The sequence below is a fragment of the Alnus glutinosa genome, chromosome 2 (genome assembly GCF_958979055.1).
Source record: "Alnus glutinosa chromosome 2, dhAlnGlut1.1, whole genome shotgun sequence".
Classification (NCBI taxonomy): domain Eukaryota; kingdom Viridiplantae; phylum Streptophyta; class Magnoliopsida; order Fagales; family Betulaceae; genus Alnus; species Alnus glutinosa.
In genome coordinates, this window is record NC_084887.1 from 25,438,709 (window position 1) to 25,555,681 (window position 116,973).

General features: G+C 35.3%; 9 protein-coding genes, 1 long non-coding RNA gene and 2 pseudogenes across 11 annotated transcripts; 10 read left to right on the top strand and 2 right to left on the bottom strand.

Annotated features, from left to right (window-relative positions):
• The first annotated feature begins 1,450 nt into the window (after positions 1-1,450).
• LOC133861966 (transcription repressor MYB6-like) lies at positions 1,451-2,985 on the top strand. The gene is made up of 3 exons (XM_062297799.1): positions 1,451-1,811; positions 1,919-2,048; positions 2,202-2,985. Exons 1-3 carry the CDS (start codon positions 1,679-1,681, stop codon positions 2,839-2,841), a joined length of 903 nt encoding a protein of 300 aa, XP_062153783.1. The 5' UTR covers positions 1,451-1,678; the 3' UTR covers positions 2,842-2,985.
• A 12,807-nt stretch (positions 2,986-15,792) lies between these two features.
• On the top strand, positions 15,793-17,874 carry LOC133860410 (zinc finger BED domain-containing protein RICESLEEPER 2-like). The gene is made up of 2 exons (XM_062296025.1): positions 15,793-15,900; positions 15,985-17,874. Exons 1-2 carry the CDS (start codon positions 15,793-15,795, stop codon positions 17,872-17,874), a joined length of 1,998 nt encoding a protein of 665 aa, XP_062152009.1.
• A 91-nt stretch (positions 17,875-17,965) lies between these two features.
• On the top strand, positions 17,966-18,817 carry LOC133860770 (uncharacterized). The gene is made up of 3 exons (XR_009898932.1): positions 17,966-18,004; positions 18,114-18,173; positions 18,767-18,817. It is a non-coding gene; the product is annotated as an uncharacterized LOC133860770 (long non-coding RNA).
• A 3,676-nt stretch (positions 18,818-22,493) lies between these two features.
• Positions 22,494-28,225, top strand: LOC133861967 (uncharacterized). The gene is made up of 5 exons (XM_062297800.1): positions 22,494-23,417; positions 24,347-24,814; positions 25,176-25,553; positions 25,644-25,711; positions 27,759-28,225. Exons 1-5 carry the CDS (start codon positions 22,779-22,781, stop codon positions 27,973-27,975), a joined length of 1,770 nt encoding a protein of 589 aa, XP_062153784.1. The 5' UTR covers positions 22,494-22,778; the 3' UTR covers positions 27,976-28,225.
• Positions 28,226-29,115: 890 nt separating this feature from the next.
• LOC133860024 (DEAD-box ATP-dependent RNA helicase FANCM) lies at positions 29,116-46,558 on the bottom strand. The gene is made up of 23 exons (XM_062295651.1): positions 46,435-46,558; positions 46,031-46,346; positions 45,260-45,403; positions 44,081-44,163; positions 43,879-43,993; positions 42,221-42,312; positions 42,048-42,102; positions 41,847-41,968; positions 41,640-41,753; positions 40,479-40,672; positions 39,606-39,736; positions 37,749-37,809; positions 37,580-37,650; positions 36,370-36,419; positions 36,139-36,304; positions 35,867-35,994; positions 35,419-35,751; positions 35,270-35,336; positions 33,838-34,500; positions 33,227-33,712; positions 32,957-33,008; positions 32,657-32,803; positions 29,116-29,930 (listed from the first exon to the last, which is right to left on the bottom strand). Exons 1-23 carry the CDS (start codon positions 46,483-46,485, stop codon positions 29,345-29,347), a joined length of 4,227 nt encoding a protein of 1,408 aa, XP_062151635.1. The 5' UTR covers positions 46,486-46,558; the 3' UTR covers positions 29,116-29,344.
• A 19,164-nt stretch (positions 46,559-65,722) lies between these two features.
• Positions 65,723-71,007, top strand: LOC133861971 (uncharacterized). 2 transcript variants are annotated; one of them, XM_062297803.1, is made up of 8 exons: positions 65,723-66,039; positions 66,369-66,493; positions 66,626-66,663; positions 67,757-67,840; positions 67,958-68,037; positions 68,893-68,929; positions 69,715-69,756; positions 70,571-71,007. In XM_062297803.1, exons 1-8 carry the CDS (start codon positions 65,770-65,772, stop codon positions 70,639-70,641), a joined length of 747 nt encoding a protein of 248 aa, XP_062153787.1. In that variant the 5' UTR covers positions 65,723-65,769; the 3' UTR covers positions 70,642-71,007. The 2 variants fall into 2 exon arrangements, with proteins under 2 accessions (XP_062153787.1, XP_062153786.1); XM_062297802.1 differs by having other exon boundaries at positions 65,726-66,039; positions 67,730-67,840.
• A 1,252-nt stretch (positions 71,008-72,259) lies between these two features.
• Positions 72,260-76,977, top strand: LOC133861476 (pentatricopeptide repeat-containing protein At4g13650-like). Its single transcript, XM_062297269.1, has 3 exons — positions 72,260-75,035; positions 75,630-75,761; positions 76,645-76,977. The coding sequence occupies exon 1, from the start codon at positions 72,425-72,427 to the stop codon at positions 74,804-74,806; it is 2,382 nt and encodes a 793-aa protein (XP_062153253.1). The 5' UTR covers positions 72,260-72,424; the 3' UTR covers positions 74,807-75,035; positions 75,630-75,761; positions 76,645-76,977.
• A 4,198-nt stretch (positions 76,978-81,175) lies between these two features.
• Positions 81,176-86,355, top strand: LOC133861977 (putative methylesterase 14, chloroplastic). Its single transcript, XM_062297808.1, has 5 exons — positions 81,176-81,634; positions 82,835-83,074; positions 83,174-83,317; positions 83,885-84,019; positions 85,851-86,355. The coding sequence occupies exons 1-5, from the start codon at positions 81,386-81,388 to the stop codon at positions 86,121-86,123; spliced, it is 1,041 nt and encodes a 346-aa protein (XP_062153792.1). The 5' UTR covers positions 81,176-81,385; the 3' UTR covers positions 86,124-86,355.
• A 123-nt stretch (positions 86,356-86,478) lies between these two features.
• LOC133861976 (regulator of nonsense transcripts UPF3) lies at positions 86,479-96,396 on the bottom strand. Its single transcript, XM_062297807.1, has 14 exons — positions 96,104-96,396; positions 93,833-93,939; positions 93,401-93,496; positions 93,181-93,279; positions 92,571-92,650; positions 90,401-90,499; positions 88,805-88,928; positions 88,625-88,713; positions 87,925-88,435; positions 87,657-87,749; positions 87,418-87,536; positions 87,280-87,333; positions 86,921-87,059; positions 86,479-86,831 (listed from the first exon to the last, which is right to left on the bottom strand). Exons 1-12 carry the CDS (start codon positions 96,241-96,243, stop codon positions 87,295-87,297), a joined length of 1,596 nt encoding a protein of 531 aa, XP_062153791.1. The 5' UTR covers positions 96,244-96,396; the 3' UTR covers positions 86,479-86,831; positions 86,921-87,059; positions 87,280-87,294.
• A 3,673-nt stretch (positions 96,397-100,069) lies between these two features.
• On the top strand, positions 100,070-105,442 carry LOC133861978 (immune-associated nucleotide-binding protein 9). The gene is made up of 6 exons (XM_062297809.1): positions 100,070-100,227; positions 101,767-102,016; positions 102,144-102,421; positions 103,290-103,454; positions 103,534-103,668; positions 105,021-105,442. The coding sequence occupies exons 2-6, from the start codon at positions 101,785-101,787 to the stop codon at positions 105,219-105,221; spliced, it is 1,011 nt and encodes a 336-aa protein (XP_062153793.1). The 5' UTR covers positions 100,070-100,227; positions 101,767-101,784; the 3' UTR covers positions 105,222-105,442.
• A 1,391-nt stretch (positions 105,443-106,833) lies between these two features.
• On the top strand, positions 106,834-108,966 carry LOC133860411 (immune-associated nucleotide-binding protein 9-like; annotated as a pseudogene).
• A 4,733-nt stretch (positions 108,967-113,699) lies between these two features.
• On the top strand, positions 113,700-115,716 carry LOC133860412 (immune-associated nucleotide-binding protein 9-like; annotated as a pseudogene).
• The last annotated feature ends 1,257 nt before the right edge of the window (positions 115,717-116,973 follow it).

The window sequence follows — 116,973 nt, forward strand, 5'->3', positions numbered from 1 at the left end:
AAAAAAAAAAAAAAAGAAGAAAAAAAGAAAAGAAAAGATCCACAAAAGGTACTCAAATTTCAACCCACATACCCGAGCTTATATAATCAACCCACGCATATATAATCAACTCATACCCGAGCTTACAACACAGAAAGGTTCAAACATTATTTCCTCAAATGTCAGGCTCCAGATTTTTTTGTTTCAAATTAATATGCAATATACGACATACCCAGCATTAAAATACCTAAATGCACCATATATGCGACATACCCAGCATAAAATATACACTTAAAAATCTAAACCCTAAATTACCTTATACTTCTCGCATTTTATAAATCTTCTACCGAAATTTCGTTCAGTGTAGGAGGTTAACGTACAGGCCGGTGCCCCGCAATAATATAGCCGCTTTGCATTCGAAGTTGCCCCACTCCTTGAAGACTTTGAGTCCGTTGAAGCAGTGCCCGATGGTTGCGTAGAAGCAGAGCCCGATGTTTGCATCTTCGAGGAATGGTGCGAATACGGGTTAGCAATGTCGAAAGCCAAAAGCCCACTTGGAAAACCCTAGTTCTTGCATAGCTGTTGGTGAAGGAGATGAGAAAAATGGTTGCGAAAACTGGGGAGTGGGGACCAAATGCACGCATGAGAAAAAGGAAAAAAGACACGCACGCACGAGATAAAGGCTGAATGAGGCGGGGATATTTTGGGTAGGAGATATGTCTTAAACGGTCACGTGCGACGCATGTGACCGATTTTTCGTCCAAACAGACGGGCGGATGGACGGATTGTATTTTTTGCCACACGTTGGCAAGTTTGGGAGGGTCATATTTAAATTTTGGTACATTGGTGGCTATATTGCCATAACATGGATAAATCAAGGGAGTAAAGTGTCTTTTCCTATATTAACAAATAAGCCGTGTGTTTTGCCCAGCTTAATGAGGCTGTGGTATTTACAATTTTTCTATCTTTTTTCTGTTGGCTAGCTGCTCTGATTTTGAATTTGAACTCTGTTTTTGACGTCTTGATTTTGAATTGTAAGTCTTCATTTAATGTTTTTTAAGATAAAAGTTAATCTTTCCTGACAAGAAGTTATTTCGAATTGGAAGAAGAGAGGAGAGAGAGAGAGAGGCCCACAATATGACATAACAGTAGAGCTACCTACCAAATCTCAGCCCTATCTGTAACCACTAACCACTTGTCTTTCTTACCAACTTGGTCAAATCCCTCCCACACTCCCCACCCATCCGAGTCTAGGGCAGTGCTGCGCAGTAGCAAAATTTCCGAAATTCTTCCGGAAATTTTGCTTGTGGATGGCATTTTTGTAATTATTCATAATTACAAGAAATGCCATCCACAAGCAAAATTTCCGGAAAAATTCCGGACATTTTGCTACTGCCAAACATTACCCCCGAGTCTATTGCCTTTTGCCTCCCTCCCTCCCTCCCCCTACATATATGACAGATACCATATCATATCTCTACGCTCCCTGAAGAATCAAAATCATCTCTCTCTCTCTCTCTCTCAAACTCTTGTTTTCCATTCTTATCCTCATTAGTTTCAAATAATTGGTACAGACAAAGGCGGTAAGAACCTCGGAAAACATCAAACAAAGCTTATCCATTCCATTTACTACTCTACAAAATTTTCTCCATATCTATCCAGAAAATCCACCGCTTTATTCACACAAAACTTCGACGGCATGGGACGCTCACCTTGCTGTGAAAAAGCGCACACCAACAAAGGCGCCTGGACCAAAGAGGAAGACCAGCGCCTCATCGACTACATCCGCGCCCACGGCGAAGGCTGCTGGCGCTCCCTCCCCAAATCCGCCGGTACATCCATCCATCCATACATACCCATCTGTCTTGATTAATCAAATTCAACTCCTTTAGAAATCTATCTCTCTCTCATCAATTTTTTGTTTCCCTATTGTCTGTAGGATTGCTTAGATGCGGCAAGAGTTGCAGACTGAGGTGGATAAACTATCTCCGCCCTGACCTCAAGCGTGGTAATTTCACTGAAGAAGAAGATGAACTCATCATCAAGCTTCATAGTTTGCTCGGAAACAAGTAAATTAATTACCCCCTTGTTTCTTTTCAATCCCATGTCAAATGATTTGATTTTCCGCTTTTGAAGCAGCTTTATTAATTTCCCGAAGACTCTTGTTTGATTGCTGAGAAATTCCCCAAGTTCTTATGTGTAGTTTATATATGTGCCTGCAGATGGTCTTTGATTGCGGGAAGATTACCGGGAAGAACTGACAACGAGATCAAGAACTACTGGAACACGCACATCAAGCGGAAGCTCATCGGCCGTGGCGTCGACCCACAAACTCACCGCCCCCTCAAGGAGATCGCCGCCAACGCCGTAGCTTCCCACTTGGATTTCAGGAATTCCTCTCCACCATCTTTGCCGGTAGCCGGAATCAGCCTCGTGAATCAGATAAACAACAACAACACCACCACCACCCACAACTGTGCCACGTTGAAGCCGAAGACCGAGTCGGTTGAAGATGCGAACTGCACCAGCAGCGGCACGACAACCGAGGAAGAACCGCCACAACTGCCACAGCGACAAAAACAACAACGGCAAGAAGCGCGTGATCAGAGCGTGCTCAATTTGGAGCTTTCTGTAGGGCTTGGGCCGTTTCAGGCCGAGTCGTCTCGGCTGTCGCCTGGAAACACGGCCGAGTCGAAGCTCCAGCAAGTTCCTTTCCAGTTGTTTAATGGGACAGTGCAATCGGCCATGGTGGCTCAGGCGGTGTGTTTGTGTTGCCATTTAGGTTTCCAGAGCAATGAGTTGTGTAGGAATTGCCAGAACTCTAATGGGTTCTTTAGATATTGCAGACCCTTGGATTCGTAGATTTTTTTAATGGCTTTGATTAAATGCTTTCACCGGCCAATGTAATCATATATCACCATTTTTAGATATATGTTAATCATAACATGTAGAAGAACATATGTATCAGTCTTTGCAATTTGCAAATGATCAATTACTTTTTGGATTCTTTTGTCTTCTACTTTTGTAATAGTACCCTTATCAACACTCTCTATTGATGTTAGATATCATATTGATTGAATTCAATACCATAAATGACATAGGGAATCTCTTCCATCAAGTAATGTCCTTAGGGAGCCCCGACCTAGTTTGATATCTTCCACAAAATGTTCGAAGCTGCTTAAGCACGGAATATTTGTAACGCATCCCCTTCCAATATAACATCAAAACATCTCCCCGTTGAATAGCGTGGCGTATAAAGCAGTTATTGCCTCTGCAGCTATAGGTTCCATTATTGAATAATTATTTGTATTGATCGCATACTATTTGATTTATATCGGTTCCACTAATTTGCTTGCTTTAAGTACCATGTACGAGACGACAAGAATAGGGTTCGAGGCGATCTCTTTTATGGTTCAAATTAGATTTCACAGATTTAATGGTGTATTTGTTTGCGGATGGCCTCGTCATCTTGATAGATAATGATGAGTAATTATACTTAAGCATAATGTGTGATTTTCTTTTTATTTTTTTGTGGGTGATTGTGAAATTAAGACAATAATCCTCTTTTTTATAATGAGAGCAGTAAATGGGTGGATGAGGTTTGGCTGCGGTTAGGGACTAATACACGTGGATTTAGGTGCATGTTTTATTCTTGCACCAATTGCAGTACTAGTGGGGAGGACCAAGTGGGACACAGTGGCAATTCCCAGCCAGAAACAACTTCTCCCAACTTCCACTTGACATGGAGTTGCGTGATTTTTAGGCATATATCACCACCCTATTCAACTTAATGCACCAAATTGTGAGTGGATTTAGGTAAACTTTGCCAAAGATGAAGCCATAATTATGAGCAGCTAGCATGTGCCCGACCCAACTCTGATCCAAGTTGAACCTAATTCTCCTTACCCTACGGGCAACAGGATTGATTGAGACATCCAATAATTAACTGTCTAAATTGCTAACAGTTGTTAGCTACTAATGTTGGAAAAAAAAAATCATGGTATATTTTCTTGGTTACATACTTACATGTTATCGGTTAGGTTTAATCAAACTTGGGTGTTCAAGTATATCCGGATGCCAATTGCTATGTGAAGGAAAAAAAAAAAAGAAATTGATGTAATTTCATAATAGTAGGGTTGATAATTTTTAACACGATTTACAAATTTAAAATGAACTCAACACGAAATTAGCGGATTTATATTAAAGGAGAGTCTGATTTGTTTAATTAAATGAGACGAGTTGATTAGAGTTGATATATATATATAATCTGCGAACATAAACAAAATTAGTGAGTTATAATTAGCCTATATAAATTTATATATCTATCTCGACATCATTCAAATCCGACACATGATAAAGAATTGCTATGTCTGCATAGCAATATTGATAGATCCTAAAGTTTATGTGTACTTAAAATTGATTAAATTGAGAAGAAAATATCACGAATAGGGATGAAATATATCTCGATGATATCAACTCGTGCTAAAATAGTAATGTATGGCATATATCTGGCACTGACTCACTGAGATGAGGTTGAACGTCGAAGTAGGTTAAATTCTTTTGTCCCTGTACTTTTCAAAAGGAAAGAAAGTGGGATTAAGTTGAATATTCTATTATTCTTGGTGATCTGACATTTAACGAGCACATAAAAAGGTATTAGTCAGCTTCATTATGAACCCTGGTCTTCCTAATTAACTCGTCCGATAAATTAAACCCCAAAAAGAAAAAAAAAATAGAGACTTGAGATAAATTAAATCTCGGTTCCAAAACCTTTGTTTTAAAACAGCATATATATATGTTTTATATTTCAAATCTGATATATATATATAAAAGAAAAAGAAAAAGAAAGATCCATTTTCAAAAATTAGATGAAAATTGTACCATTGGTTAATTTGATTATTGTGGTTGGCCTAAATTGCAAGTATAAATCATATAAATCAATATTACAATTTTCTCAAAAAGAAGTTATGTTTTGATTATGGGAATGGGGACATTGGGTAGACCTACCAAACGTACGTGATTAATATTAATTTAATATGATAGATAAACCATGTGTAGGGAATCTTATTATAGGGTCCACTAAGAATGGTGGATCTCTCTCCGCACCAAATAAGTTTGATGTTGGATTGTTTAAAATTGAGGCTGGTAGGATTTAGTGCGTGCTGATTTGAGCATAAATTCATCAAAGAGGAACTCCTACTCAGCTCTTTTGACCCCTTAAACAACATCTTTATGACATCTTTATCTTTTCTATTGGCCTATCGGACGTATCATTTAATTAAACAGGTTCAATTTTTTATTTTAATCTATTAATTTTATGTTAAGTTCTTATCAAATTTATAAGTGAGTTGGGTAAAATCATTAAGATGGGTTTGTCCACTGCCCTTAGAGGCCTACGTTAGGGTGAAAACGAGCAAGAATTCAAACGCTTGCATCTAGAAGATTTCAAGATTTGAGGCTTTTAAGGGAACCAATCAAATTGGAGAATTCGTGATAATTTATGAGTGGCAGCGTCGGCTTAATGTTGTGGGAATTAAAAGGAATCTAAGCATAGCATCTCTGTGATTGGAGGAGGGAGAAGGAAGAGTGAAAAAGAAGAGATGAGAGAGACACATGTGACATGTTTGGGAGGTAGGTAACCGAATCTCTGATTAAAAGATGGAAAAAGAAACAGTTGGTTAGTTAAAAGGTAGGGAGGTGGTGGTGGGGGACAGTCAAAAGGAAGGGGCTGGGGCCCCGGGGTCATCAGTCATGTGCATGCTGCGTAGGAAGGTATGGGATTCTTGCATTAATGGGAATGGGATTTAGGGTACGACACATATTTGAAAATTTAATTTTTAAAATTGTAATTAAGCATTTTTTTTTTGCCCTTTCGGTATTTGGCCCAAGTCGGCTTTGCTATCGGTCTTTATCATCGGCCGTCACCAGCCGCCATTACTGGCGACTTTTGTCTCCCCTGGTAGAGACCACCGGCCTCGGTTTTCTTTTTCAAACTCAAGCCTCTAAGAATCTTTCGCCTTGAGTTTGATGGAGCATGTTAGAATATATATAAAATATTATTATAACAAGAAAAATTACAGTTTAACCTTTAAAATTATATTTTTTAAAATACAATTTAATTTACACAATCAATTTTTTACGATTTGATTTAAAATTATACTTTTTATTTATAAAATTACAATGCAAAACACACCATCAGCTTAAAGCGAGCCAAACAAGAATTCATTTTCAAGAAATGTCCGTCGTCATCCGTGCGATTAGACCTATGTATTTTTTTTTATTTTTTATTTTAAAAAGAATAGGATAAGGGGAAAGGTAAAATTACCACAAACGGTTGAGAGGCAAGTGAATTTGACACGCGCGATTAGATCTGTTGATAACTAAGCTTGCTTCCTCTTTTAATTTCCTCCCGTGCTTTAATTAATTATAATTTTTAATATAAATATAGAAAAATGACCCTAGCTACACAATTATATGTTTCTTAAAGTAGAAACAAGTGTTAAAGAATGATAAGAGTAGAGTGCATGTGCATGCATGTTTATTAATAGTACACAGCGCAGATGCAGATGGCGTAGGCCTAATTTAGGGAAGAAGCAACACACACATGACAAACCTCTACCTAACCATCTACCTTGCATGGCTGGTTGAATTTTTTTTCTTTTATATTTTTATTGTATCTCATATATTTAATTTTAGCAGATTTTACAGAGTAATGCTACTCTGAATTTTGCATTTTACATACAGGCCTTACATGTTGACCCCAATTATTGTTCAGGGGTGGCCCTCACCACCAAATATGGTGCAGATGACCAGATTTAGTGTGGTCGGTTTTGCACTAGATCGGACTAATCACCTCAAAAGTTCAGTGGGATGACCGACCACCCCCTTACCATCGAAGGTTGGTCGACCATCCGTGAGAGTGGCCGAGGTGGTTGTTTAGCCACTATTATGTAACGAAAAAAAGAGACTTCATTTGTGGGGAAAGAAGAAATAACGCTGAAGTCGTATTGCTGCATCGCACTGGCACATCAATGTGTATATCGTTATACAAGAAGTTTATACATTCAACCAACATCTTTTTTTTTTATTAATTTCATATATTAAGTAATTGAATAACGAATTTTAAGTCCTAGTGTATGTTGAGAGTAAATCGCCTGCACTGGTATTACAAAAATTAAAGGAATCTACAAGTTAAGCAAAACCTTATAAAGGGGATCTGAATCCTATATTATTCCTTGCCCAAAGAGAAGGGGGCGAGTGAGAAAGGGGCTTTCTTGCCCAAATTGAAGATTTTCTGTCTGCACAGATGGCTTCACGATTGAGCTCTTATTTGAATAAAAGATCGAGCTTCTCTCACATAATCCTGCCAAGAACAAAAGGGAACATGGATAAAAAGAGAGATCACCAATTACAAGGATCCTTGTCCTCGAAAAGGCACATAAATACGAAATTAAGGATTTTAGAGTGTTTGCTTGACATATATTGCAGGGTGAGATTATCAAAAGTTTTTCTATAAAGGAGTTAAAAATTAGAAACTAGATAGAAATTTGTATAACAAGAAAAAAGAGATAAAAGATAGCCTTTTTATTGTTATTTTTTCTTCATTTTAATTATCCATGTAACTAAATTATTGTGTAGGCATCTCTCTCTCTCTCTCTCCAATCAATTGGAATTGGAATATGGTAGAAATTTCAATACATTTGGCCATTATGTAGGCATATTTTTGTACTTGAAGATGCTTGCCCCAAGTTCATGATAAGATCGAAGGTCCAAATTGAATTAATTGCAGGCTTTATGAATGCCACCAAGACAAGTCTTCTTCTTCTTCTTCATAAAGTAGGCGGGGTCGAGCTGATTAGACACCTACTGGAATAGATAGGGCCCTCCCTTCAAAGTTACCCACTTCTTCCTTATTGCATAGGAATTGCGCCGCTGCCCTGCTGGATCTTAATCCTATTTCATAAAAACCCTTTTCAGATATGATCAATCCGTTAAACATGGGTACAAATTTAATCAATTAACATCTTTATTTGTACGTGCATATTAACTTTTTGTTTCTTTCTTCTCTTTGGTCATGTTTCCCAACTCATAAAAGTTGTTCATAGTGGTGGAAAAAAATAATCTTCCACCTATGAAGGCGCTTTATATTATGTGATACTAAAAATTATTTGTTTTTTTTTTTTTTATATTAATTTTTTTTAACGAAAAATTTGACTATTTCATTAATTAAATATTACAAGTATAAAGCTCATATATCACGCTTTGCAAAATCATAGCCATATGCTACGATGTTACATAGTTATAGATACAAATTATACAAAATTCTTACAAAAAAAATGTTATATATGACTTTCATTTTCCGCTAATCCATGTACAAAAATAATTAAAGAGCATATTTGCTCCGAACGAATTAGATTTAAAACAATGGTAATCAAATATTCTAAAAATTTATTTTAACCAACTGTGAGAGATAACCTCTCATGCATACCGAACTATCATCACACCTGACTTCCACAGATTGCCCATGAGGACAGATTTAAAAAGAAGAAAGCAGCAACCAGGGAGGAGATGAACGGCACAGCTTCGAAGTAGATAGACGGATGTATAACGGAAATATTAAAATGGCTAATTTAGTCGAAAAACACCTACAAACAAAACAAAAAAAAAAACAGAAATGGAGGGGAGGGTAAGAGCGGAGAGTAGAAAGTGAAAGGGAGATCGCTCTCTCCTCCTCTTAGATCCGTTTTTTGAGGGGTGAAGTCTAGGGTCGGCTTCTCCTCCCACTGCCCAAATGACCTTTCCTTTGCCGTTATCAATTGAAGGTTTTTTATATTAATTACCCTCATATTAATTTTAATTATTTAATTTATATTCTAACAATATTATTACAAAAAACAATTTTTAACTTTATCTTATATCAGACTATTTTTTCAAACCAAAAATAATAAACAACTTAAGAAACTCAGCCAATTACTTGCTTAGTTGCTTTGATTTGCATCCATAAATCGTGCGCGGTGCACCAATGAACAAAACAGAACATGGGAGGATAATTTTTGCACTATATTATGTAGCCTAGCCTTAGAATTTGAAGGAAGCTATTTATTTTTTTTTAATAGAATTTTTAATCGATCATGTTGGGGATCTGGATTAAGTTCAGTTAATCAAGCTAATTTTATAATCTTACGCCATGAGATCATCCTTCCACGTGAGATATGTTATGGTATAGTAAAACAAGGCAAACCGCACCTCTGCGATCAGCGATAGCATGGTTTTTTCGTGAAACGAGTTCCCCTGTGCGACGTGTGTCAAATGGGGGTAGCAACAATGAAGCTCGACCTGGTGACTGAAGCAATTCCCGTCAAAGCAATACGACAGAGCAGAGAGAAATAGAAAGAAAGAAGGAAAGTGGATAAACTCTACCTACCTGGAACATCAGACACGGCATGGGAGAACGTGATGGTTGGTGAAGGTTGGTAGATACGGTGACGTTTAAAATGGCAACTGTCTCTGTCTCTTTTAATCAATTTTGGGGGGTCTACTTCTGGAGCCCATTTTTTCTCTTTGTAGTTATTGATTCTATCTAACTATTCCATTCCCATTTACATATAATTATATTCAATTAATTCATTACATAAATAAGTAGTTATGCTGGTGGGACCGTGGGATGTTCTTCTAGAAGGCTAGACAAGATTCACGCTTCCAACACCTAATTTGGCTGCCACTTTGTTTTGCCTAAGAATGTGACCCCTTCCAGTGTCAACCCTTGCAGCCGATGTACCTTATTACACGGCGACGCCGGCACTGTCGGTTCAAGAACTGTCTTAAACCATACTCTATCACTATGTGTATATGTATACATGAACTTTCTTTCCCACCCCTTATTGGTTAACATACGTTTGACTTTACAATTTCAAAAAGTAAAAAAAGTAAAATGTGCCATTTATTTCCTGCAATTTAAATCTTCAATTTTAATCCGTTAAATTTGAGTTGAGTTCGTGTCGTGAATAATGTAAAAAATTTCAAGCCTTAAATTTTGAATAGGATCGTGTCGAGATATGAGTATAATATTATATAAGTCAATTCTAACTTGACTTATTTAATAAAACATCTTGACTTGGAAATGTCGGGCATACTTTTTATGGGTTGGAATTTCCAACAATTTTAACACTAAAATCTGCTAACAAGTTAGCAAAAATAAAAATTGTATCAAACCGTATAGACTTATATTATTTAAAATAAAAAATAAAAAATTGAGGTTTCTTAAACTAGTACGGGTCAGATCTAAGGTCTTTTTAGTATGGGATAATTGCACCGTTGGTTCCTGTGGTATGCCATAATTATTTTTCACTCCCTATGGTTTAAAAAGTTCATGAAAGGTCCATGTGGTATACAATAATTACGTTTTACTCCCTAGGTCGATTTTCCGTCTACCATTTTAATGGAATCTATTAGCCTTACACGTCAGTGCCACGTGTCACCAATAAGATGGCGACACGTGTCCATCTTAATAAAAAAATATAAATTTATTAATAAATAAATAAATAAACTTATTTTATTTTATTTTTTTAAAAAAAAAAAAGGCAGGCTTGGGGTGGCCAGGGGTGGCCCAGCCACCCCCAGCCTGCCCTTTTTTCTTCTTTTTTTTTGGTTTTTGTTTTTTCTTTTAAAAAAAAATAAGTTTTTTTTTTTAATAAATTTATATTTTTTTAATTAAGATGAACACATGTCGCCATCTTATTGGTGACACGTGGCGCTGACGTGTAGGGCTAATAGATTCCGTTAAAATGGTTGACGGAAAATCAACCCAGGGAGTAAAACGTAATTATTGCATACCACAGGAGCCTCCCATGAACTTTTTAAACCATAGAGAATGAAAAATAACTATGACATACCATAAAGATTAACGGTGCAATTATCTCTTTTAGTATTTAAGAATATTATTCGAGGGGAAGTCCTTTTCGTTTTCCCTTTCCATTTTGACTTTGGCAATTCATTTTTTTTTTTTCTTTTTATTTTTTAAAATACATTTTCCTCGTACGTGTATAGGACGACTTTCACGATGGAGTTACGACAAGAAGTAATTATCTCATAAAGTCTTCAAATTCATTAAAAGCATAATTATCTTGATCCCAGGTGATTAATTGCTACATCAATAATAGTAAGTGTCAAGTGTCAACGGTTGTGACTCGCACACGGCAAATTAAGAAACTATTACCAGAATTAGTTATTTGGCTATTTGTCTCAGACATCAACATTTGTAGAGTCAAGGTTTTTTCTTAGTGGCTACTGTTGGTGCAGTTTTCAATTTAGTGATGTGTCGTTTTTGATGACTAAGTCAAATTTTAATAGACAATTTCATAAGGTAACGAGATCATAGTGAAATTAGAGAGATTATAGTTAATTTCGTAAATGGGGTACCATCCTATTTAATTATAGGTACACAGTTCCGAAATAATTAGAGTGCTATGATACAATTTAATTAGGAGTTTGATCTCTAAATTGTATGGGACCAGATTTATCTTCCTAAGTGTCCAGTTCGGATAGTATACTTTATGTCAACTGATTTCATATAAGTATCAGGTATCTTATCTTATATTTTATATGATAAGAGCCGATTCTTTGAAAACTTGGAATAGAATCCTTCTGCACCTTGTTGGGAATTATGAGATTAGACCTTATTACATAAATTCTGGCCATAATTTCAGGATAAAGATTTCAACATGTTTCATCCATATTGCTTTGTGGTGATCCTAAGAAAGTCGTTCTTGGGATCAACTAGATATAGGCCTTCGGTATGTCCTTCTAGCATTCCGGAGACGATAATGTTTCGGGATCGTTTTTTGGTGCTCTTATTCTCGGTTCTTATGACCGAGGACATTCATAAGATTTTGCAATGGGTATCCTAGACCTTAATGACCGAGCGGGCCATGTCGAGTCGGTTGGATCGAATGGGCTTGGCCATGGGCTCACCTGACTTTAGGAATAATAATTTTTCCGACAATTACAAATTTTAAATAAATAAAAACAAGTTTAGGTACATTTGTCAGTGATATTTTCCGAAGAAAACAATCTACCTCAAATCAAGGGGTTGACCAAATTAAAGTTTTTAACAACTATTTTATATATGTATATTCCCAAAATGCTTACAAATTTGAGTGGTGACAATTGCCCCACTCACCATAAGGTGGCTCCTCCGGTGGTCACACTCTATTGTTTGACAAAGCAAAGTAGACAAACTCCACAAGAAATGCCCAAACCCTAGCCAATGGACATGCATCTACTCTAACTATGTATATCTCAAGTCATCTTGAACCTTGCTTATAACTTTTAAACACTTATTTCTCTTTGCTGTCGATAATATTTGACTTTTCTTTTTAAGCCCTTTAAAGCTATATAATATGTTAAGTCAACCTCGGGGTTAAGGTTTATTAAATTATATAGAATTAGTTTATATTTGGTCAAATTAAACTATCACAAAACTGTTTTCCTTAATATTTTTCAGACAATAAGTTCTCCCAATAGGTTTTTAGATAAGGCCCACTTTTCCAAAAAACTTTTTCAAATAAGGATCCAGGCCTTATTAGTTATCACTTAAAAAATAAATAAATAATAATAATAAAAAAAAAACTTTAAAATTCAAAATTTTTAAAAGAGGTGGAGGGTTGTCCATCCTCACAAAGGCATGCGTAACCCTTACGACTACGACGGGGACGTGGAACCCACCTCCTGCCTACCTCTTGTTTTATAATTTGAAGTTAAATAGATTAACTTCAAATCATGACATTTCATTTAAAATAGATAATTCTTATTTTATAAAATAAAATAGAAAAGATCATATTTCTAGAAGGGGAGCCGCTGAGCCGAATCCTCCTTATGGTGAAAGGGGTAGTTGTTGTCAACTTTAGAGGCTAGCCTCCTGCATACACCTTTCAAAATACAAGGAAATTTCTAAATTGTATGCTTCCTTGCATAATTCATTCTAACCATTTCTTTTAATTTTTTATTTTTTTTTTCCCTGGTGTAGGAAATTTGTATAAAATGAATGAAGCCGCTTTCTGGACCCAATTGTAGACTGGAATGGGCCAAGCATAACATAAGAAAGTGAAAATCTTTTCTAGAAGCCCATTTACTGCTGCAGATTGCTGAACATTGGGCTGAAAGAAAAAACACCTGGCAATTAAGCCCAAAATAGCTTTCTTAATGGGTCTCATTTGGTTAAATGGGTTTATGTCGATCCATTCCGTGAGGCCTACTATAACCCATGGAAATGTTGTGGGCTTTACGTACTTTAATTATATTGTTGGCGGTTGCCTACCAACACCCACAAACACCACCAAAAAGAAAAAGAAAAAAAGAGCCTTAGTGTCGGTGTCAAATAAATTCCCACTTGAAGTCATGCCCAGATATCTTAACAATTTGCATTATTTTCTTGCTTTTTACGAACATATAATGAAAAAATATTGACCTCATTCCTTTTCTTTTTTGACGTAACAGAGTTTATATATATATATATATATATATATATATATATATATATATATATATATATTTTGGTCAGTTAAATATTGTTTTTCTGGTCTGGGAAATTTGTGACAAGTGTGGTAGTTCACCCAAGTGACAGCTTTCTGGGCCACTTTGTACAATGTACTGGGCCATGCTATAAGCCCACTAACTACTACAGAATCTGAACCGTAAGGCCCATAAAACAACTGGCAATGAAGCCCAAGATAAGTTTCTTGATGTGTGAGGCCTACTTAGGGCTGTAAGCGAGCAAAACTACTCGTGAGCATACTCGGACTCGGCTCGACAAAGCTCAGCTCGGGATCGGTTCATTTATTAAACGAACAGAGCTTGAACATTTTTTTAAACTCGTTTAATAAATGAGCTGAACATGTCAATACTCGGCTCGGCTCGGGGTATGATCATGAACAAAGCTCGTAGAAACTCAACTAGGCTCGTTCATATATATATATATATATATATATATATATATATGTTAAAGTTAAATATTAAAATATAATAATATTTTAAAAACCTAACTAGTAGTTAGGTCTGATTTCATTTGGATTTTAGGAATTAGTAATTACCAAATAGGCAAGCAGCCTCTTCCTCCCTTTTTTTTTTTTTTTTTTTAATCAATTTTGTTACCTTTGTTTTGGCCGTTGGATTTTCATCAATGATGAAGAGCCAACAGCCAAAAAGAGATGGAGGGAGAGATATATTGTTTTAAGTTTAGGCCTTTAGGGTTTCTTTCTTTTCTGAGTTTCTCTCATTTTTGTCATTTCCGCCGCTCACTTTCTTAGTTTCTTCTCGACTCTTCATTTCTCACCTCGACAGACTCAAGGAGAGTAAATGCTCTCAACCACTCACCTGTCGCATTCAATGAGATTTGATCTCATCTCTCTCGCAATTCACAAACGTCTCTAAGACTCTAACCCTCACCGCCAGCAGCTTTTCCTCCAGATTCTCTCAACCCCTCTCTCAGCCTCTCTCATCCTCTCTCTGTACCAGTAGATCTTGAGGCTTCACATCTACGATTTTCAGTCAAATCTTGAGCATGAGGACGACAACCCACACCACGATTCGCATGCTTCAGCTTCATCGGCTTATGGGTTGTATAAATAATTTTTTTTTTTGTTATTTACTCTTTGTTCTTTGTTTAGTCGGTTCGGTTCCTCTCCTGTAGAAAGAACTCTAAGATTTGAGTGCTTTGTCCAAAAATCTCAAAGGCCTTCCGATTTCTTTGGTGAATCTCTTTTTCTCCTTCATCCTTTTAGCCTATCTTATGATTTTATTCATCTTCTCTCACTCTTTCTTGCCATATCTCTTGTCCTAAGTCTTGGGTCTAAGATAACCGAGAAAGGAAAAAAAAAAAAAAAAATCATTTTTTCTCATTTATCCATTTTTCAGAAAACAGAGAGCTTTTTCCTTGTTTGATTAATTGATTTGTTTCAATTGTTTGATGTTCGATCATAAATTGATTTTAGGGTTTTATGACAATTTAGGTTTGATTTATTATTCATTCTGTTTTATTTAATGCTCTGTATAATATACTATGATATTTTTTTTTCAGCTCTCTGTCTATGTTTGGGTTCTGAGAAATTCTAGAAAAACGATACATTCTGATGTTTCATGTTTATCATTTAGGTATTAATGTATGAACATGATGCTATATAAATTTTTAGGTTTGATTTATTATTCATTTTGTTTTATTTAATGTTCTGTATAATATATTATGATTTTTTCAGCTCTCTGTCTCTGTTTGGTTTCTGAGAAATTCGGGAAAAAGGATACATTTTGATGTTTCATGATTATCATTTAGGTTTTAATTTGTAGTATGAACATGATGCTATTTAAATTTTTAGGTTTAATTTATTATACATTCTGTTTTATTTAATACTCTGGATAATACACTATGATTTTTTTCAGCTCTTTGTCTCTGTTTGGGTTCTGAGAAATTCATGAAAAATGATACATTTTGATGTTTCATGATTATCATTTAGGTTTTAATTTGTAGTATGAACATGATGCTATTTAAATTTTAGGTTTAATTAATTATACATTCTGTTTTATTTAATACTCTGTATAATATACTATGATTTTATTTAGGTTTTAATTTGTAGTATGAACATGATGCTATTTAAATTTTTAGGTTTGATTTATTATTCATTCAATTTTATTTAATACTCTGTATATCTTTGTGTAACTGTAGTCTGTGTTTATTATTGTAATATAGTTTGCTACCACTCTCTGTCCATGGACGAGTTAATAGTTAATGTAGACGAAGGTTGACTTGATGTGAACCTAAATCTAATGAATATTGCATCAGATGATGATGATGGACTTACAAGTCTTGAATCACCTGATGGAGATGCTGTCCAGCATATCCCCAGAGGGGAAAGTACTTGTGCGGCTGAGGAGGTTCATGAGGGTAATGATCCTCAAAAGCATGCTTATGAAAGGAAGCCAAGGAAGATGACCTCTCCAATTTGAAATGACTTTAAGGAATTACTGCAATCTGGTGCGAAGAAAGCTCAGTGCATTCACTGTAAATCTATCATTGGCATTCCTGCTTCGGGCGCCACAACTCAATTTCATAGGCACTTGAATAGCTGCATTCCACGCATAGCAGCTAGCAAGAAGCAGAAGGTGATTACATTTGACTCTGATTGTAGCAGTGTGGGCTCCGCATCATGTTTTACTTATGATCATAAGAAGGTACGAGAGCTTACTTCTCATATGATACTTTACTATGAGTATCCTTTTATGGTAGTGGAACATATTTTGTTTAACAAGTTTATGAGGGCTAACACTCCTTATTGGCAAAAGATATCACGTGCAACTACTAAAAGTGATTGTATATCTACCTATGAAATAGAGAAAAAGAAGCTGAAAAATTTGTTGAGAAATGTTAACAAAGTAAACATAACTACTGATATGTGGACCTCAGGTCAGAGAGTGTCTTATATGGTAGTTACATGTCATTTTGTTGATTCTTGGTGGCATTTACAAAAATGTGTTTTGAACTTTTTTTATGTCCCACCCCCTCATAGTAGTGTTATAATTGCTGATGCACTTCAAAAGAGTTTCATTGAGTGGGGAATTGAGAATAACGTATCTACAATAACAATAGACAATGCAAGAAACAATGATGTGGCCATTCGAATTTTAAAATATGTTTTTTCTTTGAAAAAGACTTTAGTTGTTAAGGGACAACTCTTTCATGTACGTTGTTGTGCTCATATTACTAATCTGTTGGTGCAAAATGGTATTAGCCAAATTGGAGATATTGTAGATTGTGTTAGGGATGGTATAAAGTATATAGTTGCATCGGAGGGTAGGTTGAAGCAATTTGCTGAAATTGCAAAGCAGTTACAATTGTCCTATAAGAAACTGATTTTAGATGTTCCTACTAGGTGGAATAGCACTTATATGATGTTGTCTACTGCATTAGAGTTTAGGGAGGTGTTCCCAAGGTATGAAGATAGGGATCAAAGCTTTCGTTGGGTGCCAAGTGTTGATGATTGGGTTAAAGTTGAGAATGTTTGTCATGTTTTAGAGGTTTTTAATGAGGTGACAAAGATAGTATCAGGGAGTAATTACCCAACTTCTAATTTATTTCTTCCTGAGGTTTGGAGAATAAGAGATGTGTTGGGTAAAAAATCTAAGGATGCCAATGTTTATGTAAGAACAATGGCAGAAAAAATGTATTTGAAATTTGATAAATACTGGGAGGAATGCAATCTGCTCATGGCTATTGGTGCTATTTTGGATCCAAGGTTTAAGTTGAAATTTGTACAATTTTGTTTCCCTGAAATTTATGAAGAGCCTGAAGCCACTAGAAATGTTGAAAAGGTACATAGTATCTTAAATGAGTTGTATGGTGAGTATGTTGGTGCCCACAACTTATCTACTGTCCCAAACCGTGGGCATCAAAGTAATTCTAATTCTGCTTCATCTTCAAGTGATGGTTCATCTAGTGGTGTTCAAAGGAGCACTAAAAGTGGAATGACTATGTTTAACTCTTTTGTAAGAAGTGTTGATACCTTTCAACCTGTGAAGTCGGATCTGGAAATATATTTGGAAGAAGATGTTTATATCTGTGATGAGGGTGCTGATTTGAAGTTTGATGCTTTGGAGTTGTGGAAATCCAATCAACTTAAGTACCGCATTTTATCTAAGATGGCACGGGACATCCTTTCAATTCCTATCACTACAGTGAGTTCGGAATCAACATTTAGTGCTGGTGGAAGGGTCATTGATCCCTATCGTGCATCTTTATCTACTAAAACTGTTGAAATTCTGTTGTGTGGAGCTGATTGGGTTCGAGCACTACATGGACTTAGTAAATCTTCTAATGTGAGTATTATAATTTGTAGGTGTGTTGCTAAATGAGTTTATTTTTTCCCTTAAATAAATAGTAAGTTAGTAACCAATGTTCTTTGTTTTTTGTAGTTGGATGAACCTTTTTTGGTGGAGATTGACTTGCCTTAGTGCTGGATTGTGGAGTATTTTTTTTGTTATAGTTAATGAGATCAAATTCTAATATATATATATATATATTTTTTATTTTGTTATTCTGTACTTTGCCTTGAAAAAAATAACTCATCTACTTTTTTGTTTGGTTTAAGCAGATACTTGGTATGGAAATGGATTGGAACTATTCTGGAAGTGTTGTATTTGGGGAAGTTTTTGTTAGTATTTTGTGTGTTGCTAAATGAGTTTATTTTTTTCCCTTAAATAAATAGTAAGTTAGTAACTAATGTTCTTTTTTTTTTTTTGTAGTTGGATGAACCTTATTTGGTGGAAATTGACTTACCTTAGTGCTGGATTGCAGAGTATTTTCTTTGTTATAGTTAATGAAATCAAATTCTAATATATTTTTTATTTATTTATTTTGCTATTCTGTACTTTGCCTTGAAAAAAATAACTCATATAATTTTTTGTTTGATTTAAGCAGATACTTGGTATGGAATAGGATTGGAACTATTCTAGAAGTGTTGTATTTGGGGGAAGTTTTTTGTTAGTATTTTGTGTGTTGCTAAATGAGTTTATTTTTTTTCCCTTAAATAAATAGTAAGTTAGTAACCAATTTTCTTTGTTTTTTTGTAGTTGGATAAACCTTCTTTGGTGGAAATTGACTTACCTTAGTGCTGGATTGTGGAGTATTTTCTTTGTTATAGTTAATGAAATCAAATTCTAATATATTTTTTATTTATTTATTTTGTTATTCTGTACTTTGCCTTGAAAAAAATAACTCATATACTTTTTTGTTTGGTTTAAGCAGATACTTGGTATGGAAGTGGATTGGAACTATTCTGGAAGTGTTGTATTTGGGGGAAGTTTTTGTTAGTATTTTGTGTGTTGCTAAATGAGTTTATTTTTTCCCTTAAATAAATAGTAAGTTAGTAACCAATGTTCTTTTTTTTTTTTTGTAGTTTGATGAACCTTCTTTGGTGGAAATTGACTTACCTTAGTGCTGGATTGTGCAGTATTTTCTTTGTTATAGTTAATGAAACCAAATTCTAATATATTTTTTATTTATTTATTTTGCTATTCTGTACTTTGCCTTGAAAAAAATAACTCATCTATTTTTTTGTTTGGTTTAAGCAGATACTTGGTATGAAAGTGGATTGGAACTATTCTGGAAGTGTTGTATTTGGGGGAAGTTTTTGTTAGTATTTTGTAAGCTCATGGTAAGTTGATTATACTTTATTTAATGGTAATTTTAGACTCATTTATACACTGGTTATACATTGATTATGTTCTGTTTACATGCTTTTTTTATTATTATTATAATTATTAATTTCTTACTAATTTTTCTTTTTCTCTTGTAAATGTGTAATAAACAAGTGAAGAAGTTAATCCTTGCCTCCTTGGGGATTTGCTGCACTGCCATAGTGCCATGTATTTAAACTTGTTTATTTTGTAAGCTTAACAATTGGACTTTATTTTTTTTAATGCTTGTGTTCTGTAGTGTAGACTGTGTAGTTTACTAGTTTATGTTATTTTGTGTATGTTAAGATGTTATATTGTTAGCTTGAAGCTTTGCAAGCTGGCAGCCTTGTTAGGTTAACTATTGACTAGTTTTTGTTGGAATTCTTGAGATGGGGACTATCCATCTACATGGAAATGCTACTGGATTTGTTTATGTGAATGCTAGACTTGCTAGTTTATTGTTAGAAGTTAGAACTTAGATAACTTAGATTTATAGTTCATGTTGTTTTCTATGTTTGTATATTTGGATGTTTTGAAAATTTGAAATTCTTGAAAATCTTGTTAGCTTAAAGCTTGGATAGATCATTGATGGATACTTGGATGTGTTGGAAAATTGAAATACTTGGAATTCTTGAGAATTCTTGTATATTGCCTTTTTTTTAATGTTGGAACTCTTGAGAATGTGTAATCTGGAATTTGTTATTGAATGTTGGCTTTATGAAGTCATTGAAGTGAGTTGTAACTTGTAAGTTTTAATTTATTGTTTGTAGTTTGTAATTTTTAATTTATATTTTGTAAGTTGTAATTTGTAAATTAATGTAATTTGTTATTTGGAAGTTGTTGTAAATTTGTAATTTGTAAGTTTTAAGTTGTAAATTGTAAGTTTTAAATTTAAATATTAAGTTGTAGGAATTTCTTGTTGAATGTTGGCTCTATGAAGTGACTTGTAACTTGTAAGTTTTAATTTGTTGTTTGTAGTTTGTAATTTTTAATTTGTATTTTGTAAGTTGTAATTTGTAAATTAATGTAATTTGTTATTTGGAAGTTTTTGTAATTTGTAAGTTTTAAGTTTAAATATTAAGTTGTAAGTTTGATAGCTTGTTAACATTATGAATGTTTGAATCAATGTAAAACTTTCAATGTTTCAGTTTAAATTTACATGTTTTAAATTGCTTTGAAATTGAATGTTAAAAACTTGAAATGCTTGTTATAATGGTTTGAAAGTACCCAAAAAAAACCCGAGCTTGGCTCGAGCTCGTTCATTTCAAAAATATGTAACGAGTTCAAGTCGAGTTCGAACTTCAAAAATCCTTAACGAGCCGAGCTTCGAACAGAATTTCCAGAATTTTTCGAGCTCACAAGCCGAGTTCGAACAGGCTAAAAAAAATTCGAGCAGGTCCAAAAAAGCTCGAACTCGGCTCGACTCGGTTCATTTACAGCCCTAGGCCTACTACAACCGATTGAAATGTTGGGAGAAGGATCCGATTGCTGCAAATATGAGGGGTAAAATTGTCACAATTTAGAGGATTCCTATTTCCAAATGTTGTGCGCTTTAAAAGCTAGACAATTGCGTGTCAGGCGGGTATGTCCTGGCTAGCAAATGGGTTCCTCAATCTATGGACAGAATTATATAATATGGTTTTAAATTAATGTATTTTTTTGTTTATGGTTTAGAAAACTGTTTTAATGTATTATAAAGGTGAACCTAATTTCTAAGTACTCTGTGTTTTAAATTATTTGCTAATATTTTTTAAAAAAAAAAAAAAAAAACCAAAAGAAAGAAGAAGAAGGAAATTTTAATAAGAAATATGTTAGTGGCACAATAATTTTGCACAACAATTCTAAAGTATTTTTATTTTTATTTTTAAAAAAATATGTTAGACATATCAACATTGTTATGCAGGTAACATATCTCTTTTAATAAATGAAAAACTCTTCCTTCATTTTAGTCAATTTATAATAATAAATTCTTTACACCAAAAAAAAAAAATGACACTTCTCTCAATAAAAATCTTAGTTTGAAACTTTACAATAGCGCTTGAAATAATGATAGCGATTTCCTACAACTCATATATAAGATTGACATGTGTCATTTGACATGTGAGAAGCACATATTATTTAAATAGCTTGTGCTTCTTACATGCTTTTTTTAATAGCATTAATAAAGGACACAAATCCCTTTTACATGTGAGTTGTAAAAAATTTCCTACAAATCAGTTTGTAAGAAATTTTTGTCCTTGAGACAAAAAACAGAAAGAGAATAACAATACGGACATTGAGCTCTCAATGAACTATTATCTTCTTAAATTATTTGTTCGAATTCTCTCGAATTCGAACATATGACGGTAAGATATCATTTATAAGATCCGACTAAATAAGTGATTAAATAATTAAATTTTTATTTAATCTGACGAATCTTATTAGTAGTCTTTCAACCTCCTTCCAAATTTGAATGGATAATTTACACGTAAGATGTTACGTAGCTATCAACTTTTCTAGAATCAGATCCAGCCGTACAAAGCCGAGGGGTAGAGATCCACCAATACACAGACACTAGCAGCCAGGGTCAAAAATCAAGCGTGTAAAACGATGAGAACGCTTCCCTTGTAAGATGACGTGTCAAGATCACGTAAAACCATGAGTTGGACCGTTCCCTTTGTGTGATGATGGCGCGCTGCAAGGAATAATTACTCCTTAATTTAATGCGTTTAATAATCTTTGTCTCCCAGCTCAGGTAGAAAGTTGTCTTGTCTCTGGCAAACCCGTCTCCCAAAATCCGTGACACGCGCTACCCACTGCACCCACAAAATAAACAAAAGAACAAAAGAGGAAACATTACAATGAGAACGCTTTCATTACAGCTATCATGGGCTCGCTCAAATTTTTTTCATCAATCTTTTACTTATGGTTTCTCAAACATCCATCACACGTGCTACGTACGTCCCTCCCATGGCCGAGGAAAGTATTTATAGAACACATTTCTCTCCATGTGTTAATTAATAATAATAATAATTAAAAAACTGCATTTGAAGGAAGAGTGTTATCGTTAAAAAATAATAATAATTAAAAAAAAAACGTCACTTTAAAAAAATAAAAAAATAAAAAATGTGTTAATATTTTATTAAAAACTGCAAAAATTAAATTTTATTGGACATCCTTATCGAATGGGTTCTCAATTAAATTTACTTATCAATTTTTTTTACTATTAAAATATTGTCACATAAATTAATAAAAAAAATTGTAAAAGTCAAATGTGTTCCTTTGAAGTAAATCTCTACTCTATTGCAGGGAAAATACTGTCAGACCGTGCCCCATGGTATCTCGATTCTCGAACCCAAAAAGGAAAAGAATTTCAGACAAATAATTAAAACCCTAAAATGCCATCCTCTCATGAGGGTCAAAAAGCATCCAAAACCCTCAACTACACCCCATATCTCTTTTCAAAAACCCTCCTCTCTCTCTCTCTCTCTCTCTTTTTCTCCCTCCCTCAGTCCCTCTCTCTACCTCCCTCTCTATCTCTGTTCTGAACTTCGCAGAAGAATAAAACAAAAAACGGTGCGAGTGGGAAATGCTTAGAAGGTATGCAGAAGCTCTCATTGCCATTCAAGAACCCTAGCAACAACCTGTTGTCTCTTCCTTTCAAAAACCCCGCCACCAGAACCCAACGCTTCAGAACCCCAAGAAGCCATCTTCGCTCAATGCCAACCCCACCAGCCACACACTCCTTGCCCAACCCCACTTCCTCCTCTGCCCTCACCGCCTCCACCAAGTCTTTCACCACCACCGCCACCGCAGCCATATCCTCTCGCTTCTTTGCCGCCGCAAAGCCCAGAAATTGCTGCGTTATATGCCGGTGCGCAGTTGACAACAGACCGCCCTTCCGGGCCTGGTTTGTGTTCAAGGACGGGCGTGGTGGGTCCCGGGCGGCTTGGACGCACGCGGGCGCTGATGGGTCGGAGGGTACGATGGGTTCCGAGAAGGTCTCGGAGAGTGGCGATGGCGAGGAAGGCGAGAAGGGGTCGGAGGAGAAGCCTTTGAGGTTGAGTGGTGGTGGTGGTGGTAGTAGTACTACTGGTAGGAGGCAGAGGGGTTCGGCGTCATTGATTGTTGGGAATCCGGACTTGTTGACCATTCCGGGCGTGGGGCCTAGGAATTTGAGGAAGCTGGTGGAGAAGGGGATTGGGGGACTTGCTGAGCTCAAGCAGTTGTACAAGGATAAGGTACTGTTTTCTCTGAAAAATGTTGAATTGTTTTGCAGTAAAAACAAATTATGGGCTCGATAAATTATGGACTGTGTTGGTTCTATATAGCTTTTAGTTCATCAAAAAAAAAAAAAAAAAAAAATTTACATTATGGTGCTAGATAGTGCAAGAGAAGATATATTGGCTGTCGTTTTTAGTTTCGTGGATTAGAGAAAGGGTGTATCCGAAATGGATTTTATTGGTTATTGCTAAATTCTGTATTCTGGAGTGTTGAGCGTCATTTCTGATGGCCTTTGAAGTACAACTCTACTCATATTGCCCACTTACTACTGAACTTACTTGGATTAACTCGTTTTTTTTTTTGAATTCATGGATGAAAAATTTAGCAGAGTGATTTTGTCATGACATACAGCTTTTTGGAGTTTATCCAGGAGTTGATATTTTTGTTATATATGCCACATTGTTTTTTTTTGGCTGAAATCCAACTCTTGCCAAGTTGCGCAACTCACAGCAGACTTTATTCCGCTCAATTATTCAGTCTTTTGAAATTTATAGCAGAAATTTCCCAGGGCTAACTTTGTCTAATTAATGGTTGTTTCATAGGCGCAAATCAATTAATCTATTGGGGAAGGAAAGATAGGCTCATTTCATCTTAGCAGCTCGTCCTTTTTCTATTTGACCAACCAGTCCAACGCAACGTTCAGGTCTTTGTGTGTGTGATTGGCATTCAGGCTCATCTTGCATACAATAACCTGGACATGAAAAAAATTATAGCAGCATATTTTTCCCCTTTTACTCTTAAGGGGATTTGACTCTGTTGTAAGTTATGTAAGAGAAACAAAACACAAGCTCATCTTCTATTGCAAACAGAAGAGAACATTTTATTGCTGGTATATGGACTTTTTCTAACTCTTCCATGATGAAGACTTCTCTGCTTTCCTTTGCAGTTCTTTGGCAAATCTAGTCAGAAGATGGTCGAGTACTTACAGAGTTCTGTGGGAATCATACACAGAAATCATGCTGAGAGTATAACTACATACATCAAAGAGAGTGTTGATGAAGAGTTGGAGGAGGACAATTCAAACTCAGATGTGAAGCCAGCCCAGAAGAAACGACTTACGTTCTGTGTTGAGGGAAATATCAGTGTTGGAAAGACAACTTTCCTTCAGAGAATAGCTAACGAAACACTTGAGCTACGCGATCTTGTTGAGATTGTTCCAGAACCTATTAACAAGTGGCAGGATGTTGGACCTGACCACTTTAATATATTGGATGCTTTTTATGCCGAGCCAGAAAGGTATGCTTATACCTTCCAGAATTATGTTTTTGTTACGAGGGTTATGCAAGAGAGAGAGTCATCCGGAGGTATCAAGCCCCTCAGATTGATGGAGAGGAGTGTTTTCAGTGACAGGATGGTAATCTCTCTCTCTCTCTCTCTCTCCCTCCCTCCCTCCCTCCCTCCCTCCCTCCCTCTCTCTATTTATCTTTATTTTTTGTTTTTAAGTTGGTCTTAATGTGATGTAATAAGGTAGATTATATTACATAATGTATTTGGCAAACTATAAATTCTGACAACCAATCTTGATCTCAAATTTTATTTGTTCATTACTTTCCATGCAAAAATGAATGAAAGGATCCAAGAGGATTTTTGAACTTTTTAAGATGTGTCAGGTTATCTTACTTTTCCTGTTGGTCGATCCCATTCAAGATGAAGAAAAAACCCAATTCAAGAGTTTCAAGGCTGATTCCTTTTTATTTTGTTTTTATTCTATAAAGGTCTTTGTACGAGCTGTTCATGAAGCAAATTGGATGAATGAGATGGAGATCAGTATTTATGACTCGTGGTTTGATCCAGTGGTATCATGCTTGCCTGGGCTGATTCCTGATGGTTTTATATATCTTAGAGCAAGTCCTGATACTTGCCACCAGCGCATGCAGCTAAGAAAAAGAACAGAGGAGGGTGGAGTCTCCCTAGATTATCTCCGTGGCTTACATGAAAAGCATGAGAACTGGCTTTTCCCATTCCAAAGTGGAAATCATGGTGTATTGTCCGTCAGTAAGCTACCTTTGCATATGGACAGCTCTTTACATCCTGATATAAGGGACCGTGTGTTCTATTTGGAGGGTGATCATATGCATTCAAGTATCCAGAAGGTACCTTATCATTTATTGCTACTTTTTAATGAACTTCTCATAACTTGATCTTCTTACAATTTTAACTAAAAATATTTTGGTCATTGGCAGGTTCCTGCTTTAGTTCTTGACTGTGAGCCGAACATTGATTTCAGCAAAGACATTGAAGCAAAGAGGCAGTAAGATAACAACCTCTTGCTTTGATATTTAATAAGCACGCATAGAAATATTTTTGTTTCTCCCCCCATTCCCCACCAAACAAAAAAAAAAATGCAATGCATGGACCGCTAAATTAAAAATGTTTGTCAAGATTTTCATTGCATTATACTTTGTTCTATTTTAGTCTCATATCTCATTGAGCATTTTGGTGATGTTTCCGATGACATTGTGTTTTGTCATAGTTGTGGTTTGGATGGTTTAACACACTTCCTGTATTTGCTCTGTAAATTTGTTTGGATCAGTTATATTTGGTCCATTGATGGCGTGTTTGTCTTTAATAGTCCAATCAATCTGAACTGTATTCTGCTATTATGGTGCAAGTGTTGCCTTGTTTGACATGCCATGTAATATGCTGTTTGATGGAAAATACAAATGAGCATTTCATCCGGTAGAAAGATTATACACATAGAAACAACTAAATAGCTACTATGTGTATGCTCACATTTTGTAGCCAACACATTTAGTTGACATTCTGTATGAAAGAACCATAAAGTTCGGTATGGTAAATGAAAGAGGTGGATCTATAGTGGGTGCAGCAGGGTAACCGCCAACCACATAAACTTCTAGATGTTTGTGCTATTTTGAAGGTAAATTTCTGGTGTTTCTTATCACCCCTCCTAATTTTTTGGAGAAATTATGCAGTCATTTTACTGTTAATGAATTCTGTGTCTATTAAAAAAAAAAAAAAAGGAAATATGTTTGAAATCAGGCTAGTGGCCACATAAACACCTATGACTTATTGCTCTGGCTTTGAAAATGCATTTTGCCTTAAGTATATTAAAGCTAACAAATTCTACGAATTACATTTTGAATAAGGGTAGTCTCCCACAAAAGATAGGGGGAACTACCTACTGATGTGGACCACGTGCTTCTTATAACTTCCATATGTTTATTTGTCAGAGCATATATGTGGGTTGTATTATTGCTTCTGTAATTCTGTAGTGTTGAGTGCTTTGTGTGAGTTTTGGGTCAGAGGGCTTTTGGTGTTTTGTGGGTTTCGAGTTTGAGTGCTTGTTGGGTCGGAGGGCTTTACGGGTTTTGTGGGTTTTTCTTGATGTTTTGTGTGGGTTTTTGTTTTGCTCGTTCTAGTTAGAGTTCCTGTATATATTACCTGTGTACTTAGAGGCGCCTTATGCTTTTTATAAAATTTCCATCATTCACTCTGCATATTAAATCCAACCAAAAATGAATACTTAACTTACACTTCCTTTAATACAATCTGTTGACTGTTGGACAATAATATTTCTGCATGGATCATACGCCGCTTTTTGTGCTTTAAAAGACACTTAAGGTCTGTTTATTAATGTGTTTTGGAGGGTATTTTTTGTTTTTGGTTCAAAAAAATGTTCTAATATGACATAAAGGTGAAAATTGTTTTTTTTTTTTTTTAATGATTTGAGTTGTTTATTAATATTTTTGTTTTGAGAAGAAAAAACTAAAGACAGAAAACAAAAATTTTAACATTTAGTTTTTTTACTTAACCCTTTAGTAATGTCTGTAGGTGAAACATGTGGGTCCCTGAATAATGAAATGATCATTAACCTTTGGTGGCCATCAGCAAGAAATTCTGTAAAGAAGATTTTTCTCTAGAGTAATATGCTTTTTGTTCAATAATTTGGCAGGGTGTACATTTTTTTTTTTTTTGAATAATATTTGGCAGGGTGTACATTAAGGTTAATTAGCTGAACAGTGGCATGCACCTGAAGTCTTCCTTTTCCCAATCCCCTCAAATCATATGTCCTGAACGCCTTTCTGTGCATCTCAACCCCAAAGGAGAAAAAGAAAGGAAAGACATGTAGGAAGTCTTGTAGGTTACAGACGATCGAGGTTATTGTTCATTTCTTGGTTATGTTCTTATGCATTGCCAAAATTGTGCCATAATCTGTTCTTCATTCTTTGTTACTCAGTTGACTGTGATTTCTGTAAGATCTGTGCACTAATATCCTGTGTTAATAGCAACACCAAAATGCATTTTTTATTTATCTTGAAAATTTTGCTTTGTTGAAGGTATGCACGCCAGGTTGCAGAGTTTTTTGAATTCGTGAAGAAAAAGAAAGAAGTTCCATCTGCGGAAGCTGGTGAAGGTGCAACAAGTAGCCAACCACAGTTGCTGATGCCCCATCATAAGGGGGGTCTATGGGTACCCGGTGGGAAGCATTTCCCAGAGTCCGCCCTAAAGTCTTTGGATTTCAGACGAGCCATGTCGTCATTCATGTCAGGCTAGCAGCACTTTATTCTGGTCCTTTGGTTTTTTTTTGTTAAACCCAGAATTATGTCAGAGGTATCTGCTTTTATCTGACAATCTCTGGGTAATGTGTTTAGGTCCTTTGTTCATGTAAAAATTGTTTTAACCCTTTAACCCCCTAGAGATGTAGAAAAAGTTGTATGGTTGTGGAATGCTTTGCTAGTCTGCTATTTATCCTGTAGAAGCTTTACTTCTTTGAATGAAGAGTTGCTTTGTTATTTGGTTGAAATTTTCGTTGCAACTTGTTTGTGTTTCATTTTTCTAGCTTTTTAAAATAGGGATCTGGTTTATCTGATCAAGTAACCAAATGGGGTTCTCATTGAGATGTAAATATTTCAAGATTAACAAGGGGTTTGTATATCAGTTCAAGTCAGGAAGGCAGTCTCCACGGTATCCTACAGCTACGGGTTGACAATTCGTGTTTGTGTGTTGAGGCATGAGTCCAAGACTATATAAGTTAAATTTAATCCGAATCATTTAATTAAACATTTCAAATTTCTCAACTTTGACCTGACGCATTTAATCAGATGGGTTAGACCTCTTAACTTTAATTCATTAATTATTTTGAGTGCATGTAAAAAAATTATCAGCTTTAAATGTCGCATGTCAGATTTGGGTCGTGTTAAGACACTACTCCTAAATGTCTTATGTTGTGTTGAATCGTGTCGAGACACGAGTATAAGACTATATAGGTTAATCTTAGCTGGACACATTTAATTAAACGGGTCAAACCCTTAAAATCTAATCCATTAATTTTGTGTTAAGTTCATGTCAAATTTACAAGTCACGTAAAAACTTATCAACCCAAAAATTGAATGTTTACACTTGCTTAGTCACCTGTGGTCATTTATAGAAGGACTATGTTTTTTTGAAGCTGTACTCTAGACCTTTGGAGAAAGTTGTCACCTTTGCTTAAAAGTTGATTTTGGCGGTAATATGTCCCACTAAAAGTGTTTTGATATTAACTTGGGGAGAGGAGCTCAGCTGATGGGTAGTGTGGTCTGGCCTGAGTTAATCCCAACCCAAGTGAGTAATCTAGTTCATCAAGCCGTAATAGAAACAATAAAACTGCACGAGGGTAATTTTCGTACACATTTATACGTACATTCTCTCGACTCCTTGAGGCTAAAAAAATTGACATTTTTGTATTGATGTTTGGCTTACACTCTTTTCATGGACTTTATACAATAAACTGTAATAAATTACACCTGTATGATTCCCCCACCCCCGCCCAAAAAATAAAAAACATTTATTCCTTCGTATTTTCTAAAATTTCGAAGAAAAAAAAAAAAGGAAAAAGAACCTATCACCAAAAGTCTTTTTACCAGATTTGTTTGACTCCACATTTTCATATCCCAAGATCAAATGAAGGAGAACTGAGAAGACTACAATTTTGTGGGTGTAATTGAGGAATTACATCTTGCTCTGTTATTGACATCTCAGATTTCTGTTTGAGAAGCAAGGTAGCCTGGGCCTCCACTGCATCAAGGTCAAGACCTTCATAAAATTGATCATCATAAAATGCATCCTCCTTCGTATCCGAATTTGTGTCACCGTGATGAAATGAATCTCTGGCTGCTGCAGTCTCTGACTGAAGCAAGAATTCTGGCTCTAGGTTGATTGTAGGAACAGATTCTGATCGACAAAAGTGCAATTTTCTTTTTCGACTTTCCATCTCATGATTTCCTCTTTGGGAAACACTAGTTGTACAAGGCACAACTTGTGAGGAGGGCCTCCTCGTTTGAAAGGATTCTAAATTTCTCCCAGCTGATTGATTAGCAAACTCAGTTTGAGGCGTCTGGAGAGAATACAAGGTTTTCCCCGAAGTACTCGCAGTTTCACATGTTCTGGTCATCGAAGCCACAGAGTTGGGACTAGAACTGTCAGCACATTTACGCTGCCTCTCCATTGGTGTTTGGCTGAGCAAAGAACGCCTGTTGATGGAGATTCATTTGTTAAGAAAAATTGTGGCCTCAACACAGAAAAAGGCCAACAATGAATATATTAAAGAGAATTTTGAAGAATTATAGAGAGCATTAAGAATATGAGATGTTTAGCGGAGCGCATGCTGTGCATATTGTTGGGGAGAGAGGATAATCATGTAAGATAGGAATTAGAAGAGGAGGCTAAAATAAGAAAGGAGCTAAAAGCTTAACAAACACTAAAATCTTTCTACTTTTGAGTTCAGAAACAATGTTTGAATGCCAACCCTGTTAAATATGCAAAACTTGAACAAAATCACATAGTGTCAATGAAGAATTCTTTTGAAACTATGACTCAATAGTGATATCTCCATTTTAGCTAAACCTCAAAGACCAAGGTGAGACTTAATGATTTACCATCAATAACCACATAATGTTCTGTTTTTTGCCGTGGTATGCAATTTTTACCGGCAAGCAGCCACTTTAAACAATTTTATTCTAAAACAATAAACAAAATGTTAACTTCTAAACCTCCTTTGCTAACATTAGTACACTAATTTTAATTTTTAGGAAATGATGTAAATTAAATTCAAATTTTGCATAGACAAATAAGCAACAAAATACCACAAGCTTTTACTTTAAGATCTAAGATAAAATCTCTTGTATTTCCATCATGTATATTCACTAACTAGACAAAAGCACTCCTACACCCCATTTCTTTCTTAAATTTTATATATTAACCTAAACGAATATGATGGATCTATATATCCTCCCTAATAGAGAATTTGCTATTCATTACTAACTATAAACCACATAAGAGTCAATATCTTAGTCATTTGCAATGGTTGGTTTCTTAAAGGATATAATTATATATATAACTAAATCAATCTTATTAAAGTACAAAGGGACGTAACTCAAATACACAAGGAGTATACAAGAGAAACACCCGCTTAGGAAGAGGGAAAGGAACACATATCCAGAAACTCAACAAAGTTAGCAAAGTGAGAACTATTGTGAGCAACCATCCACCCATAGAGTCTTGAACAATAAATCTTTCAAAGCTATTACCGTTCTCACACAATCTTCAAAGTTACAGGAATTGCACTTTCTCCAAATGCACCACATCACACAGTTGGGAGCCATCCTCCAAGCTTCTAAGTAACGATGTCTACCAAAATGGCCACTCTAACTAGCCAATAACTCCACCACCCAACTGGGCATTATCCACTCTACCCCAAAAAGATGGAAAACCAATACCCACAATTCTTTAGCAACTCCGCAATGGAGCATAAGATAATTGATGGAATCCCCACTGTTCTTGCACATACAACACCAATCTATCACTATTAAGCCCCTCTTTCTTGGATTATCCAAGGTCAATATCCTTCCGAATGTCGTTGTCCATACAAATAAAGTCACTCTCATAGATACCTTAATTTTTCATTCCAAGGGAAAGAAACACTAGTAGAGGGGCTAAGAGCATGATAAAATGATCTAACCTCGAATGTCAGCCTTTTGAATGGGAGGCAACATGATCTATACTCGCCATCGCTATTCAATCTGAGAGAGTACAAGAGGTTGAAGAAAGAGGTGACCATCTCTCACTCCCAATCATGTATGGGTTTGATAAAGGTGATATTCCACTGACATATGTTGTTCGCCACCACCATATGGTCTACCACCAAGGCCTCCTTAAAACGGGCAATACAATATAAAACCAGGAAAGCTTCCTTCGGGTCTGATCTCCTCACAAAACATTGTGCTAAAACCGAGTCTTAAGCTCATCTCCCACCTCATATCTCACAAATCTAGAAAAACCCTCCCATCCCCTCCTAATGTTTATCCACACCCCCACCCCATAGAACCTGTATACCGCATTGGAGCACCACCCTTCCCACATGCTCTCATATTTAACTTCCACCACCAATCTCCATGAAGCGTTCCCCCCTGTGTTGTAAAGTCATAGCCATGTCTCCAAGAGAGCTCGGTTAAATAGAATTAGATTCCTAACCCCCAACACTCCTGAGGAAATCGGAGTACAAATCTTGGACCAACTGTCTAGATGGAATTTAAACTCATCTCCCACTCCACCCCCACAAGAATTCCGGCTGAATTTTTTCAATACGGTTAGCAACGCCAACTGGGATGGGGAAAAGTTTATTTAAAGAGTTTTCTATTAAAAGGATAGTAGATAGAAAACTTTCTAAACAAAGAGGAAAAAAAAAACCAGGTTTTTTAGATGGATTTGAAATAGGAGTTTCATCAACATATATCTGCATAATACTTTAAGTTATAAGATATTCATACAAAGCCTAGTACCCTCATTCATGATACAGAAATATTAACAAATAATAGGTTAACATGCATGTCATCTTTATTTCTGTAAATTATAGATTGTTTTGAACCACAAATGAAGGTCTTAAGTTCCTATTTCCTGTAAAATAGGAGTAAAAGTTTGGAATAATGAAACTTTTTGGACCACTATCAGCTTGTCATTTACATGCCACTTGATCAACAATCAATGATTTTGTCAAAAAAAGTAGAAGTTGGAGAATATTTTATGCCATCACCAAATCATGCATTTGTGGTATTCTCCATACTATCGAGATTTAAAAGATTTACATGCTCATATGAGTTAGATACCTTTGTGTTCCTAAGGATGCAATCCCCCTTGCCTCCACCCACCAAGGAGGTAACCCCAACAAACACATGCTTCAGAGAGAGAGAGAGAAAAACACCTGTAAATTGCCATCATGTCATTTCCACAACTTTCAGCTGGACTACTTGCTACTGTTGGATTGATCCTGTCATCTATGAAACTATCATATGAACTGTCGTCCTGCTCATCTTCCTCATCATCAGAAATATCAGTGTCTGAAGATACCCTGAGGTATTCATTAAACAATAAGTCAGAATGGACATTCTTCAAACTTTAAATTGAAAGTACTCCTATTTTTTTATTTTTTTTTTGGGGGGGGGTGGGTGTTTGACAAAATGAAAGGTGTGATGTTAATTCAATTATCTGCAAAAAAACTTACTCAGCCTCCTCCTCAATGAAGGCTCTGGCATCTTTAACAGGATTCTTTTTACCTGAACGCAACAAGTATTAAGTCAGTATACAGCTCAATAGAAAACTTGGTTGTTAAACATACTGCAACACCATAACCAGTATATTCAAGCTCCATTCAACCAAAAAGATGGCTATAGAGACTCAATTTCAGGAGAAAATATAAGATGAGAAAAATAAGAAAATTCCAGCACTGGAAAGTACAGACAATTAGAGGCATCAGACTTGGAATTCAAGGTACCTCTGGCATGCTTATTTTGGATAGGACTGTTACTAGAAAATGATCTGGCAAGATTTGCTATTGGAACGACAAGATTTTCTTTTATGCTTTTCATTTTCCTACTTCCACAATCTCCAATTTTGCGCAACCTTTTAAACTTGCGCTTTTGTTGAACACTTTCTGACTTGTCTCCAGAACTTAAATGCCAATCTTTGCTACAGCTATTGTTTGTCAAGTTTGCAAATGGAGTTTGGGCTTCCTCAACAACTGGAGAAGTGGATATACAACCAGTTATGCTGGCATTATTGTTCAACTTGAGTACAGGAGTTTGAATTGCAATATTAACGGGAGAAACAGATCCATTTCTTCTATAGTTGCTAATTTCCATAATGTCCTTTTCATTTTTTCCTGGACTTGAAGACTTCACTATCAACTCAGTCGGCGATTGGGCTGGTGGAACAAGATCTGGAAAGAGAAATTCATTTTTCTTTTTACCATTTGGTAGCCCTGCAAAAATCCAATTTCTTTCAACATAAAATTCTTAATCCCTGTACACATTTCAAATGTAAGCAAAGTTTTTCAGTCCCTGAACCTAAGGTAGAATGATTTAAGATCTGGAGAAGAATGCAGACCTCTATCATTTACAGGGGACTCTGGAACAACACCACATTTAATCAAATTAGTCAGTCGTGGACTCAGCTCAATATCTCTGAAGTCATCTCTGCATTCATCAGCCAGAGGCAAGAGTGCCTTGATTTCCACAACATCAGGCGTCTCACTAGCAGTATCTCGTTCATTTGAACGATTTCCCTTTAAAGGTGGTGTTTCAGGACTATTCTCAACCTCATCCAATGTCTTCACCTGCTGGGCATCAGAGTCACATAATCCAGATGTTGGCAGAGTCTCGTCCTTTATGCATCTTGTTGGAGAAGCTATTTCTACAGCAGCCATAGCTTGCATAACTAGTTCCTTGTTGCCTTCAGTCGAAGTCCTCGAATAGCAAGAATCTTGCTTTAAAGAATTCAGCGACTTTGTACTGCTTGCAATTGTACACTTAGAATGTGACCCTTCTTTGAGAGGAAGTAAAGGGACAGATAAAATCAAGACCTTTCCAAAAGCATCAAGTGATACATAATCTGAACCAAAGATATAGGAATGCACAGGACGATTTTCGATACAAAAGTCAGGCACAATATGCTTCTCTTTGGTTCTTGTGATCTTCCTAGGTGATACTTCAGAGTCCAATACTTCTCTTTGTGATCTTATGTTTGGAGAATTATCAAAAACTAGCAAACCTGCACAATATTTGAAGGTATTTACATCCCCAATAATAATATTTATTGATCAGTAATAGCATGCAACTTCTGGACATTCAATATCACAAACAAAACAAAGAAAATCCAGAAATAACAATACAATACAACTTTCATAGAGCTAAGCTAATACTTACCATGATATAGTAAGTTGCAACATTGAGATTTGGGAGAATGAAAAAGCAAGAGGAACAGTAATAAAGATCCAAGGCCACTATTATGTTATGATTCAACAACACACTATATAAGTTAAAAGATTCAAGACTCAGAAACTCCACTCAGACTTTGGCTGAAAAGAGTAACAGTCTCAGGATGCAACTTGATTCGAGAATATGAACAATGCCTATATCTATTTGCATAAACAGTGGGATAACTTGTAAGTAGGGTGTTAAGAAAAGGGAAAAAAATTTACATACAGATGTAATTATTTAAGTAGCTTTAGTCCTTTTAAATTATTTGTAGAGATACATAATTATAAATGTTTAGTGCTCATTTCTAACTAGGGAATGAGAAAATACACTGCAGCTCGAATGACACGAGCATTGGGACTTGAAACCAAAAAGACATAAGTAAATGTACCTAAACTTCTAACTGAATTCGAATAATGTACAAGTACAAAGACTTCTTTCCCCCTTAGTGTTCCAATGCATATGATCTCAACCATCCCTCAAAAGTGAACACACCAGAATGCTTTCTGAATACCCAACCTTTTGCCATACAACTCTTTTAGAGCTATTAGAGATTACATTACCTTCTGTTCCATTGCCATGCAGTTCAGCAGTGTTGACCACCAAGCTCTTTCCCAGAAAGACTTCATCCTAAATCCATCACATGATCGAATAAGAAGAACAGTATAATGCAATAAGAGAAATATTAAAGCACAAAAAGTTCAAATAGAACCTCAACAGTGGTTTTGCAGTCTTCGGAAAAGGTTAGTCCTTGCAAACATTGCATCGTATCAATCAACATCCCAGTTCTATATGCATGCATTATCTTATGCACTCTGGATGGAAATGTTTGGAAGTGAGGAAAGGCAATAAGAGATGGCCGCCATGTATTTGCATCAGTAGGGTGGAAATATTTGGCAATTAAACTAGTCTCAGCAGCCGTTAGTTTGTCTTCCAAAACAGATGCTTGAATAGCATGATCATCTTTCACTTTCTTTCCGCGAGGAATGAATTGTTCAATCGACAGCTCAATAACTTGGACTTCTGGTTTGTAAATATGGGGAATCTGCCCAGAAAAGGGAGGAAAAAATTATAATAACAGTATTATTAAATGAATTTATATGTCAAGAAGGCGAAATTAAAATTTTTAAAAAAAATAAACATCTTTTAGAAGATCTCACCATCCTTGGACTAGAATGAAAATTAAAGCTATTCATCCCCCCATTTCGCATATGTTTTCTAACTGCCTTGCCGTTTGCCTGCTTTCGCATGTAACCTTTCAATTCTGACCCTTCACAAGCTAAAACTAGTAATACTGTCAAGGAAATACTCCAGTTAGCATTAGAAACTTGTCAAGGTGTTGAAACCTGGAAGAAGTGAAGAATTATGCTTGTGTTAGTCTCACAAATAGCCTATTCAATAAAATGCATTATCCAAATTACAAAAAGGATATCAACTCGTCCATCATGCTTTCTTCCAGTCCTCCCCATGCGCTGAATCATTCTCAATGGTGACACATTAGCATCAAAACATATTACAAGATCAACTTCCATGATATCCAGTCCTTCTTCACCAATTGATGTGGCAACAATGACATTGTAACCACCAGCTCGAAATTTCTGTGGGAGAACAGAGTAAGCCACGACAAAGAGCAGAGAAAATCATAAAAGAGTATCATATTTACCTCCAAAACATCCTGTTGAACTTTTTGTGACTGGCCTTTCAATGCTTTTCCTGTAAGAAACCATAAATTATAAATTTTTTACAAAATATTAGCATCCCAAGTAAACTTGTCGCCTATTACGGTCGATGTTTTCTTTTAGTATTAAAAATGAAGAATATAACTACAAGGGAAGAAATATAAAAGAGAGAAGGTGAAGTCATGATGGATGTAGCAGAGCGATAGGCTTGGTAACGCTTGGTAACAGATATAGGAGTACTGAAACAAAGATGGACACATGGACACATGCACGCATACAAAAATATGCATATACATATACTAATATGTGTTTGTATGTGTGTACGAGTGAATTTTAATTTAAGGACCCATCGTATCATCTGCCCCTGTCATGTAACATGGGTCTAGGTAGGAACATGGGTGTAGGTAGGTGATCCAAGTGGCAAGGGAGAAGGCTTTAATATTTTCAATAACATAGGAGATCTCCAATTTTGTAATTGAAATAATCACTTCTTTTCAATCTATGATGAAACATATGGCAGGTGCTATTTTTAACATGAAGTAAACTTTCTTTGTATGGACAATAGCTTTAGGTAAAATTTTGACGTATGACAATCAGCGAAAGAGGAATGTCGTGGTGATTGAGTGGTGTTGTATGTGTAAAAAGAGTGGGGAGTCAATTGAACATCTATTACTTCACTGTGAAGTTGCTCGCGATCTATAGAGTTACATTCTTAATTTATTTGGGGTAGAGTGGGTTATGCCACGAATGGTGCTAGAGTTGTTGACTACTAGTTGGGGTGTGTCGTTTGGGTATGATCCAGTTAAGGAAGTTTGGCGGTTAGTTCTGTTGTGTTTAATGTGGTGTATTCTAAGGAAGCGTTTGCTTAACATGTTATATATTTGGATAGCGTCTCATCATAGCGTAAATGTTTTTACTTATGCAAACTTTTTAAATTTATTTTCTATTCGTTCCTATTAGGGGCACTTTTGTATACTTCCTGTGTATTAGGGTTGCGTCCCTCTGCACTTTATTAATGAATTGACATTACTTATAAAAAAAAAAAATTGAAGTAAATAATATCTAATGTCAACCCCCCCCCCCCCCCCCCCCCCCAAAAAAAAAAAAAAAAGACAAAGTCAAGTTTTGTAGTAAAACCGTCTCTAAAACATATACTCAAATGGCTAAATACAAAGTACGGAAAACACAACATACCTGAGCTTTGGCCAATAAACTGGGTAGCTCTAACTAAATCCCTGATATTTGCTAGTGCTTCCATTATGTCCCTGAATGTTTGTATATTATGACCAAGAAAAAAAATTAAGAAATACACAATAGACTGGAAGCATCAAAACTGAGTTGAATAGAAAATAATCTCTTTTACCTGACACTTCCCCTAAAATTGGAGAAAATAATAACCCTCGAGTTTTGTGGATCCTTTGTTTCTGCAACCGGATTTATAGTTGTCACATTAACCAACAAATATCAAAACTTTCAAGCTCACTCAAATTTGAGATTTAAGCCTGCCTATCAATATAGACCTAACTATATCTCAGAAACTTCTGTGTGAATTATTAGTGGCACATATAGTTCACAAATTGAAAAGAGATCATCTCAACCGAGTGAAATTCCACACTGCCAATAATGAAGATCTCTTCAAACCTAAGACAGTACCAAGGATTTAGAAAACTTATTATGGTGAATGAAATTTTAGAGTAACAATTTAGAATACAACCAGAGTCAAATAAAACCATTTAAAGATAAACCAAGTACAACGAATTAGAATAAGCCTTGAAATACTGAATTTTCTCATTTTACTCCATGCATGGTCCAGCAATTGGTTCACTGACTTATCAAAAAAAAAAGCAATCGGTTCACTGAGCTAAACGATTTTTTTGACATAGCATTTACTGAGGACCCTAAACAATGACAAGAAGGGGGAATCTATTGACTTAAAAAATCCAGCTGCAATCCCTAATTGGGCTATCTCCACCATCCAAAGCACAGCTAGGTGAGGCTTGAAAAAGGAAAAATCATAGACCCAATCATCTTTGATATTTCCAGTTCCTGTGAGCCAATTACAACAAATTCTGGGTGTTCATTCAGAGAAGATATTATTATTGATAGAGTTGATTCTCTGTTACTCAAATGTTCCTGAGAAAAGTAAGCCTAATGCATATAAATTGTGGTTCTATACTTCTAGTCCCAAGGAAGAAATAGCACATCTAAATTCAATGTAAGGAATGAAAAATACAACTCATTCTTGGCATCCAAGGAAAGTCAATACCAACTACCAGTTTTCTTAAAACACTTGAACCCCTTATTTAGGACTGTTAAAACACAAAATATCTAATTTATTAGCAGTGGCGAAGACACCCCCAAAAATTAGATATATATCATAACTGGCCATGCTTCCCCACTACACACATTTACTCAATCTTTCCCCACCCATTAACACCTCAGTCTTTTCTTTTACCCAGAAAGGAAGCAACAAATAAAAAATTAGTCTGCAACAGAGTCACCCCTCTCTGGCTCTCTCTCTCTTGAGCAACAATGCTTGATTCTATAAGTATTCAGTAGCAGTATATTTCTGAACCATGGTTTCTCCATTTTCAAAAGATGGGTGTCAACATGTCGTGCTCCAAGTCCTGTCTTTGGTACATGTCCCCATTTCGCTTTCAACAGCTACTAAGAGCGAGTATTTTTCAATTATGAATATGGTTAATACAAGACTTCACAAAAAGATGGAAGATGGTTTTCTTACAAATTATTTTGTTATCTATATTGAGACAAAAATCACTGAAAATTTTAACACAGAAATGATAATAGATAATTTGTATCCTCTAAAACATTATCAGACCTCACTGTGATAGGAAATTTGTAAATTTTTGGGGAGGCTTTTTGTATATGTCTATGTCCAAGTTGACAAGATATACTTTTGTGGACACCTTTTTACCTTTTTACTTATAAGACAATATTAACGCATTAAGAATATCGTTTGAATCTTTTTTGTATTATGTAATGTTTGAACTTTTTGTTTTGTCTCCTTTCTAGCCCCCCCCCCCCCCCCCCCCCCCCCAAAAAAAAAAAAAAAAAAAAAGAGGAAAAGTTCCTGACTCCTCCACTATTTATAAGGACTCAATCAAGTGCTCAATATAATTTAGTAATAATAGTACAAAGAGGCAGCAGAGAGCACAAAATAGTCCAACATTTTGGTGATATAAGATAACATGCCACATACTGAAATGATCAAGCAGTACTTCTAACATTTTTGACAATTTGGGACTAGGTGCACCATGAGCCAAGCTTTGCTGCATTAAGAGCTTTGTTTTCCAAATATCTTCATTTTTACCCATAAATCTCGCAAAATACCTGCAAAAAAATAGCTTAAGCTGATGTCAAACCTTAAAGACCATGCTCTAAACGGCTTTGAATTCCACGTCATCCACATTTAATACATCGACCACAATACTTAGTATGTTTATATAGGAAAACTCTGCCCATTTAACTAAAATTCCAGTTAGTGATATTCTTTAGATCAACTCAAACATGAAGATTTGCATCAATCCTGTGTGCAATTCACTATATAATTGGACAATGGAGAATATCAACCTTCAACTTGAAGGTAAATTAAAACTTCGAAATCAAAATTTGAAAAGGAACCTACGCTGTTTTTAGCATAATGGTCTGATCTATTGGAACTCTGACCCTGGATACAACAAAAATTGTGCCACCCAAACTGAAAGTTTTTGGCACTTGAATGACAAAATTGAAACCATGTTCTTTAGCAGTCAAAATATTTAATAGACAACTCATTGGAAAGGATCCTGGGGAATAAATTGACAAGTTCATAACAAGCTTGTAAAATGAGCGAGTAATGTTACTCTTCATACCCATTTTACACCGCCCGACATGACGTGCTTTAAGTGGCTTTTCTTTTTTTTAAATGGCTAACATGGAAAGCCACTTAAAACACGACACATCAGTCGGTATGAAATGGGTGTGATAAATAAGTGTGAAGAGTAGCATTACTCAAAATGAGCAAGTATAATTTATGAGATCTTGTATTAGCTTATAAAGACAGTGCAGAAATGAAGGGTGCACAAGAACATACCCTTGTCGTAACTTTTCTTCAAGCATTTCATATGATGGCCTAATCCCATGGCTTGAGAGTAACTTACGAATATGATAGAGAGTAATAAGAACTCCAAAATATCCTTCCACTTCATTATACTTAATGTGGGGAAGGTCTGGCGGGGGTGCTTGACGAAATTTATCCCTCAAGTTAAGTAACTCACATGGGCTCAACTGTCAACCACCAAAGAGAGAGGGAGAGATGAGTAAGAAGACCAAAGAGAATGTTTGCGCATTAACAAGAAAGAGATAAAATGGCAGTGAAGCGCAAAACTCTCAGAGCTAAAATTTACAACTGAGAAAATTTTCAAAAACGATTTCTGGTTGGAATACAGTTTGTTTGAAGCATAATACAACATATGACACCAGAGATGTGTTGATTACTCTAAAACACACAAGTGCTGGCAATTAGACGCTTATATAACAGAAATTTATTGTGTTTTATAAAGCATTTGTGATAGAAATCTATGATCACGATTCACGTATGCTATTATTAATTATTAAAAAGAAACTAGGGAGCCATCACTATAAAGATGGTTGAGAATCATTTCCAAGTTCTCTTGAGTACTCTTCACAGCTTTCATGACCCTTTGCAGGACAGCTGCCACCTTTTCCAACGGCCAATTTTTCATAACAGATTGTTTAATATAAAATAGATCATGAGAACAGATTATTTCTATCAAAAGCTATGTAAATTAGCATGAGGCCATCGTATTTCAAGGGAACATCAAAAAGCCCCATCAATTTGTGATAGCCTCTTCTTGACCAGTAAATATTTTCCCAGAGCTTAAATAAATATTTGTCAGGTTAGCTACTTAATCTGCCCATGTCTTTATAGATGTACTGAAAAGCACCAGCATCTTGGTATGCAACATGACGATCAATGAACTTTACCAACAGCTTATCAAAGCCTTCCTAAAAGATGACGATTGGTGTGCATTTAACACTTGATCTCAACACAGGAGTATGTTTTTCATAATGCCTCAATTGCCAAGAAAATGTATTAAACCTGACTCTTAATCAGAACTTGCAACAAGAACATTCATAACAACGTTTAATGGCATAATCAATTGAAAAAGAAATGCAAAACAAACAGTTTCCCAAAATATAATTAAAGAATTACAATATACGGAACCCATACAGTTTGATAGTCTCTATTCTGGAGAACTCCAATGGCACAAAGCCTGCCTACAATTGGACGTAGTACTTCTGAGAGCTTATTATTTATTTCTACCGCATCTTGCCCCATTGCAACCTAGTAATATTGCAACCAAGATGTTATATATACACACACAAAGACACATAGTTATGTGAAGAAAAGGCTCCAAAAAGGACAAAATATAAATACCTGAATTAACTCTATCTTCCTGTTGTGCACATAGGGGCTGACATCATCATCACTTTCATTACGATATTCAAGTGTTGACATATATAAGTTATCAATAATATGCTGGATGGTCTGCTGCTTTGCTGATAAATTGTATTCAGCATAAGCATCTAAAATATTGTTTGAAACTTTATAGAACCCAAGTAGATGTTAGTAACTTACATCCTGGTGTGGCAGTCAAAGCTAATATTCTCAGCTGCACTGGTACAGCCATTAACTAAAAATTTGGAGTATCGTTAGTATCTCAGACCAGTAACAATATCCAAAAACACATACTGAACTAAAGCCTGTATAGGGGGATGATTAAAACTAAAGAATGAAAGAAAAGGAAAAACCTCACGAACTGCAACACAATAAGAATAATTTCCCAACGCTCGATGAGCTTCATCAATCACCAACAAGACCAAGTAGTTCACCAAACATGTGCCTATGACAATTTACTTCATGAGCAAAAAAGTAATGGAGGATACAACCGAAAGATATCACATGAAATAACTTCAGACAAAGGTTTAAAGCGTCATGCTGAACTAATTAATTTCAGAGACTCTAAGTCCAAGTGCAAGTAACTAATCATTCAATTGAAACTGTATATTAGAAATTAACCTGCATAGACTTACACCACTTGTTGGTTTTCTCAATTTACACCAAGATTGAGCAATTATAAAATCAAATTTGAAGACAAAATGAAAGAATTTAAGGCAATACTCTGGTAGCTAAAGTATTATGGCATTAACCGAACATCATTAAACCATGTTCACCACATCAAGTTATTACCACCCATTAGAATTTCAACCTAAATTACAACCATAGAAATGTATACAGCTAGACCTACAAGGAAATGAAATGACATTACTATTTGCATATTCTTTCCCATGTTATGACTTATGATATCCAAAATCAAATAATCCATAAAATAAATAACATTCCAGGTAACCAAAGAATAATAGTAAGAGAATGTTAGGTGGTTGATGCCAAAACTATGAACTAGCATAATAGAAAATATTAACAACTCCAATAGGGGCAACAACAAAAAGAAGGTAGAGATGATTGTTCCAATAAAAGTCAGGAACATAAAAGAAGTTACTTAGGAGGTGGCAAAGCAACAGGGGACAAACTACAAGAAGCATATATACTCCTTTTGTGAGTTATGAAGAAGCTTCACATCAATAAAAAAAGTCTAGTTGTATATGCTACTCAAAACAAAGACAAAACTCTCTTCGTGAAGGTATATTTAGGTTTTTATCCTCCATACAATATGGGGAAAAAGAGTTCCTTATAAAATCATGGTGATATAGGGTTACTATCAAATATATTTTGATTTGCTTTTATTTAAAAAAAAAAAAAAAGTCAAATATTTACATAGTACTAAGATCTCAAGATATAATGGACTCGTTTGGCAACGCTTTTTAGGGTTGCTTTTGTTTTTTAGCAAAAAAACCAAAAGCATAACAAACAATTCAAAACACTAAATACTTAAAACTATTTTCACCTATACGTCACATCACAACCAAAAAGTACCCTCTAGAAAGTTTTGTCAAATGAATCCAATATTTTATATCCATTCACGAGTCCTTGCCATTTAAAAATAAAAATTAAAAAAAAAAAAAAAAAAAAAAAGGAAAAAGGGAAAATCTATAAGGGTGTTTTCTTGTCTGATGTTAAGCCTTTATATTACTTATTTTTAATTTATATTAAAAAAGATTGTTTACATTAAAGTACTGAATGAACATCTTTCTTGAAATATTGACAACTGAACTTCTTTCCTTAATCTTCTCCATAAACTGTGAAGCACTACTTCCAACCAAAGCTTCTTTCAGTACTTCCTATGATGAAGGAAATCTTCAATCGTGGCTACTAACAAAAATTTCAGAATATTAAATACCCCATTGCCTCATTACATGCAGGAAATGCCTTTCCATGACAGTTCAATGTTACAGTGAACCATAACAATTTCAGCAATCCTAAAATATTAAGGTATAGTTCGAAAACTCACCAGACTGAATATCCTTTTCCAGCACTTGTGGAGTAACAAAGAAAACTCGTTTAGTTTTCCAAAAGCATGCTCTTTTTGTAGGATTTATCTGACCCGTCATATCAATTGTCCACTCCTGCAATCAGTTTGAAACATATCTTCTCAAAATGTGTAAATGATTCTTATAATCATCACTATGTTGATGAGTGAAGAAGCAGCTTACTTGAGGAATTCCCACGATATTATGACATGCTTCTATCTGTTGCATGACAAGGGGTCGAGAAGGAGCAGTAAAGACTATTTTCCCTGTCATGGAAAGACCAAGCAGGCAAGGATAGATTTCAAAGTTCGATAAGTAAAGCTTTCAAAATAAACTCGAAAAAATGCTCAAAACAAGAAACTAGAGCATACATGCGTTCATGTAATCCAAGTGAAAATTTTGTCCATATAATTTGCAAATATATATATATACATATATAAAGAGGCAACTAAGCGATACAAAAATAAATTTTGGATAGCATACGTGAACCGGGATTTCATAATGGTTCAACTGGAAGCTGGCTTGCCCAAGTTTGCAGGCTGTTGACCCATTGACCTCTCTATTACCCAACAAAGCTTTGCCAGCTAAATGTTTATTAGGATATGGAATAACGCTAAGAAACTTGTAGAAATATCATTATAATGTTTCAAGAAACAAGTGAAGATGCATAGTCCATTTGGATCTTCTCTAACAGCCTAGAGTTTCTACAGAGAAATATTTAAAATAAAAATAAATAATAGAAAAAAGAAAATGTAAAGAAAACGCTCTTCCAACATTTACAATGAGACAGTACAAAATTGCCAACCAGAAAAGGGTAGGGGAGATGAAAAGGTTAAAATGTTTTGTAGCATACCAAACATTCTCTCAAAGTCAATCTTCCAAACATTGAGGAGAGAAACAAAATCAACTTCTAAGATATATCTTATGCAAACAGATGTCTTAGAACAAAAGTTATTTTTCTTTTAAAAAAGAAAAAAAGAAAAAAAAAAGAAAAAAAACAGAAGTACAGTCTGTTTGTTAATATCTGAGGTGGAGATGAAACCAACTAGAGTATGGCCTCCAAAATTAATATTGACAATTAAATCTATAAAAAGTTTGATTTCCTTATGTAGGTATCAGATGGTGAGTTTTTAAGAATTAGTTTCAACAAAAAAAAAAATTATTATTAAATTATTTTATGAAACACTAATCAGATTTCAACACAAATTTGTTCGTATGGTTCAAAAATGGCGCTTTCTATGTGCATCATCACTGGACAAAGCTGATAGTAAACTGACAAATAATATTATCTGGTGCGAGAATAAATGAATTGTAACCAAATTGGAAGTTGGTTGGGGTAAATAATAGTAAGGAGTAGTTTACCATCAGGAAACCATCTGAAGTAGTTATACATAACAACTGCAGCAATAAGCGTCTTCCCAAGTCCTGTTGGCAACGCTACCAATGTATTTGAAAACAATGCTGTCTTGGTAATAGCGAATTGATAGTCACGAAGAGGAACATTAACTGCATGATTTAAAACAATCAAAAGAAGAAGAAGATAAGCTTATTGTTGCAGTACTTGAACATTGAGGAAAGAATTAATGATAAAACAATCCTATATCCAGCTAAATATTATTATAATCAGCTCATACACTCAAACAAGAAGTAGTGCGTCACAACCCATTTTTTATATCAGAAGACCTGCTTGACCATTGGTAACTGTGACGAGTAAAATTTGAACTTTTCTCAAAAAAGAAGCATTATAATCAATTGTTCCAACAAAACCAAAAGGAATTATTATAACCCATTGAGACAAGAACCGCCATTAACACAATATGACCAAATGACTAATAGTTTATTTACTTCATCATTAATGTTAGTTCAATACATTAGGAGAATAACCCACGTTCGAAATTACTAAACGACAAGGATTTTGAAGATAGATTGATGATATAACTATCCTGTAGCAATATAATAAAATCAGTTGCTTCAGTAAGAACCCAAAAATCTATATCACCAAAAGAAAAGACCCGAACTTTGAATTAGTTCTTTAAAACCCATTTCCTTAATGTTCCCGAGAAACCTACTAACCCATTTGCCCAATCACAAAAGAAACGTAAAAATTAAAAAGAAGTCTAAAAAAAAAAAAACCTGGGTATATCCAAGTTTTGGCTGCCTCAGCATCAATGTTAATGCAGCTCACCCGTTCATCACCCTCTACGCCATCTTGATCACGTAAATCGGCGCCCCGATGCTGCGACCGAGCCCTCGGTAGGCCCGCCTTGGCCACGAACTTGTCGAGCGTAGATTGCCGAGAAACCCCAGCCTTTTGCTTGGTCTTAGAACATGAAGCATTTGAATTGGGAGGGGCAAAATGGGAAACAAATTGGTCCGCGTGCGAAGTGGAGGGCTTCCCGGTTTGGCAAGCCACATCGATTTCTCTAACGGCTGCTTCCCAATCGAAACCCTAAAGAGAGACAGAGAAAGATAAGAGTGAGAAACGAAACGGTGAGTTTAGAGAGAGATAGAGTGAGAGTGATAGCAAATGGACATACGTCGTCGTCTTCGTCTTCGTTGATGATTTGGTGAGTAATGGTTGAGGTCATCGGACTGTCTGGACCTTGGAGAGAGAGAGAGAGAGAGAGAGAGAGAGAGAGTTCTCGCGGCAAAACTTTGAAAATGCCCTCCTGTTTTGGTGCGCCCAAGCGAGTAGTGCGGGGCAAGCTACTGAGTGGGCTCTGTCTTGGGATCATGCAAACTAAGAATGGGTAAGTAATGGGCTTGGCTCAAATCCAATCCCTCTGGGTCCAACAAGGTGTTTTTGTCTTTTAACCCAAGTGAAATGGGTGCTACTAGATTATTACTTCCTATATAAATCTATGCTACTTTTTTTTTGACATGTTCACGCAAGAAGGGGAGGAATAATTCAAACTAGTGACCTTCACTTCATTGTGTGTGATCCCTAGCCGATTGAGCTACTTCTTAAAAGCTATACTACGTTTCATGAATTGAGAGAATAGTTGCTGAAAAATAGATTGTCTTCTCTATGTAACTCCTATTTATTTGGTGTAAGTTGATTTGTAACTTTTCGCTCAACTAGAACATTAGGATAAGAAACTGCCAACCGGTGGCAGACCCAGATAATCGACATTGGAGGGGCCAATAAACATAATTTAAAATATAAATTGAATAATTTGTCACACAATGTGTATCGCAATAGTACATTATAAAAATTCATAAATATGTTCCAAAATTATTATATTAGCAACAAAAACATGTTGGCACTAATACAAAAAGACAAAAATATAAAGTGTTCAAAAATCTATTTTACGTCCTTTTAGAGAAACAAAATCATCAAGATCGAATCTAAATTAAAACTCTCAGCAATTTCCCTTTCAATATATACAACTAAACTATTTGCGAGAAATTCGTTCTCTATTTTGTTGTGAAATCTTGTTATTTTCATAACTGAAAATGTTCGTTCGGTAATCGCTGTAGACATTGGAAGAGTCAAAACAAGACAAATCAATCTATCAATAAGATGGTATGTCTTTGATTTTCCTGTCTCTGCCAATCATTAACCATAATTCTGCAATGGAAGACAACTTTTGCAATTTCAAATCATAATGCACATCAAGTTCAAAATACTTCAACTGGAATCCTAAATTAATTTTCTTCTACTCAGAAAAATCAAGAGGATAATACATCTCCGCAAGGCTACATATATCATCAATTTTAAAGGATTTATAACTATCGTTTTGATCCAAAGCTGAGCTAAGTATCAAAAGTTTAACTACCCTTTCACCAAACCTACAATTGAGCTATTGTAGTTGAAAGTCTATAACAGCATTGAATATGTCAATATAGTAATGATGCTCCACTGTAATGTAATTATGTTGATTACGACATCGACCTTCAATATAACAAGCACTCAAGTATGGGATGTCAATTTCAAGTTTCTTGGAGAAATAGACAACATTCTCCAACAATTTATCTCAATCATCACCTCTCAGCTTTTGGATAAGTTTTTTCGTAACAAAAAACTGAATTAATAGCGTTCAAAATGTCTTGAGATTTTTGCTGCAAAGCTTGACAAAGAACGTCAATAATACCCATAATTTTCTTCATCAAATGTAAAATAAATATGAATTCGACAGATATAACCATTTTATAAGCAGGATTAGCATCTCCATGTTAAGAGTAATTGGCTCATTCTCTTTTAATTTTTTCAAGCACTAAACAGGTAGCATCAAACATACTTATTAGGCTACAAATAGAATTATAATGAGAACCCCAACGAGTATCACCAACTCGTTTCAAAGTGTCAATTTGGTTAGCTCATTTTCCAGTTTCAAGTTCACTAATAGCTCGCATATATGCAATTTTTTCTACTTGAGTAGCTTGTAGTTGATCATGACGTTTACATGAAACACCAATCATATTGATAATGAAATTCAAATTTGTGAATAACCCATGAACATAAACCACTTCTCTAAATGCAGCAACTAATGCTAATTGCAATCGGTGAGCAAAATAATGAACATAGTATGCATAAGGACAGTCATTAAGAAATAATGCCTGCAATCCATTCCATTTACCACACATATTGCTAGCATCATCATATCTTTGTCCACAAATGTTTTGAATATCAAGTCCATTATGAGAAAGAACATTAGATATTTTATTCTTTATAGTCAATGCCAGTGTATCTTCAACATGAACAAGATCAAAGAAGTGTTATTGTATAAAACCATATTTGTTGACAAATCTCAAAACAATAACCATTTGTTCTCTTTTAGACTCATCTCATGCTTCATCAACAATAATGCGAAATTTATAGTCTCTAATATCTTCACGAATTTTATCTCACACTTCACTTGTCATGACTTGCAAAATCTCATTTTGAATTCTATGTGAAGTATACTTTGCAGATTTATAAGTATTTTCTAAAACAACTGTTGCAACTTTTTCATTATATGATGCCAAAATTTTAATCATTTCAATAAAATTACCTTGATTTTTTGAATCAGGAGTCTCATCATGACCTCTAAAAGCACTTCCTTGAAATGCAAGCCACCAAACAACATCAATAAAAATTTTCACACGTAATCGATTATTTTGAATTTGTAATGTACTTTGTGCATTCAATAATTTATCGATATGCCATGATTGTTGATTTAAATTCTCACAAGATTTCACAGCATTATTATGGGGTGAATAAGGATCCTCTCCAATATGAGTAAAAAATGCACATTTCTTTCAATCATGAACCTTTTTCCAATTGCTAAATCCCTTTGTAATAAATACATCCCATCCAAGACATCCAACTGGTTTCATTGTAAAAAGATAACATAGCAGACAACATGCAACATCCGTAGTAGGAGAATACTCAAGCCAATATGAAAATTGTGTGAACCATGAAGCTTTAAAATGGCGGGGATGACTTTCTGGTCCAGAAAGTGGATAGTCTGGATGACGAAATTGATATGAACGCGCTTTCAAATAAGCCATTCGTATTTCATCACGTCGATTGACTATATAGTCTCACATCGGAGAACATAATCCTAGATCCTGTTCTATATAAAAAGCATCAACTTCATTAACATTGAGCGTGAAAGATTTAAAAGGGCTCTCTTGAGTTTTCACAATTAGATATTCATAAGGATGTTCTTCAACTTTAATCCTTTGAGGTGTAAGAAGACGTTCTTAGAGATTTGAAGTTTCAGCATTAAAATTCAATAGTGGATTACTTTCTAGAACATCAACTTATTTTTCTTTTGAAGAATGACTCAATGATTTTAAACTTTGACATGCTTCATAAATCTAAATTTTCAAAGTTAAATTACAACCCCATAAGAGACAATCAAAGTTAGTATATATATATATATAAACCATTTCTTCCACACCTTAACCTGATATATAATGTCTTCACAAGTTCACAATCCAAAAAATTGTAGAGTGAGATCGTCACAAGATTCACAACAAAGAAAAATTTGATTGAGTGGAATCATCACAATTCACAACTCAAAACCATCCATATTCCATATGCTTTGGAAATTTAGACAAGACCAGCACTAGTATTGAGCTTAGTGGAGAAGCAATGCCCAAAAATGGTGAAAAACCTCTTGTCCTCTTCCCTCTTCCAAACCTGCAAACCTCAAAACCAACCTTTTTTTTATTAAAAAAAAAAAAAAAAAAAACCCTTCTCATAGAACACTCTAAAAAATGCCAGCCACTCACCAGCATCAGCACAGCCGCACCATAAGTTTTTTTTGTTCGTCTTTGTCTCTTTTACAAGTTTTTTTCTTTTTTTATTTTCCATCATATGTCGTTTATTATTTGCTAACTTTAGTTTTCTTGAGTCATTGAGGTACAGTATGTGTGGAGCAGTAGAGGTGTTGTTGTCTCATCTCTCATGGAGTGTCGTGCTAAGCTAGTAACAACCTAGAACTTGAAGTATGGCTATGGGATGGACCGGAAGGTGGTATGGTACTATCACTATACTATGGACTAATAGAGAAAAACAAAATTGAACGTTGGGGGCTTTGAGTGTGGGGCCAAACTCATCGTACCCTACTGGTGGGGCCAAACTTGGGACTTCAAGTCTGTAAGACAAAAAATGTCTACTAATTTTATTTTATTTTTTTCCAGGAGCCAACAGGGGTCGTGGCCCCTGCTGGCCCTAAAAGAAATCTACCCTTGTTCCCAACCCATCCTTGTCATCCATTGTACATTGACTTTTTTTTTGTACAAATGAAAGAATCATACTCCAAAATGATTTAAGCGGGTTGTAGCTTATCGTTTTCAGCACTCCACATAGACAATAAACCATAAATTTAGGCAGACTATTCAAGTGTTATGTAAGTTGGTAAAACATATCATAGGACCAAGTCACACCACTAGAGTGCATCCATTCGTTCATAACTCAAGTAAATATTACATGTGGTTCAAGGTGTCTAAATTTTGTTTGAAGTCATTTGCTTATAAATGTAGTATTATGTTATACAAATTGATTTAATGTTGCTCCTGCTAATGTTGTCGATTTAGTATGTCATCAGTGCTCTTTATAAGACACATATCAAAAGTGCATGATCAAGCATTGAAGTAAACTAAATTTAGGGGTAGAAAGGTTGTTATAACACACAATGTAATGTGTGCTTGTGACTTTGATATGAAATTTACATTTGTGTACTCTCGGTTGGGAGGGAACCACGAATGACTCACGAGTTTTTTTTTAATGTGCTTTGTAAGGAGAAAAACAAATTCATGTGACTAGCATAAGATAATATCTTGCACCTTGAGTGTAATGACCCGCTTTTTACAAAAGAGCGTAAGCAATTATATCTAAATAATTACGTGTCATTAACCTTTCAGAGACGATAAATCTCGCAGCGGAAAATATGAATATCTTTTTTCTTTTTATTTTATTTTATTTTATTTTATTTTAAACCAACAGGGACAATTCCCTTTCAACACATATAGAGCTTTAACTGAAATACCTCGTTTGCATTATAATAATAAAAAGGTCTTACAAATAAATACACACGGAAGCGATAACATAAGAGCCGCATACGGCTCGTATCCTACAGAATTGTAGTCATATTACAAACCATAAAATAAAACATAAGAGGTTTAGGAAGTACATAAAATGAAACCTAATATCAACATAGAAGATAGATTATTCGGCAAGTCTATCACAAAAAGAAGACATTAGACAATCTCATCTATGAAATCAGGATCATCACAAGGATCCTGATAATCCTGATACACAACAGTGTCAGTACTTGCACAATCATCTATGAGAGGGCGGTTATTACCACAAACTCATAGTTCTATAAGTGAGCTAACTGCCATTCAATAATATCAATGATTTACACGTTATTTAAGGAACAGAGATAACATAATAATGTAGTAACAGTTTTCTATGCAAAGTTTAACAGTTTAATATAGTCATTGCACTCCACTCATTTAGAGCCGGTACTCGATTAACGTCTTTCTCGAAGCCGTTCCATCTACATTACATTATAATTAGCTTATTTTCGCACTAGCAGAGTACGTTCCACGTCACTCTACTAGCACTTTGAGAGACGTTCCAATCAATATGAATTATTGGGTTTTCGGTTTCAGACACTATTCTTATCCTGAATGTAACGCCCCGCCTTTTACAAAAAGGCGTAAGTGAAAATTTCAAATTTTCACGTGACATTACGACATCATCAGAGTTAGGATTTGGCAGCGGAATATAATATATCCAACAGTCTTGGATTAAATAACACGATAGAGCTTCTAACTGAAATACTTCTAGACATTTATAAAGAAAATACTTAGACCAAATACATGGAAACAAGTGTCAATAGTGACACAAAAGAATGCATGAGAATCATTAGCAATCTTGTCAACATAAAATGTTATAAACACAGAAGACTACAAACAAAATACAAATTATGTATCCTTAGCTTTTAAACCTCTTGAGCTCTAATATTCATTTATTAAACTTGCACAAATATACATATATATAGAAACAAAAACATAAAATACTAAAGTGAGTCCACTGTTTCCAATAATATAATGAATACTGATTTATTTAATAAATGCAACATAATGCAATGACTTTATAATCACATGTATACACAATATATGAACCATGGTAGCTAATCATAGTCATATATCGAATATAAATGTAACCATAAAGCAATAATATGATAGTTTTAAATGCAAAGTTTTAGGTATTTCCCTTTTTCCACTACTTTGTTGGCCTTGGCACGATTAGCGTGTTATTTGAAATCTTGGTTTCCTCACTTTAACTTTTAATTATATTCTTTGGGAGCCTTGGCTCCTGGAAACCTTGGTTTCCCTGGTGACCTTGGTACACCAGTTTTTGTATTTATTAATATATTTTCAGGTACTTCCTCATTCACTGAGAACCTTGGAACTCAAGTGTAGCCTCATGTACCCACTGTGGATCTTGATCTAACAGCTTGTTATTAGACAGATTATTCAAAATAATAAAACGTGCAAAGTCACATGCGCAAACAAGTAAATAAAGCAGTAAACATATATTATAGGAAAAGCCAACCAGCTTCGTCCTCAGTAAGTGTAGAGATACTTACAGTCTTTTGGTGCAGTTCTCATAATAGTTCATTCTCTGCAATAAATATGTATTTACATACAAAGTGTTAACATTATTACTTGGGGATATTCATTATTTCACTCTTAGGTGTCACATCTAACATGACGCCTTATTTGTTTATATTTATACATATATAGAAACATTCATGATTTTATTCATTAAATCATTCACACCTATTGTTACGAGTTTTAAGGACTTATCATAGCATGTTAAAATTTCACCTATTAACTTAATATATACATATAAATAATACTCAACCTTTTTCTTTTCTTTTTTTATAAAAATACTAATACTTTTATCAAAACCCAATTTCCTCGAGCCCCACACCAACCCACAACCATTTATACAGAAATTTCAGTATCAAGACCCATCCAGCCGTGACAAGAAAATTCACACGGTTTTCGGCCAGAATCACAACCAATCATCAAATCCAAAACTAATACACGACCGAGGCTTCTAGTCTAAAAACAGGGAAGACAAAGGCAATACTCATAGCTGAAACTTCTCAATAATTATCCAACAAAACTCAAATTTCCAAAACTCAATTAATCACCAATTCACATAACCGGCTTAAACTCAGTAACAACTCCACAATTAGTATAAGGCTAAAATCAACACACATGAAATGCACAATACTAATTCCCAAATTCAAAATTGGCTAAAAATGCTACAAAACCGAATTACACCACAACACACACACACACACACACACACACACACACACACACACACACACACACACACACACACGGGTTGAAATAGGGAAGGCACCAAACACGGTTCAGCCACGAATCAACAACAACAAAATACCCATCACCGAAACTTCACCCAAATCAGCCAATAATCATCAACAGTAACCCAAAACTAATTAAGCCAAATCACAAGAAATTACCTAGGGATTTTTTGTTCAAACACAGAGAAATCCACCGTGTAAGACCCATTGAAATCGTCGGAAGATCGTCATTAGATTTCCGAACAGAACTGCCTAAAATCATGTCCCACGTTCCACCGGAGTCGACCCACCAGAAATCGACCGGAAATCGCCACTGGGACCGGCCGGAATCGCGCCTCTGGGTCTCGTCGGAGGGTCGGGTTTCTGCTGGGTTTGATGGGTTCTAGTTCTGGGTCCTCTCCTTCGTCGGTTTCTCAAGCAACGACCACCAGAAATCGAACCTCCGGTGGTCTATCCCTCCCCTAGTTCTCCATCTCTCCGGTCTCACTCTCCCTCTCCAGCTCTCTCTCTAGCTCTCCCACGGTCTCTGTTTTCCTCCTCTCTCGTGGTGGTGAGAAAAGAAGAGAAGAAAGAAGAACAAAAAAGGAAAAGAAATAAGATAAAGGGGAAAAGGATCGGGTCTCTCCTCTCATCTCTTATTTCTCAATTTCCCCATCACTCTCACTTCCCCTTCTCCCACGATCGCTCATTTTCAGAGACTCGGACGGAAACAGGGAAAGGAAAGAGTAAGAAGAAAAGAGAAAAGAAAGAGAAGAGAAGAAGAAGAAAGGAAACTCAGTAACTTAAACTGAGTGGTGCGAATTCTGTTGAAGGAGAAGTGGGTTTAATATATAGAGGTAATAAACTATGGTTAATTTTTACTGCAGTTAAATTAACATGAGTTAAAAGGTAAAATATCGGATTAACCCATGGTTAAATTTACCTTAGTTAGACTAACCTTAGTTAACCTTAAAAATATCTAGTTAACCCATGGTTAACTTTTATCTGGTTAAATTAACTAGAGTTACTTTTAATAAAAACTAATCATAAATATTTTTATATTAAATCTTTTTCATTAATAACTCACTAGGGTATAACTTTAAATCCGTTTTGAGTCCAATTCATTTCATAAGTAATGTTAATTTTTAAATAACATTATTAAACCAATAATATTATTATACCAAATAATATTATGCCAAAATAATATCATGTACAATAAATATTTCAAAATAATATTATTCCACAAAATATTTTCATATAATATTAGGAATATTATTATTCCAACTAATTCCCCAAATATTTAGGCTTGTCTATTATCAAATAAGAACAGGTAGCACATAAATATGTAATTATCAGAATAATGTCGATCAAGCGACTTTACAGTCGATTGAGCGATTATCAATTGACAGGTCGATCAAGCGACATGTACTGTCAATCGAGCGATTGAAAGTGTGAATTAATCACTACGAGTCTTAAATTCTATTTAAGGCGCCCTGTCTTAAAATCTAGGGTATTACACTGAACCTTTGGAAAACGTTGCTCCCAATATTAATAGGTTGATTATTAACAGTATGTAATAATCAGTCACGCGCATCCAATTAAAATAAAACATAAACACAACACTATTGAAATCCAGTACTACCCTCAGTAAGTAATTTATACTTACAATCATTTGCTTCCACGGGGTCCACAAAAATATCAACTAAAAGGTTATATTCATGAAATACTAGATCAGCAAATAGTGCTAAGAAAATTATCATTTATTACTATCTCTTCTAGTCCTTTATTAGATGAATTTATTATTTGTTTAGATATCTCCATAACTACATTTTATTCACAACCTTATCATTTTATTATAACAAATGAGATCATACATATATATATATATACTATTTCATCTAAGTATATTCCTCTTTAGCATTACGTTTTGAAACCTTTAACTTCTTGTATTTAACACTACAATAAATAAGTATATTTATATATCCTATGTAATGCACCATCCTTACATATATATATATTTACATACATTCATATCAAGAATATACATATACATATACATAACTATATATTGTTTTTAGTATTTAATTAAGCAACCCGTGAACTTGCCTATTTGATTAATTTCTTTAATACTCTCCACCCTACTGCCACTTTTGTATTTTTTTTTTTTTTATCCCTTTTTGGTACAGGTTTAATCTCCCTTTTTTTGCACTACCCAAACACCAACTTGCCACAAAACAATTTTTCCATTTACCCATATGTTTTCCCTTAACCTCCTTCAATTTTTCTTCACTGTTTTCCACTAAATTCTGTACACTAACACCCAACCACAGCACTACCACTCACACTCACACACGTTCACTTTTCTTGATAACAAAAATCACACTCACACACTTTTTATCAAACACTAACAGCATGTGCACATAAATCCGCATACTTGTTACACATGTACACACACACGGCTTTCACCACTAAGTGCACTCATATATATATATATATATATATATATATATATATATATATATATATATATATATATATATATATATATATATATATATATATATATATTTATCCCACCACCATATACATACACGTCCACCACAAAACACAACACACGTTTACCTAAAACACTCCCACATGCAGCACTTTACACCTAAACATACACCTGTACACTCCATGACAGCACACACGGCTTCCCCTGGCCTTCTTGAACACAGCACACACTTATACTTTTTCTGTTTCATGACAACACACCCTTCACTGTTTCAGCACCTCATACATGTCCTTAGCACACATGTCTATCACTTATTCACACTCTCCAACTCACACGTTTCAGTTCTTTAGTAAACAAGTTCGGTTTATCACAGCACACACACATTTGTCATTTTTCTGGTTCTGCTATGTACATACATATATATCATTTTCGGGTTCTGCTATGTACCTACATATATATTTAAAACATGCATATCCCTCTTCCACCTAAACATTTATCTATATATATATATATATATATATATATATATATATATATACATATCATGTTATTTTTCTACTTTAGGAAGCTACCCGTTTCTTCTTAGATGAAGTAAGTGCTACACTTATCTCTTTTTCTCTGCTGCTGTTAACCAAATTCAAGAGTCTCTAGCAACCATATAAAAAGAAGAACAAGTAAGGACACGATTATATGGTGAAAAATAGAAGATTTCCTCTGTTCAACCGAGTAAAGAGAGAACCTATTGCGGATTGTGAAAACCAGTAGTTGCTGTCCGGAAATTAGAGGTTGGTTTGAGAGTTCATGTTGAGCTTCTCTTTGTCTTTTTAAAGGCTACTGACCGAATGAGTAAGGAATGAAACTAAAACTGAGTTTCATGGTTCATCTTTCAGTTGTATATTGAACATACCGTGAAGGAACAAGGTACAAGGTGTATCACTTGTTCTCAAGAACTTCAAACAACAAAGGTAAGAGGAAATGTAAAAACAAAGAGTTGAAGTTTTTTTCTGTTGTCTTGCTACTGGCCGGTTAATATCACAAGGAGGAAAGATGTGTACAAATCTCTAGGCTCTTCTCCATGTTTTAATAACAGAAACGGCAATGAGTGGATGGTTTTAGTTCTGTTTTTTCTGCTCTAACCGAAGGCAGGGAAGGTTGTAGAAATTCTAATACAAAAATGGAGTTCGGTCGATATTTTTCCTGAAAAATGGCTGAAGCTTGAATTCATATCTATAGAGAACGTGAGGGGTCCAGATTCATTTAAGCAAAATGATCTATGGTTAGGGAGTAACCAAGTGTTCGGTGAATGCTTGATTAGGATATAAAATCATCATTAGATTTCTTAAATATCTCTTATCCCTTTTAACTATAACTTGAATTCCAGCTAATTGAGCTAACTAACTATTTTCTGGTTTCACCCGAACTAAGACCTCTCTCACTCATTTTCAAACTTATATTTCACCCTAAAATATCCTATAAGCAGTGATAATTACTAAACACAAATATCACTTCCAGCTAAGCGTTCGGTACTGTTCACTCAATAACTTCCAGCTTGTTAACTCTTGTATCCTTCAACCACAAATTCTGGTTCATCACTACTGCCGAGTCTATTGCATGGCTTGGTTTGTTTCTATTTAAGCTAAGTTTTATGGGGTCTATGATGGTGGTTCACACTCTTAAAAATACCCTAAAAATTAGTGTTTCATACTAAGTTCCCTTAAGCTAGTATATCGGTGGCTCTAGGAGTCATCATCTTTATGTTTGTGTTTGTCAATCCGGGTAGTCACACACACACACACACACACACACACACACATATATATCACTCAATTATACATTTATATATTTATATAACATACCCTATAATTAGAACTTCTTGCAGGAATTAATTAAACACATGTGTATATGTAGATCAATTAAGTCTAGTATTCTCACATGTGCATATTCACATTTATTAAAGACGTATACTTATATTTATGCATTAACTAAACTTTTATTTATCTATCATTTCAATACATATTTATTTTAAGTAATTTATTTTTCTCGGGCGTCACATTGAGCTATAGCTCGATCAATTATTTACTGAAGTCAGTCTACCATCAAGTAATTGTGGATTACCTTAAGCTCTTTGGATCTATCAATTTTGTAACTACTGCAAATTATAATTTGTATAAAAATAATAATGGGTGCACGACTACCCTGCTCTTTTGACTTTAAAATATATTATATCATCTTGCAACTGAAATATAATAAATACATAAACCATAAAGACAAAGCTAGAACAACAGATAAATTTAGAACTTTTATTATTACTACAGTACAAGTACACCAAATATCTAATCAATTATAAAATAATGGGAACATTACATAATTTGTCTAATCAATAATATCCACATAACAATTTTCCACAATTATGCTACATAATTTATTTAAGGAAAACTCCACTTAATCCCATTTAACTTTAATAACATTTGCAATTACCCCCTTAAACTTCAAAAACTCCAAATTTAGTGTATCCATCTTTCATTATTTTTTTTTCCCCATTTCACCAATTCATTATGATTTTTTTGTTAAAAATCGTAACACAGGGTGTCAAAATTCACAAAATACTTCCAATTTTTTTAGAAAAAAATAAAATAAAATGCAAGGATTCGGGCATTTGTCAGGATTTAACAGGATTTGTAAAAATACGTACAAGTTAATCTTTTTAATTTTCTATATTTATTTATTTTTGAAAAAAAATATGGGTATTTTTGAAAGTTTGACAGTATTTAACGTAAAATCATAACAAAATGGCGACATTGAAAAAAATTAAAATATGAATACACTAAATTGATAATTTTTTAAGTTTAAGAAGGTAATTGCAAAAGCAGAGACAATTCGGCGAGGTTAAGTGAAGTTTTCCATTTCTTTAATTAGAAGGTCCCCTCTTAAATCCTCGCTTTCAATGACACTCTAATCCCTTATTCTCTTTAGCTCATTATCTCAATCCATCATTCTCATTTCTATTCTCATAAAGTATTTTTCACTAATTCTAAAATTATGATTTGACTTCGAACTAAACCTTCATTATTCTACCTACTCCCCTTCACCTTAAAATAACTCGTGCCTTATTTGGTTGAACTTAATTCCTCAAGTCCCCTAATGCATTAATCCCCTGTCACTGGGCAACCAATTGCATTAAATTTCTCAGTCACTAGCTCCTTATAACAAAGGCTAAGTAAAAGCCTATTTACATGTTCTTATTTTGGTTTGATCGAATGAACTGCGATCAAATTATCAATCAAACATTTTTGTCCATAATTCGTTCGAACGAACTCCCATTTTATTTGAATGAACTCAAAGCACGCACAATGCTTTTCTCACACGCAGACACACTTTAACATTGCCACTAGATCGTTCAAATAATTAACTGCGAACAATTCATCAAGTGACCATTATATGCTAAGTTTGTTCGAACAAACCACCATCTCAGTACCTTCTACGTTTGGAAACACACTATAAACCTTAGTTTTCTTCAACTATTACACCACACTTCATTAAACCATCTCAACGTTGTTCTAATACATCATCCCCAACACCAAAAACACTTACTTTTCTCTTTTCTGCACCAATATCCAAACCCAAAACATAAATTACAACACAACCACAACTAGATATACACTGCAATACATCCCACAAACTCAACATAAACTTCATTGTATTACCATTTCAACTGCACCATTTTCTCAGCAACAAAACAACACAACATCATATTATCAACAAATTAGTATTATCTAAAAACTTCAACAAAATAACACCTAAAACTTAACATATCACATGAAAGTTTGGAGGAGAGACTTACCCTTGAAGCTTTTCCTCCTCCTCTTCAAGCTCTCTCTCTCTTGTTCGAGCAAGGGTGAGGGAAAATAAAACTTTTCCTTTACCCCAACGTCTAAAAGTCTCGCATGCAATGTTATAAAATTGAAAAGCAATTAACCACTGATTCCCATTCCATTATTCAGAAAAATCCAAAAGTGATAAGTCTTTAATTATTCAATTCAAGACCCCTTAATTTGCATTTGTTAGACCTAGTTTGTGTTGTATATATAACGTTTTGTTGTAGTTTTTTGTTATGTCTTATTTTCAGGTCTTAGTTGAAATCTAGTTCAAAACACTTGAATTATGCCTGAAAATACATCAATGGCAATTTCGTCATTTTTAGAGTTAAAGGTTGATCCTGAAAAGATAAAAATCATCCAAGACATTTCGATCGATCGATTATTTGTACAGCCAATAATTCGATAGATCGACTTTCAGTCGACCAAATTTCGATCAATCGAGATGCGATCGATCGATTTTATCATGTTCACATCTTCCAGAAGGTCCAGATATTTCCAAATCTTTGTGCTATCCAAATCAAAAGTTGAGTTCTATGGACAGAAATGGACGGCAACCAGCTTTGAATACTTTGCTAGAATTAACTCTTATAGTATTTTTGTAAATCCAATTCTCTATAAATATGAGGATTAGGATTTAGGTTTTTTTTATTCATATTTTGGGGGTTTCGGATTTTCTCAGGTGTATCATTTAATTTCATTGTGTTTTTTCCATTCCTTAGATGCCACTCTCTGGACCAAAATCCAGAGAGCTTGTTTCCTTTGCTTTTTCTTCTTTGTTCTTCAAGTTTTAGTTTAGTTTTTCAATTCCTTGTGTAGTCCGAATTTTCTTAGTTTAATATAGTTGTTGTTTTTCATTTTCTTGTTGATTCTTTATTGTTTTAATTACATTTGATGTTTAGATTAGTTTATTTTATGTCTAGCTAAAGCCCTTCCTTAGGGTTTTGATCAAAATCTTTTCCAAAACCATGGAGTATTCTTGATGTTCTTAGGATTTTCTAGATGTGTTTGATGATTGTGAAGGGCTAGAGGATTGCAAAACCCATGCTAAAAGGTTTTGTCTTCAATATTCCAATCCGCTTATTCATGAAAAAGAGTTAACTTGTCTATGAGTTTTCTTAGATTTATTGAGTAAAATCAACGTTCTTGAAAGGGAACGGTGTCTTTTGCAATGGTTCTATTTGACATGATGTGTGTTTACCTATTGGAGTCACCTTATAGGGCATGCTAGAGAGCACCGGTCATTTTACACCTTTGGTAGTCTAAAATGTTTTTCAATTGTAGTATAACTTTTACGTGGAATAGATCGGTGTGAAACTAAGATACCTTATCATTGTGACCTAACTAGGGTTTTCACGTATTGCGTATGCTTATTAAGATGTTTTATAGAGTAGTAAGCTATGGAGCATTAATCACCCCACACCTTTTGTAGTGTAAATGTTTTTCAACTGTAGACTAATATTTACGTGGAGTTGTTTAATGTGAAACTAGGTGCTTTATGAGTACGTCTTAACGAAAGTGTTTTCATGTCGAGGTCGTCGTAATGGTTGACGCCCATTACGCGCTCATATCATGCATGTTAAGAAGATCTACATAGACTTTAAGCATTACATTGGTTAAGGATTTGATAAGATCATTACCCTAAGTTTTCTTTTAACTTTGTTTCATTTTCTAGTTTTAAATCACTTGATTCGTTGTAGCTTCAATTCCACAACTTTACTTTTTGTTTTTATTGTTAAGTTAAGTTAAATACGTTCATTCGAATATCCCGTTACACAAAGCAATCCCCCAATTCTTGTGGTTCGATAACCCTTACTATAGTACAATTAATTCGTACTATTGCGAAGTGGTTCAATATATAAATTTAAAATCCAAATACGTAGTCGTCAAGACTCGAGCATACCAAAAAGCAAGCAATGTAGAAAACATACTCCGGTCCCCTGGATGTCACCAGACATTTGTCTTGTAAATTTCTACACAATGAATGACTGATTGGGTCTCCATTAGGTTTTTTACAAACCTTCTTACCCATATTATTTAAGTTTATCATATTTTTTGCAACTACTTCTATTGGAAATTTATGTTTTTTCACATTGTAATTTTTGTTTGGGAAAAATATATTTTAGCCCCCCAAACTACCACCCTTTCTCCGGATGGCCCCCCAAACTACCAATGCTTAGATTCTGGCCCCCCAAACTTCCACTTTCTGAATTTTTGGCCCCATCCGTCCATTTATGCCGTCAATTCTAAACATAATTCCGAAAATACCCCTCCTACACTTTGAAATTCTTACGGTTAAGGGAGGGGTATTTTCGGGTTTTTGGCCAATTTTTGTTAGAATTAACGGCATAAATAGACGGATGGGGCCAAAAAATCAGAAAGTGGTAGTTTGGGGGGCCAGAATCTAAGCATTGGTAGTTTAGGGGGCCATCGGGAGAAAGGGTGGTAGTTTGGGGGGCTAAAATATATTTAACCCTTTTTGTTTTCTTTTTATGAATTGTATCATTCAAAACTTGCACCTTCCTCAAGTGTCTATAATAATTTTTAAATATGGTTATGTGAAGTTGTTTATGACACATTCATAAAAAAAAAAAAAAAAAAAAAAAAAAAAAAAAAAAAAAAGAATAATAAAAATAAAAAAAAGAAGTTATTTATTAATATTTATATGAAATAGTCGTTACTTTATTTGGTAGGAGTCTGTTATTTGGAATAGTTATTCCCTTATAAATAAGATTAATACCGATTCCTCTAAAAAATGAGAGGAATAGCTATTCATAAAGGAATAATTTTCTAGGAAAAACCATTCATTATTTTATATTTTCTTACATTTTTTTTTTTAAAAAAAGATAACCAAAAAAAAAAAAAACCCTATGTTATACTGTGGTTGGCCAATCACCCTAGTCACCCACAAATGGAGCCGGGGGTGGTCGCACCACCTACGAGTTTTCAAGCTTTGTTTTTTAAATAAATAATGCTGGGTTTTTTTTTTTAGTAATTTTAATTCGATTCAAATTAAAGGATATGTGTTGCCACCAAACGAATGAGTAAGAATAGCTATTCCATTCCACTATCTTTTATTCCTAGTAATAACTATTTCATTTTTCAATGGAATACTCATTCCGCAAACCAATCTAGACCTAAAAATATTTTATTTTATGGTGATGTGACAAAAATGATGATATGGCAATAACGGATATCAAAAATTTGGATGAAAAACTCACGGAGGGACCCTTTCAAATCACCGAAAAACTTAAGAAGTAAAAGTTCATTTTTAAAAAGTGAGGGAGTGATTTCAAATCGTGTGTTGATTCGAGTATTTATGATACATTTACCCTTTTATTTTATTATGAACAAATAACATTTGCTATCATATATTACTGAAGAAAGCTCAAGGGCAAATATAGAGAATAGAGATACAAGACCCCCTACACCTTAAGCCAGATAAATCTGACTTAAAATAACAACCTAAACAATACACAAACATAACATGAACATCATTGAGCCACTATTTACATTTAAGCACAATCAAACAAATAAAATATGGCAGATCTAGCACCTATGCCGACAAATAGTCCAATAACATTTGAGCATCACAGAGGCAGATTGTGAACATAAAGAAAAAAACAAAATAACCAAAAAAAAAAGCCAAAACGGAACCGGCGTCAGGAAACACCGTTAGCGGTGATGGCGTGTGTAGAACACGCGCCACCATTGGGGACCTCCCTCTTCAGCAGACGATCGCCGGAAACACCAGAACCACCAAAACTCCACCAGCCACACCATGGAAGACAAGCCGTGACCCTCACGCGCTGGTCCAAAAAGTGACCTCCCTAGCCTGTGCTGGCCATGAGCCGAGCAGGAACAACCGACACGGCTGAGGCTGAGGGCTGCTGGACCGGAAGAAGCAGACGACCACCGTGGAGAGGTGCGTGTCTTGAAAGACTCAACCAAAGTGAATAGATCTGACTCCAAAGAATACACACGAAGGAAGCACAATTAGAAACTTCGTCGGAGACGCACCAGAAAGCTGCTCCCCAATACCAAACGTCTCGTGAAGTCTTCTGCCAGGGACAATAGCCACCACTGAATCCAACCCGGGGGAAACAAAACTCCACAGCCCTAATGGCTAGGAGACACCTAATCTCCACTAAATTTAACCATGGAAGAACAAAAAACCTCCCTAACTTAAGAACTACAGCCGGGATGAGGGAGGCGTGGAGCCCCCCCCCCCCCCCCCCCCCTCGGGAACAACTAGCTTCTCACAAACGCTCTCTCTCTCTTTAGAACTCTCGAGACCCTCTCTCTCTAGAACTCTCGAGCTCCTTTACTTGGTTTACCCTTTTATTTTATTGAAAAAGTTTTATGGTTATTTTTATCTCTTTTGTTGGCCTTGGAGAATATTGATAATTTTTAGTAGTTTGAAGGACTTTGTGAGCATGGTTTTCACCGGGAGGGGGTGGCCTCATGCCTCCCCCTTCCGGTGGTGTTTTCTCTCTGGCTCCTCGTGAGTTAGGGTGTTCTTTTGTTCCTCCTGAGTTGGTCTAGTGGGGTTTTTTTTCTTCTAACCTCTAAGGTTGTGGAGCTTTTGTTCCACCTGGTAAGATCCGATGGTGTCTGACTTTCCCCTAGCCTTTTTGGACTATAGTGGCTTGTTTTTTGTTTTCTTTGTTATTTCTTTCGTTTTGGCAGGAATTTTCATCTCAAGATGTCTTATTTGGCAGAGTGGCCAAGTGCCTGTGTCGTCGGCGGGGAGATTTTGGCCGGGTTTTTTTTTTTTTTTTTTCACTTTTTTTCACTTTTTTCTTTGATTTTGGAAGCCAGATCTACACTTCTCTGCCGATTTCTGACTACCACAAGCCCCCCAGCCTTGTTCCCTGGCGTCTTCCGCCCCTGCTGCCGCAAGCTCCGGTCGTGTCGGTCATCGGTGGTCGGCGCGTGGCGCTCACGCGCCTGGAAGCTCTCTACTCTGTGGTGAGTGTGAGGGCCACACTCCGCCTTTTTCTAGCCGTGCTTGGCGACATCAGGTTTTACGGCATCGGATCTCCGTCTGGGTGCCCTCGGTGACGGCGCGTGTCTTTCACGCGTCGCCGTTCGGCATCTCGGCTCCTCCCCCACTGCCGCCAGTTTGTTTTGGGTGTTTTTTGCCTCTGTATTTTTTGTGTTTTTCTTTTGTTTCTCCAGTCTCAGCCTGCTTGTGTTTGGTTCAAATTTTAAGTGACTATTTGTTGGCTAAGTGCTAAATCTGCCTCTTTCTTTAGAGAATGTGCATTATTGTCAGAGAGGTTCAAGTGTCCTTATAAAGTTTGTATTTCTGCATAGACAGCTGTTTTACTAAGTCAGATCCTTCTGACTTAGAGAGTTGGGGGGTCATTTCCCTTACTTTTAAGTTGTAAGTCTTTGGACTGTTTGCAGTATTAATAATAATAACAATTGCTATTTTGTTAAAAAAAGAAAAAGAAAAAAAGTGATAGTTTGATGTTAACATATATATATATATATATATTCGAGGATATATAGACCTAGAACGGATCTTTGAATTCAGTGGTCACTGGCCCAACAAAAGTATATACCGAAAAGCTCAGGATCACTTAAAAAAACAAAAAGTAAAGAAAAGAAAAGCTCAGGATTAATCTTTAAAAAAAAAAAAAAAAAAAACCCAAAAAAAAAAAGAGAGAAAGAATGGGTATCGCTAGTCGAGTGTTGCTCGTCTTCCCAAGACCCTCTCTTAACACTGCTCCTCTGCGATTCAAATCAGTCACAGCTCCGTACTCTTCGTCACCTACCGCCACTTCTAGGCTTTCTCGTATGGCCACGGAGGCCACGCCATCGTCTTCGTCCTCTTCTTCCGTCACCGCCGGTCACGGTATCAACTCTCCCGCGAATGGCGAGACAGTTTCCTCCCCCGCTTCCTCTGCCATCGATTTTCTCTTTCTCTGCCACAGCCTCAAGGTAATAACTCCCAAATATAATTTTTTATCGTGCTGTTTGGCAACTGAGAAAATGTGGGAAAAAAGGAGACAAAGTTACGCTCTATACGGGCGGAGCTGAGAAAACCTAAGCAAGGGGAGGGAAGAGAATGTGAAGTTTGAATCTTGTTCCGGATGAAGTTATCCCCCGTTTGTTTCTCAGATGCTCAGTTGAGTCGGTTACCAAACAGGAGATTGATTTTTTCTTCCATTTGTGGTTTTGAATGGTTTGATATTAACGTGTTTAAGAAATCTGAACTTTAGACAACAGAATGGTTTAATACTAACGTGTTTAAGAAATCTGAAATTTAGACAACAAAAAGAGCTGGATGGTTACGGAAGGAAATTAAGGATCCGGAATCTATAGCTGATCACATGTATCGAATGGGATTGATGGCTCTCATTGCTCCGGATATTCCTGGTGTCCAACGTGACAAGTTAGGGTTTCTGTTACTTTCACTTTTGCTCTTTTGCTGTATATTTCTCTCTCATTGAAATGCGATGACTGCTTTTTATTTGATTTTTTTTTTTTCCTATTTTTCTGAGAGTGCTTCAATCTTAAATTTCAGGTGTGTAAAAATGGCAATTGTTCATGATATTGCAGAAGGTGAGCTATTTTCCTTGTTCTGACATGACATAAAGTGAAAATAGTTTTGAGAGTTTTGTGTTTGAAGTTATTTGTTAATTCTTTTGTTTTTGTTTTTTTTTTTTGGCTAAAAAGTAAAAAGATTCCCCAAAAAGTGTTTTCAAACTGGGTTAGTTTTTCCTTTTCTTTTTTAACAAGATTCTTCCAACATGTGGCGATGGAATTAATTTCATGGGAAGTGGCGATGTTTTTAAATTTGAACTGAGTTTGAAAAAATAGTGATGGTGAATACAAGTTCAGTTTTTTATTTATTTATTATTATTTTTTTCTATTGTCTTTTGGCTTCTGGTTTACTTTAGTTTTCCAGTTTCGTTTCTTGTAATTTAGTTCCCTTCTACCTGAAAAAAAAAAGAAAAAAAAGAAACTTGGTATGATTTGAAAGTTAAAGTCATTTAATTGGTACTAACTTCTTTGGTTAATTGAAAGGATTTAAAAGAACTTGTAACATGTAACCAACACTTGGGAAAATAGCAAAGAAGATGCAGAGTTTGGCAGATTGTGAAAAATCCAGTTCAAGTAACTTAAGCATTTGAGAATCCAGATAAGGCTGTAATGGAGCCGAGCCGAGTCACACTCGATTTGACAAGACTAATAGGGTGTTCAGGCTTGAGCTTAAGTCGAGCTCACCATATGTTCAAACTTGAGCTTGTTAAAATTCAATTAGCTTGAATGTTAAGAGCATGTTTTGGATTGCGTTGGGAAATAGAGCATTTAAAGCCTAAAAGAGTTTTTTTAGAAAAGCTTCATTTTAAAGCTTTTTCCAAAAGTGCGTTTTGGCCATTTTTAGAGTAAAAAAGTCAAACAAGTACTTTTGGAGTTTTTTACCAAATAAACCAGTTTTTTTGTTTGGCACAATTTTTTAGGTACTAAAAATGCTTTTTAAACTCCCTAACGCAATCCCAAACCAGCTGTAGGTGAATTGTATAGGCTTGCTATGGGCGTGCTATAGGCTTCATACTGTCCTTCAGTACATTCTCTCTGTTAACAGTTATAAGTTGTGTTTACCTTGTAAAAATTGTGTGGATAGCCATTGTTGGGGACATTACCCCTGCAGATGGGATTTCAAAGGCGGAAAAGAGTCGACGAGAACGGGAAGCATTGGACCACATGTGTAAATTACTGGGTGGAGGATCAAGAGGTACTTTATTCACTAATCTCTCTTTGTGTGTCTATTGGTGTGCCCGTGTTGTTGTAAATGCTATAAAATTGAATTTGTAATAAATTTCGGTTTCTTAATCTAATTTGAAAACTGCAGCCCAGGAAATAGGTGAGTTGTGGTTGGAGTATGAGGAGAATTCTTCACCAGAAGCTAAAATTGTGAAGGACCTTGACAAGGTATATAGCATCCATAGTAATGTATTTTGTTTAATAATTAATTGTTGACACTACTTTTGATATGAGTTTTTGTTTCAAGTCCCCTTTATCTTCAAAGATATAATGTTTTCAATATCTGATGTTCTCAATTTAACTTGTGCGAGGAATTGGTTTCTTATACAGTACTGTGCTCAACAATGACTTGTTGCTTCTGTAATACAGCAATCAGGCACATTTTTTTTTTCTTGAACATTTTTTTTAAAAAAGAACTGTTGAAGGCTATTACTTGGAAGAATTTAATTAATTATATTTTGTTTTGGGAATAGGGTACTACTTATCAAAAGAAGTTTTGGAATAGGGTACTATAGTAAGATATAAACTTAATGGACCATATTTTTACTTCTTCTTCTTCTTCTTTTTTTTTCTTTTTTTTCTTTTTTCTTGAGAGGGGGCAATATATGCAAAAATTTAGTAAAAGAAGTAAAAATGCAGATGTAGAAAAGTAATCAGTAAAGTAGTTCATTGACTTACCAAAAACTGAAGGAGAGAGAAAAGAAAGTGGCAAATAAGCCAAATTATAAAGTAGTTCATTGACTTACCAAAAACAGAAGGGATAGAGAAAAGAAAATGGCAAATAAGCCAAATTTTAAAGTAGTTCATTGACTTACCAAAAACAGAAAAAGAGAGAGAGAAAAGAAAGTGGCAAATAAGCCGAATTCTAATAACCACACTGTAAATGTAGCATTTGAAGTGGTGTTGATAAAACTATGCACTGATAATTGATGAATCATGTTTGTACTTGAAAAGAAGTTTCTCACTGATTGGTTATTACATATACTACATAATTTGATTCTGTAAATTCAATGTTCCATCCAGGTGGAGATGATACTACAAGCCTTAGAATATGAAAATGGTAAGGCTTTCTTATGCTTATATTTTCTTTACCAATTTGTGCAATTGCATACTAATGTTATTTCTCTTGGAGTTGTTTGTGTAATATCTGAAGTCCCAACATTTTTGCGAGAAATAAAATGACACTTTTGCAATAAGGGATATATCCCTGATGATGTGCACAAGATGTATAAAGTTCTAACAGCAATTGCCATCATTTCCTCTTGTTTCTTCATTAGAAGGTGATGAGTAAGTTCAAGTTAGAGCATCTTAAGTATGGAACATTAACTATTTTGAATAATAGTTGAGGAGTTGGTCTGCGCATCATAAGTGTGCATTTATGAAATTTAAGAATAATCATGGTAAGATGATGATGACCAAATAATAATATGTGCTTTTATACTTAGATCCCATCAAATAATATATTGGCCTTTTTACTTATCAAAAAAATAATTTCCTATCTCTCACATGATAATACTTCATCTGTCGCAAAATGTATGGAAGTTTGCAAATGGTATTCATTTTAACGCAAGAAAGGCGGGTTTGAATATGGAAAAAAGGTGGGTCAAATTTAAGGGTAATAGAAGAAGCTAATAGATTTTCGTTTTTGGAAACCAATTTATATATTGGGACAGCCTAAAAAGGAAAGCATTTTATCTATTTTGGGATGGAGGGAGTATGTATGTACAAGTTTGAAATTTAACCAACATGGAACCAAAAGTTTGCCATATTATGTTATGGATTTATGATATAATAGAAAATAATCTAATAATTATGGGTATTGATGCTACTTTTGGCTTTATGCAGAGCAAGGGAAAGATTTGGAGGAGTTTTTCCAGTCAACCGCTGGTACACAGATATCTGACTTATCTGGCTTTATGCCCTCCTGTCTACTACATAATTTCCCTTTTCTCTGTTGTTAATTGCAGTGCTTGAAGTATTTAAAAATGCCTAGATGTGTAAAATTAGTTAATCATTAGTTGAATCCACCGAGATCATCATATTATGTGAACCAACAGTATGTGTATGTTATAAAAATGGAATACTACGCGGAGCAATATTAATATTAGAATATACAATATGGTAGGATATTTTTTTTTATGTTAATTCATATATGTTATGATTTGATACTTACCTTATAGGATAGTTACTTTTTAGAGGATTGATTGTAATTATTTCCACCTCTACGGTTGTAATATTTTCTATTTAATTGATATAAAACCTCTCTTACTTATCAAAAAAAAAAATATTTTCTATTTAATTGATGAAATTATAAAAAAGTATGCAGAAAATTAATCTCAAACCTTGTGTTTGTAAATGTTTAGGTTCCCTTTAACGAATCTAAAGGGTCTAGGTTTCTTCAAAATTTAACAAATTATCTCGTTACGTATTTGTGAAGTCATTCACGTAAGATATGCCTCAGACAATTTGTATTTGGTAGATAATTAGCATGCTAGGTGTCTTCTTTTGAATTTTACTGGACTCATTAACTATCTTCATTATATGAAATAGTAAGGCATGCATATTTGGGTACTCTGTTTTCATGGCAGTGGTTTCGAAACATTCCTTTATTTTTCTTTAAGAACTAAAGAATAAGAAGACACACACACACAAAAAAAAAAAAAAAAAAATCTTTAACCCATGCTTGTTAACTTTTATGTAGGGAAGTTTCAGACTGAATTGGGAAAAGCTTGGGCTTTAGAGATAACATCAAGAAGAAGAAAAGAAGGCTGATTTCGATCTTAAGTTCCAATCCTCCTCTGACTGCTCATCTCACACCACTCATTTTACCCAGGAGCTGGAGAACTACAAACAGAAGTGAGAGGAGGCCAGAGAGAGAGCTTGTTGCATGACAGGAGGAAATATGGACTGTGCAGTCAAAGTGAAGCATATGGAAGAGCAGCATAAGAAAAACAAGAAGAAATTGATCAACAACGGGCATTCTCATATTTCATATTGTAGCTCTAGTCTCAGAGATCAGACACTACTACTAGTTAAATTTATTTTCTTTTTTAGTGAAAAGGAGTTTAAGTGGATGGTAACCGAAATGACTTTTATGTAAACACTAATTGCATTTAATACAAAATTTATTTTGGAAAATTGACAGACTCGCTCAGTTTAAGCTTATTGTCAGGGCTAAATGTAATTTTGGTCCAAGTGGTTTGCACCTTGAGAGCTGTGACACTTGCATCCAAATGCCTACACCCTGATGTGGCATTACACTAGTGTATTTTTTTTTAACATTTTTCATTCCCCAAATTATTTCCCCCTCATCTCCTCTCCCGCGCTCCTCATCTTCCCTCTCCCTCCCACCTTTGGCTGAAAGCCACCCACCGGCGACCATCAAAACCCAATCTCGGGGTCTGGTATCACCCTTGCCATTGTTTCCACTCACCAAGGCTGTCCACACCTAGGGCCTCTTAGTTTTCAGACTCTCCAAATTCGCCAAACCAAGAGAGAAGACGGAGCCCGACCCAAATCCCATTTTGGAGCTGAACGAGAGGATTTGCAGTGATCGCCGGGACTATAGCGAGCGAGATGCTTCCACAACGGCCATGGACTCGGAGGAGGCCAAGAAGTACATTCGGTTGGTGAAGGAGAGAGGCGAACCAGATCGGGGATGTCAAAGGTCAAGGTTGGCCGGTGGAAATAGCACCGGCGAAACAAGTCGAGAGAGAGAGAGAGAGAGAGAGAGAGAGAGAGAGAGAGAGAGAGAGAGAGAGAGAGAGAGAGAGAGAGAGCGTTGGGGTTGTTTTCAAATAAAGAAAATGCGGGGAAAAAAAAAACTGATGTGGTAATGCCACGTCAGGGTGTAGTTAAATGGGTGTGGGGAGTTGGGTGTAAGCCTAGCATTTCTCTTGCACTTTTATCAAACAAACTATCATGGTTTTAAAAATTATCAAAAGTTGTACCCTACTTGTGCGGTTTTTCCACTTTCTGTTTTAGTCATTCCATTTATATTTGGTCCAAAAATTTAACGACCAGCCACATCAAGCCATTCAACTTCTGATACGTCTCCCATGACACATCATTCTTGCCATGTCAGCATTACTCAAAAATAACTAAAAAATGGCATAACATTTATATTCCCATAAAATCTACACATTCTGTATATCGTTACAAATTACGGACAATGTACAAATAGCTATTGCATTTCTTGACCTCATAATCCTCGTTGCTCTAACAGTTTCAATGTTGAATTTGCTCATCTTTTATTTTTGTCGGAGAGAAGAATGAAAATTGCCAAGGGGGCACGGCCTGGCCCATAAGAAACTTTGGGCCTCAATGTTAATTGAATAAGGACGGACCCTGTGATAGTCCATGTGAATATTCTATGAAAATACACGCTCAGGCCTGGCCCATCCTTGGAGATGCAAAGCAGCAACAGAGCGTTGGCTCTGTTCCAAATTTCCAATACAAGAATTTGATATAATCCACTTAGGAAACCGGAATTCTAAATAGGTAAGAGCAAAAAGGTCGCGTTCTTCTTTTTCTTTATATGGTCATGTAAAGGGTCATGCTTCAAAGGATCAGATTTGGGAGTATCAAATTCTATCACACAGATATTGAATTCAGAAACAGACCTATAAGACAGTTTTATCATAAAATTATTCATGTTGAGAGAATATATATCTATCGTTTGAAAATATGTGCAGAATCAAAGGCAATTTCAGAGGGACAAGCCCTCCATTCCCACATTATCAAACTCTTAGCAGAGCCTCAGACCACTGTCCTGAACAGTTTGGCCAACATGTACTGCAAATGTGGGTGCATTTCACTTGCTGAGCAGGTTTTTGACGAAATGCCTGATCGAGATATTGTGTCCTGGAACACCATGATAAGTGGCTATCTTTCAGCTGGGTATACTTGGAATGCCTTAAACTGGTTTAAAGTAATGTTAGGTTGTGGTGTTGTGCCTGACCAATTTAGTCTAAACAGTGTGATCAAAGCTTGTTTTATGAATGGTGAACTTAGTGGTGGAGTACAAGTTCATGGACTTATTGTCAAGCTTGGTCTATGCGACAATGCCTTTGTGAGTAATGGGCTTATTGAACTATATGATGAATTTAATTGCTTTGACGAGTCAGTGAATGTATTTGATGCACTGGTCTATAAGGATGTTGCAGTTATTAACACTATGATACGGGTGTATGTGAAAATGGGGAATGTGGAGGAAGCTTTTGAAAAGTTCCGCTTGCTATTCTCTGATACGAGGGGACCCATGCGAGCTACTTTTGTTAACTTGTTGTGTGCATTAAGTGGATATGAGAGTTTGAAAGAAGGATTACTAGTTCATGGTTTAATAATTAAGCTTGGGTTGGAAGGTCAGGGTGATGTGGAGAACTCACTTGTTCGGATGTATTGTAGTTGTGGTGCCCTGAATGAAGCTTTTGACTTGCTTCTTTATCTTGATAGCAAGAATGTCATGTCATGGACCACTTTGATATCCCAGTTCAACATTCATGGATGCTTTCAAGAAGCAATGCAGGTTTTTCAGTGGCTGCACCACGATAAAGTTGTAGCATTGGATGAATTCATGCTAGTATGCATTCTTAGTGCATCAGCTGCTTCTAAGTGCTTATGTTTGGGTACTCAGATACATTCCATCATCATTAGAACTGGAATTGTGCTACATAAAGGTATTGGGGCTGCTCTAATGGACATGTATTCAAATTGTTTCTGCTTAGAAGATATGTACAAGGTGCTTCAACAAGTTGGTCGTAAATGTGATTTATTAATTTGGACAACAGTTATCTCAGGTAATGTTCACATTGGGTTACCCATGGAAGCTTTAAAGTACTTTTCCCAAATGCTAAATGAAGGCGTGAGACCAGACACAGTTGCATGCGTCAGTCTTCTTACAGGATGCACTGGTCTACAGACTATTGAACATGGTGAAATGATACACGCTTATGTCACCAAGTCTGGAAATGGAACCAAAAGTTCTGTTCAGACTGCTTTGATTTCGCTCTATGCCAACTTTGGATGCTTCAATAGTGCTGAAAAGATTCTTGCTAGGAGGATAGAATATGATGTTGTTTCAGTAACTGCACTGATATCAGGTTATGCTAAATTTGGATATGGTATAGAAGCTTTCTTTTGGTTTAGAAACATGGTAAGGGAAGGCATTTCACCTAACAACTTCACTCTTGCAAGTGCACTTATGGCTTCTACCAAATCAACAGCTATCTCAACTGGAAGGTCACTACACAACCTAATTATAAAAGTAGGAATGGAAGATGATAACTTTGTTGCTAGCAGTCTGATTGACATGTACTCCAAGTGTGGGGCCATAGAAGATGCTGTTCATTATTTCAGCAGGACACACCATCAAGATATTGTGGTATGGAATAGCCTGCTTGCAGGCCATGCTCATCATGGGAATGGTGAAGAAGTTTTGAAGGCCTTTGATAAGATGCAAACTAGTGGAATAAAGCCTGACAGGATCACATTCCTTTCAGTCCTCTCCGGCTGCAGGCATGGAGCGCTTACAGACAAGGTGATGGAATATTTCTGTATGATGCGTGATGCTTATGGGATCAGTCCAATGGTGGAGCATTATGCTTGTGTTATAGATTCTCTTGGGCGTGCTGGATTATTTAAGAAGGCAGTCAAATTGATAGAGGCATTGAGTTTTAGTCCCTGCATGCTAATTTTAAGGTCATTACTCAGTTCTTGTATTCTTCATGGACGCAGTCAACTTGGCTTAGCTGTTGTAGCAAAGATGATAGTGCTTGGTGGAGATGAAGTTGCAACTTATGCATTGTTTTCGAAATTATGTGCTACTGATGAGAGATGGGGTGATACACTAAAAGCAAGGGAGTTAATGAAGAAGAAAGTAGGGCAACCGAAGAAGGTTGGCACCAGCTGGATTGAGAGCACAAGTGTTCCATCTTAATTCTATGGCCACATTCTTGAAATGAAAAATTATATCTTCATAAAGGAGGAATTGAAGCGTGATTTATTTCTGCGCCATCCAGCATGCTTTGAGATGCATTATTTGCATAATCTGAAATGGAGAAATGTGGTAGCCTGCCTATTGCCTGCTATTCAGCCTTATAAAGAACTTTTTCGATTAATCTTTTGGAGTATACATGAAAGGTTGACCATCCTATTCTGCTAAAATGGTGAGTACTTGATTGATTTATTTTTCACATTTAATTTCTGGCCCTTACATTCACTGTTTTGAAATTCAAGCGTATAATGACAAGGATCTACACTCAGGGGCGGAGCTACGTGGTAGCTTGGGGGGGAAGCCACCATGTTTTCCCCAATTTTTTTTTTTTTTTTAAATGTTATTATAATTTTTGGAAAATTAAAATTTTACCCCTTAAATTTGTTTATTTTTCATTTCCCCCCCCCCCCCCCCCCCCCACCAAAAAAAAAATTCTAAATGCTAGTTAGCTCCGCCCCTGTCTACACCTATAACACTTGTATAATACTGCAGATTTTTATTTAGTAAGCCCCTCCATTCCTTATGCAACTGTGTTTAGAGATTATCATTTGGCGGTGCCATGAATTGATTCTTGCATTTCTTGACTATATGTACTTGTGTGTGTGTAGTTTAGTAATGTTCCTATTCCTAATCGTGCCCAGAATTTTAATTTTATCTGAATCGTAATAATTTATTTGTAGACATGATTTACTATTAAGGGCTACATGTTTAGCTATAACTATTCCACAAAATTGGTGTTATTTTGTGTTCTATTCTTCTTTGACAGGAAACGATCTTTCTTCTGAGATTCCTCTGACCATGTTGTAAACAATGACATGATCACTAGAGTGCCAGGCTTACTGTATTATCCTTATTTTGACCCTGCCACTGGATGATCTTGAGGGCTGCCATGCACCTGGTAATTTTTCCTGCCCAATGTCCCAAAAATTGCTCAATGTGTGTCCATAATGGAAAATGATAAACTCACAACCCCGTCACAACTCCCTCACAACCCCCACTCACAATGGTGTGAGGCCCACATGTGTGAACCCCACACCATTGTGAGTGGGGTTGTGAGGGAGTTATGCAATAGGGTTGTGACCCAATTATGGGAAATGCTAAACCCACAACCCTTTTCCACAACTCCATCACAACTCCACTCACAATGGTGTGGGGCCCATGTGTGGGCTCCACACCATTGTGAGTGGAGTTGTGGAAAAGGGTTGTGGGTTTAGCATTTCCCATAATATATATGCCATCCATCACAATATAGAGGGGAGTTCTAGCGGGTTGTACTTTTGCACGACTCAAGGGTCAGTTGTCAAAGGGAGGACAGTATGCATTACCAGTGGCATGCATCCAATTGCATGTCTCTTAAAAGTCAGAATTGGTGACCCCATTTATACTTGCACGCGTCTGCCCACCCATTTACAACTGACGTTGAGTCGCCTAGTGGATGATCAATGCTAGCACTCCTTTCACCATAAGTTTTGGCAAAAAAAATATGTAGTAGAACCATTCCTTGACATGAAGTCATCCATTTTAACCTTTGTTAGGCTAGGACTTGTTTTGAATATTCTTTTCTTTTTTCTTTTTGTTTTGTACCTTTGGACCGTGGCCTTTGTGTCCAAATCGATTAGTTATGATAATTTTCTTGTTCGTTTTTTTCTTTCTAGTTAATTAGGTGTTTTCTTTTGTATACTTTCGGTGTACTTAGAAGCACCTTATACTTTTAATAAGATTTGATTATTAATTACTTATCAAAATAATTGATCTATATATCTTTCTTGGCTGGTGTACAGAAGTATTCAATGATAGCACCTTTGTGATGAACAAACGTTCACCGCCATTAATACAGTAAGACATGAGGATCTTCTCCACATCTCAATAATATGGTTGTAACATTTACTCTGTTTCTTCATCACGTGGACAGGTGGATGCTGCTGCTGCTGCTGCATGACAAAATATGTTCTAGTTTTAATTTCAGGCAAAAAAGCTGCTTATTCCTGACAACTTCTTTGTCTGCTCTATGCGAACAACTTGCAAGAGATCTATTACATATACTTTTATTACGTTATAATTCTCTGCATGTGTAGTTGAAGAGAATGGAAGAAAATAATTACTAGAAAAATGATTTAAATGGTCAATTAGAATTGGTTGAACTGTCATGTTCTGTACTATTTAGAATTTATATTTAATTAATCATCTTGGTGTAGTGGCATGAAATATATATTAATTGCTTTGGAGTTTGGTGAAGAATTCTTGAATTCAGGCTTGCGCTGTATATATATATATATATATATATATATTATTGAGATACGGGCTTTATGGGTATCAAAATTCAAAAACCTTGACTAATGACTAGTATGTGTATGGTCCCGTTAAGCCCTAACATAGACCTCTTTTTGTGCACAATTTAATGGGCAATACAATGCTCGTACAGGATGAGCTTGACTGGTGGAGAAATGAATATGGGAAACGAAACAAGTGGTAGTAATTTGGGATTATGTTTGTATATAATTATTATTTGTTCGAAGTATAGACAGATTCGAGCAGGTGATTGTGACAGATTACTTATGGAATTCATCTGATCAAATAAAAATTAGACTGTCTAACTACTTACTCGGTCATGTGAATCTTATAAGTGGTATTTTATAATCACTTGCCCGAATCGTCTATACTTCAGACAAATGATTATAGACGATTTTGATCTCATAATTTGCAACCTGGTTTGGAAAAAAAATACAAAAATAAAAAAATAAAAACACAGTTTGAGTAGGTACTGAGATCCACAAATTGGATCAATAATAGATGAGATTAATGGGTCAGTAATGACCCAAGTGCTATCAATTATTTATCTTGGCCGGTTGATCGATGCAGACGGGTATAAATGAGACTGCCTCCGTATTATTGGTTTGGCAATATGTCAAAATATGACAATAAAGTTTTGAAAGAAACTTCAATTTTTTTATTTTTTTATTTTTTATTTTTTTATTTATTTTTTTTAAAAAAAGAAAAATAAAAAAGTAAATGAAAATGATGCAAATCAAAGGTATCCTGGGCTGCGGGGCATCACATGATTTACTATTTATGGTAATTATAAAGGGAAATATGTTATGGTCTCAAGTAATGCTGTATATCATATTAAAATTGTATAAACATCTCACAAAGCTGATGTGGCAAGGTTTGGTAGTCCGTGGATTAGTTATTGTTAAAAAATAATAATAATAAATAAATAAAATTTCAATGACTACTATACCTTGCTACATCAATTTTGTAAAATATTTATGAGATATTTGTGTGTATGTTGTATTACTCTATGATCTCTTTGCATTTGTGCTTTTGAGATTGTGCTTTGAAGTCTTGATTTACAAATGTCCAAAGCATAAGTTTTAAATTGATCAAATTGAAAACTAAGATTTTAAAGTCAAAAAGCGAGAAAGTATAGAGAGATCATGGATCGAGATCTTTGAAATTTTTTGTTTGAATTTCAAGAAATTCGGGTTGAGAATGAGAGAGGGGTACAAGGTTTGGGTGCCCCAAGCGTGTGGGCTCCGTACCCTCTCTCATTCTTGGCCCCCTAAAATTTGAACATAAAATTTCAACAGATCCTGATTGAGGAGAGCATGACATATTTTCCTTATTATATATCATATTGTAAATTTATGTATAAGCTTAAAAAAAAAAAAAATTTATAAATATACCATATTTGAGATGCACCTAAAAAGTCGGTATTAATTTTTTTTTTTTATTTTTTTTTCAAAAAATAATCGTTTTTGTAGGAGATGAATTGTGAACCGCAAGATGCTATAACAACTAGATTGTGATAATATATCATCCTTAAATAAATGAAAGATTTTTTTCTTATTAATTATTTTTAGTTCTCTACTTTTTCGCTCGGCTCAACTGCCAAACCAACCAAAAAGCAGCGAATCTTTTATTAAAAAGCAGTCCAGATGATCAGATAATACTGCGTTCATCAGACCCTTTATTAATAATAATAATAATAATTATTATTATTATTATTTTGCGGCGACAACGTTGATGAAATGTCTGTTACCGCTACTTTGAATTTGATGAGTAATTTAGTAATATGGACAAAATGGAATGTCCGTGTTTTGTTTTTGTACAAATCATTGCTATAGTCCTTGAGGGTTTGAGGGGTTTGCTCGGTTGAATAATATTAGAAATCACTTCTTACTTTTTTTTTCTTTTTTTTTTTTTTTTTTCTTTTTTTTTTTTTTAAAAAAAATTTATCTTACTACTATCTTATCTTGCTGACATGATAGTGCCAAGATTTCGGTTGTGGTCGACTGCTTGAACGTCAAAGTCGACTGCATCGTTTAAAAGATGGTCAAATGCGTCTGCCGTTTGAAGAAAATGATTTACGCTTTTAAAAAGCGTAAATCATTTTTCGAAATTTACTAAGTATTTTTGGTCAAACAAAAATCATTTTCAGGTTAAATATTATTTTCATCCCTACCAAATACCGGAAAATGTCGAAATCATTTTTAAAAAATTATTTTACGCTGAAACAAACAGAGCATAAGACTATGGGTCTGTTTGGATTTGCGATTTCAAAAAGTGCGATTTAAAATAACGATTTTAAAATGTGCGATTTGAAAAAATTGATTTTTAAAAACGCAGTTAAGCGTTTGGCAAAATCGCAGTTTAGCCTTTAAAATCACAAATTAGCTTTTAAAATTCTGCATTTTAAAAAAAGCAGATCTATTTTTAAAAAGCAGATTTTCTGCGTTTTCAAATCGCAATTTTTAAAAACACAGTTCTCAAACGATTTATATTCTGCGATTTGGTTTAAAATCGCACTTATTATCTATGAAATCGCAATTTCAAATACACCCTATATAAAAAAGTATATTGATTATGTAATATGGAGATTCTCAATTCTATGACCTTCTACTTTCGTCTTGTAGGTGAACCCATAGTGATAGAGTAGTACACAAAAATAAAAGTGCTTTATTTTAACCTTTTTTTTTCAATACCGTATGAATTGCAGCAAAATGACATTAAACATTAAACAGTTGGAAGAATCTAAAAATATTATTTGTATCAACACCTGAATTTCATGTTTATTAAAGAAAAAAAAAAAAAATCAGCCTATTGTTCAAGTTACTCAGATGGTTGCAATTTGCAACAAAAATTTAGGCAAAAAATGTGTGATCAAGGTGGAGGAGTTGCTGGAGTGAGAGACAGATAACCTCGGTTGTACAAACCTTTGAACTTCCATCAAACTGACACGTACATTTGTCATTTCTATTTCTACGTGGAAAAGGACAACCTCGGCTGTCTGAATAAAAAAGATTATTAATAATATTAATAATATTAATAAAAAAAGAAAAGAAAAAAAAAGAGTTGTACACCTGTTGGTATTTGGTAATGGAAGGAAACAAGTAGGCGGTGATGGGGATTTCTGGAGCCCCCACAATCACACATACGGAATTTCTCAAATTGCATGGCAAACGGCAGCAAGAAACAGACAAAGATATTTGTATTGTTGCGATTGAATTTTTCATATATATATATATATATATATATATATATATATATATATATATATATATATATATATAAATCAATTGATGGTCAATATGCATGGAAACGTACTGTTGAAATCCTTATTTGAAAGGATAACATCCAATATGGGAGAGAAATTTTGATTTGAAAAAGGGGTACGACGACTGGTCGTCCTTTGTTTGTTTTCTTTTGGGTTGGCAAACACATGCATTGAATTTCTCTTATATATCATGAATAACAATCTTTTCCCCTAGGAATTTGGAAAATCATGTGATACGTCGTACCAAGATAAGAGGCAGAGCTGAAAGCTAAGATTTTAAACAATCTTTTCTAATACCCAAATAGATTTTAAACATAATTTACGTGATTTTTCGTTCTTTTTAATTAATAAATGTTTTTTTTTTTAACAGTTTAGTTGACATTATTTGAAAAATATGATTTACTGATGTAACGATCTGACAAATGCTCTAATTTCATTTCCCCCCACGAACTCCACCCGTCGTTTTAAGTTCACAGCAGTTATCTCCTCAACATTTGCAGTAAAAAAAAAAAATTATACAAACAATATATATATATATATATAGAGAGAGAGAGAGAGAGAGAGAGAGTTGAAAGTCTTCTACGGTTCAAACTTGAAACTTGAGAGACAAAAAAATATTAAATGGGGTCTAAAAATCAGTTGGCCTTGATGTTCATCGGTCACTGTTAATTTTATCTTTTTTGTGTAAGCCACAGTCGCAGTTTGTTCGGTAATTACTATTATTTATTCTTTTGCATTTAAAACTAGCAGCAGCTTCTTTGTTGCATATCTCTCCCTCTCGCCTACTCTCTCTCTCTCTCTCTGTCCCTCTCTCAACAACTCTCTCGTCTTGGGCGCAAGAGAGGGAGCATACAATTTATAAAGACACTTCATTTTCCAGAAAATTCTATATATATATATATATATATTGATATTTTCCGTTGAACTGAAAAGAGTTCTGGGTTTTGTCTGAAGCAAGTTTTGAAGTAATGGGTAATCGTTTTATTTGCATGACAAAGAAGGAGGTTAAAGAAAATGGATCCAAGAGCAAGAGAGTGGGACGATCTCAGAGGAAACTGCTGGCTGAGGAGGATTTCTTGCACAGGCAGGCTTTGTCTATGGCTCTTCATCAGCACCAGTTGTCTCAGAGGTTCGACGGATCCATGTCGCGGCGAATCGGGTCCACGAGCTCTAGGAGACGCAATCCCTCTGATGACCCATTATCTAATGGAAAGCAGGTAGGATTCAATTCGACTGAAGCCCAAAACACTCGCTTTTGTTCTCTCTCTCTCTCTCTCTGTGTGTTTTTTGTTTTTGTTTTTTTTGTGCGTGTATTTCTATGTTCAATCATTGTGTTAATCACGATTTTTAGATGCTTGGATCTGTAAAGAAAAGTGGGTTTTCATGATTAAGATCTGTAAGCTACGGGTTAAAGTGAAAAAGTGCTTAATTATGCCTTGAGACAGTAGCAGTCAATGGTCAAGAAGGAAAAAAAATACGTAGATGTTGGAAAAGGTAAAAGAAAAGAAGGACTTGATCTATTATTCCTTTGAAAACTCAAAAAGTGGATCTGGAAAAGCATGAGTTGCAATTTTTTAATACCAAGCCAGTTTTCTTAGCTTTAATATACTTATTCTTACCCAGAAGAGAAGCGTTTTTCGCCTTTTCTTATGTTCCATACATGCGTTATTAAGAATTGAGTTGTAGTATTTTAATTGGATTGTGGCCTGGCAATTAGGATGCGGATAGTGGTCCGTGAAACTTGGTAAAGTGCTCGGAAATCCAGTTTTATGCAATTTAAAAGTTGTTAATGTCATAAGGAATAAGAAGTGTGCTGAAGCCGTGGAGGGAAGTAAAAAAAATAATTGACATGTGAATCCTATATATGTATATTTGTTATTCCAACCACCAAATATGAAAAATTCTGCAACAGGAATATTAGAAAAGCTGTTGTTGTAGGGCAAAACAGGATTTTGATTTGTGTCTTGAGCTGATAAAACTTGATGTATTAAAGCCAACAACTTTCTTGTGGCAGGAGATGGTGGAATCACCATGCTTGCATCCATTTACTTTTATATGTGTCTGGTTTTGCTGATGATATCATAGAATAGTTTTCTTGAAAGGGTACTTCATTCATATAGGTGTATTTTCTTGTTGAATGTTGTTATCCTTAACCAGGTCTATGGCTTATGGATCATAACTTGGTTATTGTCACAATTATTATTATTATTGTCATTATTATTATTTAAATGCTGGACCTGTTAGGTTTACCCCATTTATGCATCATATTGCCCTCCAAAGCACTTTTAGTCTTGTTGATCATCATACAGGCTTGTCTATTATTTCTCCTCCATTTCCTTGTTCCGCTCCCCCACCCCCGCGCGGCGGGCTCTCTCTCTTGCCTCAACAGTTTGACATGGAAGTAATATCCTTTACAGGTACCAGAGTTTCTGGAAAACGTTAAAACAAAGAAATTTGTTCTAATACATGGAGAAGGCTTTGGAGCATGGTGTTGGTATAAAACTATTGCTCTGCTGGAGGAGTCAGGATTGCTTCCCACTGCCTTTGATCTCACGGGTTCTGGTATTCATCTTGCGGATACAAATAGTGTTGCTACACTTGCAGAGTATGCAAAGCCATTGATTGATTTTCTACAGGACCTTCCCGAGGATGAAAAGGTTAGAAGATACATATAATTATGCTGTGATTTTATCATCTTGAAGCACTTTTCTTGCTTGTATTTTGCCAAATTTCCTTACCTGTGTAGTCCTTTACAGGTCATTCTGGTTGGTCATAGTAGTGGAGGTGCATGCATTTCTTATGCATTGGAACATTTTCCACAGAAGATATCAAAAGCTATTTTCCTTTGTGCTACAATGGTATCTAATGGCCAGAGGCCTTTTGATGTGTTTGCTGAAGAGGTACGTAAACAGTGAAAGAATTGTTGATCCTGTAAGGAAACTATGATGACTCAAACTTTAGATCCCATATAATTTATATGAATTCTGTCATCTGAATTTGTCTGACAAATTTACCAAATTCGTTAAAGAATCAAAAGAATTTGTTTTTTATGCATATCGGACTGTGTTTTGGCCCGGGGGGCGGGGGGCAGGGGGGTATGTATATTTACAGTTTCATCTTTTTATGGTATTTTGAGATACAATGTTTTGATCCACTCAAAATTGATTTGGCTAAGAAATTGAAATCAAATCCCTGCCTCTCAGACCAGCTTCCCTTAAGATTTCCACAGTGCCACTTCGTCAACCCCAAGCAGCCAGGGGCACTGAGTGGTGCTAATGGGATTTGAGAGTGGTTCAGTCAGGGTCTCAGTTTATACCATAAACTGCAATGAATAAAACTATATCTAAAGGATCTCTCTCTCTCTCTCTCTCTTCCCCAGCAGAGGCAGTTTATGTTTCTGAATAGTTAATCTGACTCAGTTCTTTCAGGGGGTATTATTGTTCTAACATAAGATATTTGTACTACAGCTCGGTTCTGCAGAATGTTTTATGCAAGAATCCAAGTTTTTGATCTATGGGAATGGAAAGGATAAACCTCCTACAGGATTCATGTTTGAGAAAGAACAAATGAAAGGGTTGTATTTCAATCAGTCCACCACAAAGGTATGGTACAATTCAAACATCGCATTTTATTCAAACATATATATATGGTTAGGTTGAAGTTGCACTGGTGTACCTTTAAAGTTACATCAATCATTTACTTTATATTAGAAATATTTTATCAATTTTACCATTTAGATTACATGTTTTCTCCATGCTTATAATGTACGCCGAATTTCATTTTAATTGAACACCATTTACTATCCAATCCAGAAATTCAAGCATTTAGTATATCCTAAAAATACAGAAAATTAAAATTTGCAATAATTTATGGATAAGATGGCTTTTAATCTCTGATTATCTTGATATTTGATGACAATGATGTGTACAGGAAAAACATATAACCAACAGTGAGTTTGACAAAAATACTTAACCAAGAAAAAGATATTGGATGGTATAACATTAACAAAAAGTTGAACCAGATATAACTTGAATGTAAGTAAGCATATATATATATATATGTGTGTGTGTGTGTATTTCAATGTTTTCACCATAGAAAGCACCAGATTCGCACAATTTTGTGAGGACTTCATAAACTAGAATTTATTTATTAATTTTTTTTAGTAAGTGAGAGGAATTCTCTCACTGCTATTTATTGTACAAAAATCTACATATGCTTGTTTTAACTAATTTAAGACAGCTAAATAATGTAAAATGTAGAGCGAGGCTGAGCTAACAAATAATGGTGCATGTTCACATAGAACATACTTTTTAGAATGCCTCAAAACACCTAATTTTCCCCCCCTGGTTGGGACCTTAGTTTGTCTCACTACTTTTGATTTGCGTTTGCGGGTATGTAAATTTTTGCCTCTGCCCTACTCCTGATTTCTTGGAGGTGCAGATTGGAGAAAGAAAAGCCCCAAGATTGAGAGCAGGTGCACCCACCATAGGTGTATTTAGGACCAAGTGGAAAGGCATGTTATGTGTGTTTTTGTGCAAAGCAATGACATGTGCTTTACAAAATATTAGTGTCAAACATAGAACTTTCACTCTTGTGGTAATAATTTCCCAAATTATAAAGGCTCTCAGGGTAAGAATACTCTTATGAATTATGATGACCATTAAAAAAAAAAAAAAAAGAGTTAAATTACCATCCTCATTGTTTTGTTGCTGTGACTTCTGCTTTAACATTTCATAGTATATATACAAATGTATTTTATCAGAGATAAGTGAGAAATCTGTTTTGATCAATTTGTATACTAGTCCCTTCTTTTAGCATGTTCAACTTTTACTCGCATCTCCATTGGCTGAATTCAGTGGAGTTATAGAATGAAACTTTCTTGACTTCCTTCCTAGTTATTCTAATTAGACCTCTCAACATTCTTCTTTTATTGAGAACTTATTTATTTGTGATCTAAAGCACATTTGACTTTATTCTTCATCTGTTTTGTTGGTTGCTACCAAACATCACAAAACACTTGGAAGCAAATCTCAACTTTTGCAATCTACCAAATTATCTGGATGAATCTCCCTCAAGATGTTCCTCTTTGTGGATTAATTCTGAAACTTGGCCCCATTTTCTGTAACTTACAAAAGCTTACATAACCTAGTTTGGCAGTTGTTCTTTCTTAAGTTTTGCCCATTAGAGTATATGTTGTCAACGGCCTCCTTTAAATTGAGTCGATAGTTCATTAAAAGCCAGTTGCTTATGTCCAATAACCGTTTTCTTAAAGATCTTTAATCTTTCTCAAAAGCTGTCTTTGAGTCAATTGTTCTTTATTCTGCAATGTTGTCTAGGCATTTGCTTGGAACCCTCCATTAATCTTTGTTCTTTTAATTCTTTATGTTTCCTCACATGTTTATTAAGCAACGGATCGAATGTGATTGACTCCAGGATGTTGCTTTGGCCATGGTTTCCATGAGATCCACCCCGCTTGGTCCAATCATGGAGAAGCTATCATTAACCCCTGAAAATTATGGAGCTGCCCGGCGATTCTACATTCAGACGTTGGATGATCGTGCGCTTTCACCGGACGTCCAAGAGAAGCTAGTAAGAGAAAACCCACCAGAAAGAGTTTTCAAAATAAAAGGAAGTGACCACTGCCCCTTCTTCTCCAAGCCCCAGGCGCTGCACAAAATTTTGGTTGAAATCGCCCAAATTCCGTAGCTTGATTATTAGCAAATGTTCCTTTTTTTCCTCCCCCATCTTCCTCTTCTTACAAAATGCAAAAGGTAGTTGATTAATTACATGGGTTTACAATTGGAAAGTCTTTGTATGTAGTAGAACACGGCGGCCCCCTGTTCGCTGCTATTTCTACTTTACCATTTGAAACATGGATAGAGGAAAGAAATGTATTAACTTATATTCTCTTGCTAAAAGGAGTTTCATGTTAAATGCAGTTCAAAGAGTTACAATATTGCAAATAAATGTGGTTGGAATAGTTATAAGATAAATAAATGGTAAATAACCATCAAAATTACATTACAAAAAAAAGAAGAAGAAAAAGAACATGAATTCCGAATTTCCAGACCAAAATGAGTCAATACAACACCTTTTATAATTCCTCCAAATTCTTTGATTATACCCATCATCATATCATACATAAACGCGAAGACAGTTCTGATATGCTATACCGGTCAAAATACCATGTACTTTCTGCTTCCCTTTCAAGATATATACTTCGGAATAATGAAAATACAACTGGCCTAACCTTAAAAGTGATATGATCAACAAAAGCAAATCCTCTTTCAAACTTGGGTATTCTCGTCGCTTGGATACTTTCAACTCTGAATTCATCAGATTGAGCATGCTGCATCTCCTTGTTGGACGCAAATCCGATCACCGTACCACAAGAAATTTCCACAAGCATAATATCTACACTCAAAGAAATTATCATGGTCAGAAGGTATCTGGTGTTTAAAAACTTTTCAACTCAATATCCAAACGCATGTACATGCACATACCCTACAATTGGCACAACAACAAAATCATCTCTCTGTTGTTGTCTTGTCTGTACCATGTCTTCAATGGAGGCCTTCACCCGCAGAAATGGATACGGTCCTTGGACAAATGACGAATTATTGCTGTTACTGACTGCCATACCTGTTCATACAACACAAAACCATCAGACTCTAATCTAATCCAACACGGCAATCACTATGATCAGTGTTTACACTACACAAACAAATCATCTTAGACGGTTATAATTCATTATGCATTTGATCATATTTCTTCAAAATTATGTTCGCAGTTTCTGTTTGAGATATTTCGAAGACGAATCTTTCGAATGAGGGGGGAAATGCAAATAAAAGGAAGGACTTACCAAATTTTTGACATTCTAAGAACCTGAAGATGACTTCTGAACCCACACCTGTTTCTGTAAACACAAGGGGTAAAATTAAATTAATTGAAGTAATGAAGAAAACAATGTTGCAGATGATTTTGCAAAAATTATCCGGACCTCATGAGCACCATGGCTGCTAACAACTCTTCTGGAAGATTTCCCCTCACTCATATTTAGAGAGCCATCATCCTTCAAAATATGGACAGCTCCACGACGACCAACATGTCTATGGAAACCTGGTGAAAATCCAAACATCAGCTAGCAGAATAGTACCACTAGAATAGTTTTACTTAAAGAAGAAAGAAAGAAAGAAAGAAGGGGGCCACAATGCATGTCACGCCTTGAAAAAAACTAACCATTCTCGACAGAACTGTTACGTCCACTTGAAGGGGTTGTAACCTCTGCAATCCTGCTTCCATGAGGTATATCTTTCATTTCTCCATGGGAAGCTGGAAAACCAAAGGCAGATAGTGAGTTTCTTGTATTCCCTGCTCAATAAGTCTTAACAGCCACATTCATGAATTGTTATGTCATGCAGATTAATGATTTGATACTAGACATGGTTCCCCAATATAGTTCCATAATTTACTACACTAATAGATCCATGGACAGTAATAGCGGTACCTTCAACCGAATCAGATAGCAATTGAGTAGAGTGCGGCACAGATGATGACAAGTGCTCATCAATAGTATGTGAAACATCAGATCGATGAAGAGGAGTCCAAACACCACGATCAGGTCTATCCCTATTTCTTGTACGTTTTTCTTGTTTCTCGCTGACATTACCCAAACCTTGGAGGTCCTTTTTTGTGAATTTATCATCTGGAGTCCGTTTTGGATCCCCTTCAGAACCAAATGAGTTTGGTTCATGTTTAGATGCAGGACTATTCGAACCCAATCGTGCATTGACAGGTCGTGATGGTCGCTTGCCACTTTCTGAGTTCAAGATTTGAATTTTCTGCTGAGGCTGGACTGCTGTTGAAGATTGACTTTGACGAGCATCATTATTTAAAAGTATGCTTCTGATAAACCTCCCGCCAGCCTCACGCCTCTGATTCTCTTTTAGAGCAGTTGAAGCAGGAGAATTACCAGATGGTGGTGTTACACCCTGCTGTTGTAACAAGCCCTCAGGAATCTGGGAAGTGTCATAAAATCCATAAAAATATACTCAATGATCAGAGCAACAAATAAATCAAACAATGCTTTGTACAAGGTGAAACAAGGTAGTCAAATTGTAAAAGAAATTGAAAACATCGCAAATGATCGAAATAATGAAGTAGGAAGGAAGAAAAACACAGAAAAAAAAAAACTTCAAATGACATACTCCTTGCTCTTTCCCTTTTAGAAGCAGAATCTTATTTCTAGAGTCCGTAGTCACAGGGATTCCAGAAACAGAACGTTCAATGCCATGGACTGCAAATCCAGTAAACGTATGAGGAATACAACAGAAACAAATCATACAGGCTAGAAAGAATTATCATCGGCAAGAAAAGGAAAAACTTACCTGTTTCATTTTCAGATGTTTTTTTCCCACTTGAAGTAGATGGTTGATCCTGTCGCCTAGCCACTACAATGAAACTAGACTTGTTCTTTTGAGTAGAAGTCTTGGCACTTTGCTTCAAAATATACTGCCAATCAAACAGAAATTGTCAGCGCGTAGCCTTGTCCTTCACTTCAAGAACAAAAACTGTGCATGTGCACAGAGGACCATGAATGCATTGACAAACATAAGGACAGCAACCACAAAGCAAATAACTTGCAGTCACTAGAAACTGACAATTGCTAAACAAGGGGGAAGATGAATAATGAGATTATCAAATATAAAAATCTCATTGATTTGACCCAAATGTATTTGTTGGCAAAACTTCCAATAAAGATAGGAAGCTTACAACCCAAAGTTTTTTGAGCTAACTTAAACCAGAAAAAGTGTCACCATGCTCAGAAGTATGCAGAGAACATACAAGATAGAAAATTAACATTATTATTGAAAAAAACATATATTACAGAATAACAAAAATAAGACCCAAAAAAAAATTGCTTCTTTTTACAAGAGGTAATGACCAAGGAAGAGCATTCCATCCTAATGAGATGCAACACCTAAAAACTATCTTTCCATCTTCTTCATCTTCATTTCTGCTATTTTTCTACTGTCTTTTTACCTAAAAAAAATCTTCCATATTGACATCAATCTCTTACAACTTGATTCTTAACCCAAGCCTAGTTTTAGCTCTTCATAAAAAACAATTTACTACTGGAAGAAGCTTTCCAGCATCACTTCAGGTCTTACCTGCGTTAATTCCAGTAAAAGACCTTAGCTTAGGAAAAGATTGCAATATGCAGCATGAAAGCTCAAAAAGGAAGACTTGCCTAATGCTAAAGGAGATTGAATGTTTCTGGTCCTGCCAAGAGAGAATAGAACCTAAAAATCAAATGAAGGAATAGAAGGCAATGAAAACATTTGCAACCAAAGGACTGTACTCAGCATGTTGACACCAGCACTGCTGTGATGCAGAACAATTCAGGTGCTGCATCTTCTGTTACTGTTAAAAGCATGCAGTGAGCTACTATTTTCCTGGAAGTGCTACTAGGGAATAAGCATAATTGAGCATCCCAATGCTCAAAGACATTGTGGAGAGATGCTGTGCCAGATTCTAGTAGGAGGAATATCTGAGGAGGATCCTTGGGGGCTATCACCACACGAAAGCTCAGGTTGATGTTCCTGACTTGAATAATACTACTGGCTCAACAACCCCCCCCCCCCCCCCCCCCCCCCCCCCCCCCCCCCCCCCCTCTTTCTCTCTCTCCCTCCCTCCGCATACACCATGAATCAAGAATAACTAATAAAAGTTTGGGTAAGAAATACAGCTTCTCCTTCTATTTCAGTACATATTGAACTAATTTTGGGAACAATACCAACAAATCAGCTGCACATGAAGTGACGAAAGTAACAAACACAATACAACAAGAAGCAAAATGAAACATTTCTATGAATATTAAAGGAAAAATCTAAATATCTAAATTGAGGATTTTAACTTTTTTTTTTTCACACAAATAAGCTAAAAGAGTATACGAAAAATGAGTACATGATTGAGGGGCATACCTTTTTCTTCTCAGAGCCTCGTTTGGTACTAGATGAGCCAGGCTTGCCTGGGGATGCAGCCCCAGCTCTTCTCCTTATCTTCCCAACAACTGATGACCCCTATCATCGATCACAAAATCCAATCTAAGACAAGAGATATGTTCAAAATGATAAAATCTACCTTTTAGGAACACATTGTCACCTATATTTCTTCTTCCCCCTAAAGCAAATCAGTACCTGTACTTCACTCTTAATAAGAAAGTTTAATTTGGCTGTGCACAAAAGTCAACAAAATAAAAAATAAAAAAGGTTCAAAGAGTGCAGAATAATCTCTTCAAAACTTCTTATCAAAAAACAATCTCTTCAAAACTTTTGCAGCTTATTTTACACAAAAGCAAGATTTTTCCAACTTACTACCTGATGAGCCAAACAAACGCGTTACTCATACAAATCTCTAATATAGCACCAAAAAAATGAGCATTAAAAACTATAAAATTCAAAGCAGCCTCTAATAAGTCGGTATGTACTGAAAATGAAAATTCTCTCCTTTTTTTCTTCAAAAAAATAAAAATAAAAATTTAAGCATATTTCAAACCCAACGCCTCGTAAAACGGAGATTATTAGTACGTTTTCCGGATGCTTGGGTGGTGGATAATTGTCAGTGGTAGGAAGTGTGACTCAATGGAATGTTCTCTTTACGCGCTATGCTCAGGATTGGGAGGTGGAGATGGTGATGTCCTTCTATGAACAGTTATACTTTATTCAGATTCGACATGGGGAGGTTGATAGGGTGGCATGGAATCTTTCTAAGAAGATCAATTTTGCAGTGAAGACTTTCTATAAAGCATTAGTTTGTTACGAGGCGGCTTCTTTTCCTTGGAAGGGTATATGGCGTGTTAAAGCTCCAAAGCGGGTGGTGTTCTTTGTTTGGATAGCGGCTTTATGAAAGATTTTAACACATGACAATTTACGTAGGCGTGGTATTGTGGTGATAGAGTGGTGTGTTATGTATAAGAAGCATGGGAAATCGGTTAACCACCTTCTTCTTCATTGTGACGTGGCACGGGTTGTTTGGAGTTCTTTTTATAGCTTGTTCGGGGTGGAGTGGGTTATGCCTAGTAGCGTCTTGGATTTATTGAGAGGTTGGGGCACCTTGCTGGGTCATGGTCCTGTTAACCGTATTTGGAAGCAGATTCCTTTATGTGTCTTGTGGGGTTTGTGGCGTGAGAGAAATTCTAGGCTTTTTGAGGATGTGGAGGTTACGGTTGTGGCTCTTTGTCGAAATGTGCTTAATATGTTATATCTTTGGGTGTCGGCGCATAGCCCGGGTAGTATGTCGTTTGCTGATTTTTTACTTTCTTGTTCTTTTCTTTCCTCTGATTAGGGCCTCTTTTGTATATTTCATGTGTACTAGGATTGCGCCCCTCTGCGCTTTTTTAATGAATTATTATTTAAAAAAAAAAAAAAATTCACAAACAACATCTCAAAAGAAACAGAAATCTATTGACAAGGAAAATAAAGTCAAATGTATCTAAAAAGCTCATGGTTAAGTTAATAGGATGGAGGCACGACACCAAAAGTAGTAACGATCCTTTATTTTCAGGGCACCACATGGAATGCATGCGTACATGGGAGTCTCCCATATTTGTTATATTCTTCCTATGACCAAACTTCAAAGCCATAAGCAACTGAACAATATTACCACCAACTTTTTGCATTGTAGACAATGTTACTAGTACAAAAGTTCCCAAAATCAATTTATTCCTTCTTTATTTCTTGCTGCTTCTTTTTTTTCTCTTTTCTCTTCTTCTTCTTCTTCTTCTTCTTCTTCTTTTTTTTTTTTTTTTTTTTTAAATTTCATTTTAAGTCAAATAATAACTCGAAAGAACCTTGTTACCACAAATTACATATGGTTCACTCTAATTCAACTATAAATTTAACAACCAATGTATCTATACTTCCTTTTTCTAATTTCAGAAACCAAAATGGTTATAAAAAATAAAAATAAAAATTTTTCCCTATGCGCTTTTTGAATATACTTTACTTATCAAAAAAAGAAAAAGAAAAATGGTAATCTAATCACATCACAAACACATATTCTTTTCAACTATACAGCAAATAAACAACATTTTGCTTGAAGATAGTCAATTAATAAATAAAAAATACATACAAAAAAGTAGAACACCATTACCTGGGCTCCACAATCAACAGCTCTTTTCTGACGAACATACTCCATAAGTGGTGTAACAATAGGAGTTTCTTTTGCAGCGCCTGGAAAGAAGCACAGAGAAATTAATACATCCGAAACCAACAAACTTGTTCTAATATATCTCTTAAGTCAATAATTTGTGGCCAAATTTGTTTATGAGAAAAGTTATTCTCAGCAAGTTTCTCCACAACACCTTGGACGCAAACATACGTGGCACCATGGTGGCCTTTAAAAAAGAATCAAAAGAGGGAACTCACATCATCACATGAAATGGGCACGATGGTGGCCTTTAGAAAAAAAATCAAAAGAGGTAAATCACATAATTACATGCAATTAGTTGTTGCCATTGAAGTTGTGAGGCAGAAATCATACAAGTCCATATTCCTATGGTAAGTTTTTTTTTTTTTTTTTTTGATAAGTAATTGGCCCCAAGGAGAGGGGAAATGTGAGATTCAAACTAGTGATCTACGCTTCATGAAGCACGGTCCCTAGCCGATTGAGCTACCCCTTGGGGTCTATATTCCTATAGTAAGTTGAATAAATAGTAGAAAAAGCATGGAAATAAAAAGTCATCAAAAGAATAATAACACACCAGCTTGTTCTGCTTCTTTTCTTTCCAACTGTATTTCTGCACTAGGAAGATGCTCAGTGGGCTTTGCGATAATTTTGAGGAACTCTAAATAATCAGGATCTACTTTCATCAAAAAAAAGGCAATAGATTACTAATACAGGTAAATGAGCAACATAAGTCGTTCCATGCTAGTACAATATTTTCCAAGTAATTAATATATAACTAAAAATTGAATTACTACCTTTATATATGGTTCCTTCACGGCTATCCTTCTTAGAAAATGTCCTTGGAACACGCTGTGAAGGTGCATATTCAACTATAATCTTATACTGAGCACCTGAGATTAACAACACAGTTTAAAACTTTACAAAAATAATCTTTATTCTAAAGTGAATTGAGTGTGACAGCCTACAAATAAGATGCACACAATCTAACTTTTACAATTATCAAATATCTCCATAATCAGATAAAACATGATATTACTCTTTCAAAGAAATGGGTGAGAACATACTAGTCAGAGACCAAATCTTACTCAACATTGAATTAATTCTTATAACCATTTGTTTTCATATATGCAATGAGATTCGCTGAAGCAATCCACTAGAACTAAAGAAAACTACAGCTGTTTGCAAACTTGTCAAAGTAAAGAGTAAGGTATTTCATTTTTAGTTACCCTTCTCGTTAACAAACATGTGTCCATTAAAAAACTCAGCAAACTTGAAAACATCCTCAGGCCTCTTGAAGTCTATGTAGGCTCGAGAATACGTCTGATGCTTGTGGCTGCAATTAGTTCAGGAAAAAACTCTTTCAGTTAGAAAACTTATTAGTCCATGTTTGGTTGCCTAGAAAACAGAAGGAAAAAACAATGAAAAAAATAATAATAAATAAATAAACAGTAGATCCTACTTGGCCGTTTGGTTAGTCTGAACTCAGAAAAGTGCTAATTCCTAGTTTCCCAAGTTAAACAAATATAGATATTTTTAATATTCGACAATTTAGTTCCTTTTGTTCTTGATATCCAATCAGCAACCAAGCATAGCATGGAAGAAACCACTTTCCTATTATGCATGTGCATATTCTTCAATGCAAACAATTAGAAGTTCTTTTATCACTGTAACTCAACATGTAACCTCCTGACCAGCAAACAACTCTAGATCCCTAAAGTACTTGACAGTCCACCTGTAATCTAGTTCATTTTGTCCTCAGTTTGATTCTGTAAATCACAAATAATAACCATTGGTTGAATAAAATAAATGGGCGAGATTCAGCTTAGAGCCTAAAGCTCCTTAGGTTAGATTGGTTAGGTTCTCATATATCAAACCATTTAGTAGATCCAATGTGAAGAAGCTCATAACTGGTATGTTTGTTAATTTTTTTTTTGAGGGGGGTGGGGGGGGAAGTTTTTTTCTTTAAAAAAAAAAAGTGCTTTGATAGAAATGAAGGTTAAAAACTGTTTTTTGTGTTTCTAGGAGTGTTTGTGTTGTTTGTTAGTGTTTTTATTTTGAGAACAGAAAGCAAAAGACAGAAAACAAAAAATTGAACAATATATATTGTTTTAGATGATTCTGATACATAATGTAATCAAATTTTATTATCTCTATAAACGGTCCAAAACAGGTCAGAATACTGTCTTCAATATGTGAGTTTCAATCAGGAATGTATCAAAATAAGTTCAGTTTTCATAAACTTCATATATTACAATGAGAACTTGGGTTGATGGGTCTTCCCTAAAGGTAGCTTTCCCAGTTTTATATGGTCTCGCGTGTGTGAAGGACGCCTCTGCTGCGGCTAATTGGAGTTATTGGGCAGCTCCAACTAGTAGAATGTGAGCTTTTCTAGAGCGGCGCATGATTGTGAGGTAGATGTCTTTGCCTCTTTTCTCTAGGTGTTACATTCAGTTACAATGGGAAGTGGATGTGTAGATTAGCTGTGGTGGGCTCCTTCCAAAAGTGGATTGTTCAAGGTCAAATCCTTCTATTGCTCCCTAGCTTCTTCTGAAGGTAGTTGCTTCCTCTGGAAGAGTGTATGGCAGACTCAAGTCCCTTCGAAGGCAAAATTTTTTGCATCGTCGGCGGCTCTTGGCAAGATCCTCACCTTGGACAATCTTAAGAGGCGGCATGTCATCGTGATGGACAGATGTTGCATGTGCAAGAGGAATGGAGAGTCTATGGACGGCAGTGTGTATGTCTCCTCTGTCGATTACTTATAGTGACTTATTCGTTTTTCTCTTTCTAGTTAGGGGGTTCTTTTCGCATACTTCTTGTGTACTTAGGGGTGCCTTATGCTTTCAATGATATTGGTTTATTACTTAAAAATAAATAAATAAAAACTTGGGTTGATGGGTCTTCACCTTCCATCTTACTGCTTTTTTAAACTTTACCTATTGAACCTAACCCCGTTATAATTTATAATCCCCCATGTCATTTTGGTGTGTAGAGGAAAAACAAAATATCGATTTATCAAATAAGTATATTACACTTAAATTAAGCGGCCTTTTCGATTCTAAGAAGCCAAACCACCAAAAAAAACCCATACTCAAAATATCAGCTTCCTTTCCCCTCTAAGTTCTCGCATGAACCAAACAAAACGTTAGCCAAGAATTTAATTAGTTTTACTTCGATCGATTGATTGAAGCTATAACTATCACGCAACACATCACCTTCTATAATATGATATACAAAAATAAGCTACCAGAACGGAATTTAACCATATACAACTTTAAGCACCGTTTGGTTGGTCAACATTTTGTAAGTGCTTTTTCTTGCTTTGAGAGCGAGAAACCAACGCAATTTATGCTTTAAGAATTCAGAAGGAAATACTACAAAATCTCTACCCAACGAAACACATTCAAATCATTCATCAAAAAGAAAAAAAAAAATCGGGGCTACCAAATAGATAGAAACAAAACAATAATAATTGGACCAAAAAAAAAAAATAACAAAACCTGATTTTCCCGGGGCGGAAAGAGAACCAGTTGTATCGGCCAGAGAATTTATCATCGACTTGAGGGAAGAAATCGGACTGCGTGAGAGACGGTGGGAGGTGCCGAATCACCACCTTGGTCCTCTCCAGCCGGTCCTTCATCGATTTGGGTGCAAAATTTCTCAGTTCTCTTGCTCTCCCTCTGTTGCTTTCACTTTCTCTACAAAGTTCACTTTGGGAAGGAGTTCGGGAATTTTATTGTCTTTCGGTACACGTTTGAGACCGGGAGATGGTGCCCGCCGGGCTTGGGCTTTGTTTTTGTTTATATATATATATATATATATAAAATCAAGATAAGGGAAGGCTTTTTCTTGGTTTATATAACTCTAACCGAGTTTCTTGCAGATAAATTTTGAAGAGTTTTTCTTAATAAAATTTAGGGTTAAAGAGTATTTGGGGTTTAAATACTTTATTTTTTGGACTTCAGTTTCATTTTGCTTTGCAGATGATATCAAGGTTTTGAAAAAAGATTGACTTGGTATTTTCATTTATTTTTTCATCCTACCACGTGTCAACATCTGAGGATTGACATATGGCACAATATAATAATAATAATAATAATAATAATAATAATAATAATAAAACTTAAAAAAAAAAACAAAAAATATATAAAAAAAAAAAATTGAAAAGAAAAAAGAAAAAATAAGAATGGTGGCTCAACCACATCCTTGAACTGTCTGGGGTGGGCAAACCACCCCTTGATCCATGGGGGTGGTTCGGCCACCCTCAATAGCCAAAAACCCTTCTTCAATTTTTTTTCTTTTTCTTTGGCTATAGGTAGTCGAACCACCCCAATGGGAGTGGTTCGGCCTTCCAAGACCGGTCTGAGCCACCTCTCTTTATTTTTTTTTTCTATTTTTTTTTAATATATATATTATGTTTTATTATTTTAAATTTTTAAAGATTTTTATGTTTTAATTTTTTTTTTATATTGTGCTAGGTGCGAACCTTCATTGGTTGACACATGGCAGTCCGTTAAAATTTGGATGGAAAAATAGTCAAAGGTACCAAATCAATCTTTCCCCAAAACTCAAGTATCATCTGTGAAGCAAAATGAAACTGAAGTACAAAAAAATAAAGTTTTTAAACCACAGATTCCAACTATGTCTTCAACCCTAAAATTTAAGGAGTCTCCGGCCAGTATTCTAACCTTCATAGTCTTCTTAATTTATTTCATCTTCATCCCAAATATCAGAGTCTTTAATTGTCAAAATAAAAAAATAAAACAAGAGTCATTGAACTTGAGTAATATTATAAATCACATTAATATTTCATCATTACTTTATTATGCTTATGTGGTGGGTCACTCCACCTTTGGATTTTTTTTTTAGTAATGTTAAGTACCATATATTTATCTTATAATTGTTTAATAATGTTGACCTAACACTCAAAATCAACAATTAATTATTTTTTTATTTAATAAGGATTAATCAAAATATTAGTTGCCAGTGCTACACCACCCTTGCTGTATAGTATTTAACAAATCTTTTTTTTTTTTTTAACAAGTACTGATTAAATGATGAATTGACACTGCTATGTCAGCATATATAGTGGGAGTAGTGAATAATGTTATTATGCTACACTAATATCCTACTATGCTGGCGTGGTAGTGTCAATTTACCATTGTTAAAAAATAATAACAATAAAAAAAAAAAAGTATGGATATTGGTGTGGTATATATCATTACTTTTTTTCTTCTTCTTTTTTTTTTTCCTTTTTTTTTTTTTTTTTACGATAAACGTTGAATACTAAAATTCTATCAAACATTCATCAAATAAGGATGACGTGGTACTCCGAACTAACCCTTGAGCTAATAATTGTTAAATAAATAAATAAAAATATTTAATTGTTGATTATGAATGCCACATCAATATTGTTGAACAATTGTAGAATAAAAATATGATAAATTATGCGTTTACAACTTTTGTACAATTTGTATAATTCTAACAACTTTTTTTCAAACTAATCATTACATATGTTTTCTACATGTAGGTTCTACATTTCTAATGGTTGATTTTAAAAAAATTTGTTTGAGTTATATAAGAATTATACAAAAGTTGTAAACATATCATATCTCTAAAAATATATAATACCTAACATTGCTAAATAAATAGAGATATGACACGTTTACAATTTTTGTTTTTTCAAACTAATTATTAGTTATATTTTCCTACATACGAGTCTTGCATATTTAGTGGTTGAATTATTATTTTTTTTAAAAATCTTGTACAAAAGTTGTAGACGTAACATGTTTGTAATAAATGTTACAATCTTATCTTATTGGGATAATGATACAATGCTTATCGAGTCTTGAATTGTTAAAATAAAATTTAGAGAAATGATATGTTTATAATTTTTGTACAATTTTAACTAACAATTGGATTTATTTTCTACATGTGGGTTCTACATATCTAATGGTTGATTTTTTTTTTTATTTTTTTTATTTTTATATATTTTTTAAAAATTATTAGAGTTGTATAAAAAGTTGTAAACGTATCATATCTCTAAAATTTATAGGCTAATGTATAAGAGATTTGATACGGTTACAACTTCTATACAATTATTGTAAAACTTTATTTATTTATTTTTAAATAAAAAAAAAAAACGAACCACTAGATCTATTTTTCTATATGTAAGTCCTACTTATCGCTTTAAAAAAGTTGTTGAAATTGTATAAAAAATATATAGAAGTTGTAAATGTATGATATCTCCTATGAATAAATGGGTGTCAGACACATTTTTAGTAAAGTTGAGGGATTGTCATTTGTCATGAGAAGATCGCTCTTTTTTTTTATACATGAGTCATACATATTCAATGGTTGGATTTAAAAAAAGTTGTTAAAATTATATAGAAGTTGTAAATGTATTATATCTCCTCTGTGTAAATGGGTGCCGACACATTTTTAGTAAAGTGGAGGGATTGTCATTTGTCATGAGAAGATCGCTTTCTTTTTTTATATGTGGGTCATACATATCAAATGTTTGTTTTTAATAAAAGTTGTTGAAATTGTACAAAAACTATATAGAAGTTGTAAACGTATGATATCTCCTATGTGTAAATGGATGCCAACACGTTTTTAACTTTTTAGTAAAGTCGAGGGATTGTCATTTGTCACGAGAAGATCGCTCTTTCTTTTTTTTTTTTTTTTTTTTTTTTTTTTTTTTTTTTCCCTATATATGAGTCCTACATATCCAATGGTTGATTTAAAAAAAAGTTGTTGAAATTGTACAAAAATTGTATAGAAGTTGTAAACGTACGATATCTCTTACGTGTAAATGGGTGCCGACACATTTTTAGTAAAGTCGAGGGATTGTCATTTGTCACAAGAAGATCGCTCTCATTTTCTATATGTGAGTCTTACATATCTAGTGATTGTTTTTTAAAAAAAATGTTGAAATTGCACCAAAACTATATAGAAGTTGTAAACTTATGATATCTCATTGTGTAAATGGGTGCTAACACATTTTTAGTAAAGTCAAGGGATTGTCATTTGTCACGATAAGATTACTCTCTTTTTCTATATATGGATATTATATATCTAATGATATTTTTTTTTAAAATTATTAAAATTGTATAAAAATTATAAACGGACGATATTTTCTAGATGTGTAAATAGGTGCCGACACATTTTTAGTAAAGTCGAGCCCGAGGGGTTGTCGCAGCGGTTGATCTTCTTTAAAAAAGGTACGCACAGGGTAATTTTGTTTTTTTCGTTTTTCTGTTTAAATGTCGGGTCAGGATGGAGTCGGGCTTCCGCTACCCAACTTCAGATTCCATTGGTCCAACACGCCCTTCCAAAGTTAGCAGACCCCACCATCGCGGGGGCGTTCAAGATGTAAAATACAGACCGTTGATTAGTGGACTGTGTCCCTCGTGAAATAAGGTCCCACCTAATATCCACGGCCTACATTCTCTCCAGAACCTCTAAGCGAATGCACCAGATCTCCACCCACAATCCCATTCCTATCCAAGAAGTTTCTGTTGCCTGAGTTCATCTCCCACAAGTAAGCTAACAATTTCACGATTTAGTCCGCTTTCAACCACTCTCTCCCTCTTCAGAGTCCTTTCGCTCTTCATTCTCTCAAGTAAGTAATTTCATGGTTAAGATTTTATATTCAGTTTGTAGAAAACGAAAATTCTAAATTTGGTTCAAGTTTCGAATATCATATTTTTTCGGATTTATTCAAGTTTTTTGTTCGTTTCTTTTCCTTTGTTTTCTCGGCAACCAAACATAGGGCTTCTGAATTTCGCGAGTAGGGGATTTTGGTTCTGTAGGTTGATTTGATTGGCCATTCTTATTTTCCCGTAGATTGAACTAACTGATCACCGAAAAATCATGTTTAGTGCTAATTTCGGTTCGTCTAAATATTGAATGCTAATTATTGTAGTAGTTTTAGGTATATTTGTTGCTCATTTTGAAGGTCAATCTGTGTTTGATTATGTACTTTCTTAACCAGGGAGGCTTTATTCGCGTGATTCTTACTGGTGTGACTTTCTGAAATTGTTCCTAAGATTTATTATGCATGTATTTGCTTATTTAGTTTATCTTGGCATTTGATTGTTAGTTGCATTAGATTCATGTGGCTGAACCTGAATAATTGAAATTTAGCACCCTAAGGCTGGGATATGATTATCATAAGTTATATTGTTTGAAAATTACCTGTTAATGCATTGTACTAATCATATAAGAGATTATAAATCTTTTAATGAAGTTTTTGCTAATGTATTTTCAGTAACATGACATGGCGTAGTGCTAACTGAAGATACTATGAGGAGAGTAAGGTGTAAGGAAAATATATTTTGTATGACTAGCTTAAAAGAAAATGTAAAAAGGTAGCTGGAAAAGAAAAGGAAAAAGATATGAAGTCCTATCCTTTAATTGAGCGTATGAATTTTGATTGTATGAATTCAAGTGGTAGGATTCACTCATAAAAAAAAAGAATTCAAGTGGTAGGATTTGCTTTTTATTGTGCATTGGAGGAGTTGTTTAATGTAATTGTTCTTAAGATTGGTATCTCTTACGATCAACTTTATTGGAGTTGCATCTGTGCAGCTGACCCCATATAACTAAGATGATGTTTTTTTGGGTAGCTGAGTTCAAAGTTTAATGCCAAACATAGGGTCTGATTGAAATTATATCTTTAATATCTCCTTGTTTACTGTAAGAAAATTTCCATTTTCCTGCTATCTGTTAATGGTAATCAGAATTTTGATAAACATTGTTATAAAATCAGTATGGGTTGATGACGCTACAAAGTGGAGATTGAAGTTCAGAATTTCGATAAACATTGTTTTAAAATCAGTATGTGTTGATGATGCTACAAAGTGAAGATTGAAGTTCAGAAGCATTAACTTATTGAGTTTAGAAATAAACAAAGCGTTGGTACTTTAACTGAAGATATAACTTCTGATTGAGTTAAATTTTGAGTAGCTTCTTAGTTACAAACCTTGAATAGTTGAACTAACAGACACTATTTACAGTTGTGATAATGTAAATATACAGTTTTCTATTATCTTGTTGAACTCATAGAGGTTGATGAAAGTGATATCTTTTATGGTATGCATGTGTTTCTCATAATAGAGAAGTTACTGAAGAATTTTATTAATATTTGCTCACGATGCAGGTAGTCTGATATTTTATAATGGGTGGAAGTATGATAGATGATGATTGGGAACTTACCTCTCCATCAAATGGGGCCCGAACAGTTGTTTTGGTTGGACGTACTGGGAATGGAAAAAGTGCAACTGGGAACAGCATTCTTGGAAAAAAGGCCTTCAAGTCGAAGGCAAGTTCCTCTGGTGTTACGGACACTTGCGAACTGCAGAGAACTGTACTGAGAGATGGACAGATTATTAATGTCATTGACACTCCTGGTATATTTGTATTACTAAATATTGTATGGTTTAGTTGTATTTAAGAACTATTTTTATCCAAGCTTTTCTTTTCCGTGCTTCTTGTTATTTTTGGGGTACACAAGGACTAATGTATAGTTGATTGCAGGGCTGTTTGATTTTTCTGCTGGATCAGATTTTGTTGGCAAAGAAATTGTTAAATGTATTGACTTGGCCAAGGATGGGATCCATGCAGTTCTTGTAGTTTTTTCAGTTAGGACTCGCTTTTCACAAGAAGAGGAAGCTGCACTTCGTAGCTTGCAGACATTATTTGGAAGCAGAATTGTTGACTACATGATTGTAGTCTTCACTGGAGGAGATGAACTTGAAGATGATGATGAGACATTGGAAGATTATTTGGGTCGTGAGTGCCCAGAGCCTTTAAAGGTTACTCATAAAGCTGCAGATAACTTTGCTCTACTTCTTAAGCTTTTGGTTCACTGCCTCTGATCTGATAACTTTGTCAATACTTCAGGCTTGCTTTTTTGTTGAGTTTTGATTCTTGAAATTGCTGACTCTTGAGGGTTCAAGCTTGTCAGAAGTGGAATTTCCTATGGATTAAGAATATTTCCATTAATTTTGTATGTTGAATTTTGAGTTAAATTTTTAGAAAAAGAAAAAGAAAAAGACCCTTGATGTGCCTATGCACGTGCCAGGGGCTCTTTGAGAGGGAGAGAGAAAATAGAGGGAAAAGTGAGAGGTGAAGCTGAGTTGGTTAAAAAAAGGTTATACTATGTCATCTGATGTCATCATATAGCCTTACCAGATTCTTGTCAGTCAACCAGTGATGAGTGATTTCATGTGATCCTGAAAAATGAATTCTAGATTTTTCTAATTATGGGCAAATCACTAGTGGCATGGACTTAATAGAAATTGTTAAGAGCATGCATAAAATATTTTTCTTAGAGGTTGTCTTGCTAACGTTTTTCCTACCATAACTAGCTTGTTACCTTACCAGATTCTTGTTAGTCAACCAGTGATGAGTGATTTCATGGGATCCTGAAAAATGAATGCTAGATTTTTCTAATTATGGGCAAATCACTATTGGCATGGACTTAATAGAAATTGTTAAGAGCATGCGTAAAATATTTTTCTTAGAGGTTGTCTTGCTAACGTTTTTCCTCACCATAACTAGCTTTGTAACAATTAGCATATATTTGTTTAGCTGAACATCTTAGTATTTACAGTCTCTTCTACTTGACCATTTACAGGCTTGCATATATTGATCTTCTAATAAATTTTAATATCAATATAGGAAATCCTTGTCTTGTGTAAAAATCGGCTTGTGCTTTTCGATAACAAAACTAAGGATGAAAGCAAGAGGGTTGAACAAGTTCAGCAGCTTCTCTCCCTTGTAAATATGGTCATAGCACATAATGGTGGACAACCGTATACGGATGAATTATTTGCTGAATTGAAGGTGATTGTTTTTGTTATTTCTCAAAATTTCGTCAGTCTTCTATGAAAATATCATGATAATAGCTTAAATCATTTGACAGAAGGGGGCAATTAAACTCCGCAATCAACAAGAAGAAGTTGATGCACTGAAAGGTTATTCTAAACGAGAAATATCAGAGTTCAAGGATCAGATAGAGCGTTCATACGAGCAGCAGCTCAAACGAATTACGGAGATGGTATCTCTAATGCTTCTCCTTTTTTACATTTATTTGTGAACAGCTTCTGTGTTTGCATCTCGTACTCGATATACTTCTATTTTCATTTTTATTCTTTCATCTGCATGCTAGCCACGAGATGAAGCTGCTCAAGTTAACATAAGTTGCTTCTTCATTTTTTACCTGATGTTGTCCTATTTCAACAACTCTATAAATTAGCAAGCGACATTACATTTCAATAAGTAACAACATGTTTGTAACTTTGCCTTTTGGATTCATCTTCATAATTTATATGCACACACGAGGTGTGTATGACGAAGTAATAGATAAATTCATCCCTGGCTTACCTAGGACTTCAGAGGAATTCAATTAAACATGTAACTTGGTTCAGGCTCTCGCGCTTTATGCTTTGTACCCGGACAATAGTTGACATTTGTGCTTAAGTGCATCTTGGTCAATACTGTCACATCTTACCAAAAGCTGAAATTTTGGTTAGCTAGTTGTGATGCACCTTTTTTTTTTTTTTTTTTGATAAGAGTTGTGATGCACCTTTTAAAGTTGGTCTTATCTGCTGAACTGGACCTTGATTAAATCTGTCGTCTATCAGTTGTACCCTACTAATAGAATGTCTTAGGGTGACAGTTGTAAACCAATATAACAAGGTTACTTGAATGTTTGTGTCAAATTCAGTGATTTCACAAATGATAAATTGCGATTTGAGTGTGTATGGTTGGAACTCTGCAGAAGATGGACTTGTTGATAACAGAAGAAATTGGCGAAGAAGGGTTGCATTAGTAAATAGATTTTGGCTTTTACCATATATGTGATTTTTGGTGAGAGGATAATCTTAGGATGAATGCCTAGTAAATGGCATTCTCTTTGCACTCAAGCAGCACGTAAAATTTAATATTTGGTCGTCCTGTTATGTGAAAGCCGTTGAAAGATTTTTGTTTCTTGTATACTTCGTGTGTACTAGAGGCGCCTTACGCTATTATTTATAAAATCTGCACTTAGTCAAAAAAAAAAAAAAAAAAAAAAAAAGCCGTTGAAAGATTTGGAAGTGTCATATAGAGTTTTGTATTCTTTTCTTCATTTTTTTTTTAGGATGTACTGTTTGTTTGAAATTTTGAAACCATTTTCTATATCTTTTAAAGATTTGTAACTCCATTTATTTGACATGGGTGATCTAAACAACCATTTAGCAAAATGCTGTGCACAACTTATTTGATGTCACAGGTCCTTGAATTAGGTAGTAAATGGTTAGGTTGGGGTGGTAGGTGTTTTGTTTCAGGTCTTGATCTTGCTTTTCAAAAAAACTTATTTTGGATTTTACTCAAGTTAATTCTAGTTATTGATGATGTATTGTTCTGTAGGTCGAGTTGAAGCTGAGAGAGACAACTACTAGGCTCGAACAACAATTGGCAGAAGAGCAAGCTGCAAGACTGAAGGCTGAAGCGCAAGCACATTTAAATCAGGCGAAATCTAATGATGAAATTCGTAAGCTCAGAGAGCATCTAGAAAAAGCAGAGGAGGAGCTTCGTAGGCGCAGTGAAAATCGGTGTGCCATTTTATGAGGTAAAAGGTTATGAAGACAATGTGCCCTGGAGTTCAGATGATCTATTCCTCCCCCCCCCATCCTTTATTTTTCTGTTTGAGTGGAGTTTCTAGAGAAATCACTTGCGAGATTGTGTGACAAAAGATTAATCCCCTATTGTATATGTTTAATATTTCTGCTTACGATTACAACATATACATATATATATATATATATAGACATGTTCTATTGACTTTTCAACCTTGCAAGTTGAACCTCTCCAACTCCAAGCTATGCACGTCTGGTCCATTAGACAAATGACCGAACAAGATGGTGTCTAGTGTTTTATCTCTTTATTTACTTTATTTTAAAGCGGGTTTCCATCACAACCAAGGACAAAGATGGAGTACTACACGGACGCCGCCCTCCCACGGTGCAACACGGTTTTATATTGCTTATGCTTGCAACCCTTTATGCAATTTTCAATTTTGGGTAGATTGATCACGGGGATTACTGGCTCTCGAGTGCCCAATCAAGCACAATTCTCAAAGCTCAATACGCTTGGCGTTCTACCAATTCATATCACGCTCCTTAACATAAAGCAAATATATATATATATAGCTAGTACCAAGGAGATGAGTAAAGAGAGAGCAAAATAGGAATCACCCTTTTCTGCAAGCACTCAATATCAGTTGGCAGCATTTCATGCTGTTGAGTGAACCAGTAGAATCAGACAACATATCGAGAGAGGAAAATCAAAATCAGACAAGCTAGCCAATCTAAACAAATCGGTTTCATACTTCACTTTAATTCGGAGAAACAGGGAAACTACAAGCATGGCATGTTCTATGAAAACTCGAGCTTGCCACACGCACGCATATTTACATTTGTTTTACACTTTTTTTTTTTTTTTTTTCTTTCTTTCCTAATTGATAGTGGTAAAGGGTTACGAAGGGGTTAAGTTTTACGCATTTAATTAGGGAAAGACAGGCTGTTGATCTTCTTAATTTATTTCATCTTTATCCCGAAGATTGTCGTTGATCTTTTTAAAAAGAGATGTTACAAATCCATCTATTTTTCATTTTCACCTTTCTTTTAGAGCATTATCAGCAGTTTTTTTTTTTTTTCGTTTTCTCCTAAGTTTAAATAAAAAAAATTACTTTTTACTCTCTTATTCAAATACTCTTTCACAATACACTCATTACAAAATTCTAACACAATTCTCCATAAAAGACAAAGAGACGAGAAAGAAGAGAGATATGGTTTGTTAAAATAATGTATAGAAAAACTGCTATACACTCATGTTTGGCCCAACCCACTCGAGAATCTCAACGGTCAACACCGTGATAAAGATCATAAAGGTGAAGAGGCAGAGGCCTTTTGATCTTCTTAATTGATTTCATCTTTATCCCAAAAAGATGGCAGCCATTGATATTTGTAAAAATAGGTGCTGGCTGCTGACACATTTATTAAGTCGAGGGATGTTCATTTGTCCGGAGAAGATCGCAGCCGTTGATCTTCTTAAGAAAAGGTGCGCACCGCGCACGTACGTGATGCATGGAGAGGTTGATGAAAGTGATAACTTTTAATAGAGAAATTAATGATAGAATTATATATAAAAATTCCATCTCTCGCGTAGCAGGACAGGTAGTATGATAGTCTCATGTTCTATGATGGATTGTGATTGGGAGCTTACTTCTCCATCAAATGGGGTCCACTCCGAACACTAGTTTTAGTTGGACGTACTGGGAATGGAAAAAGTGCCACAGCGAACAGCATTCTTGGAAAAAAGGCCTTCAAGTCCAAGGCAAGTTCCTTTGGTGTTACGGACACTTGTGAACTGCAGAGTACTGTACTGAGCGATGGACAGATGATTAATGTCATTGACACTCCTGGTATATATATATATATATATTTGTATTTAATAACTATTACTTGTTATCCAAGATTTTCTTTAATTTCCATGCTGCTTGATATATATATATATATGTTTGGGGTGATTGCAGGGCTGTTTGATATTATTGTTGGATCAGAATTCATTTGCAGGGAAATTGCTAAATGTATTAACATGTCCAAGGACGGGATCCATGCAGTTCTTGTAGTTCTTTCAGTTAGGAACCGCTTTTCAGCAGAAGAGGCTAGGAAGCTGCACTTCTTGGCTTGCAGAAAATATTTGGAGCCAGAATTGTTGACTACATGATTGTAGTCTTCACCGGAGGGGATGAACTTGAAGATAGTGATGAGACACTGGAAGATTATTTGGGTCGTGAGTGCCCAGCCCCCTTAAAGGTCGTTACTCATGTATTGAGTTGAAAAATAGAGTTTTTTTGCCTATAGAAAAAGCCTTGTTTTTTACACTTTATCCAAAATGCATGCAGTTCTAATCAATTTTAATATCAATATTATAGGATATCCTTGACTTGTGTAAGAATCGGCGGGTTCTTTTTGACAACAAAACCAAGGATGAAGTATTTGCTGAGTTGAAGGTGAATGTTTTTTGTTATTTAATTATCAAAAATTTGTCAGTCTTCTATGAAAATATTGTGATAACAGCTTAATTAAATCATTTGACAGAGCGGGGAACTTGAACTCCGCCATGAGGGTCTTTCTGATCAACAAATAGCAGAGTTCAAGGATCAGATTGAGCGTTCATATGATACGCGGGTCGAGGCGCTGCTCAAACGAATTTCGGAGGCGGTATATATCTTAAATGCTTCTCCTTAATTTTTACATTTATTTGCTACCTGGCCTGTTTCTGTGTTTGCTTTGAGTATGAAGCCGCTCCAATTTACATAATTTAGGTGGCAACATGTTTGTAACTTTGTCATGGAAATCATGATTTATAATGTTTTTCTGCAGTTTGTTCGAGCTGGTTTTAGCTGGAGTGTTCGTATATATTGTTTGTTTGTTAGTAATACGCAAAAAACATGTTTTTTGGATTCTTCTCAAATTATACGCTCACACAAGGTGTACGTGTATGACGAAGTAAAAGCTGGCCGGGCCTTGATTTAATTTGTCTGTCTATCAGCTGTAACCTTCTAGTAGAATGTCCTAGTGTGTGTGACAGTTCTCCTTGCAAGAGTTCTACAAGGTTTTCTTTCGGAGACTTTTGTGCTGCCTTTGTTAGCAGTTTTGCGTGGCTGTTTTTGTTCTTCTTTGATGGGCCGAGTCATTTATTTGACCCATTTTTAACGGTTTAATTTCTTGGTTCTCCAGTTGTCGTGCCCTCTTCTGACTGGTTCGGGACTGTTGTTTGGATTGCCCGGCCACTTATTTTTCGTTTAATTTTGATGTAACCCCTTTTCCCAATTTGATTGAAAAAAATAAAAAAAATTAGGTTTTGGGTGTGTGCATTTTTGGAACTCTATATATAGATTATAGAACATGTACTTAGCTTGTTGATAACAGAAGAAATTGGTGAAATGCGTGTTTACCTGGCCTGGATCTTGTTTTACTTTTTGTTAATCCTATAGCTAGCTAGTTATTGATGATGATGTATTGTTGTTGTGTAGATTGAGTCGAAGCTGAGAGAGACAATAACTAGGCTGGAAAAAGAATTGGCAGAAGAGAAAGCTGCAAGAGCGAGGGCCGAAGAGCAATCTGATTTTAATCAAAAGAAATCAGGGGAGGAGAATTCTAGTCGTAATGGAAATCATTACTGTGCCATTTTATGAGTTAAAGATTTTGAAGACAATGCGTGGTGTGTTGAGTTCAGATAATCTTTTTATTTTTCTGTTTGAGTGGGGTTTTTAGAGAAATTGCTTGTGAGATTGTGACAAAAGATTAATCCCTTATTTTATATGTTTCAAATTTCTGTTTTGGATAATAACATTTATTAATCCCTTGTTTAATTAATAGCTCGCTGGCAAAGTCGGAGTATTATCCGATCCGTATGGAGGGGGAGCTTTACACGGGTTTGAAGTTTACCTAACAGGAGTGGGTACCGGTAAACAAAGTGACCTTGTCTTGGAGGGATTTTTCGTTATTAAAAAAAAAAAAACACATTTATATATAGAAATGATATACTTACATCTCTTGTATATCTACATGAGATTATCAATCGAATTGAATGTTCCGTTTGTTTCGACGGAAATCATAATATTTTCGACGAATGATTTTTCTAAAAATATTTTTCGGCATTTGGCACGTACGGAAAAATTCTAACTGCGAGAAATGGAATCTGGTGACAGCTGCTGAAATTCGACAATGTCCGGTCGTCGTCGCTGGATTTCGGCAAGCCATACTTCAGTTGTATTGGCCGGAATCAAGCCTAATACGGCTATACTTGCTGGAATCTGGCCAGATCCAACTGAACACCGGCTTTATTGCCGGAATCCAGTCGGTTTGCCCAGATTTCGAACAGATTCGAACGGAATCGGGTCTGTTTGGCCAGATCCGGTCGGACATTGTCGGACGTTGCCGCATTCCGTCATCGGCCAGATTTTGGCCATCGAACACCAAAATTTGGGACCTTCGGCTGTAAATTCGAGGTACCAACAAACTCGAATGCTCGGCAGTGACGAATTCCCACAAACGTGCATGCAAGAATGAGAATTTTAAATCTAGAAAATTAAAGAAGCTTTTACGGTCAAACTGAAAATAATTTTCGTTGACCATTATTTTCGTCTCCACCAAACACTAAAAAATGATTTTACGTCAAAATAAAGGGAGCAGAAATTATAATTGAAAATGTCATTAAAAAAAATTAAAAAAAGAGAGAAGAAATTCTCGAAATTATAGGAATGGAAATTAGGAATTGGGAATTGAATTCATCATCATTATCCCCTATTTTTGTCGTAAGTTGTGAATAAACGAAAGAGCCTCGAAATTAGAAGAAGAAAGAGCTTGGAAACGAGCTATATAATGAATAATGAATGAATTGGGGGGGGGGGGGAATGCTGCCAGATGTGACTCTGGCTGCGGCCCAATGTGCCACATAATAGGCACAGAAGTTTGCACTTCTATTGACTTTTTGCGCTGATCACCAGGAGGAGGTAGTAGGAATCGAGTCAATGGTATTGTGAATGATGGAAGAAATACGCCAATCTTGAGCAATATCCAGATGCTGAAGTGCTAAGATGACGATTTGAGAATCTCCTTCTAAGATAAAACACGTAAGATGGAGAGATAAAGCCAATTGACTAGCAAGTTTAGCAGCTAGTGCCTCTCCCATATTTGGATGTCAAGGGGGGCTAATTTGAGTGTCCATTTTGTTGATTTGTCCATGATCGTCACGACAAACAGTAGCCTGAACCGAAAATGTGTCCCGCATAGCAGTATCAAAATTGATTTTGAAAGTAAATGATGGAGGAGGGGTCCACTTTTCTACAACCGGGAGATCGGAAAGGTGTTGCCAAGCCATAGAATGTTCAAGAGAAACCTTATTTATCTGTCTGGACAAATGTAATGCATCAAAAGAGAGACCATCATGGTAGGCTTTGTTTCTAGAAGACCATAAAAAATCACATGCCACAGCAGTAAAAATTTGGAATTTGTGGTGATCGTCTTTTGGAATATGAAGAGTAAGTCCAGGCGAAAGAATGACTTTAATCCAGTCTAACAGAGTTCCAAAGATGAGAGCTACAGAGTCAATCGGCCAAGGGGAGTGACGCCATATTATTCGTGCAAATGCACATTGGAAGAAAAGATGTTGAAGTGAATCCTCCCCACTTTTGCATAGGCACGATCTGCAACAGAAAATAGTGAGTTTATACGTTCTCTTGTGGGAAGAATATTCCAGGCAATCTTCCAGAGAAAGAGGCGAAGCCTATCATTGAGGTTCAGTTTCCAGAGTTTCTTCCAAAAATCAGAGGAAGTTCCAAGTAAAACAGCAGTGTTAGCAGAGCTGCTCTTCACTTGAAGATAGGCGGAGTTTGTTGTAAAGCGACCTGAAGTAGAAAAAATCCAGATGAACTTACACTGGGTTTCCAAAGAGATATGGTTTTTTGTGATCTCTTGTACCGATATAGCATCAAAGACAAATTGAAGAGCACGCAAATTCCATTGATTTGTTCCTGGAGTAATAAAATCAAAGATTGCTCCCACTGGTAACTCCCTATTATTGGGAAATTTCGGATGAGGCTTGAAAGAAGGCAATGTTGGTGTTAGAATATATATTATTGTCTTTCCTATTATGATTTATTTCCTACCTTAAATACTCTACGATTTCTTGGTCACTACTCTTAGCCTCTCTATATATAGAGGTCTCTTGTAATATGTTAGTCGTATCAAGACTCAATACAATGTAGCCTTTAATATATTTCCGCTCTTTCTCTTCCGCTCTCTCTCTCTCTCTCTCTCGCTCTCTCTCTTTCACATATATTCCCTATTTCATATATTTATTTCAACATGGTATCAGAGCCATTGTCTTATGGCCTCCAATAAACGTCTTTGAAGTTTCCTGGCCTTCCCTCCGGTGACCTCCATTTTTCAGTTGTTTGCGCGCCTCCAAGCGCTCCGCCACTCAAAATCTCTTCCACGCCTTCATCGCAGCCTCATATGGGAAAATTTTATCCCAGTTCAATGCTTGCGAGGTATAGATCTACCTATGGAAGATCTGCCGCCATTGCCCTTTTCCGGCTTTGTTGTCAACTTTTGGCCTCTTTCCGGACTTTTCTGACGGCTTTGTTGTCGACTTTTGGCCTCTTTCCGGACTCTTTTCGGGCGACTTTTTGGCCTACTCCAGCGACTTTTCCGGACGACTTCGGCTGCATTTAAATCTGGATTCTAATTTCAAACTCAAGATTTCAAAATCTTTCACCTTGAGTTTAAGGGGGGATGTTAGAATATATATTATTGTCTTTCCTATTATGATTTATTTCCTACCTTAAATACTCTAGGATTTCTTGGTCACTACTCTTAGCCTCTCTATATATAGAGGTCTCTTGTAATATGTTAGTCGTATCAAGACTCAATACAATGTAGCCCTTAATATATTTCCGCTCTTTCTCTTCCGCTCTCTCTCTCTCTCTCTCTCTCTCTCGCTCTCTCTCTTTCACATATATTCCCTATTTCATATATTTATTTCAACAGTTGGAACCCAAGCAGTAGTTCAAATCGGGAAATCAGAATTGACTGAGACTTGGAGACAAGAACCGGAGGCAAGCAAAGGTTTACATTTCTGTATGCCATTCCATAACCAAGATGCTGAATTAGAAGGAGGAGATGAGAAAAAATTCTCACATTTGATATATTTGTGACGAAGATGTGTAACCCAGGTCTTGTTGGCATTGTTGATAAAAGTCCAACCAAGCTTTGCCTAGAGGGCTAAATTAGTAGACTTCATATTATTATTCAAAAACAAAACTCACTTAAAAAACCTATGACAAAAAACCCACTTGAGAATCTCAACAGTCGATACCATGATAAAGATCATAAAGGATAGCGCTTTTGGCTAAGGCCATTGATCTTCTTAATTTATTTTGTCTTTATCCCAAAAAAATTATAGCCATTGATCTTTGTAAAAATAGGTGCTAACATATTTAGTAAAGACAGTTTGAGATTGCAATTTCAATGAGTACGATTTTTAAAAAATAGTAATTTCAAAACCTAATTTATAAAAAGGCAATTTTAAAATTACACTTAACATTTGGTAAAATTTGTTAAAAAGTGATTTTTTTATTATTAATTAAGTGATTTGGATAATATATATTAATATAAAAGTGCGACTTCATGGGCAAATTGCCAACCAATACATTATTTATAACAGTAAAATAACTAACGTTAAATATAAAGCCTCCATTTCAGCACTTCTGCGAACCAAACTATGACTATGAACTTCACAGTACTATGAAAGTGCATGGAAATCATGGTATAGCTGTTTTCTTCGTTCTTTTATTTAATGATAAAGTAGATACTGAGAAAATCGTCGATGTCAGTATCTAGTTCCTTTGGGCGCAGTAAGTTTAGCAAAATGCCTTGAAACAAGAAAGAAATCTTGAAATTTTAAATTTGTTGCCGAAACAGACGTGAAAAGATGGGAAATGACAAAAGTTAGACAACCCATTATAGCTTGTTTTCAAGGCTCTTTCATCTTCTTCGGCTTCTTCTCTTTTCAAGGCTCTTTCATTTATTGACAACTTACGAAAGAAAGAGTATTTATTGTTTTGAAGAGCGATGAGATTCGTTTAGATCGGAGGAAGAAGAAACGTTGTTAGCTTGTAGAAGAACACGTCAGATGTGGAGGCTGAGACGCGGCGGAGAACAGCGAGTATGACAGACACGCAGTCAGGAGAGTAGAGAGGCGGAGAGAGAGGAACAAGGAAGAGAAAACAGGGGTTTGAACATATTTTTTCTTCCCGCTTAAAATTTTGGTAACTCACACGCCAAATATTTGGAATGCGAAATCGTGATTTTTGTTTAAGATCGGGCGTTAAGCACACGCAGCCTGCTTCTATAAATCGCATTATCGCAGTATTTTCCGCGTTCTTTTTAGAATTAACTTGCTGTTTTTAAATCGTAATCCCAAACGCCTCACGTTTTGCAATTTCTTTTAAAAAACGCAGATTATCTTTGCAAAATTGCAATCCCAAACGCAGGTTATACGGTGGTTGGAAGTATGATGGATGACGATTGGGAGCCTACTTCTCCGTCAAATGGGGTACCTCGAACGCTAGTTTTATTTGGACGTACTGGGAATGGAAAGAGTGCGACAGGGAACAGCATTCTTGGAGAAAAGGTGTTCAAGTCGAAGTCAAGTTCCTCTGGTGTTACGGACACTTGTGAACTGCAGAGTACTGTGCTCAGAGATGGACATATTATCAATGTCATTGACACTCCTGGTATAGTTCTATTACTAATTAATATATTGCATGGTTTTGTTGTATTGAAGAAGTATTGTGATATATCCAAGCTTTCTTTTCCATGCATGCTTGTTGATATTTTTGCAGGGCTGTTTGATTTTGCTGTTGGGTCAGAATTTGTTGGCAAAGAAATTGTCAAATGTATTGGCTTGGCCAAGGATGGCATCCATGCAGTTCTTGTAGTTTTTTCAGTTAGGACCCGCTTTTCAGAAGAAGAGGAAGCTGCATTTCGTAGCTTGCAGACATTATTTGGAAGCAGAATTGTCGACTATATGATTGAAGTCTTTACCGAATTGAAGGGGATGAACTTGAAGATGATGACGAGGCATTGGAAGATTATTTGGGTTGTGAGTGCCCAGAGCCTTTAAAGGTTACTCGTAAAGCTTTTTGTTCACTGCCTATGATCTGATAACGTTGTCATTACTTCAGGCTTGCCTGCTTGTTTGTTGAGTTTTGATTCTTGAAATTGCAGACGTACTGTTGAGGGTTTCTTATCTTGAATGAGAAGGCTTGCATATATTGATATTCTAATCAATTATAATATCAACATTACAGGATATCCTTGTCTTGTGTAAGAATCGCCTTGTGCTTTTTGATAACAAAACTAAGGATGAAGGCAAGAGGGTCGAACAAGTTCAGGAGCTTCTCTCCCTTGTAAGTTGTAAATAGGGTCATAGCAGAGAATGGTGGGCAGCCATATACGAATGAATTATTTGCTGAATTGAAGGTGATTCTTTTTTGTTATTTCTCAAAAATTCGTCAGTCTTCCATGAAAATATTGCGATATATAACAGCTTAAATCATTTGACAGAAGGGGAAATGAAACTCCGCAATGAACAAGAACATTTTGAATCAAAGGAATGCCTTTCTGATCGACAAATAGCAGAGTTCAAGGATCAGATGGAGCGTTCATATGAGGCGCAGCTGAAACGAATGACGGAGATGGTATCTTTAATGCTTCTCCTTTTTACATCTATTTGCCACAAGCTGCTTCTGTGTTTTGCATATATGTCGTACGTAGTCGATATAATTGTGGATTCATTTTTATTCTTTTATCCGGATGTTATCTTGAGTATGAAGCCTTTCAAGTTAACATAGGTTATAAGGTAACATGTTTGTAACTTAGCAAACAAGTACGATTTGTAATGGAAATCATGTTTGTACAGAACAAAGAATTTGTTTGCAGATTCAATGGGAGGTTTCCAAGAACTCGGGTTAATGAAATTTCGTGTAGAACTTGGGGTATGTATTTTAGATAAGGTGTCGTGTACGTCCTTGATTGATTGGTGATCAAAACCGTTTAGCAAATTGCTGTGCAAAACTTATTCGATGCCGCAGGTCCTTGAATTATATATATAGGTAGTAAATGGTTAGGTGTGGATCTTGCTTTGCAAAAAAAGTTTTGATTTTTCTTTAGTTAATCCTTGTTATTGATGATGTGTTGTTGTGTAGATTGAGTCGAAGGCCAGGGAGGCAACTACAAGGCTCCAACAACAATTGGCAGAAGAGCAAGCTGCCAGAGTGAAGGCTGAAGAGCGAGCTGCCAGAGTACTGAAGGCTGAAGAGCTAGCACGTCTAAATAAAGCGACATCTAATGATGAAAAGCTGCTATCGAGAGCGCACGCGGGGCTTCACGAGCATGTTGCGAGAGCACACGCGGGGCTTCACGGGCATGTTGCGAGAGCACACGCCGAGCTTCACGGGCATGTTGTAAATCTGTGTACCATTTCATGAGGTAGAGTTATGAACACAATGTGCTGTATATATATATATATATATATATATATATATATATATATATATATATATACACACATGCAGCACATTGGATCCCTCTCTTTTCTATATATATTAACCAGAGAAAAGTGCCAATTCAAGATGAAAGTCATGCTATTCTCTCGATCCATTTTCTTCTCTCTCTCTCTCTCTCTCTCTCTCTCTTTTTATTTTTATTTTTATTTTTAAATAATAATTTATACACGTTTATTTATTTTGGTAACTTACGTACGAATTTGTTTTGTTGCAGGATATGAGTTTCAGCCTCTTTGACTAAAAGATTTAGTCTGCTAGTTTGTATAGGGGCTCTTTTAATTATTTGATCATGAGCTAACTAGTGCTTTTAATTAGTAGATATTACGGGATTTTTTTGAGTCAGTAATTTTGTGATTTGTGGTGTATGGTTACAATATTTTCAACCCTGATTCTACTTTTCAGGGTTACATAATTGTGTAAAATTTTCCTCAAGAGCCATTTTAATTGTATGGCTGGTCTGATATGGTTATGAACTTATGGATGTATCAAAAGTTTTTGTATTAGATGACATTTTCTCCTATTTAATTAGCAGTTTTTATGCAGAAATCAGATATGTTACTATTTCAAAGAAAAAAATGATCGAAAAAATGAAAATAATAATAATAAAACATACAAAAAAAAAAAAAAATTGGTGCCTTTCCTAAATTACCATAGTCTCCAAATTTTGACATGTTTGCTAAATTCGAAAACCAGGCTGAAATGAGGGTTTGATAAAGAACATGAAATATATCTAAACAACTATATATTAAACTATATATATTTATACACTTTTTCTAATTATATATTTATACACTTATTACTTGTATTGTAATTTTGTTTCTTAAATCCAAAGGAATAACCTTTTCCTTTTAGTTTAAAATTAAAGGTAAGTCATAAAAAAAAAAAAAAAATGGCCAACAAATGTTTGGGTATGGTAGATAATATATTCTCCATGTAATTGTGATCAGATATCGTCGGAAAATATATGAGATTATAAATCACGTAAAATTCCTTATAAACGTAGGTCATAGGCCAAAAAATCATGTAAAATTTCTTGTTCTCTTTTTTTTTTTTAATTATTATTTTTTTATTTCACCTTTTATTTTATATTTTTATAAAATTATCTTTTTCTTTCATATTGGAGGGACGGGGCATTTCATTTTATTATTTGGATAGGATAAGTTTCATGTAAGCATTTCT

Coding starts and splice junctions, on each gene's coding strand:
- LOC133861966 (XM_062297799.1), top strand. CDS start 1,679: ATGGGACGCTCACCTTGCTGTGAAAAAGCGCACACCAACAAAGGCGCC. Junction 1,812..1,918: donor CTCCCTCCCCAAATCCGCCG/GTACATCCATCC, acceptor TATTGTCTGTAG/GATTGCTTAGATGCGGCAAG. Junction 2,049..2,201: donor CATAGTTTGCTCGGAAACAA/GTAAATTAATTA, acceptor ATGTGCCTGCAG/ATGGTCTTTGATTGCGGGAA.
- LOC133860410 (XM_062296025.1), top strand. CDS start 15,793: ATGAATATTGCATCAGATGATGATGATGGACTTACAAGTCTTGAATCA. Junction 15,901..15,984: donor GTACTTGTGCGGCTGAGGAG/GTTCATGAGGGT, acceptor AATGACTTTAAG/GAATTACTGCAATCTGGTGC.
- LOC133861967 (XM_062297800.1), top strand. CDS start 22,779: ATGCAGAAGCTCTCATTGCCATTCAAGAACCCTAGCAACAACCTGTTG. Junction 23,418..24,346: donor AGCAGTTGTACAAGGATAAG/GTACTGTTTTCT, acceptor TTTCCTTTGCAG/TTCTTTGGCAAATCTAGTCA. Junction 24,815..25,175: donor GTGTTTTCAGTGACAGGATG/GTAATCTCTCTC, acceptor TATTCTATAAAG/GTCTTTGTACGAGCTGTTCA.
- LOC133860024 (XM_062295651.1), bottom strand. CDS start 46,485: ATGACCTCAACCATTACTCACCAAATCATCAACGAAGACGAAGACGAC. Junction 42,103..42,220: donor ATTGTGTTGCAGTTCGTGAG/GTTTTTCCTTTT, acceptor CCAAATTTTTAG/TTAATGGCTGTACCAGTGCA. Junction 39,737..40,478: donor GAAGAAAAGTTACGACAAGG/GTATGTTCTTGT, acceptor ATTTTTTTGCAG/GTATTTTGCGAGATTTATGG.
- LOC133861971 (XM_062297802.1), top strand. CDS start 65,770: ATGGGTATCGCTAGTCGAGTGTTGCTCGTCTTCCCAAGACCCTCTCTT. Junction 66,664..67,729: donor TGTTCATGATATTGCAGAAG/GTGAGCTATTTT, acceptor TTGTGTGGATAG/CCATTGTTGGGGACATTACC. Junction 69,757..70,570: donor GTTTTTCCAGTCAACCGCTG/GTACACAGATAT, acceptor ACTTTTATGTAG/GGAAGTTTCAGACTGAATTG.
- LOC133861476 (XM_062297269.1), top strand. CDS start 72,425: ATGCTTCAAAGGATCAGATTTGGGAGTATCAAATTCTATCACACAGAT.
- LOC133861977 (XM_062297808.1), top strand. CDS start 81,386: ATGGGTAATCGTTTTATTTGCATGACAAAGAAGGAGGTTAAAGAAAAT. Junction 83,318..83,884: donor TTGATGTGTTTGCTGAAGAG/GTACGTAAACAG, acceptor TTTGTACTACAG/CTCGGTTCTGCAGAATGTTT. Junction 84,020..85,850: donor TCAATCAGTCCACCACAAAG/GTATGGTACAAT, acceptor GATTGACTCCAG/GATGTTGCTTTGGCCATGGT.
- LOC133861976 (XM_062297807.1), bottom strand. CDS start 96,243: ATGAAGGACCGGCTGGAGAGGACCAAGGTGGTGATTCGGCACCTCCCA. Junction 93,497..93,832: donor CATGTTTGTTAACGAGAAGG/GTAACTAAAAAT, acceptor TGTTAATCTCAG/GTGCTCAGTATAAGATTATA. Junction 88,436..88,624: donor TAAAAGGGAAAGAGCAAGGA/GTATGTCATTTG, acceptor GACACTTCCCAG/ATTCCTGAGGGCTTGTTACA.
- LOC133861978 (XM_062297809.1), top strand. CDS start 101,785: ATGGGTGGAAGTATGATAGATGATGATTGGGAACTTACCTCTCCATCA. Junction 102,422..103,289: donor AGTGCCCAGAGCCTTTAAAG/GTTACTCATAAA, acceptor ATATCAATATAG/GAAATCCTTGTCTTGTGTAA. Junction 103,455..103,533: donor AATTATTTGCTGAATTGAAG/GTGATTGTTTTT, acceptor ATCATTTGACAG/AAGGGGGCAATTAAACTCCG.